Source organism: Mesoplodon densirostris, chromosome X (assembly GCF_025265405.1).
Source record: "Mesoplodon densirostris isolate mMesDen1 chromosome X, mMesDen1 primary haplotype, whole genome shotgun sequence".
NCBI classification, from domain to species: domain Eukaryota; kingdom Metazoa; phylum Chordata; class Mammalia; order Artiodactyla; family Ziphiidae; genus Mesoplodon; species Mesoplodon densirostris.
Window position 1 is genome coordinate 117,952,604 of NC_082681.1, and position 144,179 is coordinate 118,096,782.

Here is a 144,179-nt window from a genome sequence, read left to right on the forward strand (position 1 = left end):
TAGTATGAACAATTATATGCTAACAAATTTGAAAACTTACAAGATTTGGATAAATTCTCAGAAACATACAACCTACCAAGTCTGAATAAAGAAAAAATAGAAAATCTAAACAGACCAATAACAAGTAAGGAGATTGAATCAATAATAAAACTTTCCAACAAAGAAGAACCCAGGACCTGATGGCTTCATAGATGAATTCAACCAAATATTTAAAGAAGGATTAGTATCGTCTTTTTCAGACTCTTCTAAAAAATTGAGGAGGAGGCAACCCTCTCAAACTCCTTTTACCAGTCCAGCATTACCCTGATAGCAAAGCCAGTTAAGGATACTACAAGAAAAGGCCAATATCCCTGATGAATATAGATGCAAAAAATTTCAACAAAATACTAGCAAACCAAACTCAGTAGCACCAAAGAAGGAAATCCTACCACTTGTGACAACATGGATGAACCTGAAGGAACTATGCTAAGTCAAATAAGCAAGATAGGGAATGACAGATACTGTATGATCTCACTCATGTGGAATATAGAAATGTCAAATTCATAAAAATAGTAGTTTGATGATTATAAGGGGTGGGGAAAATGGGGAGATATTGGTAAAGGTTTCAAATTTTTAGTTAGAAGATGAATAAGTTTTGGGAATCTAATAGACAGCATGGTGACTGTAGTTAACAATACTGTAATGTATACTTGAAAGTTGCTATGAGAGTAAATCTTAAATGTTGTCACCATAACAACAACAACAAAATGGTAATTATTTGAGGTAAAGGATATGTTAATTAACTTTGTGGTAAACATTTTTCAATGTATACATGTATCGAATCATCACATTGTATACCTTAAACTTACATAATGTTACATGTCAATTTTATCTCAATAAAGGTGGGGGGAAGTTTTTAAAATAAATTTAATTTTTAAATTTAAAGTTTGATTTAATTTATGCCATTGTCTTATGTTTCAAGGTTGAAGCCGTTGCTTATTTATGTCCCGGATTTTACAGTTTTTTACAAGGTTAAAAAAAGAGTTTGTTTTGTGAGGACAGTTTCCAACCTGGGAAAACCTTACATACTCTTTTTAGTGATGAAGGCAAGAAGAGATTAGGAGATTTGTTCATGTTTTTACCCGAGGGAACATCTTTTCATAGCATTAGGCAGGAAATGAAAAGTATTTAGGCACATTGAACTTGGCTAGAAAGTTATGGGAGAATTTTAGGTAGGATGAGGTAATTTGGGGCTAGGAAGGGGAGAGGAATTGAGGATAGCACCATTTTCTTTCCTCAACTTTGAGACCAAGTACATTGGCTTCTTTTTTCCTTCTTTCTCCTCGCAGCCTTCTGCTGATCCCTTTGGGAAATTTTTGCCTTAAATTAAACTGACAAAAGACAGTTTAATAGGACAAAAATGTCACAGAACTTATTTATACGTGCAACATGCATGTATGTGGGGGAACTCAATAAGTAACTCAAAGGGATGGTTATAATTTGGGGCTTATATGCCATCTTAACAGAGGGCAACAAATTGTGGAGAAGTGACTAGACAAAGGAAAGGGTGATTTGGGACTTCCCTGGTGGTCCAGTGGTTGGGACTCCATGCTTCCACTGCAGGGGGCATGGGTTCGATCCCTGGTCAGGGAACTGGGATCCCGCCTGCCACGTGGTGTGGCCAAAAGAAAAAAAAAGGAAAGGGTGATTTGGGCTTGTAGAGGTGGTAAACTATGGCAAGGCAGCTAGGAAATGTATGGTAAATAAGGGTTGTTTAGTGAAGTTTGTTTTGCAAATGAGTCATTCTTTTTCTGGTACATGAGTTGGGAACACCTTTACAAATAAAGATTTATGTATGGTACCTTTGCAAACAGAAATTTATATCTTGGTTTTAGGCAGAAAGGGGGAGGGCAGAGAGTTCCTCCTGTGTCTGCTATTTCTTAATAGTCTTCAGCTCAAAATAGTCCTTATGCTAAAGTGGCATCTTTTGGGGTAGCATTCTGATCCCCTTCACCATATTTCTCTGTTTTTTTTTCTTCATCTACAGTTTTAATCTGCAGATGGAAGGAATTAGATGACAGTGAAATTGAAGGGGAGACATATGGGAAAATGTCTAGAGCATCACCTATTATAGATCAATTCTGAAGTAACAGTTTCCTCAAGTCTCCTCTGATGTGAGTAGTCAGTAAAAACATACCTAGTTATGCATAGTTTTATGTACCTTTCAAATAACTTTTAATCTTAAATAGTATACTGCTGGCTTTTGTTTTTGTTTTTGTTTTTAGCATCTTAGGATCATTGTAAATCTGAAGCTAAATACAGCATCTGGTATAGTTCCTATCTCTTTTTCTCAAGTGTTTACCCAGGTGATCAGAGGGAAGGAGGGAAACTGAGTAAAAATACTGCTCAATCAGTTGTTTGGACTTGGAAGATAAATTGGTAGTGAATAGATTAAGCCTTTTAGACAGAAGTTGCCTAGAAACAATTGACTTAAGCCATTTAAACGTGAACTTTCCTTACTTGTTAAATTAAAGGAATATCCAGAGAAGATGTGGTGTGTATACACACACACACAACACACACACACACACACACACACACAAAATGGAATATTACTCAGTCATAAAAAGAATGAAATAATGCCATTTGCAGCAACATGGATGGACCTAGAGATTATCATGCTAAGTGAAGTCAGGCAGACAAAGACAGATATCATGATATCGCTTATGTGTGGAATCTAAAAAAATGATACAAGTAAACTTATTTAGAAAACAGAAATAGACTCATAGACATAGAAAACAAACTTATGGTTACCAAAGGGGAAAGAGGGGGGAGCGATAAATTAGGAGTTTGGGATTAACGTATACACACTACTATATATAAAATAGATAACCAACAAGGACCTACCGAATAGCACAGGGAACTATATTCAATATCTTTTAATAACCTATAATGGAAAAGAATCTGAAAAAGAATATACATATATATACACACACATATATGTATGTGTATATATATGTGTGTGTGTGTATATATATATAGCTGAGTCACTTTGCTGTACACCTGAAACTAACACAACATTGTCAATCAACTATACTCCGTTAAAAAAATTAAAGAAGTATCCAAATGGCAATATGGTTTTTTTTAAACAATAATTTGAAATATAATATGTTAAGTTCAGGAGAATAACTAACATTTTTTGTATCACCAGTGATGATTCTGAAAGGGTTATTACCCTACCACCCCACCCATCTATTAATCAGAAGACAAATAAAGAGCATGCCCTGCTATTTATTCTGGGATGATACTGGTTTGTGGTTAAGAGTTGTAGGCTATGGATTCACATTTTCTGGGCGTAGAAACTTACTCTATAAATGATGTTTAACAGAAGAAAGTTTAGGGGTTTAGTGGAGGGGGCCATTGTCATTAATAGAGCTTTATAGAATCATAGGGATTTGATTGCTGAATATATCTCTTGCTGAATTCTAACAAAGTGAAACAAAAAACATGATTTCAGGATGTTTTATTTGGGTCCTTTATTCTGTGGGCCCTTCAGACTTTGGGGTTTTTATTGGGCACAGCTATAACCATTGCTTGATTCTCTTTAATGACATATATCGAATATAATATAACAATAACCAGAAAATGCTCAGTATAAGATGAGCAAGGCATTAGCCAAACAGAGCCACTTGGAACATGTTCTCTAACAGAAGGTGGCTATTACTGGAGGAAGGTGTTGAGTAGGCATCCTAGAAAGGCAAAAACTACCGCTGTCATAGTTTCCTACAGATACATCCAGGTAGAGTGAAAAGTGGAAGAGACCTTAAGAGATCTAAACCAGTGGGTCACAAACCTGGCTGCACATTAGAATCACCTCAGGAGTGTTAAGAATGGTCCTTGGCCAAGATCTATCCCAGAGATATTTGACTGGGGAGGGGTCTGGGCATTCTCCAGGAATTCAGATGTGCAGCCAGTGTTGCATCAATATAAACCAACTTTTCTGAAACGTAGAGATGTTGAAACAGATTCCCCAAGTCTATGCAGTTATATGTGGTGGTGCTGGCTCTAGGCCTGTGCTTTTTCTAATGTAGCACCCTTCCTGCTTCATTACCTTGGCAAATTCTATCTCCCTCTCCCCCTCCATCCTCATTCACAATCCTACCTTTTGACTTGACAGTCTTCTTCTGGCAGTGAAATGGTGTGTTTTGGCTCCAAGAGGTAAATTACTTCTTATGACAAGCACTTTTCCTCCAAGGGAAGCATGCTTCACTTACCCTGCTTCATAGCACTGTGTGTGTGGGGGGGTGGTCCACAGAGATGTTAAGCAACAGGAATTCTTTGGTTGATACAGGAGGCATTGTATTAAAAGGGCATGACAGCTCTTTGGAAATACAAAAAGAAAACACTTTTAGGAGCCTCCTGAATCTTGTACATTTTGCTTTGGAAATGAATTCTGAGTTCTTGGGGTTTTTCTGGAACATATGAACCATTTCTAAGGTAGAAGTCTTTCAACTCTACTTTGTAGGACTTGTAGGCTTCTGATAAGCTTTTAAAGAGTGGTATTACAGAGATATTTGTGAGACTGGTAAAGTTTACATGGGGAAGATGTAGAATTTTCTTTCTAAAATGAAATAATATTTCAAACATATAGAAAAGAGTAGCAGAAAATATAATGAATAACTATGTACCTGCCTCTAGCTTTTACAAATCTTAATAATATACCATAATTATAGTATATCACAATATAATATAATTTGGTATATAAAAACTTTTTACTAGAAAAATTTCAAAAATACACTGAAGTAAATATATAGTATGCTGACTACTCACGTAGCCGTTTATCCAACTTTAACACTTATCAATATTTTCCCAACTATTTTTCATCTGTCCTCCACCTCCCTTTCTTATATTTCTAGAATACTTTTTTTTAAAATCCTAGACATCAAGTAGTTTCAGTTGCAAATATTTTGGTATGTATCAGTGAGGTTTGTTTGTTTGTTTATTTTACATGACCAGCATGTCATTATTATACCTAACAGAAATAGTGGAAATTTCTTAATATTATCTAATACCCAGCCCATAATCAGATTTCCCCAATTCTCTCAAAGTTTTTTTTAAACTGTTGTTTGGTATAGTAACTTTAAAAAAAAATTTCTTTCTTTCTTTCTTTCTGTTTTGGCTGTGTTGGGTTTTTTGTTGCTGTATGCAGGCTTTCTCTAGTTGTGGTGAGCGGGGGCTACTCTTCGTTGTTGTGTGTGGGCTTTTCATTGCAGTGGCTTCTTTTGTTGCAGAGCATGGGCTCTAGGAGCACAGGCTTCAGTAGTTGTGGCACACGGGCTCAGTAGTTGTGGGTCGCGGGCTCTAGAGCACAGGCTCAGTAGTTGTGGCACACGGACTTAGTTGCTCCGCAGCATGTGGGATCTTCCCGGACCAGGGCTTGAACCCGTGTCCCCTGCATTGGCAGGCGGATTCTTAACCACTGTGCCACCAGGGAAGTCCCAGTATAGCAACTTTTTAATTATCAAAAATTTCAAATATAACCCAAAGTGGAAAGAATGGTATAATGTAACCAGTATTCTATCGCCCAACTTCAACCATCAGACAGATGTAGTTTTTAAAGAGCTAAAACATTATTGTATACCTCTTCTGTTGTTTGTATTTGGTTTGTTTTATTTCTGAGAATATTTTAAATAATGTTATTACATGTAGGTAATGTATAATGTAAACAATAAATGTATGGTGTTTGCATGCTTTGAACCATACTTGAATGCTGTACCTATTCTTTGGCAATATGTCTTTTTCACTTAATATCATAAAATTTTAGGTTTATTTCTAAATGTTCCTTCTGTGGGTCAGCAGTTTTGGCTGGGCTCAGCTTTTTCTGCATCAGTTGAGATGATCATGTATTCTTTTTTTTTTATTCTGTTAATGTGGTGTATTACACTGATCGATTTTTGTATGTTGAATCATCTTTGCCTTCCAGGAATAAATCTCATTCAGTCATGGTGTATAATCTTTTTAATATGCTGCTAAATTCAGTTTGCTAATATTTTCTTGAGGATTTTTGCATTAATGTTCATAAGGGCTATTGGTCTGTAGTTCTACTTTCTTGTAGTGTCTTTGGCTTAATATCAGGACACTGCTGGCCTCATAGAATCAGTTAGGAAATGTTTCCTTGTCTTCAGTTTTTTTGAAGAGTTGGAGAAGGATTGGTGTTAGTTCTTTAAAGGTTTGGTATAATTCACCATGAAGCCATTAGGTTGAGCTCTTTGTTGGGAGATTTTTGATTACTGATTCAATCTCCTTACATTTATAGGTTTATTCAGATTTTCTGTTTCTTTGTTATTCAGTTTTGATAGATTTTGTATGTCCAGGAATTTGTTTCATCTAAGTTATCTAGCTTTTTGGCAAATGATTGCTCATAATATTCTCTTATAATCCTTTTAATTTTGTAAGGTCAGTAGTAATATCTCCACTTTCATTTTTTATTTTTGTTATTTGTGTCTTCTTTCTTTTTCTTTGTCAGTCTAACTAATGGTTTGTCATTTCTGTTGCTCTGTTAAAAGAACAAACTTTTGGTTTCATTGAACTAGTATTTTTTAACAATTCTCTATTTTATTTGTCTCTGTTGTAATATTTATCATTTTCTTCCTTATGCTAGCTTTGTGTTTATTTTGTTCTTCTTTTTCTAGTTCCTCTAGATGTAAAGTTAGGTTTTGATTTGAGATCTCCTTTTTTAATGTATGCATTTATAGCTATAAATTACCCTCAGAGCCCTGCCTTCACTGTATCCCATAAATTTTGGTATATTGTGTTTTCATTTCATTCATTTCTAAATAGTTTGTAGATTCCATTGTGATTTCTTCTTTGACCCACCGGCTGTTTAAGGTTCTATGTGTGTGTGAATTTTCCATTTTTCTTCTGTTACTGATTGTGGTCAGAGAAAATACTTCGTGTGATTTAAATCTTTTCAAATTTGAGTCTTGTTTTGTGGCCTAACACATGTTCTGTGTTGGAGAATGTTCCATGTCCACTTGAGAAGAATGTGTTTTTTTTGTTAGGTCTAGTTGGTTTATAGTGTTGTTTCACTATTTCCTTATAGATCTGTCTATTTATTCTGTCCATTATTGAAAGTGGGGTATTGAATACTGCAACTATTATTGTAGAACTATCTATTTCTCCCTTCAGATCTATCAATGTTGCTTTTTATATTTTGGGGCTCTGTTGTTTGGTGTATATATGTTTATAATTTTTATATATTCTTGATGGATTGATCCTCTTAACAATATATAATGTCCTTTGTCTCTTGTAATGGTTTTTTACTTAGACTATTTTGTCTGATATTAGTATAACCACCTCAGCTCTCTTTGGGTTACTATTTGTATGAACTATCTTTTCCCATTCTTTCACTTTCAATCTATTTGAGTTTTTGGATCTGAAGTTTGTCTCTTGAATACAGCATATAATCATATTTAAAAATCTCTTCTGCCAATTTATGCTTTTCTTTTTTTTTTACTGAAGTATAGTTGATTTGCAATATTATATTAGTTTCAGATGTATAGAATAGTGATTCAGTATTTTTACAGATTATACTCCATTAAAAGTTATTACAAGGTAATGGCAATGGTAATTCCCTGAGCTGTATATCCTTTTTGCTTATCTATTCTTTTTACAACTTTATTAGAGTATAATTGCTTCACAATGGTGTATTAGTTTCTGCTTTATAACAAAGTGAATCAGTTATACATATACATCTGTTCCCATATCCCTTCCCTCTTGCATTTCCCTCCCTCCCACCCTCCCTATCCCACCCCTCCAGGCGGTCACAAAGCACCAAGGTGATCTCCCTGTGCTATGTGGCTGCTTCCCACTAGCTATCTACCTTACGTTTGGTAGTGTATATATGTCCATGCCACTCTCTCACTTTGTCACAGCTTACCCTTCCCCCTCCCCATATCCTCAAGTCCGTTCTCAAGTAGGTCTGTGTCTTTATTCCTGTTTTACCCCTAGGTTCTTCATGACAGTTTTTTTTCTTAAATTCCATATATATGTGTTAGCATACGGTATTTGTCTTTCTCTTTCTGACTTACTTCACTCTGTATGACAGACTCTCGGTCTATCCACCTCATTACAAATAGCTCAATTTCCTTTCTTTTTATGGCTGAGTAATATTCCATTGTATATATGTGCCACATCTTCTTTATCCATATGACCCAGCAATCCCACTACTGGGCATATACCCTGAGAAAACCATAATTCAAAAAGAGTCATGTATCAAAATGTTCATTGCAGCTCTATTTACAATAGCCCGGAGATGGAAACAACCTAAGTGTCCATCATCCGATGAATGGATAAAGAAGATGTGCTTATCTATTTTATACATGGTAGTTTGAATCTCTTATTCCCATACCCCTAACTTGCCCCTCCCCCCTTCCTTCTTCCCTTTGTTGACCACTAGTTTGTTTTCTGTTTCTGTGAGTCTGTTTCTATTTTGCTGAATAAAAGCATAAGAAATACAGGAAACTAACAAAAAGGCAGAAGTAATTCCTTCTTTATCATTAATTACTTCAAATATAAATGGATTAAATTCTACAATTTAAAGGCTTAGACTGTATTATTTGCTGTTGAACCCCTTTAGTGACTTTTTCATTTCATTTATTGTACTTTCCAGCTCTAAAATTTGATTCTTTTTATGACCTATTTTTTAACTGATTTTCTCGCTTTGTTCATGTATAGTTTTCTTGATTGCTTTAGTTCTCTTTCCACGTTTTCCTTGATCTCTTTGAGCATATTTAAGACAGCTGTCTAGTAAGTTTGATGCTTGCGTTTCTTCAGGGATGATTTCTGGAGATTTTTTTTTGTCCCTTTGAATGGGCTGTCCCTTTGCTGTTTCTTTGTATGCCTTGTGATTTTTTTGTGTGTGCAAAACAGACATTTGAATGTTGCAGCTCTGCAAACCAGATTCTTCTCTTTCCTCAGGGTTTGCCTTTGCTTTTTTTTTTTTTTTATTGTTGCAGGCTGTAATAGTCCATTTGTTTAGTGACTTTCCAAATTATTCTTGCAAAGACTGTTTTCCTTGATGTGTATGTTCTCTGAAATCTCTGCTCCTTAGCTTAAGTTCAGCTAGTGTGTTGACAGATATTTCTTGAATGCCCGGGAGCTAAAAACAACAAGCAAATAAGAAAAAGCAAAACCAAACAATATAAATGAAAAATGTCTCTCCCAATCTTTTTACCTTGGCTTTGTTCTGGGATTCTCCTTCCACACTTAACCTGGCTTGCACTGAGCCTAGGGATTGGCCCAAGGTGAAAGATTGGAGTCTTCTCAGTTCTTTTCTGAGCATGTACCTTGCCCTGGGCATGTGCACAGCTTTGTAAATTCCCACATATACACAGGTGCTATTGAATGTCCTAATTTGCCAAAGAAATTCTCCCCAACTTTTGCTCCTGGGACTTAGGCAGTTTATTGTATATTTCAACATTAATCTTTGGCCCCAGGTGTCAATGGGCTGTTAATTGGGCTTCCAGTGTTTTTGAATAATGCCCCTTGCTTTTCTGGCCTTAGTCTGAGTTAGGTGAAAGGGAGATATATACCTTGCATCAGTACTTCAGTTAACCCCCCAGACAGGTTAGAACAGACATACACAATAATTTGTAAATAGGGTCTGCTTTGTTTTCTTTTGGACCAGGAACCAGAGTCCCACACTGACCCTGGGCTACAACTCCTGCCATGCCAGAGAAGGCTTAAGGTAAGGACAAGTAACAACTCCACAAAGCTTTCCCACTGTTTTGAAGTTGCCTTTTTCCTCATTCACTGCCTGCTTGATTGCTGTAAACCTTTGACTGTTTTCCAAAGTTCTGAGACAGTTGTTTTTCATAGTTTCTGCTTGTTTTTTTGGTGTTTCTATGGGGGAATGAGAGCTTGGAGCTGCCTACTCTGCCATTTTTTTCTCTAAGTTGTATCGTGAAGTTCCTTTTAAGAGAAATTTCCCACTCGTTGCCCCTAAAGAAGGGCTATTCTTACACAGGTCAGGTGACTCTACCCCCTTGACCATAGTTGTTGGGAGCATGGAATGTGTACCTGGTACATAGCTTGGTTTGAAAATATTTTGTTAGTAAAACAGATTACCTTTCTTGGAAATCTGAACTGAGAAAATGAAGCAAATAGTATGAGGAACTGCGGCTAAAAGTATGTATGTCGGGAGGTCTCATGATTTAGAATCAGCAGTCGGGGCCTCATGCCAGATTTTGAGGAAGCAGATATTTAGGAAACAGATATTGAGAGCTACAGAGAAGCCATAAATAAGAGATCATGTGGCTGGTGAGAGAAGAGATAACAGCCAATCGCCAGATTTCCCTTGGCTCCCAGTGTCTTTCCATTTCCAGTGCCTGTGTATCCTTAAACTCCAGTTGTCAAAGTTCCTTGTATGATTTCCTGTTTTTCACAACCTGTAGAACTCAGTTGGAACCTGGCATCGTCCTCCAAGGCTTCCATAACTACTCAGACTTTTATGAAATGTGTGTGAGTCACCTCCCTAGCATGGCTTATATTTCTCTTACAAGGCCACCAACATAAATAATGAAAAGGAAAACATCAGAACAAATGTCTCCAATGAAGGCAACTCATGTGAAAAGTAGTTCACAACACCAGATATGACTGGATTCATTCATCGTTAAAAAATAAGCAGTTGCCCTCTGTGTTTTTTGCTTGGCCAAATTCAAAGTGTAGTAGAAATTTGAATTTATCTTTGGACCATGTAAATTTCTCTTTTTCCCTGCAATGGAGTACCATAGTGGAAAGGCTGTGTATGAAAAGATGGTGGATATACCTCAGGCAAGCTTCTCCAAGAAGAGTTACAACTGTATTTCCTCAAAGGATTGGCATGGAGAAGCACATAAGAAAGGAGACAACTGCCTTCTAATAGGGTAGTAGAGACAGAAGGCAAAGTAGGCACTAAGTTAGACAATTGTTCTGTGTTTGTTTTTTGAGTAGAAGAGGGAAATGTGCTCAGAACAGCTGTGTAATACTGAGGGTGAGTAATTATACTGCCTACAAAAATGCCCCTGCTATTGCTGTTATAAGAAGCTTCTAAAATGGGTGAGACACCAGAACCAGTTTGCCTGCTTACATGCTGAGTCAAAAAAATGGAAAATCCCTTGGGGAGATTTGAGTACTCAAATGATTCTTGTGGAAGTGCTGCTGATTGAAAAGTGGCAGGTGGTATGTTCACACTGGGATAAATGCCTTTTGAGTCCATCGACATGCACCTTAGGGGCCCACGTTTGAATCAAGCTGAAGGGACACAAGGGGCATTTTCCCTCGTTTTATTATCAGAAATACAGTTTAGGTAAATGACATGGAGTAGTGTTTCTTAATCATTTTTTCCCAACTCATTTCTTTTTTTAACAAGCATAAAAATCTCATGCCCTCCATTAATGTTATTTCAAATTTCTAAGTAAATTAAAATGTGATTTAAACTAAATCAATGTAATGAGACAAAGGAATACTTCATTTTCACACTAAAGACTGATCCTTTTAAAATCACTAGGCAAGATAACAAAGTTATCAAGTTGAACTTGCAAGTCAGTTTATCAAGTTATCAAGTTAATCAGGTTTCTTGAATGCTTTAAACATTCTGTAGCCTTCATGTTTGTCTCTTGTGCTTCTCTATATATAGAGATAGAGAGCTGTATCACATATATATCACACCTCCCCTGAGAGTTATAAAAGAGCAGAAAATAGTTGTTGTTAACACATTTGTGAAACAAGACTTTCACATCTAAGTTAACTACCATTACAGAGTTATGATTCTACTTTGAATCAAGGGAAGATGATGTAAGTGCCAGAAAAAAGGCATAAACAACTACTATTGGAAGGAAATGATAACAGTAAGTTGTTTATGCCAGAAAAGGCTTCTCAAGGTGGGTTAGAGTTGTCCTAGGCCTTGAAAAATTAGTAGGAATTAGATAGGAAGAGGAGATGGGGTAGTGTTTTTAGTCTTTTAGGCTCCTGTGATTTTTCAGAGAATGCCCTGAGTCTGAAGACCCTATGTACACAATCTCCTCATCCCAGTGTTAAGCCTCCAAAACTTTATTGAGATCCTTGTAAAACCCTCTCTTCAATGTCAGTTGGCAGTGTTGGAAACTCACAGGAGGACACGTAATTGTTTTGGGTAGGCCAAGATGCAGCCAGTGACATATATAAAAGAATGTGAAGAGACTGGCTGCAAAGAGGAAACACTTCTCTAGGCAAAATGGTAACTAGCCTGTGGCTGAACTTCATCATAGTCTAGGTTGACTCTGGGCACTGATGTTGAATTCCTGTCGTGCTATTACATGGGAAACCAAAATAATGTGCCTTCTAAGATGGCTTGTAGTATCTTTGTCTCCCTGAGATGTTGGGTCTGAAATAGAATGGATAGACATTAAAAAAAAATCTCAGCTTTTCATATATAATCACTGTCTAATATGCCAAGAAAAGCCAACAAGCTGTCTCAGTTCAGTGGGCAAAACTGGTGTGCAGCAGACAATTTTAAGGACTCTTATATTGAGTTTCTATTAAGAAATAAACTAGAACAAGGGAAGAAAGAACTGTCACCAAGGCTAAGGCCTGGAATGCAGCACAAGCTCCTTTTAATTGTGCCTGTCAGCCACTTTGCTCTCTACCCGCCTTGCCCTGATTTAATTTTCTTCCCCTGCTCTGCATTCAGAACCAAGTCTGGAGTGTTTTGAAAGCTCACTATGTGCCCTGAAGCTCTTTTCTCTGGAAATGGTATAGAATTGGCCACTTAATACTGTTTCCCTCCACTATTGTTCTCTTTTGAGCTGAGTCAAGTGTCCTACAAGTTTGTTTGGGCTCCATTTCCACCTCTATTGCTCTATGGGTATATCATTTAGCCTCTTTTTCAGTTCTAACTAAGGGGTTCTAACCTTGAGGGAACAAAAAAAACCCCTTCAGATGTTTTCTTTGTAAACTTTCAATTGATTTCAGATTGATTTTGGCCACAAACTAAATCATTCAAGCATCGTCAGTGTTGGCCTACACTTTTGCTTTCCCTCTTGTCCCACCTTTAGTCCTGGGACCCCACAGTTATCTCATCCATGCCTAGAGCCATCCTTGCCTAGAGCATTACAGGTAAAAGCATCAAAAGATAACCGAGGCTTTATGCTTAGAATCTTTAAAAGCTTTATATGGCTTCTAAACGGCAACAGGGTAAAATCTGTACCCCTTGGCATGCCCAATGGATCTTTAATACGTGGCTCCAGCGCACTTTCTACAATCCAGTGTGGTGGGTAACTTGCCTACACAGGATATACACTTCCACACCACCAGGTCTTTGCTCACCCCAGAAACTCTGCCCTGAAGACCCTTTGCCTAACCTACTTCTACAGCCTTCAAGGTCCAACTAAATATGTCACTTCCTCTGTACGTTTGACTTATACCCCACTCCCAAATTAATTTTTTCTTAATGGTGGTTTCAGTGAAGATAGGCCAGGTTTTTACTGTAGTAACACATGGCTTCCAAATCTCAGTGATTTAAGTTTAGTTCTCCTTTTTGTTACATGTCCATCTCAAATCAGCTGTGTCTCTCCTCTGAATCCTGTTCACTCTGGGGCCCAGGCTGGCAGAGCAGCCTTTATCTGTGATATTGTTGTCAGTTGGCATAGGGAAAAGCAGTGGCTCTTAGCTCAGAAGTGGAGAGTGTTAATTCAGTTCATATTTCATTGGCCACGGGAAATCCTATGTCATTAGTCGTTGTAATGAGGAAGTATAATATACATCCAGAAGGGAGCAGATGATATATTTTTAAATTGAGGAATAATTGATGTATAACATTATACTAGTTTCAGGTGCACAACGTAATGATTCAATATTTGTATGCACTGTGAAATGATCACCACAGTGTCTAGTTACCATCTATCACCATATAAAGTTACAAACTTTTTTTCTTGTGGTGAGAACTTTTAAGATTTACTCTCTTGGCAACTTTCAAATATGCACAGCAATATTATTGGCAATCGTCACCACTCTATACATTACTTATTTTGTAACTGGAAGGTTGTACCTCATGACCCCTTTTACGCATTTTTTGCTATTGAGTTGTATGAGTTCTTTATGTATTTGGATATTAACCCCTTATTGGATACATGATTTGCAAATATTTTCTCCCATTCCATAGGTTGTCTTTTCATTTTGTTGATGGTTTCCTTTGCTGTACAGAAGCTTTTTAGTTTTATGTACTCCCACCTGTTTATTTTTGCTTTCATTGCCTTTGCTTTGGGAGTCAGATCCAAAAAATCATCACCAAGACTGATGAAAACACCTATGTTTTTTTCTAGGAGTTCTACAGTTTCAGGTCTTACATTCAAGTCTTTAATGCATTTTGAGTTAATTTTTGTGTATGGTGTGTGATAGTAGTCTAGTTTCATTCTTTTGCATGTGGCCGTCCAGTTTTCCCAGCACCATTTATTGAAGACACTGTCCTTCCCCATTGTATAGTCTTGCCTCCTTTGTCATAAATTAATTGATCATACAGGTATACCTCTTTTTATTGTGATTGATTTAAAAAGTTTTTTTAGACATTGATTTTTTTTACAAATTGAAGGTTTGTGGCAACCCTGCATCAATCAAGTCTGTTGGCACCATTTTTCCAACAGTATTTGCTCACTGTGTTTCTGTGTCATATTTTGTTAATTCTTACAGTATTTCAAGCTTTATTATTATTATTATATTTGCTATGGTGATATGTGATTAGTGATCTTTGATGTTAGTACTGTGATTTGCTGAAGGCTTAGATGATGGTTAGCAATTTTTAGCAATAAAGTATTTTTTAATTAAGATATGTACATTGTGTTTTTAGACATAGTGGTATTGCACAGTTAATAGACTATGGTATAATATATATATAACTTTTATATGCACTGAGAAACCACAAAATTTGTGTGACTCTATTGCGATATTCGCTTTCTTGTGGTAGTCTGGGAACCTAATCCATAGTATCTCTGAGATATGCCCATATATGCATGGGTTTATTCCTGGACTCTCTATTCTGTTCCCTTGATCTATGTGTCTGTTTTTATGCCAATACCATATTGCTTTGATTACTATAGCTTTGTAATATAGTTTGATGCCTCCAACTTTATTTTTCTTTCTCAAAGTTACTTTGGCTATTCAGGATCTTTTGTGGCTCGATACAAATTTTAGGATCATTCTATTTCTGTGAAAAATGCATTGGAATTTAGATAGGAATTGCATTGAATCTATAGATTGCTTTGGATAATATGGACATTTTAACAATAATTGTTCTTCCAGTCCATGAGCACAAGATATCTTTCCATTTATTTGTGTCTTCTTCAGTTTCTTTCATCAATGTCTTATAATTTTCAGTGTATGGGTTTTTAATATCCTTGATTAAATTTATTCCTAGGTGTTTTATTCTTTTTGATGCAATTATAAATGGGATTGGTTTCTTAATTTCTCTTTCTAATAGTTCATTGTTAGTATATAGAGATACAACAGATTTTTGTATATTGATTTTGTACCCTGCAACTTTACTGAATTTGTTTATTAGCTCTAACGGTTTTTTGGCAGAGTCTTTCAGGTTTTCTATATATAAAATCATGTCTTCTGCAAGTGGTGATAGTTTTGCTTCTTCTTTTCCAATTTGAATACCTTTTATTTGTTTTACTTGCCTAATTGATGTGGCTAGGACTTCCAGTACTATGTTGAATGAAAGTGGTTAGAGTGGGCCTCCTTGTCTTGTTCCTGATGTTGGAGGAAAAGCTTTCAGCTTTTCACCATTGAGTATGATGTTAGCAGTGGGCTTGTCATATATAACTTGTATTATCTTGAGGTATGTTCCCTCTCTACCCACTTTGTTGAGTGTTTTTATCATAAATTGATGTTGAATTTTGTCAAATGATTTTTCTGCCTGTATTGAGATGATTATGATTTTTATTTTGCGTTTTGTTAATGTGGTATATCGTGTTCATTGATTTACAGATATTGAATCATCCTAGCATCCCTGGAATAAATCCCACTAGATCATGGTATATGATCCTTTTACCGTATTGTTGAATTTGGTTTACTAATATTTTGTTGAGGATTTTTGCCTCTGTGTTCATTAGGGATATTGACCTGTAATATTCTTTTTTTGTTGTGTTCTTGTCTGATTTTGGTATCAGGGTAGCGCTGGCCTCATAAAATGAGTATGGGAGTATTTCCTCTTTCTCAATATTTTGGAAGAGTGTGAGAAGGATAGGTATTAAATCTTCTTTGAATGTTTGGTGGAATTCACCAGTGAAGCCATCTGGTCCTGAACTTTTATTTGTTGGGAGGTTTTTGGTTATTGATTTAATCTTACTAGTAATCAGTGTATTCAGATTTTCTGTTTCTTTATGATTTATTCTTGAAATATTGTATATTTCTAAAAATTTATCCATTTCTTCTTGGTTGTCCAATTTGTTGGCATATAATTTTTCATAATAGTCTCTAATGATCCTTTGTATTTCTTTTGTATCAGTTGTAAGTTCTCTTCCATTTCTGACTTTATTTATTTGAACCCTCTCTCTTTTCTTCTTGGTGAGTCTATAGCCAAAGTTTTATCAATTTTGTTTGTCTTTTCAAAGAACTAACTCTTAATTTAACTGATCTTTTCTATTGTCTTTTTAGCCTTTATTTCACTTATTCCACTCTGATCTTTGTTATTTCCTTCCTTCTACTAACTTTGGGCTTCATTCATTTTTCTTTTTCTAATTCCTTTAGGTGTAAAGTTATATTATTTATTTGAAATTTTTCTTGTTTCTTGAGGCAGGCCTGTATTGCTATGAACTTCCCTTTTAGAACTGCTTTTGCTGCTTCCCATAGATTTTGGTATGTTGTATTTCCATTTTCAATTGTCTTATGGTATTTTAAAATTTCTTCTTTGATGTCTTCATTGATCTATTGATTGTTCAGTAGAATGTTGTTTAATTTCCACATTAATCATGATTTTTCCCATCTTACCATAATTGATTTCTAGTTTCATACCATTGTGGTCAGAAAAGATGCTTTATGTGATTTCAGTCTTCTTAAATTTATTGAGACTTGTTTTGTGGCCTAATGTATGAACTATCCTGTAGAATGCACTTGTAAGAATATGTATTCTGTTGCTTTTCGATGCAATGTTCTGTATATATCTGTCAGTGTTCCAAAGGAAGGAATCTCATTCAGCACCTAGTTTCAGGCCGATTGGAAGCCAGATCCTCATGCAACAGCTTTCAAAGTATGCAAATATATACAGTCCTGTGGGACCACAGTTGTAAACCCTGTTGGCCTCCAGACCAGGAGATCTGGAGGTGTCTCTTGGGTGACAACTGGAAAAATTGGGGCTCCTGATGAGGATATAAGCTCCTTTCTGTGAGGTCCTGGTGAGCCGTAGCAAAGCTGAGGGAGAGTGTGGAAGTGGCATCCCTTGGCCTACATTCCCTGATAGCACCACCGTACCTTTTAGATTTGTGACAAACTTGAAGCATGTCCCTCAGGCTGAAGCTCCAGGACAAGTAAATAGACCTTTTTCACAGAGACTGGCGGTGTGTTTCAGTTGGCTGTCTGTGCAGTGCCCTGAGGATGGTAGCCTTCCTAGAACTGTCTCTGATTGTCATAGTCCTGTGGGACCCAGGAATGGAAGGCCCCCTGGCCACCAGAGCCAGGCAATCAAGGAGTGTCTCCTGTGTGCACTGCATGTGCCTGCTAGCTCTAGCGTGGCAGAGGGGGAGCATAGGCTTGGTGCCCACCTGCTGGTTTTAGTGAGGCAGTGGGAGAGTGCAGGGTTGGAGCAGGCTGCACCTGCTGGCTTTATTGGGGCAGTGGGAATGTTCAAGGACTGTGCACACCTGCTGGCACTAGCAAGGTAGAGGGAGAGTGCAAAAATGGCACCTGCCAGTGCCTCCATCCTCAGAGAGATTCCCAAAGGGCCCCTACCCCTCTGGCAGATGCTCCAAGATTAGCAAACAAACCTTCACAAATAGTCTAGACACCCTTCAAACTGCTGGTTCTGCACTGGGCCTTGAAGCAAGTGAGTCTGCCTGTGGACCTTTTAAGAGTAGTATCCCAGCTCCTTATAGCCCTTTGGATTTCCTAGATGTAAGCCCCATTGGTTGTCAAAGCCACACACTTCGGGGGCTTGTCTCTCCAGTGCAGGTCCCAAGGGTTGGGGTACCTGATGAGGGGCACAAACCCCTCACTCCTCAAAGAGATGCTTCAGACTTGTGAGATCCCTCCATGTTGTGGGTCACCGTGCTGGGGATGGGGCTCTTGGCGAGACTGCGCCTCTGCCTCACCTACCCATCTTGATGTGGACCCTTTATCATTCATTGTGAAGGAGCTGTTCATTTAGCTTTCAGGTCTTTTTCTGGGTGAATTGTTCCATATGTAGCTGTAGATTCAGTATGTTCATGGGAGGAGGTAAGTTCAAGATCTTCCTATGCTGCCATCTTGGACCTGAAATGAGCAGGTGGTATTTTGAATATTAATATAATCAACTCAACAATTCCCCATAACACTTTGACTATGTCACAGTTGCATTTGTTGTATAGTGTTATCGTTTATTTATCTTGTCCCTCTGACCTGTGAATTCATTAAGAGCAGGGAATGCATTTTATTTATTTGTTTATTTCTGTAGTTTACACTGTACCATCAAGGCACATAAGAACTGCTTAATTGTTTGTTGACTAGCTGGATACATAAATGAATAAATAATTTTTGGCTTGAATCCTGTTGGGACATTTGAAAAAAAAACAACTCTATTTAAAACTGAACAGTGTCTTGGGAAAATATATTTTTGGTGAAATATCCTTATGGTGTCTTTTGGACCTTCTGCCTCTGAATTATTTTCACAAAATATGAAATCTTTGGGAGCCAGTTGGCATCATCATTAGTCACTGGAAATCATCCATTTGACACCAGCAAAAATACAGGCATGACACTTTTTTTTGTCTTAATTGAGTTTGTTACAATATTGCTTCTGTTTTATGTTTTGCTTTTTTGGCTCCGAGGCATGTGGGATCCTAGCTCCCCGACCAGGGGACCAGGGATCGAACCTGCACCCCCTGCATTGGAAGGCAAAGTCTTAACCAGTGGACCGCCAGGGAAGTCCCACAGGCATGCCACATTTCTCACAAAGGCTCTAAGTTAGTGAAACACGCAGCAGTAAGAATACATCATTGTCCTTTCTGTTCTGAGATGACACAGTTGATGATCTCCCCTTCTCCTGTTTGGATAAGGAGCAGTCTTATACAAATGAGCCTTCGAATACTGAATCAAATTTGTCCATAGGACAGGGCTAGCCTCTCACAAGTTGCTGTGTAAATGATGTTGCTTCAAGTGACTCCAAGAAACTCTTTCTGCTTCCAAATGATCATTCCTATAGTGTTTCAGGGCCCCAGATTTCCCCATAAGAACTATTACCATGCTCAATTCACTGTTCCATCGTTTCACCTTGCTTCTGCTCCTTTCTTTGCGTCCTATGCAACGCCGCCCCCCCACCCCCCACCGTAGAGGCAGCAGTTATAGCTTGGCTCTTTTTTCCCACCCATAACACAGGCACCTTACATTTTTATAATTTAATTTGGGTTGAGAAATGTAATTTATGCGACAAAACTCTGTGCCTTGTATACTGGGTGTTAGGCACTGTGCCTTCTCTTAATAAGTTCACAGTCTAGGGGGGATGATAGACAATTAAACCAAGAATTAAAGTGTGGTGTGATAAACGCTATGATAGAGGCATTCCTGGAGTGCACAGACATGGGCCATCCATAAGGTGGAGGTGGTCAGGAGATGACATGAATCTTGAAGGATGAATGGGCGTTGTGTAACTCAGCAGTAGATGTTTGAGACTGAGGAAATACCAGGTATATCCATATAATATATAGCATGGGGGTGAGGAAGATCATTTGAACGTTTTGTGAGCTGGCTGGAGCCTAGGATGGCAATTCTAGAAAATGATGCCAGGTCATGGAGAGTCTTGTTTAAGACATTCATGGAGGCACTGGGTCTTTAGATTTGAGTTTTAGCATGTTAATTTCAGGTGGAAGACTAAAGCAATGAGTATAAGTGGAGAGAGGGCATTTCTGGTGGTGAGAAATGAGGGCCTCCCTGGTGGCGCAAGTGGTTGAGAGTCCGCCTGCCGATGCAGGGGATACGGGTTCGTGCCCCGGTCTGGGAGGATCCCATATGCCGCGGAGCGGCTGGGCCCGTGAGCCATGGCCGCTGAGCCTGCGCGTCCGGAGCCTGCGCGTCCGGAGCCTGTGCTCCACAACGGGGGAGGCCACAACAGTGAGAGGCCTGCATACCGCAAAAAAAAAAAAAAAAAAAAAAAAAAAAAAAAAAAAAAGAAAAAAAAGAAATGATATGAACTATAACCTTAGCAATTGGCAGTTAGAAGTCATTGTGAGAGGAGGAAGTAGAAATAGTAGAATCTGACTGCTTGCATGTGGTGGTGGGGCCGAAGGGAAGGAGGGAAATAGAAGAGTCTAGGAAAGCTAACAGGTTTCTCATTTGGGTAAATAGGTAGTAGTATCTTCTACCCAGATGAAGCTGAGTACCAGGTTAAGGGGCTGAAGGGTAAGAGAGATTAGGGTGAGAGGTGACATAACAGGTTTTAAATAAAATAGTGGATTTAAGGAGCTTTTATGACACTTAAATGGTGATATGTTGATGTCTAGTAGGTAACTGAGTTAATAGGTTTAGAGTTCAGTAAAAGGGAGTTGACAACTACCAGTGCATAGATTTCAATTAAATTCAATGGAGAGAGGGAGAGAAAATGAGAGAAAGATTGAGAGGGAGTAAAGAAGGGAGGAAGGGAGAGAGAAATAAATCTATGATCTGAGAAGAGAAAACAAGAGTCCTGTATCAGTCAGGGTTTTAGGTTCCAAGTAATAGGAATTGAGATTGAGCCCTAGTTGATTTAACTAGAATTGCCAGGAAGGCAGGAGGACCAAGCGTGGAGGTTTTATAACCAGGATAAGTGCTCCAAATCATGCCAGATGACTGTTATGCTGCAGGTCCCACTGTTGCTAGTATCATAGATTTCACCAACTCTGAGCCACTTTTTACCAGGATGGATTTAACAAGGTTCCTGCTTTATTCTGTTTTTAGTTTTTATATCAGGCAGGGTTCTGACAGGAAATAGATGGCATGCTCAAAAGGGTCACAAAAGAGAATTTGAAGAAGGGACTAGATATTTTCAAAGGAACGAGAAGGGATGGTGAAGCACTTGAGCTAGCAACAGAAAGAAGACTCTACCACCCTTAGGACTGAAGGGGGGTAGAAGGGAGCAGTTACAAGAACCCAGCAAGATCTAGTACCATAGGAGTGAGGCTGTGGCCTTACCCAGAGGAATACAGCCATTGCCAAGTTGCATCTCAGTGAGGAAGAAGCAGAGGGAATAGATACCTCAGCCTCACTCTCCTCTGGCCCTCTTACCTCTTGTTTTTTGAATTTTATTTTATTTATTTTTTTATACAGCAGGTTCTTTGGCCCTCTTATCTCTTGCTAGTGTGTTTCATTGGCCAAGCATAGTGGGAAGGATGCTGGCAAGGGGAGCCAAGGGGATGTGGTGTCTAGAGGTCCACTTCTTGAGCACAGAGCAGTGTGGAAAGTGGATCCAGAGGGGGTAAATGGGAATATCCAGCATAGCTTCCAGTTCAAATTGTGATTGGCAGAGCCTGGATTATTTAATCATGGCTTGGTTTCTGGGGAACTTGGGGAAGTAAGCCACTGACATTTTCAGAATGCATACTGGGAGTCAGGCTATATTCAGATGATCGGGGAGAAAGATCAGCCATAAAGAATGACAACTGTCCCCTCAGTGGTCAAGGTTAATGCCCTGGGAAAAAACAAATATTCAGGATAGAGGCATGTAAAGAGCATACTTTGAAAGGCAAGTAAAATGGTGCTGCTAAAGAGGAAGGAAGGAAAACCAGCGAAGACCATAGTCAGGTAAGCAGAATCACCAGTGTTCAGAAGGGTTGACTGAAACAAGAGCTGTTTCTCTGGGGTGTAGGTGTGGAAACTATATCACCAAAAAGTGAATGAGAGGTGCTGAGGTGCTGAAAGGGATTGTATATTACTCTCTTTAGAATGTTATGGTTTTTGAGGAAAAGGAGAGAGACAAAATAATCACTTGTTTGGGGATGATCATGGATTTGAATGAGGATTTTATTTTTTTAAAGAAGAGAGAACTTGAGTGTTGCTTATGTGTGTGAAAAGAGCTTGTAAAAAGAGTTGGTGGAGGTATACTATGCACTAGCAAGAGAAAGCCCTCTTACCCTTTCTCTCTTTTTTCTCATTTGTGTGTGCTTTATCTTTCTACCTATCTACCTATCTATGCATATAAATTTTAATGGGATTATCCCAGCTATGCTATTTATGGTTCATATTTTTTTACTTATTTATATAAAAATAACTACATATTGCTACCATAATTTTTTCCAACTTATTGAAGGAAAATTGACAAACATATTTTGTATTTATTTAAAGTGTACAATGTGATTATTTGATATACATTGTGGAATGATTACCAAGATCAAGATAATTAACACATCCATCACCTCACATAGTTACTCCTTTTTTTTTTTCTTTTTTGTGGTGAGAACACTTAAGATCTATTCTGAGCAACTTTTGAGTATACAGTACCATATTATTTATTAAGTCACCATGGTGTACTTTAGATTCTCAGAACTTATTCTTATAACTGAAAGTTTGTACCCTTTGACTTACATCTCCCCATTTCTTCCTCTGCTCAGCCCCTGGAAACCACTGTTCTATTCTCTGTTTCTATAATATTGACTTTTTAAAAATCTCCCCCCACCGGCTTTATTGAGATTTAATTGCCATATAGCACTGTATAAGTTTAAGGTGTACAGCATAATGATTTGACTTACATACATCATGAAATGATTACTACAATAAGTTTAGTGAACATTCATCATTTCACATATATACAAAATTAACGAAATAGAAAAAATATTTTCTCCTTGTGATGAGAACTCTTGGGATTTACTCTCTTAACAACTTTCCTATATAACATACAGCAGTGTTAATTATATTTGTCATGTTGTACATTATATGCCTAATAATTATTTATTACTGGAAGTTTGTACCTTTTGACTGCCTTCATCCAATTTCCCCCTTCCCTTACCTCCCCACTTCTGATAACCACAAATCTGATCTCTTTTCCCATGACTTTGTTTGGTTTTCATGTATAGTTGACCTACAAATACTATGTTAGTTCTTGTTACTCAATATAGTGATTCAGTATTTCTACACATTTCAAAATGATCACCGCAGTAAGTCTACATGACTCGTTTATTTTGCAGTTGGAAGTTTGTGCCTCTTAATCTCCCTTACCTATTTCTCTCCCTTTGCCCCTCCCCTCTGGCAAACACCGTTTTGTTCTCTGTATCTATAACTCTCTTTCTGTTTTGTTTTCTTTGTTCCTTTGTTTTGTTTTTAGAATCCACATATAAGTGAAATCATATAGTATTTGTCTTTCTCTATCTGACTTATTTCACTTAGCATAATACACTCTAGATCATCCATGTTGTTGTGAATGGAAAGATTTCATTCATTTTTATGTCTGAGTAATATTCCGTTGTATACATGTACCACATCTTTATCCATTCATCTATCAATGGACACTTAAGTTGCTTATCTTTTCTTGGCTATTGTAAATAATGCTGCAATGAACATAGGAGTGCATATATCTTTCCTAATTAGTGTTTTTGTTTTCTTTGGCTGAATACCCAGGGATGGAATTGATGGATTGTATGGTAGTTCTGTTTTTAATCTTTTGAGGAATCTCCAAAATGTTTTCTATAGTGGGTATACTAATTTACATTCCTACCAATAGTGCACAAAGATCCCCTTTTCTCCACATCCTTGCCAACATTTGTTATTTGTTGTCTTTTTGGTAATAGCCATTCTGACAAGTGCATGGTGTTATCTCATTGTGGTTTTGATTTGCATTTTTCTGATTATAAGTGATGTTCATCATCTTTTCATGTGCCTGCTTGCCATCTGTATGTCTTCTTTGGAAAAATGTCTATTCAGATCCTCTGCTTATTTTTTAAAGTAAGTATAGTTGATTTACAGTATTGTATTTAATTGGGTTGGTTTTCTTTTATAGAGAGTTGTATAAGTTCTTTGTATATTTTGGATATTAACCCTTTATCAGATGAATCTAAATCATTGCAAGTATCTATCTGGCCTTTATTATGTTGAGGTCTGTTCCCTTTATATCCCCTTTATGGAGAGTTTTTAACATAAATGGATGTTGAATTTTGTCTGAAGCTTTTTCTGCATCCATTGAGATGATCATATGATTTTTTTCTTCATTTTTTTTTTTTTTTTTTTTTTTTTTTTTTTTTTTTTGCGGTACGTGGGCCTCTCACTGTTGTGGCCTCTCCCGTTGTGGAGCACAGGCTCCGGACGCACAGGCTCAGAGGCCATGGGTCACGGGCCCAGCCACTCCGCGGCATGTGGGATCTTCCTGGACCGGGGCACGAACCCACGTCTCCTGCATTGGCAGGCAGACTCTCAACCACTGTGCCACCAGGGAAGCCCTTTTCTTCATTTTTTAGTGTGGTGTATCACATTGATTTACTTGCAGATATTGAACCATACTTGCATCCCTGGGATAAATCACACTTGATCATGGTGTATGATCTTTTTTAATATATTAAATTCAGTTTGATAATATTTTGTTGAGGATTTTTGTATCTATGTTCATCAGTGACATTGGCCTGTAATTTTCTTTTTTTGTGGTGTTCTGGTCAGGTTTTGGGATCAGGTTGATCCCGGCCTTGTAGAATGAGTTTCAGAAGCATTCCTTTCTCTGCAATTTTTTTGGAATAGGTTGAGAAGGATAGGTATTAACTCTTCTGTAAATGTTTGGTACAATTCACCTGTGAAGCCATCTGATCCTGGACTTCTGATTTTTGGAGTTTTTTTAAAATTACTGATTCAATTTTATTACTGGTAATTTGCCTGGTCATATTTTCTGTTTCTTCCTGGTTCAGTCTTGGGAGATTGTACATTTCTAGGGATTTGTCCATTTCTTTTAGGCTGTCCAGTTTATTGGTGTATAATTGATCATTTATTGGTGTATAATCTCTCTGGGGTTTTTTATTGTTATGTTGTCAGTTCTAACTTCTCCATTTTCATTTCTGATTTTATTGATTTGGGCTCTCTCTCTTTTTTTCTTGATGAGTCCTACTAAAGGTTTATCAATTTTGTTTATCTTTTCAAAGAACCAGCTCTTAGTTTCATTGATGTTTTCTATTGTTTTTTAGACTCTATTTCCTTTATTTCTCCTCTGATATTTATGATTACTTTCACTAACTTTGGGTTTCATTTGTTCTTCTTCTAGTTCCCTTAGGTGTAAGATTAGATTATTTATTTGAGATTTTTCTTGTTTCCTGAGGTAGACTTGTATCACTATAAACTTCCCTCTTAGAAGAGTTTTTGCTGTGTCACATAGATTTTGGATCATTGTGTTTTCATTTTTACTGGTCTCCAGGTATTTTTTATTTCTTCTTTGATTTCTTCACACTCGTTGGTTAGTAACATATTGTTTAGCCTCCATGGTTTGTGTTTTTTGCATTTTTTCACGTCATTGATTTCTAGTCTCATAGTGTTGTGTTCAGAAAAGATGCCTGATATGATCTCAGTCTTCTTAAATTGACTGAGACTTGGTTTGTGGCCTAGCATGTGATTTATCCTGGAGAGTGTTCCATGTGCACTTGAAAAGAATGTGTATTCTCCTGCTTTTGGATGAAATGTTCTATATATATCTCTTAAGTCCATCTGATCTAATATGTTATTAAAGCCAGTGTTTCCTTATTGATTTTTTGTCTGGGTGTTCTGTCTGTTTATGTAAGTGGGGTGTTAAAGTCCCCTGCTATTATCGTGCTACTGTCAGTTTCTCCCTTTTTGCCTGTTAATATTTGCTTTATGTATTTAGGCACTTCTATGTTGGGTGCATATATATTTACAGTTGTTATATCTTCTTCTTGGATTGATCCCTTAATCATTATATAATGTCCTTCTTTGTCTTTTGTTACAGTCTTTGTTTTAATGTCCATTTTGTTTGATACAAGTTTTGATATTCTGGCTTTCTGTTTCATTTCCATTTTCATGAAATACCTTTTTCCATCCCCTCACTTTCAATCTGTGTGTGTCTTTGGATCTGAAGTGAGTCTCCTTTAGGCAGTGTATATATGACTCTTGTTTTTGCATCCATTCAGTCACTCTGTGTCTTTTAGTTGGAGCATTTAGTCCATTGACATTTAAAGTAATTATTGATAGGTATGTACTTTATTGCCATTTAGTTAAATGTTTGGGGTTGTTTTTGTAGTTCTTTGTTCTTCTTTTGCTCTCTTCCCTTGTGATTTGATGACTATCTTTATTGTTATGTTTGGATTCCTTTCTCTTTTTTTTGTCTATATCTATTATAGATTTTGGGGTTTTGGTTACCCTGAGGTTTATATATGGGTATCTGTGCATATACATGATTATTTTAAGTTGCTGATCTCTTAAGTTTGAATGCATTTTAACAACTCTGAATTTTTACTCCCCTTGTCCCCCATTTACTGCTCTTGACATCATATTTTACATCTTTTTGTTTTGTGTATCCCTGAACTATTATTGTGGATATAGATGACTTTGCTGCTTTTGTCTTTTAACCTTTCTATTACCTTTATACATGTTGATTTACTAGCTTTACTCTATATTTGCCTTTACCAGTGGGATTTTTCCTTTCGTACTTTTCATATTTCTTGTGGCCTTTTCTTTTTCACTTAGAAAAGTCCCTTTAACATTTCTTGTAAAGCTGGTTTGGTGATGCTGAACCCCTTTAGTTTTTGCTTGTCTGTAAAACTTTTGATCTCTCCTTCAAATTTGAATGAAAGCCTTTTTGTGTAGAGTATTCTTGGTTGTAGATTTTACCCTTTCATCACTTTAAATATATCATTCCACTCCTTTCTGGCCTGCAGAGTTTCTGCTGAAAACTCAACTGATGGGAGTTCTCTTGTATGTAACTTGTTGCTTTTCCCTTGCTGCTTTTAATATTCTCTCTTTATCTCTGATTTTTGCCATTTTAATTACTGTGTGTCTTTTTAAAAACATTTATTTATTTATTTATTTATTTATGGCTGCGTTGGGTCTTCGTTGCTGCACGGGGGCTTTCTGTAGTTGCGGCGAGCGGGGGCTACTCTTCGTTTCAGTGTGTGGGCTTCTCATTGTGGTGGCTTCTCTTGTTGCGGAGCATGGGCTCTAGACACACGGGCTTCAGTAGTTGTGGCACGTGGGCTCAGTAGTTGTGGCTCATGGGCTCTAGAGTGCAGGCTCAGTAGTTGTGGTGCACAGGCTTAGTTGCTCCGTGGCACGTGGGATCTTCCTGGGCCAGGGTTCAAACCTGTGTCCCCTGCATTGGCAGGTGGATTCTTAACCACTGCACCACCAGGGAAGTGCCTTACTGTGTGTCTTGATGTGGTTCTTTTGGAGTTGATCCTGTTTGGGACTCTCTGTGCTTCCTGGACTTGGATATCTGTTTCCTTTCCCAGGTTAAGGAAGTTTTCAGTTATTATGTCTTCAAATAATGTTCTCTGCCCCTTTCTCTCTTTTCCTTCTGAAACCTTTATAATTCAAATGTTAGTATACTTCATGTTATCCTTGAGTTCTCTTAAACTATCCTCATTTAAAAAATATTTTCTTTTTTCTGTTTGGCTTAAGTGATTTTCACTCTCTCTTCCAGTTTGCTGATCTGTTCCTCTGTATCATCTAATCTACTATTGATTCCTTCTAGTGTATTTTTGTTTTAGTTATTGTATTCTTCAACTGTTTTAAAAAATATATTTTCTGTCTCTTTGTTCAAAACTTTTCACTCCGTTCATTCATTCTTTTTCCAAGTTCTTTAAGCATCTTTAAGATCATTACCTTGAACTCTTTATCAGGTAGATTTTTTAATCTCCACTTCACTTTGTTTGTTTTCTTGAGTCTTATCTTGTTTCTTTATTTGGAACATATTTCTCTATCATTTCATTTTCCCTAATTTGCTGTTTTTCTTTCTGTGTATTTGGTCAATTATGTTTCCTGATCTTGTAGAAGTAGACTTTTTTAGGTGATGTCCTATGTGTCCCAGCAGCTCACTCCCCTTTGGTCACCAGACCTATATGCTCTAGGAGTGCCCCATATGTGGGTTGCATGTACTCTTCTGGTATACTGGCCTGACTTCTGTGGGTTTTCTGGAAGCCATGGCTGGCCCCTAGTCCAGTTGGTTGCTAGGCTTTGCCTTGTGTGGAGGTTGCCATTTGCTAATGCTAGGGGCTGGGTCATAAGGCAGCTGGACCCCAGCATGGGTCCTGGGGCTAGTGCTGGCTCACTGGTGGGTAGAGCTGGGTTTTGGAATGTGTGGTTTCACGGCCATTGGTTCCTCATCTAGTGTTGGCCTGCTGGTGGGTGGGGCCAGTTCCTGACATGGCTGGCTGCAGGGTCTGTGGTGGCCCAAAGCTGGAGCCAGCCTGCTGGTGTGTTGGACCTGATCCTGGGGTTGGGTGGCTGAGGTTCACAGGGTGTCCTGGAGGTGGTGTTGGCCTGCTGGCAGGTGTGGCTGGAGCCCAGTGGATCCTGGGGCTGGTGCCCACCCACTGGTAGGTGGAGCCTTGTCCTGGGGCCTCTGTCTGCAGGGCCTGGGTGTCCCAGAGCTTGTGTTGGCTGGCTGGTGGGTAAGGCTTGTTTCTAATACTGCTCATTGTGGAGTCTGTGATATCCCACAGCTGGTTTTGGTCCACTGGTGGGTGGGGCTGCAACCCAGCGTGGTTGGTTGAGGGTCCCAAGGTGTCCCAGAGCTGGTGTAGGTACACTGTTGGGTGGGGCCAGGTCCCTGGGGGTTCCAGGGCTGGTGTTGGGCTGCTGTTCAGTGGGTTGGGTACTGACATGGCAAGCTGTGGGCTGCAGTGGTCTTGGAGCTGGTGTCCACCGACTGGTGGGTGAGGCCGGGTCCTGGGGCTAAGTGTTGGCCCACTGGTAGGCGGAGCCAGGTCCTGAGATCTCTGGCTGCAGGGCCTGGGTATCCTGGAGCTAGTATCAGCCCAATGGTGGTCACAGCCTGGGCCTAGGGGTTCCTGGGTCTAGTGCCAGCCTCTGGTGGGTGGAACCAGGTCTTGGGGTCTCTGGTTATAGGGCCCTGTGCATTCTGGCATTCGTGTTGGTCTGCTTTTCAGTGAGGCCAGGTCCTGCAGGGGGCAGCTGGGGGCTCAGGGAGTCCTAAGGCAGCTGGTCTTCTGGTGGGTGGGGCATTGTCTCTGCCTGGCTAACTGCTTGGCATGAGGCATCCTGATATTGGTGCCAACAGGCTGGTGGATGTGGCTGGGTCTGGTGGTAATAAATTAGAGGGAGGATTCCAAAATGGATTCCAGCACCATTGTCCTCCCCAAAATGGCTGGTGCCAGCATCTGTGTCCCCAAGGTGGGCTCCAGTTGCCTCCTGCCTCTCCAAGATCAGTAGGTAGGTCTGATCCAGGGTCCTTTCAAATTATTGCTTCTGCCCTGGGTCTTGGAGCATGCAAGGTTTTGTGTGTGCCCTTTAAGAGTGGAGTCTCTATTTCCCACAACCCACTGGCTCTCCCAAAAATAAGCCCCTGTGGCCTTCAAAGCCAAATGTTCTGGGGGCACGTCTTCCCAGCGCAGGTCCCCTGGGCTGGGAAACCTGATGTTGGGCTTGGACCACTCACTCCTTAAGGAGAACCTCTGCAATTGTAATTATCCTCCCATTTGTGGGTTGCCCACCTGGGGTTATGGGTCTTGACCACACCCCATCTCTGCTTCTCCTACCCATTTCATTGTGGTTCCTTCTTTATATCTTTAGTGGTAGAAGACTTTTGCTGCTAGACTTCAGGTCTTTCTCGTCAATAGTTGCTCTGTGAATAGTTTAATTTTGGTGTGCCTGTGGGAGGAGGTGAGCTCAGGGTTTTCCTACTCTGCCCTCTTGGCCACAACATATGAAATTTACTATAAAAACTGATTCTACATATAAGTGATACCAAACAGTATTTGCCTTTCTCTGCCTGGCCTATTTCACTCAGCCTGATGTCCGCCAGGTGCATCCATGTTGTGACAAATGGCAGAATTTTCTTCTTTTGTATGGCTGAATAATATTCCATTGTATCATTATGTACCACATTTTTTTTATCCCTTCATCTATTGAAGGACATTTTAGGTTATTTCTGTATCTTGGCTCTTGTGAATAATGCTATAGTGAACATGGGAGTGCAGATACCTCTTTGAGGTACTGATTTCATTTCCTTTGTATATATACTTGGGAGTGAGATTGCTAAGTCATATAGCAGTTCTAGTTTTAATTTTTTGAAGACCCTCTGTACTGTTTGCCATAATCACTGTGCCTATTTACATTCCCACAGCAGGGTATAATGGTTCTCCTTTCTCCACATTTTTGCCAACATTGGTTATTTCTTATCTTTTTGGTAATAACAATTCTAACAGGTGTGAGATAGTATTTCATTGTGGTTTTGATCTGCATTTCCCAGATGATTAGTGATGTGAGCACATTTTCATGTACCTTTTAGCCATTTGTATGTCTTCTTTGAAAAAAATACCTATTTGGGTCCTTCGCCCATTTAAAAATTGGATTATTTGCTATTTTGCTATTGAGTTGTGTGATTTCTTTATGTATTTTGGGTATTAGCCTTTTATCAGATATATGGTTTGCAAATATTTTCTTCCATTTGATAGGTTGTCTTTTCAGTTTATAGATTGTTTCCTTTTCTGTGCAAAAGTTTTTTAGTTTGATGTACTCCCACTTGTTTATTTTAGCTTTTGTTGATGTGGTTTTGGCGTCTTATCCAAGAAATCATTGTCAAGACCAATGTCAAGGAGCTTTTTCCCTATGTTTTCTTCTAGGAGTTTTATGGTCTCATGTTTTAGACTGCTAAATTTTGGGATAATTTGTTACACAGCAATAGATAACTGAAATAGTGCATTGAAATAGCATGTCCCAGACTTACACAGGGTGAAACTCATTTTAAAGTGAAAATTTATTAACTATTTTAACATTAAGAAGCACCTTAATCTGTTAATTAAAAAAATACTTGATCCCCAAAGCTACTACAATTTCACAATTGCTTTAAAATGAATATGTGTTTTATTAAACAAACAGTATCTACATATATCTGAAAAATATCTATATATATGAGACATGTGAAAGTGTTCAGATTTTCAAACTTCATACCTGTTCCTCAGAACCCCAAAGATCTATGGCCCATTAGTCTTAGAGGTCAAATTAATTCTACTTGTCTTAATAGATGTAAAAATGTTGGGTATGATTTGGGAGCTAGTGGAACCAGCTCTTTGAAGCCCATTGATGATTTATCATTGAAAGATTTTTCTCCATAGGCCTAAGTTCATACATTGACTGAAAAACGATTGGTATCTAGGCAATGGGTAAAAAAAAAAAATATATATATATATATATATATATATGTATGTATATATATACATATATATTTATATATCACATATACTTATATTTCATGATGTTCAAAAATGAGCACTGTGATTATTTTCATCTTTATATATTTCCAGGAATTATTTTCTGAATACTCTAGTTTACCACTGAATATACTATAGGTACTAATAAATTCTCGTAATATCATTTGACCTTTGACACTTGTTTTGATCAAATGTTGCTTTAAAATATCTCATACTGGAGAATGGGAAGCCTTATCTAGAAAAGTAAGTTAAGGAAAATATTAGGTTTTTTCCTTAAAACCTTAAATGTAGAGTGTCTGATTTTAAGCTAGTTCAGTGTTGTAGTTGCATCTAGTATCAATGTAATTTCTTTCACATTACTCGGTATTATGTGCCTGGTATATTTTCAGAGCAGTTTGGAAAGCAATTGAGTAGACTATGTAAGTGTTCTTTCTACTGAGCATTACCTGGTACGAATGGATTATATAATAAGACCATTTACTTTTGTGGAATTCAGTGTGTGATACATAGATCTACTGAATTTACTCCTGGCCTCCCATAACCCAAAGGAAGTAAACTTAAAACTAGAAGAAAAAGCAATATCTGAGACTAAATTTACTGATGTTGAATCCTTACCTACAAGATGAATGTAGCTAAACATATGAACCTATCTGAAAATAAAAGGAGGATAGCTCATAAAATAGTGTTGGGACATTTGACTGTCCACTGGAAAGAAAAAGTTGGTTTCTTCCTCGTACCATTAACAATAGTAAGCTCCAGAAGGATTAAATATTTAAATGTGAAAAATAACATCATATAATTATTAGAGGAAAAATTAGGAAATCATTTTCAGTTATTGGAGGGGGTGAAGGATTTTCTCAGTTTGGCCCCAAGGTTTTACCATATTAAAGAAAAATTGTATCACTTTGACCGTGTAGTGGTAACCATAGTAATAATAATAGTAGTAGTAGCAGTAAAATCATTGACGTGACAACACTGAAACAAATTTTGAAAACCTATAACGAACAAAGATGTCACAGGGTTAAGAACATATTCTTATTATATAAAGATATTTTAGATAAACACTTAAATAGAAAAGTGGGCAAAAGATTTAAATAGGCAATTTTCAAAAGAAATTCATGTAGAGGCCAATAAACAAGAGAACATACTTAATTTCACAGTAATTAGAGAAGTACAAATTAAAATGGCAATATCTTGGTATTTTGTTCAGGTACCATACTGTCAAAGATGAAAAAGATTGATCATAGCCGGAGTGGATGAAGGTGCCAGGAAACAGGCAATCTCCTGCACTGTGGAGGCAGTCTAAGTTGACTAACCTTTCTGGAAGGCAAACTTGCATTAAAATTTATTTACCATTTTTCACTGAAGAATTCACTTCTAGGTAATTAGTCCAAAGAGGTAATCATATAAGTATCCCAAAGGTGTTTTATTTCAGTGTTGTATAGAATAGCAAGTTTGGCATGAACCCAAGTGTCCATCCATACAATAGAAAAGTAGGTGTTTATTTTAAACAAATAAACCAGGCTATGTTTATAGGCATTGACATGGGAGTAATACCACAATCTACTTCATAATTTTAAATTTTTATTTATTTTTAACATCTTTATTGGAGTATAATTGCTTTACAATGGTGTGTTAGTTTCTGCTTTATAACAGAGTGAATCAGCTATATGTATACATATATCCCTATATCCCCTCCCTCTTGCGTCTCCCTCCCACCCTCCCTATCCTACCCCTCTAGGTGGTGACAAAGCACCGAGCTGATCTCCCTGTGCTATGTGGCTGCTACCCACTACCTATCTATTTTATATTTGGTAGTGTTTGTATGTCCATGCCACTCTCTCACTTCGTCCCAGCTTACCCTTCCCCCTCCTTGTGTCCTCAAGTTCAGTCTCTACATCTGCATCTTTATTCCTGTCCTGCCCCTAGGTTCTTCAGAACCATTTTTTTTTTAGATTCCATATATATGTGTTAGCATACGGTATTTGTTTTTCTCTTTCTGACTTACTTCACTCTGTATGACAGTCTCTGGGTCCATCCACCTCACTACAAATAACTCAGTTTCATTCCTTTTTATGGCTGAGTAATATTCCATTGTATATATGTGCCACATCTTCTTTATCCATTCTTCTGTCGATGGACACTTAGGTTGCTTCCATGTCCCGGCTATTGTAAATAGAGCTGCAGTGAACATTTGTACATTTTTAAAAGGCTACAGAATAGTGTGTATGGAATGAGCACATTTAGTTTACATGCATATAAAAGTTAGGAAGACTAACAGATAGCAGAGAAGTTTCTCTTGGCAGTGGATGGGGCTTTGCTTTCATTTCTTTTCTTTTTTGTGTTGTTTAATTTTTTTTTACAGTGAACTCATATTACTTTGAACTATGAAAAGACACTGAAGGTTTGCATTTTGAGTAAAATTGAAAATTAAGAGTAACTTTTCCATAAAGTACCCACATTTTATATAGTTATCTTGGATCCCTTGGGCCTTGTTTTAATCAGTGTAAATAACTAAGGTAGACAAGAAATCCTTGGCCTGAAGAGTCTTCACAGAAAGAAAAATGGGGAAGGACCAAAAATTGTCTGAGTTTAACCCCTTTTGAAGGACACTCAGCTTTGTCCATATCAGATTGGAGTGTTGCACACACACCTTGACAGTGACACTTTTTGGGAGGGGGTGTAGCTGAATTCTTTCTTCCCTGCTCCTTCCCACTTCCCTGTTTTTCCACTTCTTTTTTTTGTGCCCTGTTAAACAGTAGCATTATAACAAGAACAGATACTTGAGACCTGCTTCTCAGGGATCTCTGGACAACACCTTGTTTTGCATATTCAGAGAATCAAAATGAATAAATAACCCATTCCAACTTCAGTTTAAGGCAACTGTAATGACTGCAAGCCTCACCTAAAATATTGGTGAGCTGAGGCCTTCAGCAGTTTAGCCTTTGCCGCAGGGAACATCTGTGAATAGCTGCCATTAGAGAAAGGAGGTCACCAAAAGCTTGGCCTTGCCAAGTCCCTTCGTCTCCCTTCACTTCTCTTCTCAGTAAATAATCAGAATGCTGCTTTTTTTCTTGGAGGTGTAAGGTCTATGCAGTGGTTCTAAATTAGGGATGCGTATCAGAACTTTGGGAAGATTTTTAGAAATAGAGATGCCTGGGAAGTACCCCTAAGAGGTTTGGCTGGATTGCTGGAATCTATTTCACTTTAAACATTCCTTAGGTGATTCTCATGGTCAGCCAGCACTGGGAAACATTGGAAACCATAGCTTATTGCATACATCTGCAAAGCTTTCAAGACCTGGAGGCTCATTATGCCGTTAGAGATGTCTCAGGACTCACTTCTTTATAAATCATATAAAAATTGGCTTTTGGTATTCTCGCCAGTTAGCAGTGAGCTCTCCCTTCTCTGAGTGCTTATAATAATTCTAGTATGTACTGCATTACTCAAATGGTACCCTAATCCAACATTATGTCACTAATTCATGTAATTAACATACTTATTTAGCACCTACTACATTTCAGGCTCTGTTATAGGGATCATTTCATATTTACTGTTCCTGATTATGTGTTGCATCTATCCCTGTAGGTACTGTGTTCATCTCAAACCATTGTAATAAGTAATTTACATGTCTGTCTGCCCATCCCACTATGGCTGAGTTCAGAGATTGTGTCTTATTTTTAATTGTGTTTCTAGCGTTTAGCGCCTCCCCTGGCACTTAGTGAATGCTCAATGAATATTAGCTTATGTTATTATCCTTGAGGGGGCTGGGAGAACTGATGGTGTGTTCTAGGACTAACAGCTCAGTGATAACTACTCAGCATGGCTAGTACATAGCAGGCATGGGAAGAGGTGGTGGGAGTAGAGGTTAAATAGGCAGGTAAGATGAGACCATGAAGAGTCTCATATGCTACGTTAAGAAGTTTGGATTTTATATACAATGGTCAGTACTATGATCTGAATGTTTGTCCCTCCAAAATTCATATGTTGAAAACCTAATACCCAAGGTGGTGGTATTAGGAGGTGGAGACTATGGGAGGTGAGATTAGTTTCTTTATAAAAGAGATCCCATAGAGATCCCTTGCCCCTTTCCACCACTTGAGGACACAGTGAGAAGTCAGCAGTCTGCAAACTGGAACGGGGCCTTCACCAGAACCCAACATGCTGGCACTTTGATTTCGGACTCCCAGCTTCCAGGACTGTGAGAAATGAATTTCTGTTGTTTGTAAGCCACTCACTCAGTCTCTGGTATTCTGTTACAGCGGGTTAAACAGACTAAGACAGCAAGTCACTCAAAGTTTTATGCACAGAAGAGGCATGATGAGAGTGCAGCTGGGAGGAGGTTAAGAGGAGAACCAGGAGTAGGCCGTGACTGGTCAATTAGGGTTTACTGCAATAATCTAGATGAGGTATGATACAGGCCTAAACACAGGCCATAGTGGAGGGATAAAGGAAGAGAGGATAAAATAATTCATGAGGCATTTTCAGTGGTTTGCTGTAGCTGGTTTGTACTAGTGTGTGGTAGCTGATTCTGTACCTCTTTCCCCAACTCCGTGATCCGTGACTTCACATTAGTAGCTTAAAATTGGCCATGCTGGGAGTATTTACACTATGGAAATTGGCAAACACTACAAAATCACGGCTTTTGCTTTTTTTCCTGGAAAGCCATTTTACCAAGACATCACCGCATTTACCTTGGTTTAAAGGCCATTTCACCTAGAAAGCCTTACCTTATTGCCGTGCGTGGATAAGGTGCATCCTCTGTGTGCTCTCATAGCATCCTACTCTATGTACATTAGAATACTCAACACTCTGTAGTTTAATAACCTGTTTACTTATTTGCATATCATGCTGGGGTGTAAGCTTTTTGATGGCAGCAACACGTCTGCCATGTTCATAACTGTACCCCCATGCTTATCATATACATAACTGTTCAAAGATAATACTGTGTGAATGAATAATGTTTTTTCCCAGTACTTAGTGTGGCAGATATGTTTTTACAGCAATTCCAGAACTGATGTATTTTCACAGTTCATACTTCTGTTTTTTTTTTTTTTTTTTCCTTTTTGCGGTATGCGGGCCTCTCACTGTTGTGGCCTCTCCCGTTGCGGAGCACAGGCTCCGGACGCGCAGACCCAGCGGCCACGGCTCACGGGCCCAGCCGCTCCGCGGCATATGGGATCCTCCCAGACCGGGGCACGAACCCGTATCCCCTGCATCGGCAGGCGGACTCTCAACCACTGCGCCACCAGGGAGGCCCATACTTCTGTTTTTTTAGGATAAGTTGAATGAGTCAAAATCACAATGTAATTATCAAAAAAGCCATATATGTCTTCAGCTCTTGAAAGAGAGTAGAAAGAATATATCATTTCTCTGATCATAACATAAAAGAAATATTTTAAGAGAGAAATTATTTTTCATTTTGTTTTAATTTTTTCTTACTTGTAGATATGAAGACTACAATTTTCTTTGCATTTTTAAGTATAGCATGGGAAGAAAGAGACTTTTGAAGATCTAAGCCAGCATTTTGTAATAGCTAGGAAAGTACTCTTTCAGTGTTGAGATTTGGAGAAGAAACAAAAGGTATTGGGAAAAAACTGAGACTTTCTTTTGCTTTTTCATGTTGTTAACATTACACCTGTCAAAACAGATAACTTTCTGTCAAAATAGGTATGTATACTTACATGCACATATAAAACACATATAAAGCACAGTTATTAATTTAATATTTGTGAAAAATTTATAACATAGCTGTGTTCATTATCTACTGTTGCATCACATGTGGCCCTAAAACTTAGTGGCTTAAAACAGTGCGCATTATTGGACTCAGTTTCTGTGGGTCAGAAATCTGGCAACAGCTTAGTTGTGTGGTTCTGACTTAGGATCCCTCTTGAGCTTGAAGTCAAGATGATGATCTGGGCTACCGTCATCTGAAGCCTTGAAAGGAGTTGGATGGAGGATGAACTTCCAAGGTAGCTCACTTGCATGCATGGCAGGTTAGTACTGGTTTTGTCAGGAGACTTCTCCATTGGGCTGCCTGAATGTCCTCATAACATGGCAGCTGACTTCCTCCAGAAAGACTGATGTGAAAGAATGAGCAAAGAGGAAGCCAGTGCCTTTTATTGACCTAGTCTACACCTTTTGTTGCCATATTCTGTTCTTTGGAAGCAAGTCACTAAGTACAGCCTACACTGTAGAGAAAGGGGATGGTCAGCCTCTACTCTTTGAATGGAAGAGTATGAAAGAATTTGTGGACATATTTTAAAAGCACCATGATGACAAAATGGTTGTTTTGTAATTCTGAGTGACAAAAGTCAAATTCATAATTAGTTGTGTAATATCAAAATTGGGTGAGAAAAATAGCATAAAAAGTTAAAGAGATGATAATTATTAATAGACCAATAATCACATAAGAGGTGTTTGAAAAGAGAATAAAAAACTTATGACTAAGAAGGCAAAATAATTGAATCACAGGACTTTAAAGGGTTCTTACAAAAGAGTAAGAAAAAATTTTAAATGACTTAGGATAGCATTCAGGGCATGGGGAATGGACAGAATCCAGAGGTGGAGGCAAGATGTGAAGACAGCTGATCAGACTATGGTAAGGAGGTCCTGGAACAAAGGCACATTTTGCCCCAGCCAAAAATCTATATGTGCTTTCTTAAGGGCATGGGCTTGTTTCAGAGCAAGCCAAATTAGGAGAAAACAAGGTGAGTTAATTAGCATGGAGGAAGAACCGTGAGTGAGGCTGGAGGTGAGGCCTAATTCTGGTGTTAATGGTTTATCATTAAACAAGCTATCTCCCCTAGGTGTTTGACCTTCCATACCCATCCTGTCTTTATTCCACGTGTATGCATTACATAATGTTTTCATGCTTTCTTCTGCCATATTAAGTATTGATTTTCTGTTAATCAAGTCTCCAGCTTTCCAAAGCTGGACATTCCAGGTGAGGGGATGCAAATATTGCAGGTGAAGGGGAAAAGATAATTGCCCCATGAGGACTCAAATGAAATTAGAGACCGTATTCCTGAGGTATACATTGGGAACTGATGGCAAACAATGGAATAAAATGACTTAGAGAAATTAGAAATCAGTGCTCTCAACAGTCAAAGCACAGGTCCCAAAGATAGACAGTGACACTTAATGTTCTTTCTGGCAAATTGCTTTGCAGCTTTGAACATTTAGTGTGAGTCTGCTTTTTTGGAATCATGGCACAGAGTATAGCATATTCTTAACATATGCAGACTCATCTAAGTGGCCTCTTAGGAAAAGAAGGAGTCTCTAGAAAGACAAGTTGAGTGGTGTCTTTACCAGTAAGCTCTTGTATGTATTGAAAAGTAGCTTTGCAGTGTAGAAACTGGCTACACCTCAGTGGAATGGATGCACATTGCTTTGTTTCTCAGAAGAGTTGGTAGTCTTAAAATATGTCCTTCTCAGATGCTGCAATGATGTATTCTAGTTCACTTCATAACCTTCTGATGAAGCCAGGATGTCTCCCAGGATTGTCTTCCCTCTATAACCATGGTTATTACTCTCTCCTCTGCCTTTGGGCCTTGCCCCAACCCACCCTGTCCTTCAGTTCTCTCAAAATCTGGCCAAAAACTTAACCCTTCACAGAGTCTTCTAAGATGAACTCCCTCTCTCTTCCATCACTACCAACTTAGAGTCTTAAGTGTCAAGTCTTTAGTTGATGGTGTATTATTAATAACTGGTTGTTTTTAATCATTTCCAAGCTGTGCCCTTTCTATTGTCCAATGTAGTAATATAGTAGTAGTTGAGACCATGGGCCTAGATCCTAAATTGAAGCTCTCCCACTCATTCATTACCTGTGTGACTTTGGGCAAGTTACTTAACTTCTCAGCATCTCCGTTTTCTCATGTGTAAAATGGGAATAATATTAGTGCCTCTCTTACAGGGTTGTTGTGAGTATTGGAAGATAATACATATCAAATGCTCAGGAAGCCCTCAGTAAGTATTAGTTATTAATAGTAAGAGAAGCTGCATCAGCAGGGCTAGTATGTGTAGAGGAAAAAGCGTGATATTGTTGAAACCCAGATCTGCAATTTAGTAGCATACTGACCTTGGGCATGTTATATAAGCTCTCTGAGCCTTAATTTCCTTGCAGTAAATGGGGAAAATAATAAACACACCTGCTCATGGAATGAACGCAGGGCTGGTACCTAGAGGTGCTAGCAAATGCCTGTGTACTTCCTCAACAATAACAACACAGCAACAACACAACAATTGCTCATTTTAATGAAGCCAAAATCTTATTTCCTCATCATTTCCCCACTCCTGCTGATCAGGTAATTTAGTGGCGCTTTAATGAAGAAAAAAATTAATCAACCTGTATATTCAGCGTCTCAGAGAGTGAACACACAGCTGCTTGAATGTTTCACTCTGCATCTGGCTGGATTCACATTGCTGGCATTATTGTCTAGGTTTGTTTACCTCTTCCTAGGGAACATTCACATTTCCAGGTAATATTCTTGTGTCCACAGAATTTCCTGCCCTAAATGAAAGATTAGGGATTTGTGAAATGGAGGCAGGAAAGTAGGTAGTCAAAACTGACCTGAACCAAATGGTCAGCCCTTTCCTTGGGCCTATAGTATTAACCTAAATAGCTGATTCTGGAACCTGATTTTAGTGTTGCATTGTTTCCACATCCTCAGTGGCTATGGTCATTGTCTCTAGATGCATCCCCTATAGCTCTCATGACAGTGACAATGAGAGCAAATACGGCACTTGCTTTTTTCTTTGTCCTTATTATACCCCATGAAAAAAGGTAAGGAGTTTGGGGCTTCATCTTAACACATAATGTAGACCCTAGTTTTGTGAGGAATCCTTTAGAGTCTGTGATCCATAGGCTGGCAGCATCGGCATCAACTGGGAGTTTTTAGATATGCAAATTCTTGCGCTGCCCCCAGACCTACTGAAGAGTCTTTGGGGGTGAGGGACACCCATCTGTGTTTTGCATCTCTCCAGGTGATGCTTGTGCCAGAGTTTGAGAAAGACGATGATCCAGAATCTTGCCAAATTTGGGTGACTTGTAACAAAATGCTTTAAAGAAAGAGTCAAACTCTAGCCATGAAAACCTAAAGAACGTTGGCCTAGTTTAAATTTGTATTGTTTAATTCCTGAAACTCCGAATCACTGATTCTTCCCTTTAGATTTTATGACAATCCTGGAGCTCTCAGTGACCTTGAAGGTTGTCATGGAATTCTAAAAAAAATTAAACCTCAAAACAAAATTAATTTTAATATAATAAAATAATCCACTCTGGGCAGATTATGGAGCCGTTGGAAAAGAAACAAACAAAAGGATGGCATAACTTTGTAGGTTTTAGAATCACTGTCCTCAGTATTGGCCAGGAATATTTTATGATTATATCACTAATTATACATGTAAACATGACTTGTACTGTTGTTTTCACTTTAAACCCATGCTCAACTGTAATCTGTAGAATTATAGTTCTTAATATAAAAACATTTCCTCACAAACCAGACATGATAAATAAGTCTGAATGGGACCACATAAATACACAGCATGCTGGACTTCCACGGTGCAGATCCCTCTTGAATTAGCTTTCACTCCTTTGGAGCAATACATAATATCAGGGCAGCCTGCTGTAATGCAGCCAAAACAAAAACAACCCATCAGCTGCCAAGCACACCTCTGTTGCAGAGGTGAGTGATTCAGGTAGACTTCAGCATTTAATGAAGCCCGTTGTTTCCTATAAATTAACTGAGTGCTATTAAATTTTGCTGATAGAAAATAACTGTTCTGACCATGAGCCCCTCCATTTATCAAGCTTGAAAGACAAACAAGGATCTGGAGTGGCACAGACAAGAGAACATAGAGAAAATCCCCCTAAAGGGAGTAATCTTCTTATGGCCTTGTAACACATTGGCCTCCATATAGGGAGATACTGTTGGTGATCCTGTCACTGCCCTAGGATAGGTCATGTGAGTAGTTTTTCCAGTGCTAGGGCATAGAGTTACAGGCATAAATTATGGCTTGGACATTCACTACCAGCTGGCTTAACTCCTTTCCGAGGGAAGTATTTTGGAAGCAAGGCCTGATGTGCATTGTGGGCCCTGGAGAAATGTCCATCCAGAGCAGAAACCACACGAGGGGCTGGCTTCCCCCTTCTTGCCAGTGAGATATTCCTATGACTGGTGTTATAGCTTCTTGCTCTTTGGTAACTTCATCTGTTGATGAAGTGGGACACCTGTAGGTCCTCCAGTTTTTGCTTGAAAAATGAGTACAAGGATTAAATAAAATATCTAAAGTGAGGCCATGCCTGATGAGAGAGCCGAAGAGCAGTAAGGTGATGCCCCCTCTATTGATATGGGTGCTCTTGTCCTCCTTGCTGCTGAGAGGTGAAGCCTTCGGAGCAGGAAGTGGTGAGGATGGCAGGGAAGTGGAGAATAGATGATGGCCACAGATGAAGGTGGCGGGCTCCCAGACAAGCAGAGCGCTTTGGGGATTACTCTTCAAGGGTGCGGGCCTCCATCCTGTGCTATGGTACAGAACTCTCCTACGTTCTTGAGTCCTTTGACAGCCGTTCTGCTGGGCAGCTCCCTTCTGTGTGCTCATGGTCCCCAAATCACTGGTGTGTAGAATTGCTTGGTGTGTTGTATGTGTCAGTCATAGTCCTGTAGTAGCCACAGCCCATGCTGACACTGTCTAGCCTGTGACCCACTATTGAGTAAAATCATCCAGCTTAAAAAAGTGGCTCATTTTGTTAAACGGGAAAGGAATATTTCCGAACCCAGCCTTGTACATGCCATGCCCTCACCCATTTCTTATCTTTCAAAACACAAAACACCCAATCTGAGCTCTTCTGATGCTTAGGTTTGAGGAAAGCAATGAGCAAGGACGAGTGTGGATGGTGGCTTCTCCTCTGCGGGCTTCCTTCTTCAGCCTAGTAACCACAAGTGTATTTCCGCATAGCTTTTGCTCACCTGTGAGAGTTTTCGTTCCATTCCCCCAATTGCTTTTGGGGAAACTGACCCTACCCTTGGCACTAGGGGTGAGATATGTCACTTAGGCCTGAGGTCCTCAGAGTAATCCCATTCCTTGGTCATAGATATTGGTTCACGGGTGGAATTGTGACACAGTAATAGGTATTCCTGGGTAAGCAGCTTCCAGGCCCTTTAGAGCTAGGTTGACTCTCTCCATATCTTGAGGGGGATGTAGCTCTGGGAGTCACTAGAGTTATCTTGAGACCAGAAAGGGGAAGCAGCCTGAATATAAAGTTGACACATGGAGGAAAGAACCTAGGACTTCAGTTTCGCTGTTGAACTGCTGAGCCAAACCTGCCCTGAAACCTGCATGCCCTAACACTGAACTTTCAAATTACACAAGCCTTTTATTGTTTAACCTATTTTGAGTTGGCTTTTTGGTTACTTGCAACCTAATTCATCCTAATAATACAATGGGTGGAAATGGGATTTGAGGGGTATGGTTAAATTAAGACAAATTTCCACTATGCTTCCAAATGAACAGAGGAGACGTCTTGGGAGTGGAAGATTTCCAGGAGGGGAAGGGGCTAGTAGAAGACATTGCAGACATGAGTGAGGCTCTTGGATGCTATTATTGATGTGCATATCCTCTTTTTCTGTCTAGGTATAGGTTCCCCTGTAGGCTGAATTTCTCCCATAGCTACCTATTATTGAGCAGATACTCAATGAGTATCACATACAATTACATGAAACCAAAGCTATGCTACTGAGAAAGCATGTACACCTCCTTCATTCACTTCTTGGTTTATTTAGTAGTGTCACAGAAAGGTCATATTTCCACAGTCCATCAGATTCTGAGTCATTTGGGCTTTTTAATGAAGAGTAGATCTTTGGGATTATGGGTGATGACCCTTTGCAGGGCACTGAAAGCAGATAGTGCCCCAGAGGAGAGGGAGGGCAGGCAGCGCAAGTTAAGCCTTCATTCTTGCTGTAGTTGCCTCCAAAATGTTTTGTCACTCCCTTGCCCTCTTTAATTCTTTTCTGAGCTATATTGACCCCCACATCTTTCAGTGTCACTTGTACTATATGCTCATTATTCCTGAATGAGTGTGTATCAAGGAACTTCCACTTTGTGTAAAACCAGTCAGGAACAAATAGCAGTGTTCACTCCTGTAAGATGCTGATAGTACATACTTGCTTCCAGTAAAATGACTGAGATGTGTTTCTCTTGGGTGAGGGGGTCCCATGTTACCCTTCACACCCTCTTGTCCTCACCATGGGTCCCATCACAGTTCATGCCAACCACAACATAGGACCAACAGTTGATCCAAGTAGACTTGCCTTTAAAAATAATCTACTTAGTATCTGTTTTTGAAACAAATGGTACAGTAGGCCTCCAAGTTAATGCTGCAATGAATGTAATCTGTTTTATGGAATTACCAGGTTAGAGGCAAGCAACAATTTTAAGACTTTTAATATATAAAGTATCCAGAAAATCCCCGTTTGGTTTGAATTTTTCATAAATTTACTTCTATATAAGTTAAACAATGTATAAAATATAACAGAGAAAGCTTTTACACAAGATTTAAATAAAATTGTTAATGATTCATTTGTTATAACATTTATTTTGACTTATATTCATAGCTGTGTACAGATGTTTCAGAAATGATGGCAGAAATGAAAGCTAACATTGCTGTAATTAAATGAGCTAAATTTGGAGTTTTCCAGCAGTGGCAAAAATTTACAAATATCCTTTTCCATGAGATGAAAACTTCTTTGATTTCAGAGAATTGTTTTTCGCTTTTCATCATCTGAAGCAACTTATTATATTAGTAGTAAATTAGAAGCTAGTATGGGCAGGAGAAATATTTAAACCCCACTTAATTTCCCACTGCATTTTTCCACAAGTCTCGTAGATTCTGAGTATCCTTTGTGTTTTCTTTGGTGAGTGATTTGAGGAAAACTTAGGTGACTTTTGTGTAGGGGCTTGGAATGTTTCATGGGTGAGTGGATGCAAGGAGTTTAAGAGGAATTGTTAATTAATAGTAGCAGAAAATTATGATTTGTGTGCAATAGCTAATAATCAAGTTCATTCCTTACAGAGGACCACTTTGCCACATGCTATTTTTCACATGGACCAATTAAGACATAAAGCTTGAAATCAGATCAACAAAGTGTTTTTTTTAATCTTCCTGTCAGTTGGGGGAAATAACCTTACTCCATAGAACCTCTCTTTTATAGTAATACATGTTGTGATTCCATTTAACCAAGGGATTGTTTGAAATAGCAGGCTCCCTAGTTCATTAAGGAATTTGTCTGGCCATCATTAGTCAAAAAACTGGTGAAGAGAACAGTTTAAACCAAGAGGAACTTAATTGAAAATTAATTTGAAATTAAGAAAAAACCTTCTGGGATGATAACATAAATCATTTGGGTTTCAACAGAAAAAAAATCCATTTAGGTATCTTTTTTATTGACGTATAGTTGACTTATTATATTAGTTCCAGGTGTACAACATAGTATTCAATATTTTTATAGATTATATTCATACAAAGTTACTATAAAATATTGACTATATTCCCTGTGCTGTACATTATATCCTTGTAACTGATTTATTTTATACCTAATAGTTTGCGCCACTTAATTCCCTTCACCTAAAAAAATTAGGTATCTTTTAACAATATTATATATTTTTTAAAAAGGTATTCTTCCACCATTGACAAGTTCTAGGATAGAGATGACAGCTCCAAACAGCCAAACACCTGATGAGAAAAAAATACTGTAAAAAATACTGTTTTAAGGAAATCATGAAGTTTATTTAAATACAGATTAGGCGCTCCACTCTTCCTCTTCCCACCCCCACCCCATCTCATCTCCTTCTTGCCTATCCGGATACTCTAATCCTGTGGTGATTCCTAAGTGACAGCCTGCTATCTTGAATCCTATCACTGTCCCTCAAGTTTAGTTCAGTTTTGAGATGAAGCTAGGGGTTTAGAAATGTTGCCTTGGGACTTAAGACGCTGAGAAATGTTAAAGCTGACACATTCTTGCTACCTGGAACCAAGAATGAGTAATAGGGAAAAATATATCAGGCAGTATTTCTCATTGTTCAAAGGCCGGTTGTTCTTGTCTGATTATTTCTTCGACTAATAAGTACTATCGGGCTGCTGTGGACAGAAGGATGGGAGAGATGTAGTAGAAAATGAAATATTTTGTAGGTCACAATTTCTCCAAAGGAAAATCTGCCAGGGAATAATAAAGAAATACTTCTCTTTGAATGCATCTTGAGGAAATGTTGGAACTTAATTGAAAAGTTCTTGTGAATGACATTGCTATTTGCTGCTACTAGGCTTCAGATTAGAGCAGAAAATTATACAAAGAAGTTTAAAATCATAGTGTTGATTAGAGGCTATGATCAAGGGGCAGCTACCATGAAGGGAAGCCCTAGAAAGATAAAGAATTGTGAACTGGATAGTTCCTTCCTTTCCAGGCCTTCCTTGAGATGCCTTCTGAACGCTAGAAATTGCAAAGCAGCAGTATACAAAGAATTGGAACTTTGTAGTCTTTTATCATATAGTACTCCAATAGACATAATTTAAAAGTTCTTTGTCACAAAACATGGGAACACAAGAATTCAACTCCAGTTTGCCACCTTAGCAAGGGAGAGGTGTGAGGAGAATTTACGGAGGTGCAAAGAAATCTGAAGAGTATATGAGAGGTGTCTTAGTAACTTTAAACTTATGGAAGACCAGAGAAAGAGAAAAGGGAATATTTTACTTTGAAAATAGATCTATCTTGCTTTCTGACTAGAGGAGAAACAACCAAGAAATTGGAACACAATTCAGCATGAATCCGGAACAGAACTGGTATGGCTCTCAGGGAGTTTATAAAAATGTAGAACTTAATAGTTAAAGAAACACAGGTTTTTGGTGATATAAATCACTTGGAAGGCAATAGTTATTTTAAAATGTGAACACTGTGGTGAATGCCAGTTAGTGGCATGCAGCCGTTTGAGCCATTGCTTGAAAAGTGGTTGCTTTTTTTTTTTTAAACCGTTTTTAAAATTGAAGTATAGTTAATTTACAATATTCTGTTAGCTTCAGGTGTACAGCAAAGTGATTCATATATATATTCTTTTTCAGATTCTTTTCCATTATAGGTTATTATAAGGCATTGAAAATTGTTTCCTGTGCTGTACAGTAGGTCCTTGATGTTTATCTGTTTTATATATAGTAGTATATATAATCTCTGTATCTGTTAATCTCATACTCCTAATTTATCCTTCCCTCTCCCCCTTTCCCTTTTGGTAACCATAAGTTTGTTTTCTATGTCTGTGGGTCTATTTCTGTTTTGTAACTAAGTTCATTTGTGTCATTTTTTAGATTCCACTTATAAGTGATATCATATGATACTTGTCTTTGTCTGACTTACTTCACTTAATATGATAATCCCTAGGTCCATCCATGTTGCTGCAAATGGCATTATTTCGTTCTTTTTTGTGGCTGGGTAATATTCCTTTTATATATATATATATAGACACACACACACACACACACACACCATATCTTATTTATTGATTCATCTGTCAATGGGCATTTAGGTTGCTTCCATGTCTTGGCTATTGTAAATAGTGCCGCTAAGAACACTGGAGTGCATGTATGTTTTCTTTTTTAAAAAATTTATTTATTTATTCATTTTTGGCTGCGTTGGGTCTGTGTTGCGGCACATGGGCTTTCTCTAGTTGTGGCAAGCAGGGGCTACTCTTTGTTGGGGTGCGCGGGCTTCTCATTGCGGTGACTTCTATTGTTGCGGAGCATGGGCTCTAGGCACACGGGCTTCAGTAGTTGCGGCATGTGGGCTCTAGTGCACAGGCTCAGTAGTTGCGGCACACAGGCTTAGTTGCTCCCTGGCATGTGGGATCTTCCCCGAGCAGGACTCAAACCCGTGTCCCCTGCATTGGCAGGCAGATTCTTAACCACTGCACCACCAGGGAAGTCCTGGGTTGCATGTATCTTCTCAAATTAGAGTTTTATCTGGATATATGCCCAAGAGTAGGATTGCAGGATCATACGGTAACTCTATTTTTAGTTTTTTAAGGAACCTCTATACTGTTCTCCATAGTGGCTGCACCAATTTACATTCCTACCAACGGTGTAGGAGGGTTCGTTTTTCTCCACACCCTCTCCACCATTTGTTATTTGTAGACTTTTTAATGATGGCCATTCTAACCAGTGTGAGGTGGTACCTCATTGTAGTTTTGACTTGCATTTCTCTAATAATTAGCAATATTGAGCATCTTTACATGTGCCTGTTGGCCATTTGTATGTCTTCTTTGGAGAAATGTCTATTTAGGTCTTCTGCCCATTTTCTTTTTCTTTTTTTTTTTTTTTTTGTGGTACGCGGGCCTCTCACTGCTGTGGCTTCTCCCGTTGTGGAGCACAGGCTCCGGACGCGCAGGCTCAGCGGCCATGGCTCACGGGCCCAGCCGCTCCGCGGCATGTGGGATCTTTCCGGACTGGGGCATGAACCCGTGTCCCCTGCATCGGCAGGCGGACTCTCAACCACTGCACCACCAGGGAAGCCCTGCCCATTTTTTGATTGGGTTGTTTGTTTTTTTGATATTAAGCTGTATAAGCTGTTTGTATATTTTGGAAATTAATCCCTTGTTGGTACCATTGTTTGCAGATATTTTCTCCCAGTCTGTGGGCTGTCTTTTTGTTTTGTTTATGGTTTGCTTTGCTGTGCAAAAGCTTTTTTAAGTTGACAGTGACTCTGATGGGGGAGAGACAGGAATCCCTGTCCTCTCGGTGAGGTAGAAGCTAGATGTTGTGTGAACTGAACATGTCTCTCAGTTGAATTGAATGTGCAACATTTTGTTCATGGTTTGGGGCAGATACAATCTGCATCAACTACAATATCCAGAAGAGGGCTGTGCACAGCGGTGTGGCAGTAAGAGTTCATTAAGTTAAGTACTCATGCCAGTCCCAGGTTCTTCTGCTTTTGGATATGACTATAGTTTGATTTTCTTATAAATACATGGTGCATATGTTAGGGAACAAGCTATTGGAACAGACATGGAATGAAATAAATACATTATAGATGCCCATGTGCAGGTGGGAATAAAGGACTGCCATGGTCTGACCCAGAGGCACTTCTGCCAGCATCTTAATTTCAGACACAGAGGGTTTCAAAGGCTCTAAGGAAGATAACAATGAAGGGGAATCAGAGAGTACCAAGAGGGCAGTCTCCAGTGAGTAACCCCAAAACCCAAATCAATAGTGTCTTCTACCCACAAAGGTACTGAGGTAGTTACAGGATAACCTCTAATACTAGGATCTAGATATGTTCTAGTGGTTAGCCCTTAGCCCTTCAAACCTCAAACGGTGGCTGGATGTTGGGTGGAGAGCAATAGGCAGTGGTGTGCTGGAGCCGGCTCATGCTAGCTTGTGAGACAATTATTAAATTTTTAGGAATTTTTGAGCTAGTTGCTAAACTGTGAATAGCTTGAAATTGGCTGTGCCCACCCCCCATCCTGCCCACTTCCCCAGAAAGCCAGTTGTTAAAGTTTTTCAGCACACCACTGGATATGAAGCTTCTTGTGTATACAAAGGTAAACCTAGAATTGGAACTCTTCTTGGTTCAAACACTGAAGACCTGGTTTTTTTGGAGTCATCTGGTTTCTTTATTTTGTTCATACTTCACGATGACCTAGCTGCCATGGCACCTGAGGGGCCATGATCTTTATCTGCGTTGACCGTGCCTATAGCCTTAGTTCTTCCATATCCTTGACCAGTTTTTAGTTTTCCCTTGGTGGTGTTAACTCTGCTGGAGACCTTAACTAGGCCTCAGTTTGCCTGCCTTGAGTCCTGGCTTATGGCACTACAGCTTCAACACCCATGATGTCTCAGAGAATTAAATAAGATTCTGTTCATTATCTGTGTGTATCTTGAAGAATGTTCCTCATTGTAGCAGGCATTACTGGTGCTCTGTCCATATCCTTTGACACTCACTGTTTTAGTGTATGCCAACAGCATCTACAGAGAACACCTGCACTCCAGTGTCTGATGGCAGTTGTAGGTAAATCCCTCAGCTTCCTCATTTCTCAGGTAGAACAATTCTGGCACATTTTCCACAACTATCTCCCAGAAGTCTCCAGTGGGATTGAGCCCCAGTTGCCCAGAGAGGTAATGGTTCATTTACATATCCCCTATTATCTTCCTTCCCTATATCACTTTCCCTCTCCCTTGCTGGTGCTCCTGGAATCACCTCCTAAATAAATGACTTGTACCCACATCCTTGTCTCTGGGTCTGATTCTGGGGAAGAACCAGCCTAAGACACTCATCCCCCTCATTTTTATGCCAGCAGCAGAATGGAAGCCCTTATGAGCTACATTCTGAAAAATTCTTGAGTTATAATACCAAGACAAAGAAGATTCTTGATTGGCAGATCACATATTAATAAATGTTCAACTTGGCATCTCCTTATTTTTAATGCTGTGTGACAGCCAAACATTTTTGCAGGGGTGCTTGTTGCTTTCCCTTTGTCATCATCAAAGTGAAGTAAAAGGGACACACACATATTTGTTTTTAGTCCTGTGCTTTATTTTTAATTCTGTATAAATAAATACAAAATGACAAAAAGATATACGTTTACTGAACATTGCATTGATTGTGTGGCATTACACAGTGTGTCACAATATTTCAGCTTATAATTGTGTCCTTTAGCTGTTGATGCATAATTCTATAACTTTTAGGGTACAATTCGTCTGGAAGCTTTAGTGGAACCCCTGAGTGCTTACACTTGCAAAAGTTTGTTTGGGGCGTATTTGAGCCACAGTGGCTCAAGTCTAGAGATATTTCTGGAACACCTAAAACAGTAAAAGAGTAAGGGATGGAGAGGATATTCTTTTTGCGTTCATGAGAGGCATGCAGGGGTACAAATCTGAGACTACCACACTATAGTTATTTCAAGTCTAAGCATTGGATTCAGTATGTATATTTATAAAAATTTCATTCTAAAATTTGCGTTTTAACCATGGGAGGTCAATTGGCAAGGCCTGTTAACAACATTAATACTACTTCCAGGGTTTTTTCTTTTTCTTTTTTTTTTTGTCATTTTTCTACAATACAAGGTCAACAAAAGTGAAAGATTAAGTGGGACCCTTTGCCAACAACCTCACATTTCTTAATTCATATAAATGCAGACAGATATAACAGCCTGGGATCTTTTATTTAATGACCTCCAGTTCATGGGACTCAACATTCTTACAGATTCCACATCCGTGTTCCTGTTCAAGCTGTTGTGATAAGTATTTATTACACATTCTTTTACGGCTCCCTCTCAGTGGATCCTCTTGAGTTTGGTGAGTTAAGTGCTATGACTCAAGGGAATTTTTTAATATTCTTGTGAATCAGTGATGTCTTCTGCAGAAATGAAGATTTTCATGCAGATGATGAAATGTCATGTCAACGTAGTACCCTGGGGAAGATAACACTTGCTCCCAAGAGGGAGGGGCCTGGAGTCTTGAGTCATGCCTTGGTGATGAGAATTTTTAGTTTTTCTAACCCTCACTCTTGATTATTTTTTTTAATCCTAAGAAATGACTTTTCCATTTTAAAATCATTGCCTACCCCTCCCCCCTGGTTTTGATTACAGACTGTCAGCCCCCTCATCCCTGTATAAGACCACCCATTCAAGTATAAACACAAATGAAAATGTGGTGCAGTGAGGTTGAAATCAAAAGTCTCATGTTTAATATCTAACATGAGTTTTGTCCCGATGCCCTGTTGATCTTTGCCAGCTAAAACATACAGCTTTCCATCCTGTTTTGGATTCCAGCAAAAGCTAAATACTTCATGAGTTACAAAGCTCACCACCTTTACTGAGGGGTGTGGTAAAAGAATCTACTTTGAGCTCCAAAATTATCATCTACAATTCATTTTTAAGTGAAATTCTTTAAAAAGAAATCACGTTTTTATCTTTTCCTATGGAAAAAAGACAGAAACGGAAAGTAAAATATTTCCCCTATCAGAAATTGTCCATGTATTGAAGGCATCCAGGTTGCCTGATGACATCATCGCAGGAGTATGGAGAGAGGCAGTATTCGTTCTTCTAACAACCTTACTGAAAGTTTTAGCAGTGCCCTTTTATAGGCAGCAGCTTGAGTGTTAGTCTATTTTTAAGGGAGATTTGGACTAAGATGGAATCATTTACTAAATATCTGCATAAGTCTGGAATGTGCACGTATTTTGCCATTAGGATTGAAACTTAACTAAGTATATGTTGAAATATGAAAATGAGCTCATTCATGTTCGCTTTTCCCTTGGTCCTTATTTTCTGGGCTATTTAGGGAAATGTCGATGCTTGAGAGTAGACCAAAGTGGCAAAAATCCAAGGAATTAAATTTAGTTCTTATGTACATCTTCCTACCATAAAATATTTCCAAGTTAGTTGACTAAATTAATTGAACATGCAGTTGTGAAGTGGAATTCTTCAAGGATTTGCTAGTCAAGGCCTGGTTTTCTGACCTCAGTTTTTTTTATCTGCATTACAGGTTGGCTTCTGAAAAAGGAAGCCATTCTGGCCTTTCTTCCATTTGTTGGAGAGTTACCACTGATGAGAGTGTCCACACAGAAATTAGCCTGTGGATGTTTACACACACACACAGACAAACACACACACACACACACAGGCACCCACCAAACTCTAGACAGCTTTTTTCCCGTGTGTGTGTGTGTGTGTGTGTGTGTGCGTGTGTGTGTATGTGGGGGGTGTGAGAGACAGAGAGAGAGAGAGAGAGAGAAACAAAGGGGGTGGGGGCAGAGAGGGAGAGAGAGAGATCTGATTTCAGTTTCCATGGAAATGGGCTAAATAAGGACTTTAACAGACAGGAGTTATGAGTGCAACTTCTTTGCTATTCCCAGCTCAGAACTATTGAGAGAAAATTTGAAATCATTCCAATCCTTTACATTTTTACAAGATCAATATTGTAATTTAGTACCTGTGACATATAATTTTGGATTCACACTTTCTTTGTGATGCTGAAATCATGCATCCATTCAGTTAGCCCTGAGAAATAAACGAAAATGAAACCCCCACACCCGCCCCGACCACTGATTTGACACTGCACGCATATATACTGCTTTGTCACTCCCCTCGCAGGCTTTTCTGCTCCCTCTCCATGTAGGTGTTGACCTACACCGAGCATTTCCTTCTCAACTCTAAATGCCTGTGGGAGGTCAGAATTCTATGGAAAAGAGGCCAAATTTATATTTTTCTTTGGCCTCTGTTGACTTCCTTTAAGCCCAGGCATGTAGGTACATAGGATTCTTCCTGCTACAGTTTTATTCGACTGTTTGTGATCATATATTAAACTGAGGCCAGGAAATGCGTTTTTCTTTTCTTTCTCCAGAGACAGAGATGTAACATTGTGACCATTAAAGCCAAAGAAGGCACCATATGCAGGGTTTTTATTAAACGACATCTGCTGCTAAACAAACAAAAAACCCAAACCTCTATCTGTAAGACATTAAGTCATATAAACTTCTTTGATTGCTCGTTTGGAAAAAACAAAACAACAAAAAAGAACACATACTAACTGCTGTTAAAAAGCACTGAAATATCTGAATGTAAAAAAGAAAGGAAAGGGAAAAAAAGTAAAACTGAAGATGTTTCCCTGGCCCACTGCCATTTCTCTCTTTGGTTGTGTCTATCAGAAGATTAGAAACCTGTATGAAAAAGTGAAAGCAATAAGTTTGAAATCTTCTTTACCCTTGGAATTTGCTCTCAAGATTGAAAACAGGGTGCTTTATTGGAAGATGGGGTTTTAATATGAAAGGATAGTCAGCTAAGGCCTCAGTGTATTTGGCATGAGGCATTTCCCAGGTTTAGTGTGCTAAGTGGCTCGGGGGCTGCTACAGCCTATAAATTCCTTGTGTAAGCCTGAAGTATTGCCCTCTGGTGAAAGCTGGTCAGATGGAGAGGAACTGTGGGATTGCCAATCATCAGTGGGACAGTTTTCCCTGCTGATTTTGTTTTTGTGTAGGTGTGAGATGACGTAAATACATATTTTAGGTGTCAGAGAAACTCAAGTGGTACGGAATATAGGACATCATTTTTTGTTTCCTGAAGGAGTTGGTCATTTTTTATTCCTGATTTTCTTTAAACATCTTTAACATGCCTTGACTTTAGGTAAAAAATATAGTTGGTTAATTCTCCTTGATAGACAAGTGTTTTAACTCTTTGTGGGAAATTTTTCTGGGCAAGTTTTCAATTAATTCTACCTGAGCAGGTGTTGCCTGCCATGGATCAAAGTGGTGTGACTCACACTTTGTCAAGCGCGGGGTGCAACTGTGGTATTTTTCCCAGTAGGGTTTGATGCTTATCTGTCTCAAATCTGACCAAGCTGAACTAATTATGTGCTCTAGGATTTGAATATTCCTTTTTAGTTTAAAACTAATTTATTACTTTCAGAATCACCTACTTTCCTGTTGTGAAGAAACCCAACGAAAATAGTGGGAAACACAAGGTAACACTGGGGTCTCTGTTGAAGAAATAGATAAGACTTCTGAAGCCTCAATTTAGTGATTAATCTGACTGACAAGATGTAATCTTCAGATCAATTACCATGGATACAACTTTAAAATTCATTGTGATTTAGCCCTAGACTTTACAGAATAATATGCAATTTCAGGAACTTCTTTCATTAGCGATGACAATAAGAGAGGGACCACATTTTGCTATCTAAACTATTTTATGTCTAGGGTGAGCATCTTTCCCAGCATCACTAAATGTTTGATGTAGATTCTCTTGCCTTTTGTCACCCACTGAAGTTGGACTGCTAAAGGAACGTTTAGCTGTTATGACTATTTCATTGTTAATCATTGTTGGCAGGAGTTACCTTTGATGTTAAAAAAATGCATTGGCTATCTAGACATCCTTTTTATAGCTTTGAAACATCTGCACATTTAGAGGAATGAGAGAAATTTGGCCAAGGAATCATTAAACCCAAGTTGAAACTGTCCTTGTTTGGGCCTAGCATTCAACAACTCTGCTCACAGCATCTAAGCTGGAGTGTGAATACGTAACTGTGGGTGGGTGAATTACGGGATCATAGACAACAAAAATAGAACCTGAGTGTGTTCTCATAAAGTTACTAAGGAGGAATTATAGATCGAGAATTCAAAAGAAAATGTGGGGTCCTTTTACTTTATTTAAAAAGTATAGATTCAGGCTCCATATCTTTTATCTTATAGAGATTCCTGAACAACTCCATTATTCTCAGCTCATGTTTCTATTCATCGCACACAAATTTGATTCATTTCACCTTCCCAATAATTACCTTTTTTCCTGCCACACTCTAAATCTTAGGAACTGCACTAGGGCTCCTTTCCCCAACTTCTCTCTCTTTTTTTTTTTTTTTTTTTTTTGCGGTACGTGGGCCTCTCACTGTTGTGGCCTCTCCCGTTGCGGAGCACAGGCTCCAGACGCTCAGGCTCAGCGGCCATGGCTCACGGGCCTAGCCACCCCGCGGCATGTGGGATCTTCCCGGACCGGGGCACGAACCCGTGTCCCCTGCATCGGCAGGCGGACTCTCAACCACTGCGCCACCAGGGAAGCCCCTCCCCAACTTCTCTTAATGTCTACTCCCTGTGTTTGTTTGTTTGTGTGTGTGTGTTTGTGTGTTGTGGGGTGGCTGTAAGTTTCTGGTGTTGGATAGTTCTTTCTGTTACTTGTGTGACTTTTCTCTCAAACTGATGTTTCTTATCACTAGGCTTCCCTGGGTGGCACCTCCTTTCCTTGAGGTGGATGAAAGTTACTGGCTTTCCCATCAAACTAATGCTGCAGATAAACGGAAAATGCTCACCCCTTCTTAAGACTGGCAGTTGGCAAAACGAAGAGACCACCCCATATGTACTTCTTCCTTCCTCTCCACTCCTTTTCTCCTTGTCTGGATTGCAGAGCAAAAATTCTAGGTAAACTTCCACAATTCCAGACTTTGGGAGAGATCTCTGTGGTTTGGGGTCACTGCTGTTCTCACCTATGACTTAGAAAAATTCCATTAAATGCAGTTTTCCACTTTAAAGCCGTTAGTTAGCACTTTGTAAATTCCAAGAAACATTCACTTCCTCAGGTTTCTTTTTCTTAAAGTGTATTATGTGGCTGGTCTCAGACATGCTCACGCATAGGAAACATATGGAAGGGGAAGATAATATTTTTTATGGTTCCCTACAGATAGGTGAAGCCTTTGGCTTGCCAAATCCCACTGAACCACAGGGCTGGGCCTACTAAAGCATTTTAATGTGCCTCAAATGTGTCAGGTATCTTGTAAAAGGCAGTGTGCATGTGCATGTATGTATTTATGTGAGTACATGTGTTATAGGTGTGTGTACATGCATTATGTGTGCCTGGTGTGTGTGTGTGTGTGTGTGTGTGTGTGTGAAGCAGCGCTAATGGGTCACTACCAATTTTGGCCAGTCACCTATGGTCCTGGGAGGCATCGTGGAATTTGCCTTGGTGATTCTGGAAGGGGGCAAAAGCAATTCTGGCAGAACGAATTTAAAGAATAAAGATGTGAAAGTCTGAGCCAAACATGTTGAAATTTCACCCTGGAAATTAAGTACATTGTTTTGCCAAAGAGAATCATATTGGTTTTCCCCAGGATGGGCCTGGAATGGGTGGGTAATGGGAATGGGCCGAGTCTTCGCCATTTTGTGGGAATTAAACGAAGCACTTTATAGATCTCAGTGAGCAAAGTCTTCAAACTTCATATCACATGCTACAAAGTGGGGCTGATATTCCTCCACCTCAACAGAAGGCTTCCCTTTTCACGGCTGGGCAGAGGGTTCTGTAAATGGCACTGTTCAGTCACGAGTGCCTCCTTTGTGCTTCAGGGAGGGCTAAGAAGTGCTTCCCCAGCCTTGCCCTTAGGACAACCCAGGTACATTCCTTGTGCATGCCAGAGGAAGCACAGCTAACAGGTACAAATAGAGTCGTTTATTCTCTAGCTTCCTCCATCCATGTCTACGATATCTAGCTGATGGTTGGGAGTCTAGAGAACCGGGCCTCAATTTGTATATGTGTGTCCAAGACACATCTGACCTTAAGTGTAACCATATGTCCATGGCCGTGATTTCCTATGTGTTCACTACAAATATTACCGAGATGAATGAGACCCATTCTCCCCCGCTCTTGAATGGGGATCACCTGGGAGCACCCCTTCAAGGATGGCATGTTGCTGCCACAAGCACAGACCTGTAAAGCTTGGAAATAGGCTGCTCTGCTGCTTCTTCTTTAACAGGGCCCACATCCACACGTCACCTTTGCTGGCTGCCCCCTCGGTGTGTGTCTATGCGTGGGGAGTGGTTACTGTAATTTTGAGGCTATATATTCCTTTGTTGCAACAGTAAGAATGTGGTAGCGGCCTGGTATTCTTTCTGCCAATAAGAGCATGATGCAGAGGGGTCCTTTCCCCAGTCTTGCCCTGGAGAGTGTGTTTAACTGGTGCTAGAGCATAGATTGGACAATGAAAACATGTTTGCAGATTAAACCAGTGAATGAATGAGGAATAAAGGAAGAGTAGTAGGCACTTGGCTGGGCATGAAGAGACCAATACCTAGAAGCAGTTTTGGCTCCTTGGAGAAAAGATGGTTGAGAAATTCTTGATTGCCCATTAGCCAAAATGAGGACACCAGGATCGCACTCCCAATGAGGTCTTTATTAATTGAGGACAGTTGTTCTTCACCCTTTTGGGGTCACAGACCTCTTTTGAAACCTGGTGACAACTATGAACTCTCTTTAGGAAAATGCACATATGGAACATATATACACATTTTTGCGTATAACTCAATTTTAAGGAGTTCAGAGTCCCGCCCTCCCACCAACTCATTCATGGCCCCCAGCTTAAGACCCCGTAATTTAGACACATAGAATTTGGCAGTAAAGTGGCAGAATGGAGAAAGGACTGAGGCTAGGAGCTAGGAGACTTCACTCATGGTCCTGTACCTGCTTCTACCTGGCTCTGTGCATGTAATTTCACTTCTCCAGGTTTCCATTTTCCTAAGTGAAAAACAGGAGGGTAAGCTTAATTCTATCCAATGGTTCATCTGGTGTCAATATTCTGGAGGGGGAAGAGGCTGGCGTGTCCCACAGGAACAGCATTCCTTCCACCAAGGGCCCTCTGTGGGTCGCCTCCTTGGTACACGTTGCTTTCTTTGTACTTTGAAAAGAAGCCTTCTTTCCCCGGGGTTGGCTCCTCCAAACCTTTGCCGTGCTCATTTTAATCTAACCTGAAAATTGACACCCAGGCCATAGCTGTCTGCTCACCTCACCTCCTCTTCCTTGCATGGTGCCCTCATAGGTATCGGAGGACTTCAAACACATCACCTGGGCAGGAGGGGGGCAGGTGAGAGGCGGGCTGGGGAGGACAGCCTGACACTGCCTATTGAGGTGAATGGATTTTAGCTCATTCACTTTCCTCTTTGCTTTCTCCTGGACTGGCATGAGACAGAAATAAACAGTTGTAACCACCACGGGGAGGTACTCTGCAATGTGTTGGCTGAAGCCATTCTCAGTTCTTTGCCAGAGAATCTGGTAGTACTAATTTAATATTTTCCTTCGTGTTGCAGATTTGCCATGCTTTAAAAAAATAGGAACTTTGTCTTTAAATACCTGGTGCTTTTTATGTAGCACAGACTTAAAAGCAAATTACCCCAAAGCAATGTTCAAATGTCTTCAGACAAGCTGGGCATAGTAATGAAATAAGCGCCCTCCCCTCCCCTCCCCACTCCATTCCCAACTGCCCGTATCCCTTTCTTTCAAGGATTACAATCCAACTGCACCATCTAGAGCTTGTGCCACCTTCACACTCACTCCACTAAGTGATGATCCAGCCAAATTTTGAATGTCTTAAAATGACCAGGACAACTCTGCATTTTTACATAGCCCTAATCCTGGGCTCTGATCTGCACAAATCTGTTTCTCTGTAGCTTTACATCCTGAGCTCTAGTGCTACTGTGTGGGATGGACAAATTACAAATAATAATGTCTTTAGTTCCTTCTCTATGCCAGGCCTTGCCACGAGTGCTCTCTGAACATCTTCTCATGTTAATCCTTACAGTAAACCCACAATATCACTCAAATGTAGGCTCTCGAGGGCAGATTTTTTTTTATGTGATTTGTTCACGGCTGTCCCCAGTCTCTAGAACAGTACCTGGGTGATATTAGGCGCTCAGTAAGTATTTGCTGAATTGAAAGATAGTTACTGTTATTATCGCCATTTTACAGATGAGAAAACAGAGATTCACAGAGATCAAACACTACTATAAGCTGCAGGGCTACTTTAATAGGATCCGAAGGAATAAAAGCCATTATGAGGAGGATATCATTTGTGTCCAAGAGGCTCTGACTCATGCCACACCCCCAGGGCGGCTGCCCAGCCCACTTGTTCTTGAGATAGACACAGCCAGGCTCCATTGCTGGGGCTGGAGGAAAGTGATGTCATGGTCCCAGAATGCCACTTAGAACAATTGGGTGGTGGTTAGTTAAAATAAAAGGGTTATCAAGGGCCTTATTCAGAGCAGCATATTGCACAAATAACTGTAGCCATGGAGGATGGCATCTGATTATCTCACTTCTGCCTGAAAATTGAGGGGTAGAAATGGTAGAAATGGTAGGAGCAAAACAAGAAAACACAAACAAATGTCACAAACCAAAGCAAAGCAAAACCCCAAAACCTAAAACCCCCCAAACCCAAAACAAAACTTATGAGCTGGAACAATGGTGAAGAAGTTTCATCAGCGATTATCTTATTTTTTCTGTGCAACAAATATGCTCCTTTTAGCCCGAGGAGCCCTCATGCTATTCATTGGGCTATTGCTGTAGGACTTAACAATAATGCCCTATTTCAAGTGTCATTTTCTTTCTTGCAAACCCCAAGCTTCTTGTGAATTTACATCTTCTGCTGAGTTTAACTCAATGAGAGAATATCACCCTTACCCTGACTTTTCTTTTTTTCTTTATGAATGGCCAAGAAAGCCCAAGTATCACAGTTTTTTTTTTCCTTTAGTTGAGCAAGGGAAATATTTTTGATGAATGGAATATTTTCTTTGGTAAACAAACAATACATACCAACTCAAAACCAACCAAATAAGTTTCTTTGGTAAAGTGGACATTAATGTCTTGGTTGGAATTAATTGAAAAATAAAACTTTTGCAAGTGTTTGCTAGGATCGTTCCTTCCCTCTTTATAGCAATTGAAAAAGTAAAACTTCATGAAGTAAAGACTTAAATTTTGGGGGGATGTGATTCTGAGCTATTTTTAAAATGTCTTCTCCATGGTGGGGCTAAACCAATGCTATCAGAGCAATTATTAATAATGAATATTAACAAATAAATAATAATGATCTAACAATAAATAATAAGTAGTCAATCTTGGCATGCAGACTCCCCCCAAAATAATTCATTCATTCCACAGTCAGAATTCCATAAGCTTTGATTTCAGGTGCTGAAAAGAGAAGTTGACAAGTTTGAAAATGCCCTTCATTTAAAAATACAATATCCCAAGGTGTACAGAGACCCAATCAAGAGGGAAAACTACTATCTGTCATAAAATAAAGTTCCACAGTAAGTCATTCTGGTTGACCAAATTGAATGGTTAAATTCTCAACAAAATCTGCTTAATTGGTGTGTGTTGTATCAGTTTTGTGGAGTCACTGTAACCCAAGGTGCTCCACGTGGCCGGCACTAAATCAATGGCTGATTTAGAACACGCTCTTCAGAAAATGATTTAGCAACATATGATTTAAGAATAAAACCAATCCCCTCTTCAGCTGTGTTTCATCAATGATAGCCTAGTTGCAGGCCCCTTGGAGAGAGAATTGATCGCAGATCTATTATGCGAACTTGCCCTTTTTCGAGGATTGCATTTGTCCTTAGATTAAAGCTCATTATCTTCTAGTTGAGTGCATAACACATTGGTATGATCGCTTAGTGTGTTTGCAGGAGAGATTGAACAAGTGTGTAATGCACTAGCTATGATCCCCTGCACATATATTTAGAACTGTGTGAACAACAGTACATGAAATAGAAAGCACAGGTTTGCACTTGGTGTAGTTACATCTGAATCATTTGGGCATTTTTGCTGTCTGGAAAGACAATGGTAAACCTAAATCCCAAACATTACCCAGACATTAAAAAAAAGTCTGCCTTGTGGCCAGTAAGTCCTATGTTTCTTCCTTGGAAATGTACTTTGAAGGGAGTAGTAGCCCTCTTATGAGAAGATCTAAAATTGGCCTGCCCTGTCTTAGGCATGCTAAAATGATGGAAACCCTCCAGTGGTGTGACCCTGGGTGAGTCACTTTATTCTCCTAGGTCTCAGTTTCCTCCTCTGCAGGGGATGGGGAAGTTGCACAGTACATCCGCTAAGGTCCAGAAAGGTTAGGTGCTTTGGGGAAATGCTTACCACTACAGATGTCTAAATAAGCTACGTCTCTAAAAGGGAAAAATACTGTAGACATTTACCTCAAGTGTGACCAGGTTTTAGCTTCATTTTTATAGACTTAAAGAAATGCAGGGGTCGGGGGCCACATACACAGCCTCTTCAGATCAAACCATTTCTGTTTAGATACTGTAGATACTGCAAGTCAACAGTATAAACATCTAGGCTCGATAATGTACAGAAGGGCCGTGCAAGGAAGTAGAGGGGTACCAATGAAGGTGGGGGCGTGGGGACCAGGAAGAGGAAAGTGCAGCCAGGTTAGCAGGAAAGCTTGGCTATCATCGTTGATAGATTTATGGTGGTGATTACATCTTCCAGTCATTTCCATTTATCTCACTTTCAGCCCTTTATGTCTGCCTGAAGTTCTCAGTTTCAGGACTTACAAAGTTTCAGGACTTTTCTCCTCTGTATCTCTGAGCAAGCATGTCTCCTGAGCGAAGGCAGACTGGCGCTACAAGTGGGAAGCTGTGGCAGATAACCATGTCAGTGTTCATTTCTCCTTCCTCAGCTATGTGTGGGCAGATGTTATTTCTGGGCATCCATGCAAAAAAAAAAAAATGCATGTAGGGCCAAACCGCAAACAGCTGTACCAGCTGGCCGTTTTTTTTTTTTTGTCAAAATGGAAATACTATCTCTGTGTTCAAGTAGACACCTGCTTTTCCTTCATCATGCCAGGTATTTGGGTTTGGCTCTGTGGTTTTGGGTACTCAGAGCCTCCTGCCAAGAGCTGTAACTAATAAAGCAGATCCACTTGGTGACAAGCAACAAGATACACCAAAATAGAATCGCCTTAACTCTGCATTGCTGGAGCTGTCATTGGTTTAAAGGTATATTAACCAAACCATACCAGTGTTAAAAGTATATTGATGGTGGGTGGGTGGGGTGTATGATAAATTCATTCTGGACAACAAAACTGCCTCACCTGGGTGAGTTTAGAGGTGACTCAGTTTCAGTCCATGGGTGATGGCCACTCTGCCATGTGTCTGTTTCTGAGGTTCTGGCTTGCTTTTGGTGGCCAGAACTTTCACAAACATCTCCTTGGGGTGTTGTGGGGATAGATGAGATGGCAAAGACCTCAGACCTTAAACCACAGACCCTGCTTGGAGCTACCACTCTGCAGAAGTTCTGGAAGCTTTATTGTTTGAGCAATGCTCAAAGCTATTTCTGCCTTGGCAGCTGACCTTTCAATCAGAAGGTTTTTATCACAATACCAGCAACATCTGCAGTGTGAATAAAAGAGGATTCTGCTTGCTAATAAGCTTTTGCTTATTTGATCTTAGTTTAAGAGACTGTGAGTCTCCTAGGGGTGTGTGTGTGTGTGTAAATTTTCTCTGGTGACAGCCTTTTGTTTTAAAGATTGAAAATATGCAATGCCCATTTCCCCACCTTGTCCTTTACTTTTTTTGGCAATGCCTATTTCTTATTCTGAAAAAGCAAAGAACAACTTTCAATTTGTTTCCATTAGCATCATCCCTTTGCTCTTGATAAGACCTAGGGTGAGAATATAACAAGCAGACGCTATCACACTGTTGTAATTTGGTCAACCACTCTGGTACTATCGATATCCACCATTTCTACACACTCAATTTCCTCCCGATTTTCAGGATTTTTCTTCTCTTTCCTTTTTTTCTTAGAGGGCGGCAGGAAAGTCAGTATCACAGGTAAAATGGCAAAGCAGTGAAAGAAGGTGACAAATGCTATTAAAAACAAGCACCTGAACAGTGTACAGGTCAGATTTGAAGGCACAGCTGCAAGAGGAATCAGACCAACAAGATAGCAGAGGTAACTCTGTACAATAGCTACCCCGTGCACTTCCAGGGCATTTTTTACCCACTTCGTTCTTGTGAAATCCTTGCCCAGAACAAAGGTGGATAATAGTGGAGCACAGTTGTCAATTGTGTAGTTAATTCCATAAATTAAGCATAGCACAGAGATGCAGTCCAGTTCTACTTTCCATAATGTCATGAAACCTATAACTCCAAACTCCACGGACACAACCGTTAGAGTGAGCCAGACATTAATCAGAGAATCTACCACCAGGAATGCCGAGAAGAAGAGCAGGAACAAAGCACTGATGCAGGAGTTGTGCAGGGGGGCTCCCAGAGAGGAGGCATATCGATCCATGTACACGAAGGATGGATTGAAGACGATGAACTTCACCTTGGAGGTGACAGAAAGCCTCCTCAGGGTCTCCAGGAGATCATAGAGTTCTTCTCTGTTCGTTTCCATGGTCTTGGCCACCAAAAACATTCTGGAGGCCACTACATCAACCTCATCATTGTACTTTTTAGAGAAGATGATGTCCTCTTGAAAATGTGAAAACTGGGGGGCTTTCAGGAAGGAATTTCTCAACATGTCTGTGAAATTTTTCTTAGGCAAGCCAGTGGTCACATTGAGTTTCCGAAGGTAATTTAAATAGCTCTCAAACCAGGATATTCGCACAAACCCCTTAGTGTATTCTAGCACGTCTTCTTGGACACTAGTGTTCCAGTATTCTATAGACTCATATATGTAAAACCCAATCACCGGACTGTAGTTGCTAAAGTACTTTTGCTGGGCAGTAGTGTACTCAATGGTTTGTGTCGCCGTTGCTACGATGTTCCTAAGGTCTGACCCTTCACTGACCTGCAGATAGCCCATTAAGGCAAAGGAAATATAAATAAGGTAAAAGAGAACTACAAAAGGCTTGACATAGGTGTTGGTTATCCAGTCACAGTAATAGCGTTTGAGGAAACATACCAATAGGTGACTCTCGTAAGTGTTCGCTTCCTCGCCGTCAGCTGTTTCCTCACTGAACCTGGCTGTCAGGAGAAACCTGTACCATGCGGGCTTCTCCTGCAATGCCTCGGGCTTTGGGACTTTCCTACAGAAGATACTATGCTGGTAATTGTTTTCTATGTAGCCAGTGAATACCAGGCTGGAACCATAAAACGAGAGTACATAGAGGTAGTTGAACAAGATTGCGATACAGGAGTTGCAGCAGAAAATCCTGGCTGCCTCAATGTTCGTGAAAGGGCTGGCCCCTATGCCAAAGGTGACCAGGTACATGGCAGTGGTGAGAGAAAAGGAGAGCATGGAGTCTGCATAGACTGCTGCAGTTCTCTCTTTAACGTGTTGGTCTTCTCTAGTTTTCCTCCAGGAGGATAACATTTCAAAAGTCCCATATAATCCATGACCTGAGGGGGCAGAAAAAGACCAGATCAAAAACTGAAAAGGCGAATCTCTCTAAAGCGGGGAAACACCTTGGTCCTGGGGAACTACTGGGTCAAAGGAAATATAACCCGTCCTAGGGGTGACAGGTGACAGTAAGTGTCACTGATTTCTCCTGTGGAGAGAGAAACTCGTGCTTTAGTGCATCATAAACGTTCGGGGGTAGAGGGAAGATAGGGGAGCTAAGATCTTCATGCTTCCTTCTGGCTCAGGAAAGCTGGGTGGACTTTTGACTATAAAAATCTGAGTAGACGTGTGCCTATGTCTTTTGGGGATTATGCACATTGATAGTTTAGGGTTGTTGGTGCAGTTTGCAGAGTATTTGTTTGCCTTGGCTGGTGGAACACTCCAGAGAGGATGCCTGGCCCCTCATCATTTTGCTTGTCATCCCCACAAGTCTGGCTGGAGGTCAGCACAGACGAAGGTGGTGGGCAGAGGGTTCTGAGTTAACGGCTCATCACCTCATTTAAGTTTGGCCAAGTAGAAGGCTTCAGGGAGAAAGAAGCACTGGCTTTAATCTGAGCCTTCACAGGAACCTAAATCACAGCCTCTTTTTTCTTCTTGCCCAAATATCAATGCAGGAAGCAATAAATCTGCGAAACAGAGGGAAGCAAAATAAGTAGGGACAAGTTTCAGTGAACAGGAAGGATGGAAGAAGGGACAAGATTCCTGTGAACTCAGTGGATAAAAATGAAAATTCAGGTTGAAAGTTTGTGGCGTGTCTCTTGTCTTCAGGGATGTTTGTCCCGTTTTCGTTGTTTATGGATGGCGTCTCAGGCAGGCGGTGACTCTGCGCTCTTTGGCAATGGCCTCTGCGGGACCGGGCCAGATCAGTAACCTCTCTCCTGAACTACTTACTGCCTTTGGCTCCTTGGTTAGTATTCCAGTAACCTTGGAACAGCAGAGGTACAGTAAGTGCCCGTTTTGACTTTATTCTACTGCCTAAAACCAGATCTAGTTGAACTTCTCCCATCTTTCCTAGTTGGAGCCAGACATTTCCTGGACGGGCCTCCCCAGGTTTCCAGGCCGCTGCAACGTTGAAAAGACCCACAAAGTGACCTGTTGTGGCTTTCTGTCGCCCCTGTCTTGGCACTGAGATCAGCAGATCTCCCTTTCTGCTTCTACCCCTGGGCACAGTCAATCCCATTACTGAGGATAATAAAATCTTTACCCTGTGGTACAATAGTCTGGTTTTTAAAAATGAATTTAAAGTCTCCAGCCAATCGTCATACTGAGTAAAGTGAGTCACTGTTATCTTGTGTTCAGTCATTGAGCGCTTCTCTTCCCTCGTGCCCAGGCTGGTATTTATATATTTATTGTGAAGTCTTGGCCTCAAACCCGAATGCCCACTTCATAGTCACGACATAGGCCTGTTTCCTCAGAGAGATTTGGCATTTATCTTAATTTACTAGGCACTGCTTTACAGCCACTTTTAGAGGTCAGGTCAAGACTGTCAATTTGATAACTAGCACCGTGGCCCCTATTAAACTGGAGGCACCTAAACTCCCCAGACATGAAGTAAAAAGTGCACTCGTTGACTGGCATACTGTTGTTAGTTACGTTTTAGATAGTTAATGTCTAGTCTTACCAGGGAAAACTATTTATTAAGTTTGTTGCCACTGTGTTCTCAGGAAGGACCAGCTGATCTTTGATTAAAATAACTGATCCCTTGAAATGAGGGTAAAAATACCTCCGAGGCACCTGCATCCTGGGGAAACAATACTGACCATTTCACCTGGGGCCGTGTAGAATAAGTTCTGGTGGGCAAAACACACTTCAGAGTTTCACGGAAAATGGCAAATGGAATTTTATGTGTTTTCTTGCTAGAAACAAACAAACAAAAGTTTTAAAACAGGGCTTTGGTACTGAGTCATTAAATAGGGTAAGAAAATAAAGATGCATAGAGCAGGATTAGAATTACTCATATAGTAGGATTTGAATTAAATCTGTTCTGCAGTCCTTTTTTACAATTGGTGTGATGTTTTATAATGATATTATCTGACCCTGACTCTTGTTGGAAAATACAGTAAGAATCCTTTTCTTACCTTGCCGTTGGATGATCTTAGAAGCTAATTGAGGAAAGGAATTTGAGTTAACAGAGCTACTAGGTGAAAAGAATAAGGCATTTGAGGGTCCAGAATGAAAATAATCAAACTCAAGGAAAGGTGGAAGTAAGCTGTTCGCCTGTCTCTTGAGATCTGTTGCTGCATTTTAAATGCCTTATCCTTCTATAGTTTGATCATTTTTATTGAGTCCTGACTCAAGAACATCACATGTTCTTGGTTCTGGGGGCAGTTCCAGAGGATTCCGATTTTATTCATAGGGGCTTATGCTTCTCCTTCATTCCTCTCGCTGCAGGGGTGTGCATACAGATACAGAGGCCAGAAGAGGAAGCCCTGAGAAAGAATCTGTTTTACCTGATCACTCAGCGTTTGTTGCTAGTCACTGTTGGCCTGGCCTGCAAAGGCCCCCACCGTTATTCCTGATAGGCTAGATTCTTGATTCTCAAGCCACACCCCTCTAGCAGATGCCTACACCCTAAACTCCAAATTGCAGTTGTGCACTGTCTTCAGAGAGCTCTTTGGATTTCAGGGACAACTGCTAACACCATAACTGGGCCTCCTGACTGAAGCTCAGTCAGTCAAGGGAGGGATGAGTGCCAACATAGCTGCAGGCACCTCCCAGGGATGAATAGCCTGGACTGCCTAGCTGGCACCAGACCTGATTCACAGCTGGGTATTTATGTTGAAGAGTTTGGTCTATTACCCTAATGGAAAGCTGAACTGTGGAGCCCCTGTTTTCTGTCCTGGAGTCAAGGGGGGGACATGTTCCAAGAGCCGTAGGACATGAGGAATGTCTGCTCTGCCCATCGTCACAACTGAAGTGCCTGTGGTTTGGCCTTCAAGGGTATTCTTTTAAATGCAGCCCCCCTCTGGAATAGTGTGTCTACTGAAGCAGCTTCCCTTTGGTCTGGGGAATGGGACAGAGAATGGAGATGGGGAGGGAGTGCAGAGGAAATCATAGGTAAGGAGGATCTCACAGAGACTAACTCCTTCCCAGTTTTTCCTCCAGCCAGCCCAGGTCTTTGTTTTTACATCCATTTCAGAAACTGGGCCAGTGAAAACCAAGGAAAGGCAGGGAAGAAAGATTTTGGTACATTCTGTTCCTCTTCGCTTTCCTCTCTCAGCAGCTGCCTCCTTTCTCTAGTGTCAACAAATAGATTTAGCCCTTGGTGACCAGAGGCCCTGCACGTAATGGGAGCCTGGGCTCATCATCCAAGGGGCAGGTCCAAGACCTGGGGCAGCCTGAGACCTGGAAGTCAAAGACTGCTGCGTGGTAGTGAGCCTGCCAGGAACTGACCAGCATCCTAGCGCGCTCCCTCTCGTACAGTCACAGTGGTTAAGGCTGATGAATTGCCAGAGGGAACTGCTAAACAATACATACTGATTCTATCAAATTCTGAAGATAAAGAAGCTTTTAAAGTATTCCCTTAGTCTTTGAAAAGCACATTCAAGATGTTTGTTTCTGTTTCAGTTCATCGCATGTCTGTATAGTTATATGCATATGAACACATGCCTATCAGTGTGTCAAGACACACACACAGGTCCAAGTTCTGATTATTCATGAGTGAATGCTCTGTGGCAGCGCAGGCTTTTAGCCAGGCCCTGGGATAAGGACAGTAGAGCTCTTCACCGGTGTTCAGATACAGTTTATACCAGGAGTGCAATTTAAATTTTATTAGCAGTAGTCTTTGGGATTTTCATCTAGTAAAGTCAGATACCGAAGGATTTAGGCTAATCATTTTTCTTCTTTTCCAAAGAATTTTCTATCTTTATGTGCAGTTAATTTGCAGGCTTTGGAGGCAATGAAGAGACAAGGCAGCACAGATGATAAATAACACTAATGGTGGAAAATCCTCCAGTCACTTAGGGTGAGTCTCAGGAATACTCAACAGATTAAATCTTACTCTCACCCAGACTCTTTTCTGGGACCTGACCAAAGCCTTTGGGATTGTTTACAATCCACCGACGCAGGAATTGACAAGTGAATAGTTGAGAGTTAGCCTAACTTTACCCAGTAGATACACTTACGGAAAGTTGTTCGTAAAGTCAATTATATATATATATATATATATATTTTTTTTTGGTGGCCTCTCCCGTGGCGGAGCACAGGCTCCAGACGCACAGGCTCAGCGGCCATGGCTCACGGGCCCAGCCGCTCCGCGGCATGTGGGATCTTCCCGGACCAGGGCACGAACCCGTGTCCCCTGCATCGGCAGACGGACTCTCAACCACTGCGCCACCAGGGAAGCCCAAGTCAATTATATTTTAAATGTATTTAATGGTTTTGCTATCAGAGGCAGTCTGGGTGATTTGTTTTTTTTTGCCAATGAATATCACAGGCAAATCGATCTACTTTGTACATTTGGACTTTGTAAGGCAGATTTTTCTTCAGGCCCAGATTCTCCTGCCTTCCCCAGCACACAGAACCACAGCACAGAGGCTGATGCCTTTGGACGCTCCTCACATTTTAATCCTTTAATCCTAGCAGGATTTCCTCATCCTGAGTCCCTAAAAGTAAGGAATAACTAAGAAGATGGAGGAGGTAAAATGAGATGGCTTTCAGTTTCAATGGGAAAACATTTAATATCAGGAGACACTGAAGCCGTTTATAGCATGCCTGGGCAGTGCCAGATTTCATATATGGAAATAAAATCACTACATTCTTCTAGAAAATCCATGGAGTGTAATGAATGCATGAGCAAAATCTGCTTAAAACATATTTTATTCTTAGACAAGTTTCACTAAGTAGCTCATGTTTATAGAAAGCTCTTCCTTCCATGACATCCACATAAATTCATGATTTTTGTTTTTCTGAGAAGAAATTTAAAGTGTATATATGTCTGGCTTGAGTAACATCTGTTTTAAGGGAGAGGTTCATTAATTGGGTTACATTTACACTTTGCCTGTTACAAACATTTACTTTCTACACTGAATTGTTTGGTTTATCACAGCCTGTTTTGTCTCACAGTTAAGAGTGAGAGTAAAGGTGTACTCTAACTTAAGACAGAGTTCACATCAGGGCGAATACACACATCTTACTCTTTCTACCAGAGGCTTGTCACATTTTGGTAATTCTAATCACAGCATTGGGTTTTAATCTGAGAAATGATTTTCCTTCATTCGAGAGCTGCAGATAAGAGTCCAAGAAATGAGTTGGCTAATAGCTCTTCCTTGTTTAAAGATAAAGTATTTACATACTGTGTGTGTGTGTGTATACGCACGCGCACACACTATATAAAATCAGTGTGTACAACTGTGGCCCATAATATATGCTATGGTCATTGTGTAATATCTCTTCATATAGAAGACATATGTAATATATAAATATATGTATATGTGGCATATCTTATTCAAACACATTTTATATATTTACATATAAAATGTGTGAATATATACTATGTAATATAGAGAGAAATATATAGTATTTCTATTCAGACATTTAAACAACATATGTAATGTTATAAACACATAAAATATATATAAACATGAACTTACTGCGTAATATATCATATTACATATGATATATAATATAGGTAATGTGATATATAATATGTATTATACACTCATATTACACAGGGACACACACACATGTACCCACATACACACACACATGCATACACATACACACAAGATGACTAGTAAGTTGATATGAAATTTATTTTACTGGTGAGGAAGAGAAATGTTAGTGCTGCTACACCAGTCAGTGCAGAGAAGGGGCTAGAATCCCTCCCTTAGGTTCCATCTACATTTTGGTTCTTGGCTGGTGAAGTAGCCTAGGTGAAATGCAGTGTTTCCTTGACAATGACTATGAATCTGCTTGCGTTGTGAGCTACTGTAGACCCATGTGGTCAACACTGCTGGGCCCCAGCAGTGACTTTCTGAGGTGCTAATCCAAATGCAACAACAAACTAGGTGTCTCTCCTCATGGTCTGTTTTTTTTTTTTTTTTTTTTATAACCAGCTTAGTGTCCTGATGTTGCTTCCAGCTGCCGGACCTTCATGGAATTGGCCACTCTCCTATTCCCTAGACTAGTTGGCTAGACCACCCAGAGGATACCCAAGAGACCTGGGTCAGAGATGAAGCACCCTTGCATTCCTCTGCCTAACTGAGCTCTGCCCTCCTGGACTGTGCCCCTAGTCCCGTGCTTTTCTTCCTTTATGGTTAAGGATAGAACAATAAAACGTCTTTGATCCATCCCCTCAAACCTATTTTTCCCCACCCACCCCTTATGTAAGGAGTGGTGGAGCATAAGAATAAAAAGCTGAGAACTAGCCACAAAACTTGATTACACAGTATCCTTGTAAATTAGTCCCACAATGAGCACAGGTCATTAGAAAAAAAGCTATTCAGGAAAAAAAACTTTGAAAAATTACTCTCTTATTCCAAATCAGAGGTAAACAACAGTGGGAACAACAAAACCCCTATAAATCAATTATTTTTCTAGAAACTACTGAACCTTTTAGTGATTTATATCTAAGCAGAGTATTTCCACAGCATTCAAGCATACTTCTACTCCATCATGTAGATTGTCCTATTGTTGCAAATAATGGACTTCTACGATAATGTAGTAGGTTGAGCCATAAGAAATGACCACTTTTGTCGTTTGAAAATGGTCAGATAATTGGTACCAATTTTGTAGGTGAAAAATGGTTGAATATTGACAATTTTGTATTTTATTATTATCTGGCTGATTTTTCCCTCTCACATTTTCTCATGACTTTAGAAATATACCAGAATACTCATCAGGAAAGCAAACCTTGGCAGGTTTGCTTAAGTTTAGAGCCAAGATAATTAAGAGTTTCAATTTCTCCGTTAGAACGAAATTTCTTGCACAGGAACTTTTACCTCTTCATAAGCCTGAGCTCCATATACTGCGTCAGATTCTAGGTGGCAGCAAATAAGAACAAATTCTCGGAGAACTGAACCTGATCTTCTGGTTTCTGCTAAATACAGATCATCTTAGAATATATACCTGAACGAAGCCAAATATCCTTGCTATTAGTCTCCTCCTAACACTTAATCACATCCTTTCTTCCTTTCCTGTCCTTGAATTTGAGTGGCCTGGCTGGATAATGTAGAAGGAAGAGGGAACCCTGGATCTGACATTAGACTGTCTCAAAATCCCAAACATGTGAAAGGGCTTGAAGAATATTTTTCTTGAAGAAAAGTTTTCGTCTCATCTGGTCTCTGAGTCTCTTGTATCTTAATAAGTGCAAATCAACCCTTATAAATTAGATTACCACATATAAAGTAATATCCAAAATAGCTTTCACCGCAACTTGAATTCTCCCCTTTTAGCTGTACAGAATGTACATGAAGCACCAAACCTGCCAGATGAAGAAGGAAGAAAACCTTCCCTCTGTTCCCTTCTATATTCTCCAGCATTCCATTCCTTCCCTGATTTGTGTCTGATCAGCAAAGCTGTGGAAATATTAAGCCTGTAAGGAGAGCTTGCATGTGCAAAAACTGTGCCAATTTCTTAAATCATACCCAACTGCAGGGCAACGTTGTAAATCCTCATCCTTTAAAGGAAATTCCATAACGGATTAACATGATGAGTGTGAGATGTTTACAAATGGCAGTTCAGGTACCTCAATACCTGGTGTTAACATAGTTTGGAAAGAAAGGATATTACGTTACGCATAAGGGGTATGGATGAAATAAACTCCTCTCCAAATTATAACAACTAAAAAATGTCAATGATCATTTATGATACTGTAGACCTTTAAGAATTTCAGCTCTAAATAAACTGATCTGACTCATATGGACAGGGGTTTTGGCAGAAGTGGGGTTGTCTAATATGCATGACACTGATTAAAAACATTCTAAATCCTGATGTATCTATGCTTACATCATTGCCAAAATGATTCATCTGTGTAGGATATATTCTTATTGCCAGAGATGTCACGTATCGTCTTGGCTAGAAACACACAGTCACATCCCATTATGGTGAACTCTCAGAGTTTATCCAAATTCTTTCCTATTCTGGAATTTTGTCAGGTTAATACTGCTTGACACACATGGTCTTAAAATTTTCCATTCTAAATCTACTGCCATTTTGGCATTTGGCTGGGTCTGGCCTTATGTGACTGGCATCATCACACTGAGACTGTTTAGTTTGTTGAATTTTAAATCTATAATTGTTTATCACTTTATAGACCTATTGTCGGCCAAGGAAATGTCTGGAAAGGAAAAAGAGACTTTTTCTAAGATACTTTTCCTTCTAAAGGAGGCCATATTTTTTTAAAAGTTTTATTTGATAGTATATTAATATCACAGAAAATCAAGAAGTTTTGCTTAAATCTGCTTAGTTTAGAAACTGGACAAGTTTATTGACTCATAGTGCAAAATGCTTTGCACTGCATTTCTTCTTGGTCATTTGAAATATTTATTGGCATTTTAGGACTGGCCATCAAAAAACCAGAATTAAACATTGGTCCTGAATGCAACATTTATAAGCATGCTCTGGCTTATATTTCATTTTACAATCAAATCTGAGAACGAAGAGTTTATCTGAGAAATACAGAAGGGCAACTATCCTAAATCCAGACGCTGTTGGCTTTACGAGCATATTAAGCATCCATTACGTGATGCAAAGTATTTATTGCAAATGGCCTTAGCTACTAAAATGCGTAGCTTCCTTTCATGTTGTGACGAAGTAATTTGAGAGCTCTTTGAGCTGAAAATGTACAGAAAGGTTGCCTACTGACTGTCAGCAGGGAAAACTGCCATCAAATCAATGCATGTAACATTCCTCACAAATTACAAGCAAGGGTGTATGGGGCACTGTGGCGCTTGATCTCTTTCACGACAAATGCCAGATTTTTCTGAATTGAATTCATGTGAAGTTCACTGATACTGGGTCTCCCTTGCTAACAGCATCTTTCCATCTCTTACATCCCTCCCCACACCAGTACTACCTGCTGTATCCCTTTCTGTGTTGACTTCTACTTACAATATTTAAAACTTAAAAAAGTACAAAAACCAGTTTTAAGAAATTTTAAATATCGTAATTTATTTTACTTAATAAAATTCAAGAAGTTTTGAATATTTAATTTCATTTTACTTATAGTGAAATTGGTTTTTTAGTGAAATTAATTTGAAGAAGTGTTGAATATTACTTAGTTTTACTTAAAAATTAATTTTGAAGACCTCTAAATATTGTAATTTTGTTTTATGAATGCAATTCATTTTCGGGAAGTTTTAAATCTTGCATCATTCTTTGAGCTCACTGGTAACTACTTAAGAGTGTCATAAAACCAGGAATGATAGTCCTTTTTCTAGCCCTGACATCCTTTTTTCCTCACCTTAAGAACCTGTCTCCCTTCAGTTTCCCATAAACCCTTATCCCCGTTTATCTTCCTCCCACAAAAACAATCACAGCAAAAAATACACTATTTTTAAAATGAAAAGCTAAAAAACAAACAAACAAAACAACCCCCCAAGCATCTGACTAATCATGAGCAGAACATTTTAATTGAAATCTTGACTCAGGCCTCCGTGGAAGCTCCTCATAACCAGTCCTTACTCACGCTTCAAGGAACCTCCCTGTATTCCACAATTGACCCACATTGTCTTGGGGTTAATCTTAAAGAGGCAAGTGATGTTGCCATCTTAACAGACTGAGTTCAGGAGGAAGTATGGCAGCCTCGTCCTGTGCTGAGTTCGGCAGTGATGAATAAACCGATCTGGTAAATTCGCAGCATGCTCAGTCTCCGCACAGTGCCCCACTTTTCCACAAAGGCTGCTAGTATGTGTTTATTGCCTGGGTTTCAATTCCCACAGGCCGCAGAGCATGGAAGGCCGCACGTAATTCTGTGGCCCTGCCAGCCCCGCACGTTATCATTTAACCGTCGTGCAGCTGAGATTTCCCGAGTAAATTCCTTTCTTTTCTACTACCCCCAAACAGGACACAAGGCATACTAATGAACTCCACCATAGTTTTCCCTCAGCCAATGAGAAGTGTCACTTCATTTGTCATGTCAGTATCTGATTCCAAATGACATTTTAATTTTGCTAAAGGGATTGATGAGAAGTTGCCAAAGAAGAGGGGGAAGCTAACTGAATCCTTGGCCCACAAGAACTCTGCCATCTCAGGTTTTCTGGGCATGGCACCTTCAAAATCAGATGGACAGAGCAACTGACATTACGTTATGACCCCTACGGCTTTAGGTTGACAATTATCTCTATCAGGAAGTTCCTGCAGCCTCCAAGAGAGAACATAGTGGGATTCTCACACTATCATTTTAAAACGTTCTCCTGAGTTCATAGCAAAGACAGGAAAAAGTTACCTTCTTATTTATGTCTCACCTGTTGGCTTCAAAGTTCTCGTACGTTTACCATATCGTTCTGTGTGACGTTCGCACCCGCTCAGTCCATCGGGTAGGGAAACCGAGGCCAGTGGACACTGTTCGTGCCCAACCTGTGTGCCCTCCCGTTCCCCATTCTTGAGCTCACGGAAGTCTTCTTACTCCAAATACTGGTAACCTGAGGGACTTCTCCAGCTGCAGGAATGTGCTTGGTCTTCCCTGGGAAGTGCTGGGGAGTTAATGACTCGGGGGAGAACCCTCAATGAATCATACATAGGGTTTCTGGGTACACTGCGCAGCTTTCAGCCTCCTCACCCCTCAAGGACACCTCTGAGGTCTCTCCAAGGTCCCCAGTGGGACTGAGCCACAGGTGCCCACAGCGGTAACCTGCTGATTAACATACCCCGAATCATCTTCCTTCCCTGTTTCATGTCCTCACTCCCATGCTGGGGTCTCAAAGTACTTGTATCTAAATCCTTGTCTCAGGGTCTGCTTCTGGGGAAGCCCAACCTAAGGCCCTGGAGCACAGAGATTAATATCTGCTCAACACCATGCAGCTACTTAACGGAGAACCAGGGCTGGAACCCAGGACTCTGGACTTCCGGCACATTTACCAGATAAGGCTGCCTCTTGTGACCCAACACCACCTTACAGAACTGGCCCCAGGGCTTCTGGGCAAGAGGAGGACGCCATAGGCTTCTCCTTGCCTTTTAGGAACCCAGTCACCACCACCAGAAGGAGGAAACAGAAAGACAAAGGGTAGTAATTACCTAGCATGACGAAAGGGACTCCCAGGAAGGTGGAATTGTATTTCCCACCAGTAAGATTGATGATGCCGGCCGCAGTGAGAGTGGCCAGGCTTATGGTCACCAGCCCGAGCAGGCCCAGCCAGGGTTTGCTGCGGACGCAGTCCTGCATGGAGCAGCAGAGGATGGCCATGGTGGCCACCAGGATCAAGCTGGTGACCAGGTAGCGTTCTGATACGCGGCTGGTCTTCTGGAAATCTTCCCTCAGTGAGGAGGACGTGTAAGGGTACATTTTGACTTTGCCGTTAGATTTCTGGAACAGTCGGACGGTGTCGCAGAAGCTAGACTCCCACCTCTCTGCCACCATGTCGTTGAGACTGTTGATTGACTGCAGGTAGTAGGTGAGCTGGACGGCCTCTGCGGATTTCACTCGGTCCTTGCTGTGCACGGTGACGCCTCCAAGCTGGTGCCCGTTGTAAACTGCCCTCCCGTCCTTTAAGTGAGTGATCGGGTACGTGATAGCAAAATTGGTCCTGTTGGTGGCCCGAGCATTCTTTAGCTCCTCCAGGACATGCACTATGTCGTCCACGATGCAAGTCTTATCGTTATTCAGGATACATATGTGAGCAAATGTGTAATTAAATCCAGGCCTTGGAACCTGGATCCTGGTCACGGCAGCATGCAACTATGGGGAAAAAATGAGAGTCAGTGTTTATTACCAAAAATAAGACATTACTAAGTGACATTAGCTCTGTGGATTCAAACGTCTCTATTTTTTGTGGGGGAGGGGAAAGGGAGTCACTCATGCCATCTCTAAGCTAAAGAGTTCAAATTAAATGTTATAACCTTACACCAGAAGTGGGTAGTAAGGATGTAAAACACAAATTTGACTAGTGGTCCTCACAGTGTGGTCCCTGGACCAGCAGCATCGGCACCACCTGGGAACTTGTCAGAAATGAAAATTCTCAGACCTGGCAAGTCACAGTCTCTGGGGTGTGGCCAAGGAATCTGGGTTTTCACAAGCCCTCCGGGGGATTCTGATATAGCTAAAGTTTGAGGAGTACCAGCATTATTGCTACATGTTGTGTTTTTTTTTTTTTTTTTTTTTATGCGGTACGCGGGCCTCTCACTGCTGTGGCCTCTCCTGTTGCGGAGCACAGGCTCCAGACGCGCAGGCCTCAGCGGCCATGGCCCACGGGCCCAGCCACTCCGTGGCATGTGGGATCCTCCCGGACCGGGGCACGAACCCGTGTCCCCCGCACCGGCAGGCGGACTCTCCACCACTGTGCCACCAGGGAAGCCCACATGTTGTGTTCTTTATGTGTGATTCAGTTGGTCTATAAATACCTGAAAATCTTATACTGGTCCACCCCAGTATAAGGTCTCCCCCTTGAAAACGTAAAAAGTGAACTAAGGTGCAATTCCAAGTGCACAGGTCCCCTGTAGGCCCATCCCTTGCTGCCAATTTGTAGGGCAGCTAAATGATTTCCCCATTCAGTGTAGTCACTCTGTGACATAAAAGACAAGCGGTTCACCTTGAGGGCCCTTGTATTCTCTGCTTCTGTGGGAACGGAGCTGTAACTGCAGAGCTTGGCTGGGATACATGGCAATCATGCTAAGGGAACACAGTAGGATTTATTCTGCACACCTTGCTCTAAATCAGATTTGCTGTGCCCGGGTTCTGTATGCCTGTGATCCAAGTGCACATGGGAACACAGACACTCATTTAACAGCCCCTGCTACGTGCCAGGCACAGTTCTAGGCCCTTTATTTGGATTAAGTCATTTAATCCTTACAAGAAACTCTAAAGTAGGTACAAATACTAGCCTCATTTTACAGACAAGGAAGCTGAGACACAGAGAAGCCAAGTCACTTGCCCAAGGCCACACAGAGCTGGGCTCTACCAGGCAGTCTGGTTCCAGAACCTGTGCTCCTAGCCCCTCACCATATGCCTCTAGGTTGGCAATACCAGAAGCTAGATGAAGGTTCTTGCTGGCAACTAAATCCTGGTTTTGTGCTTTCACTGCCCCACCTCTAAAAAATTACAAGGGCTCAAGTTCAGATATGTAGGAGCGTGTGTAATCTACAGCCTAAGGTGAGAAAATAAGGCCTTCTCTCTGTGAAATGAGGCCATTAGTGGACATGTAGCTGAGTGTTAAACAAATGAGCACATCTAGGTCCGTGCCTGGCACTGAGAGGGCTCTCCCAAGAGCAGAGCTAGCCATTATTACATACCTGATGAACGAGGAACATTTCACACTTAAAGGGAACAAAAGCCTCACATCCAGAGTTGCCATACTGTTGCTGCGCCGTTATAACTCATAGCCTTCTGAGCGTCTCCATGACCCTGATAGATTTGCTCTTAAATCTGCCGTAGCTGGATTACTTGCTGAGACATTTTCCTGTGCATGCATGTGCCAGGGTGAGTGGGATACTTACTATGTTTTTTGAAAATGTCTGAGGGGCACCAGCTGTCAAAGTCCTCCTTCCTCACATCTCCTCACGGGCCCCAACCCTGAGGTTCAGGAGACACTTCATTGTATCACATTTGGCTGAAATATTTTGAGTCCTTTCCTTCATACACACACACACACACACACACACACACACACACACACACACACGAGTTGATGTCCCAGGGATACCTAGGAGACTGTTTTCACAAAACTCTAACCATATGCTAAATTTTTGTTTTGATGCTTTGGGATTGATGAAGAGCAAAATGTCTTGAATGGTTCTAACACTGAGAGTGTGTTTTCATCCATTCTTCTCTAAGCTTGGCCCAGTGAATTTTGATTAAAAGAACTCCTAACTACAAAAAAAAATCCAAAATATGAAAAGTTACTTTGGAGGAGAGAAGAACCAAGAGGAATTTAAAGACAAGAGAGAGTTAAAAGAAAGACTTTGGGGGAAGGGTTCAGAATAGGCTAGAAAAGGAGTGGTATTGAAAGCATGCATATGTGTAATATTTAGTGCATTGTTTGTTCCCATGAACAGTCTAATAAATCTCCCTTAGAGTGATTACTAAATATGTCAAGAGAAAAAGATTGCCAAATAAGATGGTGCTAAGCCACAGGGCTGAACCCAATTATAGCAAGGGGGTATTTTCCATCCATTCTCTAAGGCGACCATGCCACACTGGGTGGGGAGTTGTAAACTATTTAGTGATCTGCCAACTCTGCCGATCTACTGCTGGGACCCCGTGGGACCACAGACCAAAGAAAGCAGACATGCTGTTAACCCCTGAACCACCAGCTCATAGGAGGGAGGCTTGGAAAATAAGAACCTTACTGAAGTTTGAGAGGGAAGGTTTCTTAACTCTCAGTAACCAGAACTGCTGTGAGATTCACCTGCTTTGAATTTCCGAAGGGAAGGTGGGTAGAACGTGTGTCACTCTTGCTTCTCAGTGGCAGGGAGATGCTGGGTGAAAAAGCAGCCAGAGAAGGGGTGTTGGCTGAGGCCACCCACCTGGCAGGGGGAGTCTACTGGGATTCTACTGTGGGATAAGAGGTGAGAGGATAATGAGAGATACGGGAAAGGAGAATGGAGACTCCCTCCTGGGACTTTTGGGATTACTCAGTTCTGATCTTTGGTTCTTATGCCTACACGTCAAGTACACGCACCGTCTACTCCTGGCTGTCCACAGAGCCACGGGCAGAGACACTGCACGTGCTACTTGGACATCTACCTGTGCGGGGTTTTAGAATGCCTTGATTTACTTTCCTAAAGGAGCCCCACTCAGGACAGCAGAGGCATTAGTAGGTGATCTTAGATTATATTCACAGGAGAAAATGGAAGCCAGAGATCAAAGCTATGCTTTTTTTCTTTTTTTGGTTTATACTCACTTTAAATTTCTGCACTGAAAAAGAAAAGCAACGTGAAAACGAAGACAAGTTAGTTTACAGTGACTTCATCTTTGCCTTTAAATTAATCTTTGCTGTTAGGGGCAGAAGGGGGAAAGAAAGATAGGAAAACATCATAGCATGATACTGAGATGGTGACCAAGACACCTCAGTCCATGAAATGGACAATCTCAATCCCTGTAAGCTTATTATTAGAGACCCTCAGAAAAGACAAGGAGAGGGAAATGACATAAACTAATAGTCCTGACCCTTAATATAGTCTGAATCTGTCATGTGAATCAGAATATGATCCACGTTTCTATAACTATGTATAGATTTTGGATTATTCACTCAACACACATTCAGTAAGTACCATCAAATCTACTGTGTTGTCAAAATAGGATAATTTCCCTGAATTTAGGGTGCTCACACTTACACAAGGAAAATCACATAAGAGATCTGACGTCCAAAACAAAGGGACTATCCTAACAGTAGACAATGCCGAGCGCTCTAGTAAAGCCTAATCCAATGTCGGTCTTGATCACAGTATGTTTATTATTATTGTATTTGCCGCCTAAGAGGCCAAACTGAATGTTAAATTGAGATTCATTCTAGGGCTCTGAACATACTGTTTAAATTGTTAGATTCTTTTCTCTCATCACCTTTCAGGCTAAGGATGATGACAGTAATAGTAACTAGTCTGCTAAGTACTCTCTATATAGTTTTCAAAATTTATTCAATACAAGACTCTATGGACATGGTTAAATCATTATTCCCATTTTATAGCTGGAGCAATTGAGGCCTAGAGAGTCTAGACCAGGGCAACTTTAGAACTTTTGGGGAAGAGTGAAGAATTGTCAGCCCACCTGGTTCAAATGACCGGCCTTGATGTGACTGAACTGTGGGACGGCCACATCTGGGGATCTGGGGTCCATTAAGAGAGACCAGAAATAATCCAAACAGCCAAACTTCATCTTTAGGCAGCAACGGAACATGGCAATGTTAACAGGTAATGAAGGGGATGGGTTTTGAACTTACTGAATTTTCTTACTCTCCATCCAGCCTCTTTAGTTGCCAAATGAAACTTCTAAAACCGGCTTACCAAGAAAAAAGACCGGGGGGCATAATGGAATCCAGTAATAAGTTTTGACTTCAAGTCTGGCTTTTGCTGCTTAGGTAGGAGTGTCGGAGACCCTAGGAATGTCACTCTGCTTCTTCATGTCTCAGATTTTTCAGTAAAAAAAGGAGGTTGGTCTAGCTAATCTCCACGGACAACTTGGTTCTAACATGACATGATTCGAAGATGAGTGACACCCACAAAGTATACAATCAGATCCTCAGTGAGAGAAAGTTAACTTCATAAATATCAATCTGAGATTTATTACAGCTGCTTGAAGTATGCTTTTCCAACACACTGAAGTTCTTTTTAGGTCAGTGACAGATCTGATAGTAGATGAAACCCAGAAAGAAAACCACAGGATAGGGAAAATAGGTTTACTGGAAAAAAAAAAAAAAAAAGATTCCCTTCTCTGAGTGATTTCCCGTGCTGGGGAGGTACTGGCTCTGTCTTCTGCCAGAGCCTGGGACAAAGCCAGTGTGGGCTGCTGGTCACGACAGGCCAGAGTCTAATTTCCTCTCTGCCTCTCCTTGGCACACTCAGATCTTCCTCAGAAGACAGCAGGGGCACCTTGTAGAGGAGAGTACAGAAGGGAACTGGGAGGAAGGAAGTGTCTGCTCCTGACTGGTAATTAACATAGGAAAAATACCTGTGGGTTCAGAGAGCTTTTACGAAACCTTCCAGCTCTTTTTATATTTGTTTCTTGTTGAAAAAGGGGAGAGAGAAGGCAGGAAGGCCATTCTGCCAGGCAGGGCAATTAACACCTCAAGCTGTCCCCCAGCAAGCTCAGCTGTCCCGGGAGGCTCAGAGGAGGTGGGGGGTCCCTGGGGGGATCAGTCTGATGGCACCACCTTTATCAGCTGCCTTCCTTTCCTTATCTCACCTTCCCGCCCCCTCCTTCTGCCACTCCCAAATAAGCTGCACACATGGAAACAATTTAAAAGGGGAGCTTATTGGTTTGCCTTTCTAACCTATATCATTTGCCCCCAAATATTACCTTCAAAGTGACGCTAAATCAAAATTGCTTTAAAATGCTTTCAAGGAATATCTGGTTTTCAATCCCCGAATGAAGTGTTTTCTTCACTGAGTCCGTCCAAATTCCAGGCCTTGATCAGGGTCTATATTCTGCCACTGTAAGTGCGTAGGAACTGACTGGCAAGGTATCCTCACCCAGGACACAGGAAAGCACCTTGAAGTGGATGGATCTGGTCTCTGCAGTTCATCAATTACGCTAGCTCCCTCGGTGTTATGTTCTGTCTCTGCATGATCTCACTCTCACCCACTCTCTTTCCTCTTCTTTTAATAGAAGTGTATTACATCAGAACATCAGTCTCAAGTTGGGGATTGTTACTGTGATTCATTTGTAGTGCAGCCAAAAGCAAGTTAGTCATGCCTTAATAAGTGGACAGAAATATCATTCTGCCTTTGAAACATAGCATGTTCGGAGGACACCAAATTTAAGCTGTGGATATAGCTAAACAAGTGACTATCCACACGCTTTCTTTACACACAGGTGCCTGGTGTCATGCTGACCTGCTCCAGTGACCAAAAAAACAAATGGTTACCTTTGTCAGTACTGCAGTGCCAGTGCAGGTCTGGGAGAGTGGAATGTTTCTGTTTTTCTCCTTGCTTGACCGGTGGTAAACACTGTGTTGCGGGTGCTGACACTAGAAGCCCCACATTATAATTCCCCAAACAGGTTGTTTGTCTTTGCAGCCTTGACTGAAAAGACATTGCAGCTTTGGATTAGAAGCAAATAAATCTGCGATTTTCGAAACAAAATATAGTAATGACGAAGGAAAAGGCAATTGCAATATCTCATTGCAACTTTTGCCTGATTCCACGTTGGTCTGGATGAGACAGAATGCAATGAACCACAGGTTCAATACTCTCTTTTTTCCTGTAGTCTGGGAGAAAATTTGACTTGCTCTTGATTACCAAAAAAAAAAAAAAAAAAATTCCTTGATATGAAGACTCCTGGAAATCTGTAAAGTTAAACTTTCTGATTAGAGTGGTTATTTTTGAATCCTGCTGTCCTCACTTGACTTTCATGGTCAAGCTTAAACTCTGCTTGAGCAAGTTTGTGGGTCATGAGTTTTGCTAGGTAACTAAGAGAACAGGATGCTCTCAGAAATGGAAGAATATTAAAGCTGACTGGCTAAGAGGCAAAGAGAAGTCCCAAGGAGCCAAACGCCTGGGGAACTGGCAACAACCGTTTTAAGATTTGGTCAAGAGACCACAAATAACTATGCAAGGGGACAGAAAAAATAAAAAAAGGATACCGAGGACATCTAGGTCTGGAGAACAACTGTGAACCTAAGTGGGAAAAGCACTGGATCAGGAGTCAGAAGACTTCAGTTTGAGTCCTTGTTCTGGGTCTTGCTGGCCACATGAGTTAGAGATAAATAAAGAATGAACTTTTGAAAACACATACCATGCCACTTCCCTGCCCTAAAGTCTCCAGTGGTTCCTCATCGTGCTGAGAGCAAAAACCCAAGTCCTGACTGTAGCCAACAAGATGATCCATTGCCCTTGGCACTTTCTATGGATTCCTGTCTCACCGTGCCCTAGTCACACTGCCCGTCTTTGTCATGATTCTGCCTGGAATGTCTTTCCTTCAGATAGCCTTACTTCCTTCACTTCGCTGCTCAAATGTAATCATCTTCCCTGACTCCACCCCCAAGTTAAAAAATAGCATCCCTCGTCATCACCATCATCTTTGCTTGTTTTAAGTTTTTCACGGCACCAATTGTGATATGGTATTACATTATATGTAATATATACGTATTTGTTTCTTTATTCTGCTGTCCCCACTAGAATATGTGTTTTACCATGCTGGAGTGTTTGTCTCTTTGGTCTGCTTCTACATCTCCATTACTTAGTTCCTGAAACATATACTCAGTAGTTATGGAGTAAACACATGACTGTAATAATCTTGTGAGTGAATGGATTTTAGTCTGTCTCATGGGCATGATGAGGGCCAATGAGGTGATAGACGTGCACGCATATTGTAAACTCTAGAGGGCTACACAAACGTAGTTCTTATTCAGCAGGGAAGCATGGAGTGGTTAGTATCTTGCAGCTGTCCAGACACAACCCTACAATTGATTCCTGATTCTCCTGGAGCCCGTGGTCTTTCCCACGATTTGGCAACATCTTGTGCTGTAGTGGGAGGGACATGGGTTATGAGGTCAGAATGCCACCAGTTCAAATCCTGCTGCTTAGTGCTAGCTTTCAGGGCGTAGACAGCTGCCCCTATCTCCTTACCACTTCAGTGCACACCAGCCCTATTTCCAGCCTGATGTGGAAATAATGAAGCATTAACGTACTATCTCAATCCCAAGCAGCCTGGATCGATGACTAAAAACAGTTTGTGTATAAATAGCCCAGCTCCCTTGTCCCCAAGGTGGGCTGACTCTGCAACGTGTGTTCATCATTGGCTCCTGGAGTTGCCCAGTGGGATTAGGCCCCAGTTGCCCACAGAGTAACCAGCTTGACAATGTCCCCATAACTTACTTCTTCCCTTCCCCGTCTCATGTTGCCATTCTCTTACCAGTGCTTCCTGGGGTTGTCTTCCAAATATACTACTTGCATCAGTTCCTTGACTCTGCGTCAACTTTAGGGGGAACCCAAACTAAGACAGTTACTTCAGGCATTTAATTCAGTTTCATTATCTGTAAAATGGGGATAAACCTGACCTCATAGGGTCATTATGAAGATCAAGTGTGATAACATAAAAAAGGTGTGTGGTCTGGCATTTAATATTGGGTTAAACCATATGAAATTTCCACTTCTATAGGTAAAAGAGTGGTTCAGTTTTGGCAATTTTATGTGGATCACCTAACTGACCTTCAGCGAGGATCTGTTCTTTCCCCTTTTAGCCCCTCCTCCTTTCCAAGAGTCCTGCCAGAACTCCCCTGGGAGGAGGGGGTCACAGACAATTTTATTTGGTTTCCAAGGACCAGTTTGGTGGTACCAGGACAGGCTTTTAGGAAAAAGACAACAGTTTGGGGCTAGAATATCCACTCATTCCCTTTTCCACGAGCAAAACTGAGACTTGCAGATACTGTGGCCATGAGTCCCTGCATGCAACTGGAGTGCACACTTTTAGCAGTTTTCAGCTTAAGGGAAAAAAATGCCATATAACCCACATCGCTGAACTATTTGGAACTGCAAATAATTGATAACAATATTAAATCTACAAAATTATGAACAAGCGTCTTCATCAGATGAGCTCTTTGGCAATTTTTTTTCCTTCAGAGGATTCACTAAGTTTGTAATGGGCACTGAGCAAGGAAAACGTTCCGCCTGATGACATGGCGGCGGCACTCCTGAGTGGTGGACCGTGAGCTTTATAAGAGCGAGTACTTGATTTAATTCATAAAAGAGTGTGTTACCTGATTTTCTTCCTGGAAATGTTTTTTTTTTTTTCTGTTTCCCAAACTACTGACCTTACAAAGCTACTGACCTTAAAAATCACAGGAGTGTCTCAGCTGCTGCCCTCCTTTTCCAGATCTGAAAAGAAGTCTTACAGAGCAAATGGTCAAGGCCATGATAGTTTCTGTGATTCAGCTTGCTAGGGCCTTGATCTTTCTGGGAGGTGCCAATGTTGGTGGCCTCATGTGGCGTGGAGAACACAGACTGCCTGGACTCAATTGCCAGCTGTGGCTCTTAGTAGCTATGTGATTCTGAACACTAAGCTGTTACTTAATAGCTCTTTCTGTGCCTCAGCTTCCTCATCAGTAAAATGGGGTCAATCATAGTACCTATCTCCTTAGGATTGTTGGAGGATAAGTGAGAAATTGAATGGAAACTGCTCCATATAGTCTCTGACACACAAGTGTTACCCAGGAAAGGTTTGTTAGCAAAAAAACCAAAATGAACAAACAAAAAACCCCCTTTCTATCCTCTGTTTTGCCTTGTCCCCCTTAATTTTTTTCTTTTACCCATAGAACTTCCTCAGTGTTTCTTGAAAAGTATCTTCAGTGAAACGTAAAGGTGACAGATGTTTGCTCACATCTTTACTAGAGACTAAAGGGTAAATGGGGTTAATAGCATGCATCAATACACATAATTGAAGAGAAGAGCTGGACTGTATGTGTTTACAAGTTGCACTCGCTAATTCCAGAATAAGCTCCCAGTCTGAAACCATTCCACCTTTTTCAGGTTAGCTGCCCAGTTAGATTACTGTGCACATCCGACTAGGAAGGGGACTATGGTGTGGGCGAAAGAAGGAAACTAAAAGGTGTTAACTGCCCATGAAGGGTTGGGCTTTGTCCAGAGAATGCTGCATCTATCATCTCATTCAGTCCTCACAGCAGTTCGGGAGAGGTCGATGTTACACTGCATTTACAGGTGAGGAAACTGAGCCGCAAGGAACTTAACTTGCCCACGGTCACAAATTTAGTAAGTGGATCAGCCCAGATTTAAATCTTGGGCTCATAAGATTGTCTCCCAATGGGGTTTTTTTTGGCACAGTAAAGACTTTACCCCTTCATCTGTGTGCTTTGGCCATTTGGATATTGATAAACTTGTTTTGGGGTGTTAGGCTTAAGCATGGTCAAGCCACAGAATGACATGGTTAGGGGCAGTTATGAATTAAAAGTGGTGACGACGTAGCAAAATCAAGGGGTCAAACGTGACAAAGCAGCCTAGGGGAAGCAGCAAGACTCTGACCTGTAGTGAACAGTGAGACCCAGCAAATGCCAGATATCTATGATAGAGACCTCAGAGAGAAGCTACAATCTCATTACTAGTGACAAGCACATGCCACTAGCTGGAGATGCCAAAAACAGATGTATGAAGACAAGCCTTTCATCGGTCCAGATAGCATCCTTTGCATCTTGTATGTTTTCTGTGTGACTCTCCCCCCCACCCCCTATACACACACGCAGAAGGAAAAAGAAAAAAATACGTTATAGAACATATTTGTGAAAAGGGCTGGCAATTTGGGGATTTATTGCAAAACATCAGATTTAAGTTGGGGGTGTACAGGATTTGGGTATCACTCCTCCACAAAGGCAGTTTAACATTAGAATATAAATGCTCCATGAGGGCAGGGCCTCTGCTTCACTCCGTACTGTATGGTACATAGAGGAAGCCCAACAAAGCCGTGCTGACTGAACCTTCAGTGTTTGTTCCTTCTTGCTGATTTATATTTTCTCTGGTGACATTGAATGATACTTCATTTGTACCCAAAGGCTACTGTTCTACCTGCATATCATTTCCATCTTAAATAAACAGATGACATTGAATTTAGTCCTGTCACTTACACACTGCAGACAAATGGCTGACCTCATTAGACAAATGGATATGGTTAGAATATAATGTAAAAAATGTAAGAGCAGAGAAACAATTTAGGTAGGAGATTGGGTACTGAAATAATTATGTGTTATGCTTAATTATAGAGTAGTTTGAATTTTTTCTAGTGTTTTTGTTTGTTGGAGGGGAAAAGTTTTCTTTTAAATACAGAAGAGTTTAGAGACTAACATAAAAACTCCCATGTACCTATATCCAATGTCATGTCTGTTTCTGGCCCTGATGTTAATGCTGTTCATGTAGGTGACCATATAATTTATCATGCAAACTGGAACACTTTGAAAGTGCAAGAGGGCACTAGTAATTTCACAGGAATACCAGGCATAGAGTGGGACCATCATAAGCAAAGTAGGATGTTCTCCCTATCTATGGGGGTCTCAGAGGAGGTAAGCACTGATGTGACTTCATCCATTTATGCCTCACAATGGGCATGAGATGGCAGTCCTTTGGTTTGCAGACCCATCACTGCTGATGGAACCTAGATTGTTGCAGGTGATGCTATCCTGTCATCAGACAGGCCTCTGGGAAAGGAATCTGGAGAAACTCCTTCCGTCTCTAACTACTTCCAACCACACCTACCTTCCCACCATTGCAACTTCCTTCCATGTCAAGGCTCTGATGTTTTGCAAGGTTCAGCTCTCACATAGCCTAGTTCTGTTCACTCCTGCAGAGGTGGATTGCATCCATAGTACCCTTAGAACATTCCATCTTCCTGCCCTGAGCACACTGGCCTTGCTGGAATTGACAGATAGCTTCCCCTTGGTTGTCTTACTGACATGTGGCTTCGTCCAGCCAGGAGCCAAGGTTGCTTTCCATGTCCAAAGGTGTCACTCTGGGTCATCCTGTCTTGCTTTAAGGCCGACAGTGGCGCTCAGACTTGGCTGATGAAATTTTTCAAGGCTCGCAGATGTGAAGACTGTGATGGGTCTCAGGCAGATGGGAGGCCAGAGCATTTGTGCTTCGTTGGGAGTTAGAGGTCATACAGAGAAAGTCTTAGGCATTTCATCACCAGTTAAAGCAGTGAACCATCTACTCAACATGTACTAGGTGTCTATACTATGCTGGGCATTAATATAAGCCCTGGGGAGATAAAGAATATTGACATAGTTTTACCCTCAATAAACTTAAGAGTATTGTAGAGGGACTTTAGGCAGGTTGTCAGAATTGGTTAGCACAGGCGAACCACAGAGTGAAGTAAAGTGCTACAGTTCTATAATAGGAGTAAAGGGGGAGTACACGGAGTCTAGTATGTTGGTGTGTGTGTGTGTGTGTGTGTGTAGCAGTGGGGGTACAATGAAATACAAAGTTGGAGAGGAGACGGGCCAGATGAGGGAGGATTTTCACATTCAACAAATATGTATTGGTAACTATTAGAAAATCTTACATCAAGCCATGTGAACAAGATAGGTATGGCTCTGCCCTCACAGAGCATTCAAACTATGAGAGATACAAACAAGCAAAGAGGCAACTACAAAATCTGCATGGAGTTCTAAGATGGGAGAAATACTGGATATTAAGGGAAGGGCACCTACACCAACCTTGCTGGTACCAGGGAAGTCTTCTTCTTGAGGAAGTGACTTCTAAATTAGCACCTGAAGAATGAGAATAAATTAACCACAGGCAGAGGCTTGGCATGGGTTCTGGAACTGGTGGGGAGAGTATATCAGGTGGAGGCTACAGCATGGGCAAACTCGAGGCACAAAATGGGTGTCGGGGAAAAGGAAGTGATTCAGGCTGGTCCGGGAACTGAGAGGAAAGCTAAAGAGGCAAGCGAGGTCCAAGCCACATGAAGCCTTGTCTGCTGAGCCTGGAAGACAGGCTTTGTCCTGTCGGCACTTGGGAGCCAGTGAAGGGTTTCAAACAGAGAATGAGGTGATCAGAACTGTGTCTTAGGAAGATCACTCTGTCTGCAACATGGTAGCTAGAATGGGAAAACTGGAGAGTGGAGGCGGGGAACTGGACTAAAATATTAATGCAGTAACTAGTTCATTGGTGAAATGAAGATCTGAACCATAGTGAGTAGTCATACTGGCTTGAAGGAGGCAGAAGGTTGATGTCTCTACCTTTTTACAGATTTGGACAGCTTAGCCCAGGGAGTAAGTCAGGTAGGAGAAGCCGATGACAACTTTTAAATCTGCAGTACTGATTAATCACTGGAACTGCATTTCCTAGGTTTGGGTCTTAATGTGTCGTCTATCAACTGCATGTTTATAGAGGTGCAGGTCTAGCCGATGTGTGGCCTTGCACTTTTCTGTGTGTATGATTGTAAAGACCATACAAGTGCAGAAGTTCTTGGCCAGTTGCTTCAAGTTCCTCTGTAGCAGATGTGGTTGGCACCTTGTTCATGTCCTCCAGCCCTTAGCTCTTGAGAATATACCTACCTAACCTTGAATCCCAGTGCCCACCCCTCTTTGTCAGAGAGCCCACTTTGCCATCTGCTTGGCAGGCCAAAAGTTCTGGGGAATTAACGTCCCCTGGGAGCAGACCTCAAGCAATGACAGATGGGAGTTGGCATCGAAATACCCAGCTCCCTCCCCATGGGTGGGATTACTCATGGGTGAGTGTGTTTTAAACTGGTTCCCAGAGCTTCCCCAGTGGGTTGTGCTCTAGTTGCCCACAGCTTTGGTCTGCTTGATCACATACCCTTTGAGGCTCCTTCCCCTTTGTCTCACTGCCCTGCATCCCTTCTGGTTGCCCTTCAACTCCCAAATAAACTACCTTTACTTGATTTCTTATTTTAAGATCTGCTTCTGGGGAAACCCAAACTAAGATGTCTAATAACACTCAAAGCCTCTGGAATTAGAGTTTCCTAGTATCCTCAAAATACTAAAGCATTCTAAAACCAACCCCCCAGTTTCTTGTGTATTCAAGTAATGGTTACGTCAAAACTCAACCCTTAGGGAGTAAATTTATGATCTTTTGAGCTTCTCTTCATATTGTCTTTTGATGGTGGACACATTTCTTTGATGTTGCCAACTTGCATACAGTAGGTATGCAGCAAATATTCCTCAAGTGGCTCTGATATGTTCATGAATGTCAATGTCCGGATGCTACCAACAGCACTTCTCCCTCATTTGGGGTAGAGTCCATTCTCTTCATTAAGGTTTATAGCTAATCACATGTTGGGTCCAGGGTATATTGGTGACAAGAATGCACGGTAACCCCTCAAGAAAGGATTAGGCCTACATCCTGCCAGGAGTGAACTGTGAGATGACATGATCTCTCATCTTTCTTGCTGATGGTAAAGGAAGCAGGCATTTCTTTGGCTTTTCTTTATTTGAAAAAAAAAGACACTCAGAGACACAGTTAGCAGCCTCTTTGCATGCTTCTGGAACATCTCAGCAGGTAAGGTCTCAGGCTTCAGTGTCCTCTGTTGACAGCAAGTGCTGGAATGTCGCCCATGTTGGATGAGAGTCCCTGTCTTTACATTTCTGGATTTCTGCTGTTATGGTGGTAGGTGTGTGGGAGAGACAGCTGGTGTGTTCACTGGATTCCTTCCCAGGCAGTGGTGTGCCCAGGGAGTACGTGCTGCCAGTACAGGTGCTGAAAGTCTGCATGATGATGGTGTGTCAGATGTCAGTAAAACTGAGCTGATTTGCCTGCCAAGATTCAGACTGCTTTTCTTCATGTCGGTACTCACCACTGTTGGATGCTCTGCTGGGATGGTGGTCTAACGCTTCCACCTTATTAATGGGGTCACTGAATAGAATGTGTATGTGTGTACAGTGTTCATTATTGAGGTGTAACCTGTATATAGAAAAGTGCACAAATCTTAAGTGTACAGCTCAATGAATTTTATATGTACGTACCTATATAAACATCGCCTGGATCAAGACACAGAACATCTACTGCACCCAGGAGGCCCCCTTGTGTCCTTTCTGGTCAATACCCCTACAACCCCCAGGGGAAGGTTATTCTGACTTCTATCAACATTGATTAGCTTTGCTTATTCTTGAGTTTGTGGTAAATGGAATCATGCAGTATGTATAGCTAACCCTTGAACAACACAGGTTTGAACTGTGTGGGTCCACTTACATTCGGGTTTTTTTCAGTAAGTATATTCTACAGTACTACATGATCTGTGGTTGGTTAATCTGTGGATGTAGAACCACGAATCCGGGGGGCCAAACTGTAAAGTTATATATGGATTTTCAATTGTGCGGAGGGTCGGCATCCCTAACCCCTGTGTTGTTCAAAGGTCAGCTGTACTCTTTTGTGTCTGCCTTCTTTTTTTTTTTGCAGTATGTGAGCCTCTCACTGTTGTGGCCTCTCCTGTTGCGGAGAACAGGCTCCAGACGCACAGGCTCAGTGGCCATGGCTCACGGGCCCAGCCACTCCGCGGCACGTGGGATCTTCCCAGACTGGGGCACGAACCCGTGTCCCCTGCATCGGCAGGCGGACTCTCAACCACTGCGCCACCAGGGAAGCCCTGTCTGCCTTCTTTTACTCAGCCCATGGCCTCTGAGATTCATCCCTGTTGTGCTTATCTATAGCTCGTATTTTAATTCTTGCTGCATAGTATTTCATTGCATGAACATACCACAGTGTATTTTTTCATTCTCTTATCGGTGGACGTTTTGGGTTGTTATCAATAAAACCGCGATGGGCATTCTTGTACAAGTCCTTTTGTGGACATCTGTACTCATTTCTGTCAGGTATATGCAGTGGTGTGTTGGTAAATGTGTAACAGTAAGTTCTCTAACAAAAATAGCTCTGACTTGTACGATTTGTAAATACCGCCACCATGACCAATTCCAAGCTACCAAGGGCATGTGGGTTAGGAAGAGATGTGCCCAATCAGCTTTCAGGAGCCAGTGGGAGCCAGTCTCAGCATGCCACTGGGTACAGAGACCAGGAGTGGAATTTCAGAATCAGAGAGTAGGCATATATTTGGTTTAAGTTTTCCAAAGTGATTGTACAGTTTTACATTCCCGCCATCAATGTATGAGGGTTCCAGTTGCCCCATATCCTCAGCAACACTTGGTATTATCCGTCTTTAAAATGTTTACCATTCTGGTGGGTGTGTACTGGTACCTGATTTTGGTTTAATGTGCATTTCCATGATGCCTGAAGCTTAGCACCTTTGCATATGCTCATTAGCCATCTGGCTATCCTCTTTTCCAAAGTGCCTGTCCAAGCTGTTTGTCCCTTTGGTTATTGGGTTGTTGGGTCTTTTCTTTATTGATTTTTAAGAGAATATGTAAGTTCAAGACAAGTGGGGCTGGCTTGTAAAGAAAGCCAAAAAGAAGAGCTCCAGAGGCAGCCTGGCATGCTGAACAGAGCCTGACATTGGGGCCACACAGACTTGTGATCATATCCAGCCAAACTGGTGACTACCTGATAACACTGAGCATATCCCCTTCTTGAGCTTCAGTTTCCACACCATCAAAATGGGCTTACTATCTAGAGTGCTGTTGGTTTCTGAATGGGACAATGTAGATGGAGTGCCTGGCAGAGGAACACATCACAGGTTCTTAGTAAATGTTGGAGCCTCGCCCCATCTCAATCAGAATCACCTGTGAGCTTCTAGTCACGAGGCACATGATGGTTTTAATGCCTAGAAATCCCATATTCTTCCTGGCTGTCTAGTGGTGTCTTGTCATAAAGCTACCGCCTGTCTCATGATGTGAGGGCTTTATTCTTTGTGAGAAGTAGCATTTCTCTTTTCGTGGGAGGCATGATGGCAAGGTTTCCTAAGCATGATATTTTGCAGTGCCTTATCTGATGTGAGGCAGGAAGGATCTGCAGGGCACTTTTTAGAGCCATGTTCTCTGTTTAGGGGGAGAAGCTGCTGCAGAGCAGGACTAATAAGAAAGTGAGGCTGCTTTGGAAAGGGCTGCTGAGTGAGCAGCCTAGTTGTGGTCCCCAGCCCTCCCTCCTGGGAGTTGGGACTTGTGAGGAGCGATGGACTCAGCTCAGGCATCACCCCCTCCAGGAAGCCTGCCCTGGAAATGCAGACAAGGTCCTCTCTGGTCCCCTGCGTGTGGACACATCTGTCTCATCACCTGCCATATCATAAGGACATCTTTCAGCTCTCTGAGTCTTATTCTTTGTTATATCCCCACTCCCAGCACAGTGCAGGCACACAGTACTTAAGAAAGAAACGTTCTGGACAAGCCAACACACTCTTGCCCAATCGCCTTGGCATCACCAGCATGCTTTAAACAGCTTCCACTTGCATGGCCTAAAGCCTAGTTAAATATTGAGAAGTGATCAAGCAAAAGAACTAGGTAGTTCTCAAATACTCGGGGTGGGGGGCGGGGGGGAAAGCAAAACAAACAAAAAGGCAAACAGACAAGCAAGAGGTACCAGAACACGTGGGGAATGATGATTGCTACAATGAGTATATGTACTTTTATGTCTAAAAGTAAAGATGCTGTGACAATTTAAACACAAAACAAAACAGCACTGTAATGCTTTTCCAGCCCAGCTCTCAAGGGAATACACAGGCAGTTATTAATATAGGCAGTTCTAGAAAGAATAGGACATTGGAATTTGGACTAAGGAGATTTTTAAATTCTGAGTCTATTATTTCCTCTCCCCTTTTCCATGCTGAAGTAGCTTTATCAGAATCAATATAAAGCAGCCTGCAGATCTCAAAGTTAGTTCGGGTTCATTTAAGAAATGGATGAGCCTAGGCATTACTCTGTTACCTTGTAAATAACATAGCTAGTAGAAAGCTGAGACATAAACACAGAAGTATCCCTGTAAATGTCACCTTAGTGTTTCCCATCTCACATTAACCACTTAAATCATTGTTACAGTCTGTAGTGTGCTTATTATATGTTATGAGGTGCTTCTGCACTATTATAATGGATATCGGTGAGCTTTGTAACTTCTCTTTTTAAGTTAAAAAAGGGGCAAAAATGTCTTTAATGGGGAAAACAGAAATGCTAAAGAACAGACCATTTTGAGATGGAAACGTCTTCATGGTGCTTTGCACACAGCTTTATGAAGAGAGATCCCAATAGGCAGCAAGCAGCTCTCAGTGGGGAAACCCCAGATTGTGTTTATGAGCTGGAGACTGGTGGCATCGGCGGGTCACCCTGAAAAAGATAAACCACTAGCCATCGGCTACTTCTGACTTGAAGCTCTGAGGGCATGGTGCACGGCCCCAGAAGCCCTTCTATGGAATCTGGGGGCTTATTAGCAGTGAGCACTGACTGCGGAGGCTCCGTTGCGCCTGCTGGCCTGGTGACCCAGGAGATGCGGTGGTGGTGGCGAGGGCAGGGGGCGGGCAGGAGCAAGCTTTTGGATGGATTCCAGAAAGCAGCCTCAGCAACCCCAAAGGAAAGACCTGTTCAGAGGAAAACGGGAACAGCATCTGCGTGGATTTGGGAGAAAGGTTGGGAGGGGCTTCCAGAATATGCGGAGGGGCCAACGGCAGTAAACACAAGGAATTTCACGTTGTTCGCAAAGCCTTTAGCCTCCTGAAGAGTTGTTTGTATAAATCCTTCACAATTTGGGGTTAACAGAAAGTTGCTGTTGTCGTTGGTTTTTTTTTTTAATTGAAGTACAGTTGATTTACAATGTTGTGTTAATTTCTGCTGTCATCGTTTTTATTTTTAATACATTTATTTATTTATTTATTTGTGGCTGCGTTGGGTCTCTTGCTGTGTGCGGGTTTTCTCTAGTTGGGGTGAGTGGGGGCTACTCTGAATTGTGGTGCACGGGCTTCTCATTGCGGTGGCTTCTCTTGTTGTGGAGCACGGGCTCTAGGCGCGTGGGCTTCAGTAGTTGTGGCGCGCGGGCTCTGGAGCGCAGGCTCAGTAGTTGTAGCACACGGGCTTAGTTGCTCCGCGGCATGTGGGATCTTCCCGGACCAGGGCTCGAACCCCTGTGCCCTGCATTGGCAGGCAGACCCTCAACCACTGAGCCACCAGGGAAGTCCCTGTCGTTCTTTTTAAATAAGCTGAAGTTATGTTTGGATGGCACAGACGAACTAAGGTTTTATTTTCATTTAAAAAATATATGTTCAGACAAGCCATGGGAAGACAGCTAGGTTGCAAGGATAATGGCTTTACACGTTTTAACTCAGAGTCTTACAGTTTTACTCAACATAAAACAAATGCAAGAGGAAGGGCTACCTCCCTAATTTATCCTGGCTGCCTCTCTGCTGCCTCCTCGTCATCCTCTGTGGTTCCAGCACGACTGGACTGAAAACCTGTGAGGTTTCCCCTGCACTTCCCGCCTCCTCAGTCGGAGCCAGCTGCTCTCAACCCTGCCCATGTGAACCACCTGTGGAACTCTATAAACTCAGATGCCTGGGCTCCCCCTCACACCTTTAAATCAGAATCTCTTGGCAAGGGCTCAGGTATCTGTATTTGAAAAAGCTTCCCAGGGGCCTACAAACACAGCCAAGGTTGACAAATCCTTGAATCATTCATCACATCCTGTGGATTCTACCTCCAGAATCTCTCAAATCCATCCTCTCGTGCTCCATTTCCATTGCTCCTGATTTGGTTCTAGCCCTTATAATCCATCTGGATGACAGAAACAGGTTCCTAACTCATCTTTTCTGCTTTTAGTCAATCCTCTAAATTGCCACCAGATTTATTTTTCTAGAACACAAATCCAAACCTGTCATCCCTCTGCTTTAAGTCCTCCAATGGCTCCGCTCAGAATGAATGATGGAGCTCGTTTATTTCTTAGATGATGATGGACAACAGCTGCTCCTCATCCTAGGCAGGCGTTCTCTTAGCTTAAAATGTTTTCTTTTTAACTTTTTATTTTAAAGTAATTTAAGACTCACAAGAAGTTGTACATAGAGTTCAGAGTTCCCACGTGTCTATCACTCAGCTTCCCCGTAATGATAATATCATACATAACCATAGTACATGATAAAAAGCATGAAACTGACTTGGTACACTCCTGTTAACTCAACTACAGGCCTTGTTTGGATTTCACTGGTTTCTACGTGCACTCTTTGTGTGTCTGTGTGTGTGTGTAATACTATGACAGTTTACCACATGAGCTTAATCAATGCGGTTTCAAAAGGATCTCTTTTTCTATGTAGCAGTGGTTCTCAAGTCTGGTTGCACATTAGAATTTCCTGGGGGAGTTTTAAAAAGTACCCATGACTGGCCCTGCTCTAGGCCATGCTTTAGTCCAGCATTTCTCAGACTTTAATATGTACACAGATCAATTGGGGATCTTGTAACAATACAGATTCAGATCTTGTAGGTCTGGGTGGAGCCTGGGTGGAGTCTGCTGTCCTAATAAGGTCCCAGGGGACGCTGCTGTTGCTGCTGCTGCCAGTGTGAGGACCACATTTGGAGTGGGCCACCCTGTTGTCAGACCAGTGGAATGAGAATCTATGGGTGTGAGACCATGTAGCCAGGGTTGAGGACCACTGAGATACGTGATGGAATTCTAAGGCCGTGTTACCCTTGGAGATCACACCATCCCAACCTCTCTTTGAACCATTCTAGGTCATTTCAGTCTCCTCTGATGAGCCATCCAGATGCCAAACAACTCTTGGAGTTAAGAAATCCTTGCTTCTATATAATCCATATTCTTCTGAAATGTAAATGTAGCCAGTGTGAGCTCTCTCAGCTTGCCTCTCACTTCCACTTTAATTTCTTCCCTATACTTTTGCCCATCTTGAGACAAAAGGGAGGAAGAGACTGTCTCTTCACTCTCATACCCAAATTCCAGAGACTGTTTCCAGTTTACCACCTAGTCTCTTCATTCCCTTGTCAATTAGCCTCCAAGCCCATAGATATTATAATGACAGACGCTCACTTTCTTCAGCACTTGACAAGACTTTCAGCTACTGACCTTGTTTTCTGTCTTGCAGAGAAAACCCCAAGCCATCAGATGGAAATTACCCTCAACTTGCTGCCACCGTATCTCTAAAAATACCCACATCCATTCATTTCTATCCTCCCTGTCCTGTGAAAATCAAGGCCATGACCCTTCCTCTCTCTAAGATCAATTGCTTCCATTGGGTTCTGGCTTTCCTTTCCTTCTTCCTAGTATTGTTTATCCCCTCTTCTCCCATGTCCTCAAACTTTTTCTACTAGTTCCTTCCCATGAGCTTTGAAATAGGCTTATGTCTTTCCCATGTTAAAAAAGGCCTCATTGACCCCGCTTCCCTTCCAACTTCTGCCATAGCTTCCCTTCTTTAAGAAGCTCTTTACATACGCTGTCTCCAACTACACTTGAAAGAGTGATTCACGCTTGCTAACTTCATTTCCTCACCTCCCACTCACTTCTCAAACCACTCCATTCTGGACTGTATCCCAGCACTCAACCAAAAGTCCACAATGACTTCTAAGCAGGTAAATCCAATGACTACTTTTCAGTCCTCATTTTTTTGAACTCTCAGCAGATACACACAGTTAAGTCAAAATAGTACTTTAAACATATCTAAGATGGTTAGGCATTTTTGAGATTTTCGTGGGAATCCAATAGGTTCCTTTAAGGCATGGGCATGGTTTCTTCACTGCTGCATCCTTGATTATGTGCCTGGCAAACAAAGGTGCTCAATATGTGTGGTTTGACCAAAACCCTCCCTCTCTCCCATGATGAATTCCATGACACAATTTTTTCCTCTCCTCCTACCTCTCAACCTGGTTTTCCAGTGTCTACCTAACTGACTTCTCTACCTTTACCTACGTTGTAAATTTGATACTACTCAAGATTCTATCTCTGGCACTTCTGATCTCGTCACATTCATTAACTCTTCTCGGGCAATGAGTTCCATCTGCATGGTTTGGCTTGTCATTTTTATGCTGACCAATCCCCAGTTCACATCAGTGCCTCACCTCTCTTCCAAACTCCATATCTGAATTTCCATCTGCCTCCTGATGATTTGCAAATACATATTATGGCAATATTTCAACTGGCATATATCCAACAGCTGAATCTTTTCTTCCAAATTTGTTCTTCTATCTGTTTCCTGTTATGGTTAACATCCTTCTCCTCTTTCTACTTACCCAGGTGGGAAACTTCTAAGCCGACTTCACCCTTTTCCCTTTGTTTACTCACAGATCCAGGGAACCTCAAATCCTATTGATACCATCTCCCTATTTTGGGGATAGTATTTTCAGTCTATATTCTGAAGCACATCAGTTCCTTGGGTTGTTAATAAGGGTCATCAAAAAAGTAAAAAGTATTCATGATCAAATAAATTTCAGAAATGCTGAACTGGATAGAGTTAAATAGATTTCTTTACAGAGGAGCTTTTAAAAGCCTTTGATATGCTAATGTGCATTCAATGTGGGGCTACTACATGCATTGTTTCCCAAAGTTATTTGGTCACAGAAGCCAATTTTCTTTGCCGCATCACAGGAAATTTTTACTAAAGCACATTTTGGAAAATGGTGGTCTAATTTAGCCCCCATCTTTTCTCCTTCGGCAGCTTTTCTCCTCAAAGCCTCTTGCTTACAAACTTACATAAGTCTCCTCGGTGGAGGAGGGGATCTCCCCCTCTCCAGTATCTTGCCTCTCCAACTTAACCTCTATACTTTTATAAGAACTGTCGTTATAAAATTTGGGTCATGACTCTCCCCAGAGTATTAGACACCCTGGCCCTTACTTCTGTCCATGTCATCCAAATCCTTACTGATTTTCTGCCTCCTTGTTCTATCAATTACTAACAGAGGAATGTTGAAGTCTCTAGCTGTAATAGTGGGTTTGTCTATTTCTCCTTTCAGTTCTATCAGTTCTTGCCTCATGTATTTTAATACTCTGTTTGTTAGGTGTATATGTGTTTAGGATTGTTATGTCTTCTTGCAGAATTAATCCTTTTATCATTTTGTAATGCCCCTCTTTATTCCTGATAATTTTCCTTGTTCTGAAGTCAGCCATATCTTAAATTAATAATAGCTTTCTTTTGCTTAGTGTTAGCATGGTACATCTTTCTCTATCCCTTCATTTTTAACCTATCTGAGTCTTTATATATAAAGTGGGTTCCTTGTAGGCAACACAGAGTTGGGTCTTGTTTTCTCTTGATCCACTTTGATAGTCACTGCCTTTTAATTGGTATATACCATTATACCATTCATGTTTTAAGTAACTACTGATATGGTTGGATTAATATCTACCATAGTTGTAAGTATTCTCTATTTGTTGCATTTGTTGTTTTTCTAAAAAAATTTTAGTGGTTGCCCTAGCCCCTACAATATATATCAATACCTAATCTAAGTTCACCTTCAGATAATACTGTAATGCTTCATATGTAGTAGAGTTGTAACACAGTAGTTCCAATTCCTCCCTCCTGTCCCTAGTGACATGGCTGACATTCATTCTACTTATCCATATGTTATAGTCAATCAATATATTGTTACTATTATTGCTTTAAACAGTTATCTTTTGATCAATTAAGAATAAGAAAGCGAAAAGATTTTACTTTACCTTCATTTATTCCTTCTCTAACATTGTTCTTTATATAGATCGGAGTTTTTGATCTATGTAATTTTCCTTCTGCTGAGGAGAATTTCTTGCAGAACAGGTCTGCAGGCAATGAATTCCATCAGTTTTTTTTTTTTTTGGTCTGAGAAAGTTTTTGTATCTCCTTCACTTTGAAGCATAATTTTGTGGAATTATAGAATTTCAGGTTTCTGAGGTTTTTTTCCTTTCAACTCATTAAACATTTCATTCCACTATTCCTGCTTGTGTGGTTTCTGATAAGAAGTCTAATGTAGTTCTTATCTTTGTTTCTATATGTAAGGTGTTCCCCCACCCCAATCCCCTGTCTTCTTTCAAGATTTCCTCTGTCTTTGGTTTTCTGTAGTTTGAACATGATATGCCTAAGTGTGCTTTTATGGGTACTCGTCCTCTTTGGTGTTCTCTGAGATACCTGGATCTGTAGTTTGGTGTCTATCATTAATTTTAGAAAATTCTTGGCCATTATTATTTCAAACATTTCTTCTGTTGCATTCTCTCTTCTTCTTCTGACATTTTAATTACATGTATGTTATTTTGATATTGTCCCACAATTCGTGGATGTTCTGGGGTGTTTTCACTCTTTTGTCTCTTTGTGTTTCAATGTGTGAAGCTTCTTTCATCCAGTATTTAAGCTCACTGATTCTTTCCTGGGCTGTGTTGAGTGTACTGATGATGGTCCATCAAAACCATTCTTCATTTCTGCTACAGTTTTGATTTCTAGCATTTCCTTTTGATTTATCTGGAGAGTTTCCATCTCTCTGCTTACATTATCTATCTGTTCTTGATGTTGCCTACTTTTTCCATTAAAGTCAACAACATATTAATCAGTTACTTTAGATTTCTTGTGTGATAATGCTGACATCTGTGTCATATCTGAGTATGGTTCTCATGCTTCTTTTGTCTCTTCAGACTATATATTTTTTCTTTTTTGCATGCCTTGTAATTTTTTCCCCAAAGCTGGACATGTTGTATCAGTTAGTAGGAACTGAGGTAAATAGAATTTTATAGTAAGGACTTATGTTAATCTAGGACTTTGGATATATTTAATGTTTGTTGTAGCTATAGGTACCAGAAGCTTCAAATTTCTCTATTGTCATTCTTTTTGTCTCTCCTCTTAACTTTGTCTTTCCTAAGTACTCCTCCTCAGAGAGAGTCTGTGTCTTACAGCTCTTCAGCTATAATCCACTGTTATTATATTGGAGCCCTGTTGGTGTGGTGGTAAGGTGATGGGAGGGTAAATGGTATATAACCTTTTGAAGAAATCTCAGTCTTTAAGTGGACCTGTGCCTTGGGGCTATGATCTTCACAGATATTTCTCCAGTGGTATAGTTTTCTTCCCCTGCCTCCTACTCCCTTTCCTGGCTGCTGCACTCCTAATCTATTTCCTTGAAGCCCTGACACCTGTGGACTCTGCATCCCCAACTTACGTGAGACAAAAGCTAAAGGGGGCTCTAGTGGGAAGCGAGGAACCTAGGATAAAGTTTCAGAACGGTGCTCTGGCAAAGTCTTCTTCCCTGGAGAGTAGCCCCTCATTATGGAGAAGACTAGGTGAATTTCAGGAGGATTACTTTTCTTCCACTCCCTGCCAGCAGTATGTCAAAATTACCATTTAAATGTTTCTACCAGAGACATGTGCTCCAGGTCAGCAGATTGTTTCCATGCCTTTATGGATTTGGGGATGGCACTTTTCCCCGTGACCTCAGTTCTCTGATGTGCTCGAGAAAAATCATTGATTTTCAGTTCGTCTAGGTTTTTCCTGTTGTAAGGATGGGGATGCCAACTTCCAAGCTCTTTACATGTCGAAGCTGAAACTGAAAGCTCCTCCTTACTCTGTTACTGATTGAAATACTACTTCAAGGCCATCTGACACCAGGGGCCATGCCTTGCTCATCTATTTTTGTATTTCTTGGGGGCGATGTGGTGGAGTTAATTTTTTACTGATGCTTTAGAAGCCAGATCTATTTCCATCTTGATTCCTCTGCTTATTAGTTAAGCTGTATGATGCATCAGTTATTTATTTGTGAAAAGCAGTGTTGTCGAATAGAACTTTTCTGATGATGAAAATGTTATCTGTCCTGTCCATTACAGGAACATGTGGGCTACTGAGCACTTGAAAAGTGGCTAGTTCAAGTGAGGAAATGAATTTCTTATTTTAATTAATTTAAATTTAAATCAGTTAGCCACATGTGGCTAGTGGCTTTTGAATTGGACAGTGTAGGTCTAAGGCTTTAGAAGTGTAGACGATGGGTGATCAGATATGCTATTTTAAAATTCTCCTTGAGTAATTCAAAGTAAAAATATAGACTGATGTAATATTACATCATCTGGGAGCACGAGGCCATGTCAACAAAGCTTCTGGTTTAGTAAAAGGTAGTCACGGACTGTACAGATACTTTTTATAAAAGGAGACAGTGATTTGGAATGTGTCAACTGAGTGACTAAGGTGGTTAGTCTTCTCCCCTGGGAATCCCCAGGAGGTTGTTCTCTTGCCCCAAACACGTGTGCGTTCAGTGCAGATATTGGGAGGTTTGTGTGGCTTTAGGCATGCTGCACTTTACAAAGTTTGTTTACACACGTTACATCTCCTTCTGGCTTCCAACACCATGATGATGATATTGCTGATCCCATTTTATGGGTGAGGAAATGAAGACCCCAGAGAGGATAAATGACTTTTATCACGGACACTTTGATGGTTCACAGCCTCAAACACAGAACTTTGGGGCTCTGAAACAATGATAATTCCACTATGCCAAAATCAGTACTTACAGAACTTCACTCCAGTTCTTCTTTACCTCTCTCTAACAGAACTGACATCAGTCAGTAGTTGAAACTGAACATTAGCTGCCAGGGTCCTCCCCATGGACACTTCACCTCTGGCAACCACAGAGCTGAGTCCTTGTCTCAGAAACACAACATGTCGCTCCTGTTTGTACCTGCTGTGCCTTCTGGTCTGAAGTAAATTATGTTTCTGCAAAGGCAAATGGCAGGTGACCCTGTGTGGGAAGTCTTTGGAAGGAAGGAAGCTTTGGCAATCACACATTGATGGTAGTAACAACATCCACACTGCATGTGTGTGGAGTGGGGGGGGCTATCTCTCTCCCCGCCTCATCTCTGAGCGTCCTTTCTTCTACTCAGCCCCTTCCTCCTAAACTCCAGCTCCTGGAGACAGGCAGCAGGGGCAGGGCCCTCTGTCCAATATGCTTGCCTTAAACTGCAAACTTAAAGGTTCAGGCTTATGTAGTCTCCTTTGAATGACAGCATCGTTCAAAATTAACGGCCGAACAAATAACCCTTTCACCCTGCTGTATGTGTTGTCCAGGCTTCTACAGAGAGAGAGAAACTGCATTTTTAGAATTCGTCCTGGCAGCTAATTACTAGGATGCTTTATAGCAGTGGTTCTCAAAGTTTGGTCCCTAGACCAGCAGGAACAGCATCACCTTGGGAACCTGTTTGAAATGCAGATTCTCAGGCCCCACCCCAGACCTACAGAATTGGAAATTCTGGGGGTGAGATCTGAAATCTGTGTTCGGACAGGCCATCCAGGGGATACCTACTCAAGGTGAAGAACCACTGCTTTAGAGTATGGAGGCAGTTAAATGGCACTAATTAGTCAGGATATATTATCCAAAGGTTCTTCGGATCCACCAATCCACTGATCTAGCCAGCGTGGTTCTCAGACCAGCAGTAGCAGCAGTAGCCCTGGGAGCTTGTTAGGCATAGAGAACCAGGAAGGTAGAGAAATTTTCTTCAATCCTAAACAATTGTAGATTTCTTTTATATGAAAAGAAATTTTAGACACAGGAAGGTGGAGAAATGCACTGACCTAAATGACTAAAACCCCCAGTCAGCAAAATTTTACATTTCACAGTTTCAAGGGGCTTTATTATCAGTTGGCCTGGTTCTCCTGATCTCTGGCAATTCTGACACACTCTTCCCTTTGCAGTGCTTGTGGATCTACGTATGTGGGGAAGATTTCCCAGGGAAACACTGTAGTCATGTAAATTAAGTGAGAGAGGAGAGTTATCAACCCGCTCACCTAAATGGCTGGAGAATCCCTCTCTGGCTTGCTGGGCTGTGGGAGAACCTTGAAACTGGAGCCCACAGACTCTCAGAGCTTTTCATTCCAGAGATACTTCCGGACAAGAAGTGAACGCTTCCTTTGTGTGCAAAAAGCCCTGTCAAGTGTGAAGATGAGGTTCTGAGCCTTGCTACTCAAAGTGTGCTCCACTGACCAGCAACACCACCATCATCTGAGAGCTTGTTAGTAATTCAGAATTGCAGGTTCCACCCCAGGCTGAATCAGAATCTGTATTTTCCCAAGTTGCCCAGGTGATGTGTGGGCATAAAGAGGCTAAGAGCAGTCAGTTTACTCAGTATGACCACTTGCCTACATGCTATACCAAAACCAGAATAAAAACAAGACAACAGTGCAAAACTCAACAAATTAAGCTACTGAGTATTACGAAGATTTTTTTTTGAGCACTTATGCTAGTTGTATAGCAGAGATACGGTTTTTGTTTTGTTTTGTTTTGTTTTGTTTTTTGCGGTACACGGGCCTCTCACTGTTGTGGCCTCTCCCGTTGAGGAGCACAGGCTCCAGACGCACAGGCTCAGCGGCCACGGCTCACGGGCCTAGCCGCTCCGCGGCACGTGGGATCTTCCCGGACCGGGGCACGAACCCGTGTCCCCTGCATCGGCAGGCGGACTCTCAACCACTGCGCCACCAGGGAAGCCCAGAGATACGGTTTTTATTGAGACAATTGGAAGGAATTGACAAAGCCATGGTATTTGACAAATTCGTGGAGCCCATGGAAGAATGAGCAAAGGAATCTCCACTTTAATGCCGAGAGATTAACAGTTCTACTGTTTCTGTTAAATTCACCAGAGATACACTGATTCTGTACCAGCATCCTTTTTTAAGTTCACCTCTTAGAACAAGTCTTTGTTACCCTGGGCTCCCTCTTGAGAAATTCGAAGCTGAATGACATCAGAATGGTGATCTCTTGAACACTGATGCTACAACTGGGAAAACCACTTGTCCTTGATTTTAAAAAAATGTGTTTCATGTTTACGTTTGAGTATGGGTTAGGCCAGTGTCTTGAGACTTTACTTCATGTACGTAAGGACACGTGTAGTGGAGAGCTGCCTTTGACGGTACTTGCTGGGAACTGCAGAGTGTCTGCCCTCCCAAATGGGAACGGACCACTGGAGACTGAGGTCAATCTACACCTTTCCAAACTACTTGAACCAAAAGAGGTGGTCAGGCGTTTGGTTTTGGTGTTTCTTTATATGAGTTTCTCCCCATATAAAGTAAGTATCAACAGATCCTAAGGCAGAATGGATGCTTATTGCTTATCATCAAGTTTGAAAACAAAGTTTATCAAGGGTGAGAAGTGAAGACACATCTAAAGAAATCACATGGTCATGCTACCCGGCAAAATTATATTCAAGCAAAATAAATGAATAGGGAAGGCAGAGCGTGTTTTCCATCCTACAAGCCATCAACCAGCAACAATTTACTAAGCACCTGCTGTACATTCCACATTATACTAGTTTCTAGGAGAGATGTGGGAGTATAAGACATTGGTCCTGCCCTTGAAGAGCTTTACTATCTTAAGAGAAAGTATCACATGACAATACAGCAAATTATAGAGTATCTAGTTAAGCATTAAAGAATGTGGGTACAACTGAAAGCCAGATAGATTTAAGGGAGGGAGGGAGCCATGAATTTGGGAAGGCCTCACAAAGTAGGAGACATGTGAGTTTGACCTCATAGTAAGCAGCAAGTGCATTTCTAGGCGGGGAGAGCAGCACAGGTAGATGTGTGAAGATGGGGGCTGTGAAAGGGGGGCCTGCAGACTCCTCTTGTATTCCTCAAGGGAAGAGGGGCTGGACACAGGCCAGTCAAATGTGAGGGCTTGATATAAAACCACAAATGCGGGTGGTGTCCAGGTCCAGCTTGGAATCATCTTTACCACCATCCAGTGGCAAAAATGAAAATGGCAGTTACTTATCAAATTCAAGAATAACTGAACAGCTATGCTGGGTCATTCTTGCCTGGGTCATGGCCATCTTGTTGAGTGAAGGGATGAACATCCCTTAGCAATGTGGGCCCTAAACTCCTAGAGGTATGTCTCTAGATGGGTGTAAGACCCTTAGTGCAGATGCTCTCAGGGTTCCACCTGTCTTCTCTCCACTCACACTCACCTCTACATGTCAAGGCCGCTCACCGTGAGCACCTGCAGCTCTTTGCCTGTGGCTTTTATAAAACAACAACAAAAAACAATTCCGCTTATGGGAACACATACAGCATCTGGAATTGCTAGAGATTTATGTACTGTGCCGGGCTGCAGCCGGCTCAACTAATGATGGCTGGAGACTTGGGAGAAGAATATCCAGGTCCTTCACCCGCAGTTGGGATAACTTGGATGGAGGTTATCCAGTGTCTCCCAGAGTTCCCCAGTGCGACTGAGCCCTGGGTGCCCACAGTGGACACTGGCTTGAGAACACTCCCTTGACTGGCTTCCTGCTACTCCCTATTTCCTGTCCTCACTTCCTTACCGATGTTTTTGGATATCACGCCCCAAGGTAACTGCCTGCACTCAAATCCTCATCTCGACTGTACTTGAAGCCCACAAGTTAAACCTAAAGTAGAAGACCTAACAATGGGGGTCTTTCAAAATACCAGAAGCAATATTCTCGAGAGGATTTCCTGGAGAGCAAGAAGATAAAAATAACTTCCCTGTTCCCTCACTGCCTTCTTTTGTTCAAAATATGACTTCTGAAGTTGAAGGCACGACATATTATTCAGGGCTTCCCATATGAAATAACAACTGGTGTTGATTTTCCTTTTTGTCTTTTAAAGGTTAGAGATTACTCACCTCCCCTGCTGGTCATTAAATCAGTCTGGCAGAATACCTCGGAAGTTCTGTGGCCTTCCGGGCATGTGGCAGCTGCACAGGCAGTGCGGCAGACAGGCCTGCTTGCTGTGATGTGCTACCAAGCAGGTGACTTCAAAGGTCTGCTGCAAGCCTATCTCAGGTATCACTTGGGGCTCATACGGAGCCCCAAAGTCAGGTACCAGATGGCATATACCACAGAGTCAGAGCTGATCAGATCCCCTAGCTCCTGTGCCAAGGGATGCTGCAACCGCTCAGGAAACAAATAACTTCTTTTAGCTTACTTCTTCTCTTAGTTATCACAAGAAGTCACCGGTTAAATGCTCAGCTGTTGGATGAGGTTTGTAAGTCTGGTGAATCCTGAGAGGTTCGGTCTTTGTGTTTGTTAAAAAAAAAAATCATCTTTCTCTAACTCTAATATGGCATCTGTCAAGATACTCTGAGTCATTAAAAAGGTGGGCTTCCTCTCACACTATAGCTTTATATTTCAATTTCAGTTTCAGTTAGCAGTTTACCCAAAGTTTGTTCCAAATGCTTATCTACATGGGCAAGTAAAAGATTGCTCCCCAAGGGCTTCCCTGGTGGTGCAGTGGTTGAGAGTCCACCTGCTGATGCAGGGGACACAGGTTCGTGCCCTGGTCCGGGAAGATCCCACATGCCACGGAGCGGCTGGGCCCGTGAGCCATGGCCGCTGAGCCTGCGCATCCGGAGTCTGTGCTCCGCAACGGGAGAGGCCACAACAGTGAGAGGCCCGAGTACCGCAAAAAAAAAAAAAAAAGATTGCTCCCCAAATCTAAATGAGACAAACAGAGTGGGCATTGGAGGATACTAGTCACACAAATGACATGTGCTTAGAAGTCAGACAACCCTAGAATGATACTGAATTTGGATTATTCAGATGCACCTCCCATGAAATGCAAGGAGAATGAAATGAGATCTCACCCTCTCCTTACTTTGCTCCTAGTGCAAAAATAAAGTGCAAAAGGCAACTGGCTGGTCCAGCAGATGCACGAATGCTGCCCTTTCAGGCCTGGCCTCAATCTTTTCTAAGAGTACATGCCACCTGGATAACTCATCGAAGTGACAGGACTGCCCAAGGCATCATAGCACCTGTCACCAGACAAAGCACCCTGAGATGCTAAGAGCACATTCCAGTGTCTGCGGAGATGACCTTTAAGGTGCCTTCCAAACCCAGGGGTCTTTGATCCCCTGTCCTTTGGATGCAAGCTCTTCGTTTGTCATTTTATGTTCAGAAAGGCAAAGCAGCTGGACTAGGCAACAGAGCACGGCCTCCTGTCTCCTCGGCAGGTCCCTGTTCACAGTGGGGTCTTACGTACTGTCAGGAGAAGCCCGGCCTGGTGGGTGGCTGCTACAGGCCGAGGGTCAGGCCTGCCAGCAGTGGGCACTCTGACAAGTCCCAAGGCCAGCAGCAATTCAGCAGCTTTATCATTCAAGCAGTTAGACCGTATTCAGTTTCCTGGGTTCCTCTACATTGGGATTTAGACCATAAAGGACAGAGCTCTAGGAGAGCAAGATAAGTGCATCTTGGGGAAGGTTACATTGGAAAATCTGGTCTTTGGCCAATTGCCCAAACGAGCATCTCCTCACAGGTTGTAGTATTTGTCCCCAGTCAAACTTCTATAAGATTTTTGGATGTGAACTTCCCTTTGGCATTTTTTCATTTTACATAATCAATGCAGATGAAAAAATCCTAGCAAAACAAAAAGAAATACACACATGAACCCTTTCAAGCAGTATTTGGGGCCAGATAATTCTTTGCTGTATGGGGCTGTCCTGCACACAGAGGATGTTTAAGAGCATCCATGACCTCCACCCACTAGATGCCAGTAGCAACTCACCCCTGGTTGTAATGAGCTAAAATGTCTCCAAGCCTTGCTGAATGTCCCTTGCAGGGCACAATCGCCCCTGATTGAGAACCACTGCCTTAGAGATTATTTAACAGCATTAACTTCCTGAAATTGCTCCGGTAAGGGGGTTTTGGAATATAGTATAGGAACTTCATTATGTAAAGGACCAAAGAATAAATATTTTAGGCTTTGAGAGTCTTAGACCATCTCTGTCTCGTATTCTTCCTTGTTTTTGTTTTGTTTTGTTACAATCTTTAAAAAATGTAAAAACTCCTACGCTCAAAAATAGGCTGGAATTTGCCGATCCTTAGACTGTAGAGAAAGATATAATGGCGATTCCTATGATGACTGAAAGTGCTGAGACAGTATTTGGAAAACCTGGGATCTTGATCCAGCCATCAGGTCTTTGTGACCCTGAGTGAGCTGTTGTGCTGCGCTTCGTGGAGAGCTTGAATTAAATAATTCCAAGTTACATTCTATCCATCTCATTTTGCAACTTAATTCTCCTTAATATAATTAAACATGAAAAGTTTAAATAAAGTAGAAACTCAATATTTGAACAAAATGAGATTCCCCAGTAAAAGGAAGAATGTCTGCATAGTGAGTATGTGTCCTTCCCTTGGTTTGGAATAAAACAGCCTATGAGGTCCCCCTGAAAAAGAGGACGTTATGCAAAGGAGACGCCCCTATGCAAGTGCAAAGCTGAAAAGTGTTGTTTTTTTTTTTTAAAGTATCTGGGTAGATATTCTTTTTTTTTTCACGTTTTTTATTAGTTTCTGCTTTATAACAAAGTGAATCGGTTATACATATACATCTGTCCCCATATCCCTTCCCTCTTTTGATATGACTACAGAGGTGATCTTGGAAAAAGAGAAAGGAAGAATGGTATCTTGGAAAAAGAGAAGCCTTAGAATCTGCCTATAAAGTTGTACACATAAAAATGTCATTTTGAAAATACATTTCAGAGTAGTTTCTGTGGAATTTTCTTTGCCCATCACGTAAATGTCTGAGCAAACTAGGGCAGGTCCCTTGGACAGATATTTACTGAAGGCCTACTATGTGCCAGGGACTGTGCGAGTGAGGCATTGGAGTTGAATTCACCCGGACCTGGCCAATGAACAGCACTCAAACAGGAAATCGCTGCATTCAATCATCCAGAGATTTTTTTCCAGTAAAATAGTCTATCTTTCTGTCTTTGTATATTGCTCATTACAAGTATCTTATGCTTTACTTTGGGCATGTAGAGTTTGTGTAAGTGGATTTCCATTGACACTAGGCAGCATCAGTCGAGAGAACGTCCTTATGATCCAACTGCCACTGTTAGAACAACGGTATAGGGTGGGGATGAGACTTGGGATGAATATACCTCATTTGGATGCCAAAACTATACATTTAAAATCACTCAAGTAGTTTATCATACGGGAGGCAGTAAATGATAGTGAAAAGAGCCCTGGGCGGGGAGTCAGAGCCCTGGGTCACAGTCCGGGTTCTGTCCTTGTCTTGTTTTCTATAGATAATTCGGTTAATTTCTAAGGCACAGTTTTCTCATCGGTAAAATGGAATCACACCATTTCTCCTGCCTACCCTTAGGTGTTTGATGTATTTAAACATACTATATGCTTATAACTTATAAGCTGTTATGAAGGTGATATCATTATTATAAGGAATGGGCTAAATTGGTTCTTTACACACATGGAACAAATCAAGTATTGACTTGATCACAGCCAGATCAGTTATCAACTAAGACCTGCTTACACTTCACTTTAGGTGATCAGGAAGAAACATATCCATAAAAGCTCGGGAGGCGCTACTCTGAAATTTGCTCTGAGATGAACATCATGGATTTTTGTTAAAATATAGTAATGAGTTAAATTTAATATTCTAGTGAAATGAAGACTTTTGAAGATCAACATGTATTTAAAGGGGTTCAGAAATTAATGGTTGATCCTTTGCCAGTACCATCACGCCCCACCTACTTTCACCCAAAATTACATCTTTGCCCTGTAGGCTTCAGAGGAAACCATTGCTAGGGAGAGTCACCTGTCTCATAGTTTGTGGTCAGATTCTAACGCTGCAGAGGTCAGAGTATGGCAGTCATGTCACTTGCATGAATTTGAGAAAGCTCCTCCAAAGCAGATCAGCTGGGTTGTCAAGGGTGGATTATTTTTTTCTCTGATACTCTCAATTATGTTTTTGAAAAAACCAACCTGGATTTTCATTTTTTGTTATCATCCCTTCCCAGTCTATTTTTGATCAGAAAGTAGCTGGACTAATATTGCAAGAAGGATCGCCTTCATTGAGTAGGTACAACCCCAGAGCACCATGAGGAGTGAGTGACACAGCCCTGCAAGTTACTTCCTTCACTTTTGTCGTGGGGCACGAGAAAGCCTCAAACCCTGGTTATGCTTTGCTCACTTTACTTCCAGTGCGCTGTTATAAAACAGGCAGGGGCTGGCTGGTGTTGTCTACAATGTTAACTCTCAGTGCTACCCTTGATGCCAGCAACAAAGTATCAGAATAACACTAGTAAGGGCAGAAACAGTGACTCTTTCACTCCTAACATCTTGTGTAAAGGACACATCTTTCATGTCTCTAATAGAAAAAGAGAGGGAAAAAGTAAGTGCTTGTTCCCACACTTTACAGTACCATGACTACCGAGGGTCCATTTTTCTGTCCCCTAGCTCCATACCTACCAAATATAGGCGTTGGATATAAGAAGAAAAAGATGGATATACAAAATTGAAGGCAGTTCCCTCAGTTTCATGAGTCTGGGTTTTCATAAGCTCTGTGAATTCATTTTCACCAGAGAGCCATCAGCTAGAAATGAGTTCTGACCACTATGCCACTTGGTTTTGATCTTCCCCAGAAACCTAGAACACGAAAAAACATCCCATTTCTTAAAACAATTCACTCACAAGACCACCGTCCTTTAAAGTTGCCCTTTAGATATGAAGGCAAAGCCAGCCTCCCTGGCTCTCCAGTCCCAACTTTCTCTTCTAATACGGTTTTCTGTCCTGAACAGATCAAAATCCAATAGGAGAGAAACAGTCCAGTTGAAAAGGCATCTGATGTGCCTGTTGATGTCTCATTAACCTTGAGAGTGAACAGAACTGGTGACTGCCCGTCAGAGTGGCGTGACAGTTAGGGGGAAAAAAATCCCAAAAAACAAGCCAGTGGAAACATCACCTCAAAAAAACAAAAAACAAAAACAAAGAGAAACATCATTTAGTAGATCATCTATCAAAAGATGGGGCAGCTTTCTAAATGTCAGGACTGGCTAAATTATAGTTTCCTTAAGCCTATGATGAAACTACTACATGTTTTCTTGGGAAAGCATTTGGAGCAGTATTTATCTGTGTGTCAAAATACGGTAACTAAAGTATCGGGGGGAAAAAACCCACTTCGATGTTGGAAACATAATCATGAAAAAAGCAAACTCAGGATTAATGTTACTAAGGTTCTGTGGTGAGTATGTGTGATGTGTGTGCCATTAAAAATACCACGAGCCACCCAATGTGGGAAGGTCCTAATTGCATTGAGTCTCTAGTCAGATTCCCCTCATTACTAATTGCTGATTGATAACATGTCAACAAATACCGGGTGGGGGGGGAAATTCGCTTGTCTCTAGGGGGTTACCTGTAGAGTAAAAGAGAAGCAAAGAGTCCCCCAGGTTCACTGGCTGACTCCCGGTGGGATTAGGAGACTAGAAATCTAACCAGCCTCCAATCCTGGATCTGGACCAGAGACCCACACAAAACCAGCACCTTCCATCCCTCGGCCCCAGGGCTCCAGCTGGGACTGGCTCCTGTCTGCCCTCCCCAGAGGAGTACCTTAAGTAAACAAGACCCAGAATCCCCACCAGGGCTTGGATGGAACATTCTCACCTATTTCTGCTTTTCTCTCCCAAGGTCTCCACTTTTCCAACTCTAGTCCTCACTCCTCTGCTTTTCTTAGGAACTTCCTGAAAGTTATCACCATTAACCTCACTTTTTACATGAAATTCCCACCTCAGGCTGACAGCACACCCTGTTTCTTTGAGTGTCACCCTCTAACCAGCTGCTCGGTTTCCCGTGCTCTTCTCAGGGCCACACAGCCTGGCTTCTGTCCTCCCCCTTCTGGCTCTGCCCCTCACCCTCACCCTCACCCCAAATACACCCAAATGAAAGTGCATCAGTCGAATCCCCCATTTCCCAAAGAACTTTTTGCATTTCAAAGGAGAGGAGCTACCGTGAAAGATGAAACAACTGCGAATTACAAACGTTCTCTCTCCCCCTAGAAGTCAGAGATGGCTACCTCGCCCGGGGAAGAGGGCAGCAGGGCAGCCCCGTCCTCTCTCCAGGACCACACTTCTTTCTGGTGGATGGGAGGCATTTTCTTACCATCCCGCTCACAGCCCCTCCGAGCAGCCTTTTCCAAAACACTCCGGGGTCAGAGGAAGGGAGAAGGAATGAGGACAGGGGAGAGGGGTCTCTGAATCCCCCCAAGATAGTATTTTGTTTTCAAGTAGCAGGACTTTCTAGAATGTCTTCTCTAGTTCGGTTCCTTCTGGCCCAGTTACCCCAAAGCCTCCCCGCCCCCAAGACCACTGCAACCAAAACAAGCGCACCGACCACAGCACCGTGGCCGCCGCCGCCCCAACTGTTGCAGCGGCTGCCGGCGTGGCGGCGACGGCGGCCAGGGCAGGGCCGGGCCCGGACCCGGACGCTCCCCGCCCGGGAGGCTGGGAGGCTCCGGGCGGCCTTCGAGGGGCGCGCGGTGCAGCAGAGCCCCTGCGGCAGTCGCCTGGGATGGGAGAGGAGGCGCTCTCAGCCCGGACCCCCGCGCTCAGCCAGCCCAACCGCGGCAGCGGCGCCCGCAGAGGCTGCCCGTGCCCGCCCCGCTCTCACCTTTAAGATCAGGTCGGTGTGATGCTGGTCCAGCATGTTGGCTTTCTGGAAGGAGGTGACGATGACCCGGCCGTAGCGCCCAGGGGTCTGCAGGTCCGAGTAGAGCCGGTGCTTGGAGCGGTTGACCGGGAAGAGGCTGTTGACGAGGTTGCGCTCGATCTTGGCGAGGCTGTGCTGGGGCGCCAGCAGGTGCTCCACGCTCTCCTCGACCTGGTAGCGGCTGAAGCTGGCGCCGAGCAGGATGGAGATGAGCACCGGCGCCGAGGCGAAGAAGACAGGGTGACTGGCAATGAAGTGGCCGAGCCGGGAGAAACACGTCCTCAAGCCCCTGTGCAGAACCTGCCGCAGCATCCTAGAGCAGAGCGGGCGCGGGAGGAGGGCGAGGCGCACGCTCGGCGCGGGCTCGGGCGGCGGCGGCGGCGGCGGCGGCGGTGGTGGCGCCCGCGGCGGCGGCGACGGCGGCGGCGGCGGCGGAGGCGAGACCCGGTGCTCTCCCGGAGCCGCGGCACCACCATCGGGGAGTCCCGCGCCGCGCCTCGGGAGGGTCCCCTCGGGCCGGAGACACGCCCTCCTGCCCGCGGCCGCGCCGGCCCGGAGAGCCCCCCAGCTTGGCGGCCTCCGCGCCGCCCCCACCCCGCCCTACCCCGTGCGCCCTCCCCACCCCCCGCCGCCTCCCCGCCAGAGGGGCTCGGAGCGGCGGGGCAGCGTCCCGGCTCAGCGCCGGAGGTGCCCGGGGCAGCCCCCGCGGCGCGTCATGACCCCACTCACCCGACCCCCGAGGCCAACGACGGGGTGGCGCGGGGAGTGGCGGCGGCGCTATCGCGGGGAGCTTCTGCGCGCCAGCCTAGGAGCACGAGGACGGAGAATTCCAGGCTACACCCAGTCCCCTCCCCTCCCCGCACTCCCCTCCCCCGGCCCGGCCCGCCGCGCACGCCCTCCCCTCCCCTGTCCTCCTCCGGGAGGCCCAGAGATGAATAAAGAAATGGCCCCGATTTTCCAAACAAAAAGTAAAGAGTTTTCCCGGGGGGCGTCGGGCGGACCCGCTCAGAGCCAAATCCCCCCAGAGGCGGAAAGGAAGAGGCTGAAGACTGCGTGCGCCCAGGCTCTCTCGCCAGGCTCAGGTGGTGGCGCGCACTGGCTGGTGCGGAGAGGGGGTTGGGAGCGAAGACGCTCGAACGTGGAAATCACGCCTCCTCTCAAGTAAGAGCCATTTAAAATATCCCCAACATTGCAGCTTCCGCGGGACCACAGAGTCCGGGTGTGAGTCTGGGGCACGTCCACTCCAAAGGCGCCTCTGGAGAGTCTTCTCGCTCTCAATTAGGGGCACTCCAGAGTGGGTTGGACAGTTCTGCTGCGCGCCCCTCAACCTCCCCACACCGTCCCAGTAATAAAAGTGCTGATAATGATGGTCAGTCGGTGGAGCCGCCGGTCGCCAGGGCTCTGTTGCTCCCGGACTCCCGCCTCTCCGCACTGCCGCCGCCGCCGCCTCCTCCTCCTCTTCCTCCTCCTCCTCCTCTCTCTGTCGTCACTGGCGGGTCTGGGGGACCTGGTGCGGCGGGGCTGGAGCGGGCGCCCCTGCGGGCATAGAGTGTTTGTGAACAGCTGGTTAGGGAGTCTGTAGCGTTACTCCCCTTCTCTCCTCCACCCCGCCCTCTTCTCCTCAAATGGGCGAGTGTGGGAGCGGGGGACACCTTATCTCAGACCTGGAGAGATGTGGTCTCCGAGAGTGCCGAGCCGCAGGGGGCGCGGGGGAACCCGGGGGCCGCCGACGGCTCGGCAAAGTTGGGCGTGTGCTCGTGCGCGCCAGCCGTGAGCTAGAAGGCAGCCACTGTGGCTCCCCTCGCACACCCCCTCCAGAGAATTCCCCGAGAAGGCGGGCGCCGGCTTCGGGCCCGGGATAGACCTGCGGCGGCGGCGGGAACGGCCACGCACAGGTACAATTTAGCGCGGTTCGTTGCGCGCTCCAATCCCCGGGGTCCATCCGTTGCAACGCAGACCGAAGCGGGATCTCGGAGTCTGGGCCGCTGAGGCGCTCCGTCCGGCCAGGGGGTTGGGGACCGGGGCGCGGAGAGGGGTCCCCAGGCTTCGCGCTTTGAGCGCTCGGCCTTCCCATCCCACGCCTCCGGTCGCTCCTGCTTAGCTTTTTAGTGCCAAGGGTCAAGCGAGAGGCGGCGGTCACTGGAGGCGCGGTCCCTGGAGTGTGGCCCGCACTACTGAGCGTGGGCATGCATATTAATCAAAGCTGAAGGAAGACGGGATAGGGAGAGGAAGAGAGGAGGAGGAGAGGGAGAGGGAGATGGATGGGAGACCGCGACTAAGGGAGGTATTTCCCTAACGTTCCCAGCCCAGATTCCCCAATGCCAAGCGGCCCTCCACTTCTCAAACTGAACTTGGGAACTTGCACGTCAGAAACAGGAAGTCGTGGGCCGGGAAATCCTCCTTTCTTGGTTCCTCTTCTCCCTTTCCCCACACCAGACCCTCCGTCCTATATTCCCTCAGCAACACCCGCAACTGCTGCGCTGCCCACCCCGGGGGCGCACCCGCTCAGCTCTGCCTGCGCTCCCTAGGTCCTTCTGCCCAGCCGTACTCTCGTCCACTTTCTCAGCTCCCCCTCGCTGTTCCCCACACCGCTCTCTGTTTCCAAAGGCTCCCTCTGGTTCACCAGCAGCTTCCAGCCAACAGCGCTCCCCGCCCCCCACCCCCTCAGAACTGCCGTTCCCGGGAGGGGCTAGAAATTCCCCTGCAACACTCCACTTGTGCCCTTCCCCCGTCATCTTAATTTCTGCTCGCGGAGACGCCGCTGCTCTGCAGCGCTTTGCTGATTCACGATGATCGCGGAGGGAAAAGCCTCATTGACTTGTGCCCCTGCTAGCGGCGACTCGAGCGCGAGCGGCTGCGAGGGCACACGCTTTGGGAAACCACCCACCACTGCGCAGCCGAGGTGCTAAATGGCATGGTGGATGCCTCGCCTGGCTCTCGGCCGGGGCACTCGGAAAGAAGGAAAGGGCCGGGGGAGGGAGAGGGGTACGGTGGCAGTGGGAATTACTGCGAGCACCGTTCTCTGCGGCCGAGCCGGCGGCAGCTGGTGGGTGGGCACCTCTCAGGAGGCCTAAAGTCGGTCTCTGCGCGGGGAGCAAACAAAGATGTTTCCTCTTGCTCTGGTGCCAGCGCAGCGCCAGAAGTAAGAGAAGGGAAACCAGCCGACAGGTCTGCTGGGGAGCCTTTAACATTTCGGCAAAGCTCTTTGCATTCTGAAGTCTTTGTCCCTCCACATGGTTCCCTCCCGTCCCTACAATTTTCGGCCCTTTACTATAAGCCTTCACGCGGGCTGGAGAGCTGGCATCCCCGCTCTCAGTGCTTGGGCTGAGTCCTAGAGCGGGACAAACGCAGCGGTGCTCACCGGGCCGGTTGGGGGTGTTTTCTCCCACGAGGAAAGGGCCTTACCTTTGAGACCGAGGCATTTGCTTCTAGTCCTCCCAACTCGGTTCCTAATTGTGCTTCTGTATACTGGGGGGAACTTCCCCTACCGGCTTGAATTCAGACGCACGGACCGGCCTGAGAGCGGGTCTCCCTGCCACTTTTTAATGCGGGAAATCCAGTTAGTATTGTCTAAATTGAGTTGGAGTTAAGAGAAAGAAAGCTCGAGCGCAGGGAGGGCGTTGCCTCCTCCCGATTTGATTTGTCTTCTCTTTTGATTCAGACGTTCAGGGGAGCATTGCCACCACCAAAGACTTGGGTTTGCATTAGGACGATGACCTTGGCTTGGGTACAGAGCTTCCATAAGTACATTTGTAAATTATTCCTTTTTCTGGTTAAAAATTAATACATATTACTTGTAGAAAATTTAGAAAATAAGAACAAGAAAAAGAAAGAGAAAGACACCTGTATCCCTGTACTTTCACCACCTTTCAAAGGTAACCTCTATTAATAATTTATTGTACACATAGACAACATAATGTAGAGGTTAAGGCTATTGGTCTATAGCCACTAAGTTAAATCCTTGCTCTACTGCTTTTGTTGGGTAAGTAACTTAACCTCTTTACGCCATACTTTTCTCTTCTGGAAAAGGGGAATATTGATTGTACTTACTACATAGAGTTGCCGTGAAGGTTAAATAGGTTAAAAATGTAGGGCACTTAAAACGGTGCCTGGAATATCACAAACAGTAAATGATATTTGTTACAATTCTAGTTTTCTCTGACTGAATATGTGTGTGTGTGTGAAGAAGAAAGTCAGTCCCTGCCATGCAGAAGCTGGCCTGGTATAAACTGCTGGGACTTGGGGTTGCTAGGACCTGCTCACAACTAAGCTTTGGTGTTCTCCTGCTGAGCAAAAACCATTCCCCAAACACTAATGGCAGATAAGGTCACTCCGTAACTGTGATGGATCCAGACAAAATTAGGAACACTCCATAATCATGTCTGAACACAGACAAAACAGGAACCTTGTCCAAACCACAAAAATGACCAAACATGTTCCTACCCTGGCTAATATGAGTGACTGTTGTGGTGTGTTGGAAAACAAATGACAGCTTTAGCCTTGCTCTAGTCTTCTCTCCCTCCAGATGAAGATTTAGTAAGACACAACCATAAAACTATGCCTGCTTCCCGAGAGCATCCAAACCAGAGCAAGCCCCACTGCTTTAAACTTACCCAAAATCATTAACACGAGCCCAAATCCTATGATAAGTCTTCTCTAACACCTTCTTATTGAGACGCCCCTCAGTTCTCCATGGTGCGTGTTCTCCCTGGCTGCAATGAAAAATAAAGCCAGCTTGTTCAATTATTGGCATGTTCCTGGTGGTCTTTGGCGGGAGGGCTTTGGCAGTGCATATACAATGTTTATACACTGCCTTTTTCTAAAATTGAGGGTTATAATAAACATTCTCTTTGATAAACATTTTTCCCATTAAATAGATTATGAGCATTTTCTCATGTCAATTAATATTGCTATAAGACTTTTTTTTTTTTTTTTTTTTTTTTTTTTTTTTGCGGTACGCGGGCCTCTCACTGCTGTGGCCTCTCCCGTTGCGGAGCACAGGCTCCGGACGCGCAGGCTCAGCGGCCACGGCTCACGGGCCCAGCCGCTCCGCGGCATGTGGGATCTTCCCAGACCGGGGCACGAACCCGTGTCCCCTGCATCGGCAGGCGGACTCTCAACCACTGTGCCACCAGGGAAGCCCGCTATAAGACATTTTAATGGCTGCGTAGAATTCTATCATACGGCTGAAACTTCAACTTGTACCATATTGCTGGACATTTAGGTTTTTAAAATTTTTACTTTTGAAAATAGCAGTGAGATGAACAGCCTGTAGATAAATGTCTGACTGCGTCTCTATTTTCTTAGGGTCAAATATCCATCAGTACATTTTAAGTGGACAGCTCCTACCTAACCAATGCCTTTCTGATTATTGTTAAATTGGAAGGGACAAGGGCATTCCTTCCCAGGGATTAAATTTCTTGGTCAAATAAATGAAGTATTCCTGCTTGGGGGCAGGGGATTTCTATCATCTGTTACATTTGGAATCAGTCTCTTGGCTCAGTATTGCTCAGAGATGCCAGAGGGATTGATGATGGTGTGGAAGGAGTGTGGACCCAAAGGAAAAGCTTATTTGGTTTGAAAAGGTTAGAAACAAGGGTATTCTCTGGTCTAGCAAGTATGTCAAACATTAGCTTTCAATAATCACACCACCATTTTCTGCCTCGGAAACAACAAACTATTTTCATGCATATATCTTAAATCTAAATTGTTCTATGTCAACCATGAAATCATTGTACACAGCAGGATCATGCAAAGGAAAGTTGGGTGGCTGCAATTTAGGGTAATACTTAGCATAGTGTGTTTATCATCACTTTATACTCTCCTAATCTCAATAACCCTGATATATTTCTAAGTGGTGGGTGCTTCTGCCATCCTAAAAGATGCCATCTAGGTAAGATTTCTCGGAGAATGGAAACAGATGCAGGGAAGGAAAAAGTGTAACAAGCATTTTCCTTTCAGAATGGGGAGGGTCCCCTGGCAAACATCAGTGTTTTTTGTGGGGATGCCTCCGTAAAATATCTCCTGGGACTCAGCCCTATTTTGACCAAAAAACCGTTTTATGCAGAGCAACACTGTATTCACAGAAAGTTTACACAAAGGGAGACTTCTAAAGCTAGTTTAAACTTGCAGTTGAAGAGAGAACACACGTGTGTGGCAAGTCCTAAGAGGTTGCTTAAGATAAAGAGGCACGCTGCTGTGTGTCGATGATCCCCTCTGAAAAGTGTGCTGATTGGATATCTGAGTCTTTCAGGATATTCTGCCAACTCAGTAGGCTCTCAATATCATCATGAGTCTTGTAGAAAAATGATCAATCATGACATAGGGAAAAAAGTCATGCAAAATAATTTTCTTGAATAAACATAGGACTCAGGGCTAAGAGAGGGATATTTCATGCATCTATTCAGGGAGAAACATTTTGAAAGACACTATTTGGGTGTCTGGGCTCACCATGCCACCAGTAGGTTGAGATGGCCAGGTCCAAATCTTTGCTTTCTTTTTTTCTCTTCAAAAGCAGAAAGCATGGCCTTGCCCTTTTTCCATCTTTCAAAATCCTTCCGTCCTTCAAGGTTCTCTTAAAATCCTAGCTCATATATCTAATAAGCTTTCTCTGACTGCCAAAACAACATTGATTAATTTAACTTGATTGAACAATTTTATTTGAATTATTTCAGTGAGCAAGTTTCTACTGAGGTCAACAACTAGGAGAAATTGAGTGAGGGATTCCCTGCTCGCAAGAAATTTTTAGTCTAATAGGGTTGGATAAATATACTGAGAATTAAAAGAGGAACCAGAGTTAAGGGTTAGAGGAGAGGCAACAAAAAAGGCATAGATGATATCTGGTTGGTTTCCAGCCTTAGAATACCTTTAGCCTCCAGCTAGCATCTTGCTGTTTTGAGCTTCTTTGTTATCTAATGTTATAGGTATCTACACGTTAATGAGATGTAACTATTATGTATCAGTTTTTGATAGGCTTTTGACCACTGGGCTGGGCTGATAGAGGTCCCCTTCTCTCTTCCCTTGGTATGGTCCTAAAGTTTTGAGCTTGGTCAAAGATGACCGCTCCTCATTCTGGGAATTCCTGAGTAATGCCACTTTCTTGAAATCTAAGTGCAACTCAGGTTTTTCATTAAGTGAAGCTGGCTTTCCTTCCACTGCATCTAAATGAGGAGAGCTTAGGTACTTTATTCACTTTCAGTACCAGGAACAGATCCATTAAAACCTAGTGACTCCTCCCCTTTCCAGCCTCTATCACTTCTAAATTGGTTTTAGGGAAATTTTAGAGCTAAAGAGTTTCTTTAAACTAATATAATCAGGGAGTTTCTAAGCCAGGTCATTTAAAATGGAAATAAATTTAAACTGGTAGACCATTAAGTCCAATATGATCATATTTAAAATTGTGCCCAATAACTTGATGCATTTGTGGTGTGTTTGTATTGGGGGGGGACATTTAAAGGAAAATGTTAGAACAAATTCTAAACTACAATCTCTTGAATTTTAGGAGTGTTTGTGCTGGAAACTCACAGGAATGATAGAAAATGAGGAAAAGAATATTCTCCTGTGTTTTATGTGCTAAGTTTAGCCTCAGGCACTTTCCCGTATTTTAGCCCATGTAATTTGCAAAATCACCCTGTGGGCTATAAGTATTGTCAAACCCATTTTAAAGAGAGGAAATTGAGGATTAAAGAGATTAACTGTCTTGTTCAGGGTTACACTGTAATGGAAGTATAAATAGAATCCAGGCCTATCTGATATCAAAATCCATGTTTTCCTGTTCAGTCATTCTTTTAAGCAGAAAATTACCTGATTCCTTTTCTAAAATGCCTTGACTGAATATCATAAAGTGTAAAAAACATCATAATCAGCTAATATAATGTGCCATGAATATTATAAACAATTTCATGCTATTTCTGTATTTACTATTCATTTAATAGTGTTGTGAAGTGTCAGTATCAATGGCCTATCCATTAATCAGTTTTTCAGTGTTTGTATTCATTTCTGATGTTGGTATTCCTTAGAGGAGTTCTGTGGACCAACAAAAATATTGTTATGGAACCCAAAGTGTTTGCTGATCTAATCCAACCCACTCTTTTTGCAGATGGCAAAACTTCTGTAGTCCTTGTCTGGATTCTACCAAGAAAAATCCCTCAAAATGTTAAAATGGAAAACTGTCAAGTGGTTCCAAAATACATAGCAGAAAAAGCAACCAAATAGACTCTGACCTTATGCCTGTTGAAATTCTTCCATTTTTTAGTGGTTCACCAGTAGTCATTATACTGCAAAGGAAAGATTCTTTAATTCTCTTCCTTTACTTACTGTGTAAAGTGAACAGAGACCATTACAATCACCAGATCCATTGTCTTATGTATGAGCATAGGGGACATAAGAAAGCAGGGGGTTTCCTGATACAATTCTTAGCTTCGGGGCAGTCTTTCTTTGATGTTTATATATTTAATCCCTTTAAAAATTGTACTCCAGAGCATAACCTAAGAACAAAGCACTTCATCTCTTCTGTTATTAGAACTGTGTACTTCTTGCTTTGACTTTTAAAAATGACAGAGCTACAAGGCATTCTGTTCCCCATGGCTGATAACTTCCTTCTAGTGAATGGCATTATGTTGGTGAATTAATTAATAGTAAAATCTGATTTACATGTTCACAAATATTAGAATTCTAGAAAAGTTACATCGGAGGCAGCTCCTAGGAGAGTCTAAGTGAGAGAAGAAAAAAAAAATCAAAGAATCCTTTTTCAGAAAAAGCACAAGACTTGGCATTTCTGGGGCTGCTTTGCTTCCACCTTCAGGCATCTTCTGAATATTGTAAAGGGGATTATTCTAGTTGTGGAAAAGCCTTTTCTTCCATGAGTTGAAAGGTTTAGCCTCAGGTGAATGCCATTACCTCCTGTGGTCCGCCTAGCAGCAAAAACTGAAGTAGTTTGGCTACTGGCCTAGCCATCAGCAAATATGGTCTTCCACCTAGCTCTGTCTTATCACCATATTTCAGATTTCTCTTCATAAAAATCAGAATGATAAAGATGACGATGCTATCTCCCAGGTAAGGAGATCTTCAGGTATAAAACATGATAACGAATGTAAAGTGCTTTGAAATGACCATACCCATTATTGGGCTTGATAAGTCCAAGGCATCTTGCTAAATGTGGAGAACAAAGATGTGTAAAGACCTTGCTTTTGAAGCGTCCACAGTGCAGTGGACTGAGGCCACCCAGTGAAACAACAGAATTGTGGAGTGTGGCAGGGACATTGGTGCTATGCGACCAGTGAGAAGGTTCCTCTAATCCAATCTGAAAAGCAGAGGTAGCGTTTGGAAAGGCTATGAAGGGTATGTGTAGAGCTGCTGTCTGGTGCTCCAACCTTAGCCTCTTGGCCTGCTCTAGAAGTCCACTCGAGGTAGTTCCTATATATGCTGATGGCTTCCTGCTTCTCTCTGTCGGAGATATTCTCTGGCCACGGCGGGCAGGCTGGAAGTGCCAGAGAGCTAACAACCTTAGGAGTGACCCTCAGTTAGTGAGGGAGAGGAAAAAGAAAGAAATACCCAAATTTCTTTGCCTCTCTGTAGGACAACTCAGAGAGGTGTTTCACACAGGCTCTCAAAGACACCACCGCAGAGCTGACCCCACAGTTGCCCATTTGTGAACACACCTTTTATTGGCTTTTCTCTCTTCTCTCTCTCCCTTCTGCACTCCCTCACTCTGCTTTCTGGAAATCCCCTCCCAAATAAATCGTTTGTGCCCACATCTTTGTTTCAGTATCTGTCTTTGGGGGAGCCCATCTGAAAACAGGAGATGACATCCAAATGGCATCTCAAAGGTTAGCAGTTAGTCAAGCCTAGTGAATTTAATGGCATATAAATTATACCTCAGTAAATTTGTCTAAAAAAAAAAAAGGAGTTGGCCAACCCATCATGGAGGGAAAGAATATTCCAGGCAGAGAGAATAACGTTTGAAATTATAAAGATGGCCATAGAGAGCTTAGCTTGTTTTGGTAACTACAGACAGTTCAAGATAGATAGACAATAACTTGGAAAAGTAGACAGGGGCCGTGTTAAAGAGGGACTTAGAAGCCTAGATAGAGAGCTGGGTGTTTATTTTGAAGGCGACGGGGGAGCCATTTCAAGGCTTTAAACGGGAGTTTATGGCCAGGTTTATGTTTTATAAAGTTACTCTAGTGGCTATGTGGAGGGTGGTTAAAGGGAGGGCAAGACTAGAGGCAAAGAAGCCAGTTAGGAGGTCATGATAACAATTAGAACAAGAAGAGATTAGGGCCTGAAGCAAGGTGGAGGCCAGTGGGATGGAGAGAAAGGGAAGGATTGATACATTTTTTGGGGGGGGGATAGAATTGACAGGACTGAGATGATTGCAGAATGGAGCTAAGACACTGCATCATGGTTTCTGAAGCCACAGTTTCATTGCAAAGAGCTATGCTAAACCATATCCAACCTTAGAGATATTAGTTCATCGTTGCCAAATTCTACTGGAGAACAGAGCTTCTTGTCAGGGTGAGGAAGGAGGAAAGATGGACTCTGTTAAGCTCTAAGCTACAACAAATGGGGATTGACTGTAATGGTTTGGACATGAGAGTTGGACAGGAGAGGTCAGTAGCCTGGAGGAGTCCACAATGTGGAGGCTAAAGTCAATTAGGTCAAGTCTGCAATATGGTGATTCATGTGGATTAATACATGTCCTTGCTCCCTAGGGAGTTGAGTTGTATCTTAAGGCCAGTTGCTTAAATGAGACAACTTCACTGGGGGGAGAAGGAAAAGGAGATAAATGAGGAGGAGGTGGTGGGGACAGGGGCAGTGGGAGGAAAATGAAATATATGGCCTTCATGGGTGAGATTTCCTGGAAACCTTCCTCTTTGGTTGATCTCAATTCTCTTCATCTTTATGATGCACCCCTGCGAATTTCCCCTCTGATGACCCTCTAGAACCCATCTCCGAAGGTAACCAAAAAGCAGACCGTATACATAAGGCCCCCATTCCTTGGCAGAAGCTTGTTTCTGTTAGGAAACACACCCCCCCATATGCCACCTGTGGGTGCTTTAATTTACACAATTAGCAATCACACTGAAGAAAACAGGCACCAGCATTTTATAGTATTAGACACTCATTCTTTCATTGACACCTATATGGGAGCACTGTAAATATTAGACCATTTTAATGAAATATTTTTACTCCTATTATGAGTTATGCTGCTATTAACATTTGTGTACAAGTTTTTTGTATGGATATGTGTTTTTATTTCTCTTGGCTATATACCTAGAAATGGAATAGCTGGGTCATGTGGTAACTTTATGCTTAACATTTTGAGGAACTACTGAACTGTTTTCCAAAGGGCCTGAACCATTTTACATTCGCACGGGCAATGTTTTTTGATTGTTTGCTTGTTTGTTTCAATCATACTTGTGCTAGTTTTTTCTCTGCTTATTATTAGACGGTAGTTCACGAAACCTTTCTGCAATCTCTTTCTGGATTCGTCTATCTTTTATTTATTTATTTTTTTATTGGGGTATAGTTGCTTTACAATGTTGTGCTAGCGCCTGCTGCACAGCGAAATGAACTAGCCATAAGTATACACATGTCCCCTCCTTTTTGGATATCCTTCCCATTTAGGTCACCACAGAGCACCGAGTAGAGTTCCCAGTGCTATATAGCAGGTCCTCATCAGTTATCTATTTTATACCGAGTGGTGCATATACGTCAATCCCAGTCTCCCAGTTCATCCTACCCCCCCACCCCCCGGATTTGTCTGTCTTTTAAATTCTCCCTTTGTGATTCAAGACATTTTATTTTACATCTCAAAATGTTACTTGAAAATCCCAGTAATATCCTAATAAAAATTCGGATAATGAGATTGTCTGGAAAATATACTTGATTGGACTAGTGTATTACTTAGGTACATGTGGAAGCTCATTGTTTGGGGATTTTGAATTTCAGATTGTGATGTCCACATCTTACCAGGGATGCCCAAACCTTCCACAGAATCTCCAATTTGGGGGGATTTCTTTAAGCCATGGAACAGCAAAGATGGCAGTTGGGGCCACTAGGATGCTCTCTCAGATTACACTCAGAAGGGGAAAGAAAGGAGGGTGAGGCCAAAAGGAGATGAAAGCCTCAGAGAGGGCTGTGGGAAGGCCACAAACTCATAATGTGCCAACTATCGTTTATAGCTCTGAGGGTAGCCAGAGGGGGGTAGTGCCTGAGGTACAATAGTGGGTCTGGTTTGGACCCACTTGGAAGCTTGTCAAATTCACTTTATCCCCTTTCTCCAGTTGCAAGTACTCACCCCAGTTTACTCCTTCCCATTCCACCCTACATTTATCCATCCGGTCCCCGTCAATCTGGCCAGTGGCTGGTGAGGAAAATTAAGGAATGGGAAAAAGAGAACAATAAGAACATATGTATTCATGAGCCTTCCCCCACTTCTGCACCTCCCTATTTATTATCAGCCCAGTAGGCATTCTGTTTAATTTGCCTCGCCTGAAGTGATAATACTTTGGTCTCCATAAAGCAGTAGTATCACCTAAGTCATGGTAATGAACTCCCCTATAGAACAATAAAGGTGAAATTAAGTGGTGACAGAATCCCACAGGAAGGACTAACTAATGTTATTAAGTGATACTTTCTTAGTGAAGATTCCCTCCACTGTAATATTTCACTATTCATAGTCCTTGGGAATTTAAAGAAAAGAAGTACCTTTTTATGCCTCTGGCTTAGTCTCCTGGTACTCATAAAGGAGTCCAGGCTATGCTTTATGATGCCAAAACCCACCGGTCAATCCAGTCAATATGGTAATAGAACAAAAATGAACCACACGACTTGGCATTATATAGACAAAACAGCTAATTGTTTGACTGAAATATTCACATGCAAATCGGTTATTTTGACATCATATGGGCACAGTCCAAGTAAATATTTAAATGGTAATTTAAAAATCATTAATTGGAGCCATATTTGTTGATTATCTCATATATACAGGGATTTTTCCCATTTAACAGATGGCTTTGCATCAAGCCCATCTTAGAAATTAGTAAACACAGATTTTTCTAACTGTGGAGAGAAGTAAATACGTAAGAAGGGGCCAGAGGCAGAAGGCAACTTAAAGATAACTCCGAAAATGGGGGCAGTGGTAGTTCTCTAGCGGTCGTAAGATAACGTATGGAGGAACTGGCACTTGGGAACTCAAATATTATTGGAAGCTTCAATGATTAATCTGGTGTGTTAGACTTCTGGGGTTGCCATAAAAAATACCCAAAACTGTGTGGCTTAAACAACAGAGATTTACTGTCTCACCGTCCTGGAGGCTGGAAGTCTGAGATCAAGGTGTTGGCAGGGTTGCTTCCTTCTGAGAGCTGTGTGGGAGAGTCTGTTCCATGCTCCTTTCCTACCTTCTGGCAGTGTGCTGGCAACCTCTGGCGTCCCTCCGTGCAGTCTCATCATACTCACGGGGTGTTCTTTCTGGGTGTGTGTGTCTCTAAATTCCTCCTTTTTAGAAGGACATCAGTTATATTGAATTAGGGGCCTGTTCTACTCTGTATGACCTTATCTTAACTAATTACATCTGCAATGATCCTCCTTCCAAATAAGGTACTAGGGGCTAGGACTTTAATATATGAATTTGGGGAAGGAGGTGGACAATTCAGCCTATCACATCTGGTATAGATTACTGTTACAGTATAGAGGTTAATACCACCTCCACAGAGGCCCAGAATTCTCCATGAGCTCTGGTGAGAGTCATCTTTTTTTTTTTTTTTTTTTTTTAGTTTATATTGGAGTATAGTTGCTTTACAGTGTTGTGTTAGTTTCTGCTGTACAGCAAAGTGAATCAGCTATATATATACGTATATCCCCTCCTTTTTCGATTTCTTTCCCATTTAGGTCACCACAGAACACTGAGTAGAGCTCCTTGTGCCATACGGTAGATTCTCATTAGTTACCTATTTTATACAGCCACTATGGAGAACAATATGGAGGTTCCTTAAAAAACTAAAAATAGAACTACCTTATGACCCAGCAATCCCACTCCTGGGCATATACCCAGAGGAAGCCATAATTCCAAAAGATATGTGCACCCCAATGTTCATTGCAGCTCTATTTACAATTGCCAGGACATGGAAGCAACCTAAATGTCCATCGACAGAGGAATGGATAAAGAAGATGTGTCCCATATATACAATGGAATATTACTCAGCCATAAAAAGGAACGAAATTGTGCCATTTGCAGAGATGTTGATGGACCTGGTGAATGTCATACAGAGTGAAGTAAGTCAGAAAGAGAAAACAATTATCATATATTAATGCATATATGAGGAGTCATCTTTTTTTTCTTTTTGCGGTACGTGGGCCCCTCACTGTTGTGGCCTCTCCCATTGCGGAGCACAGGCTCCAGACGCGCAGGCTCAGCGGCCATGGCTCACGGGCCCAGCTGCTCCACGGCATGTGGGATCTTCCCAGACTGGGACATGAACCCGTGTCCCCTGCATCGGCAGGCGGACTCTCAACCACTGCGCCACCAGGGAAGCCCTGAGGAGTCATCTTTGATTGGATGTTTTGGGGTAAAGATAAGGGCAAAGTAGAAATCTACTGTCAACTAGACACTAACAACATAAAATACTAATTTTTCACTTAATGCCGTCTGATACCTCCTCTCCATATTTGAGAGGACTGGGACTAACAGTTACCTTAAGATTTGGGGTCCAAGAGAAAGTTGAACATCGGTGACTCCCATGTTTTTTGAGAGCGCTTTAGGTCTCCCCTTGGCTTGAAGATTATAATGCAAGAAAATTCCTACTTTGTATGTTTTGTATATTTTCCAGTCCAATTTGAAGTTTTGTGTCAGATGACTCCTGGGTATTTTCTTTTTTTACTTTTTATAAAATTACTCTCTCCCATAAGAGCTATTCCCCCCCATGAATTTTCATAATTTTAATCTAACAATTATGCTTTCAGAGTCTTCCCTTCTACTTTGTTTGAAAACAGTTTACCTGCCAACGTCCCCTTCCTCAGGCAACGCCATGGCCATCTCTACCCCATCCTCACCCTTGTGGGGCTTTCTATTTGGATTCGGGAGAATCACTTGACTACCATTCCCCACCTGGAAGAAAGGGGATGGAGGTCATCCTTTTAAATATCTTAAACGTCTCGGTTAGAACCATCCTGTCTCAGTGGCCAGCCCTTGATGTGAGTGATGGATTATGCTTTGCAAGGTTATCTCTTTCCTGAGAACATCACTAGCAAAGCCCTGGTAGACTTTTCCTGAGTAATGTCACAGGGTATTTGTATCAGTGTTAAACTGGCCTTAGAAGGCACCTTGCTCTTACCAGTGATAAACCCTCTTATCTTGCTTTGCTTCATTTGAGAACTTCTTCAGAAGTGACTCCTTTTAATTGTTGATGATTTTTGTTGCAAAGCTTTTAGTGAGAAAATAATAGAGGCTATGTATGCATGCAGGAAGAACAGTTGGAGGGTTGAGTCAAACCACCAGGCAGTTTGGTGGGAAAAAAGTTTTCCCAAGCCAAGCTTTCATTTGGCACCTCTTGGCTAAGTGTTGTATATATTTGTACATACATATTTCACAGTTACATGTTTATATATGTGCATCTACAAGCAAAATCATGTTCCTTATCTGTCAAGTAGAAGTTATTGAAGTAAAACATGGTTGTCTATACAAATCAGTGGCCAAATGTCTATTATAAGCCCACCGTGTGTATCACTAGGGGGGGTGGAAGGAGGCAAAAATCTAGATTTCTGTTCTCAATGAGCTTGATATGTTGGTAGGGAGATGAGATTCTTCATTCATTCAACATAAATTTATTAAGCACCTAATATGTACTGTGTCCAACTTGAGAACTGATAAATGTTGTGAGTAAGATAGCATCCCTATCTAAAGAAGGTCATAGTTTACTGGAGGATGTAGAGAAGGTGACAAAAACCTGGTGAGGACTCTAATAGAAGAATGCGTAAGGCATTGCAAGGGTTGGTATTAGGGGTGACTAACTCAGACTGAGAGGGTTGGGGAGGCTTGCTGGATGTGGAAGATAATTAAGACCAATGCATAAGAGTGCCATAAGCGTTCAGCACTAAACGAGTGGTGCAATGTTAGTGGCATTCAAAGATGAGGAAGTCACTTCATGTTGGGGTGATGAGGGAGGACTTCATGAAGGAGTGAGGTTTGAGTGAAAATCACTGTCAAGAACTTCACGTACTTGGTCTTTCTGCAACTATGTGCTGTGGAACCTCTTTGTAGGGTGTTGGGTGATGAGACAAAACCAAGATCTAGGATAGGTTGGAGCTAGATATAATTAACCAGAAGAGAGGGATTTGACATTGAACGTGAACCCAGTTAGTAGTGCTATCCAAGGGTTGTCACCTGTGGCATCAGTATTTGCGCAGTCTCGGCGGTTGCTAGGGAGGGGTGGGCCTCACAGCAGATGGGTTTGGGCACGGAGCAGAGTTGTTACTTTGAGTTGATGGATAGATGTTGGAAGGAGGAGACTGTTCTGGTGTATGAGTTAGGAATGCTTTTGTCCACAAGTTACAAAACGCAACTAAGAGTGGCTTCAACAAAAAAGGACTGATTTTTTCCTGCATAATCCAAAATCTAGAGGTAGCCACTGGGCTTTGGTTCAGTAGCTCAAGAACATTAGAGATGGCATCTGTGCCCTTCTCCTGGACTTCCCTTTGTGTTTGTTGCCTATGGTTGAAATACGACTATCGCAATTTCATTTCAGGCAGGAAAAGGGGGCAAAGTTATGTCTGTTCCTTTAATAAGGAAAGGGATGTTTTCTCCAGAAGCACCCCAGCAGATTTCCCCATATGTCTGCATGGCCAGACCTATAGCACATGGCTACTCCTAAAATCAGGAGAGGTTGGGAAAGAGATTAGGGTTTTACGCCTGTCAGAAAAGGGAGAAGGAGGTGGGAAATGTGTGTTGGGAGGACCAAGCAGGAACTAGGGTGTACATGTGTGTCTGCAGTCCTGGGCAGGGCTACCTACCTGTACCCTGGCTGGGGTGCAGGACTAGGTGCAGTACCAGTAGTGGCCTAAAGGGGGAACCAAAGAGAAGGACACTCGGCTGGGCCCCCCGCACAGTGCTCGTTTCTTGACTCTCGGGTGGCTCGTCTCCACCATTGTTGCTTCTGTACCGCTCCTTTGAGTCCATATCCTCGGCCCGCCCCTCCAATGTTGGCTTTCTTTTCGATTCTGTCATTGGCCCCCTTCTTTTCTCACTCTGCCCACACCTGGAGGTGAGTCAGGAGGCTGACATTGGCAGGGCCTGACTCCTGCCAGACCTAGAAGCTGTGCCAACCATAAGCTCCCTCTGGGTAGGGTTCAGAGTTGCCAAATCTCACATCTCAGCCAGACAGAGGGAAGTAAAATAACAGGGGCTTGAGTGCCCGATGATCCATGCCAGGCCAGTCAGTGTGAAGCCAGACTGCACTCACCCTGGAATAAGAAATCGGTTCTGTGAAGACAAGTTTGATTCTGTACATTCGCATTTTCTACATGGTTTCTACCTTTCTCTTTAGTGTCTCAGTAAACTTTTCCAGAAACCCTACCTTTGTCATCTCAGAACTAAAGCAAAAGAGGAGTTGCCCACATCACACCAATGAGCCCCTCTCCCTTACGTCCTGGGCCAGGAATGGGAGAAGCCAGCCTGTCCTAGTGTGCAGTTCTGGTCGGGGTAGGGTGCTTAGTGAGGTAAATACCTTGGACAGGGTAGCCAAGGACAGGGTGATCTCTAGGTGTGTATCCTCTCACAAGGGCATTCATTTGGAAGGTTGTTGCTGAGACTGGGGAATCAGAAGCTCTGGCAAAGTTGAAATGTGATGGTTTAAGACAAAGCAGCACTTTGCCCCACTGAGTGGTTTTTAATCACAGTGTTTAATTTGTTTTGCATTTCAGAGAGCATTTCATTTGCATTTCAGAGACCCTCATTAAAGGTGGTCATGAATGTTTATTAAAAGGTGGCATGGCCCACAAAAGCTAACAAACACTGCTAGGGACAGTGACACAGGACCGAGTGGGGTGTGGTGTGGAGACAAATAAAATAAACTTATCTGCATTGCAAAGTTGCCTAAGGCAAAAACTTCTCTGAAGGATCAGTGGGAGGACTTGGCCACTTTAATATAGGATCTGAGGTGGGAGCTAGGCTTTGGAAGGCTGGCAAAGCTTGTGGCGTTCCTCTCAGAAAATGTTTTTAAATACATAAAATAAAATACATATAACAAAGGAGATCAGTTATATTGAAATACTGCTGTATGGGAATTCCCTGATGGTCCAGTGGTTAGGACTCCACGCTCTCACTGCCAAGGGCCTGGGTTCAGTCCCTGGTCGGGAAACTAAGATCCCACAAGCCGTGCGGTGTGGCCAGAAAAAAAAAAAAAAAAAAAAGAAATACTGCTGTCAAAATACTAGAAAAAAAACCCCAGATTTGTGCTAGAGTAATATGTGCCCTTCTTTATCAACGTGGGAAATAACAAGATCTAGTGATAGGTCTAATAACTGTTTAATTTTGAAGTAGTGATGGGTGTTCACAGTATTTTGAGCTCTGCAACAACCAAAATGTGATATGACAACAACCTTGAATTTTATTGGTGACAAAGTCACAGGCAGTGCTAGTACTGAAAACAAAAAGGTAAAAATTTCCCCATTCAAGTCATGGACCCCCTAGGACTTCCCTGGTGGTCCAGTGGCTAGGACTCCACGCTCCCCATGCAGGGGGCCCGGGTTTGATTCCTGGTCAGGGAACTAGATCCCACATGCTTCCACTAAGATCCCGCGAGCTGTAAGTAAGATGTGGCACAGCCAAAATAAATACATAAATAAATAAATATTTTTTTAAAAAAGTCATGGACCCCCTGAAATCTACCCATAGACCTCATGGGGGTCCACAGGTTTAGAACTTCTGACCACAAAGAGGAGAAAAGCAGGTTAATGTTGCCATTAAGGAGGGCAGACAGAAGCCCAGACACTAACCACAGGGGCAGCTTTGTCGTTTGTCCCATGCACCATCCACGCTTCCGTGAGCGGCCTGGAGTAGAAGCTGCGCTCCATTTTCTGGGTCTGTTTGGACTCTTAGATAATGCCAAGTCCAGGAAATGGTGCTGTTAATGTTTTATTGGCAGTGGGCTTGGTTATCTTGCAGGAGATTAATGGATTTAGAGTCTGGTCCAAGCCTGTGGGGATTTCTGGGGACAGTTTGCTCCCAGCCTTCCTGCCCTGACTGAATCTGATGCACGTTCACACAGTGTCAGCCAGTGTAATGTTTATTTGCCTCCTTCTCGAATGTGCTAAATGCAAGCGAAAAGCCAACATCAGACGCAAAGGAAAGGTGCAAGATAAAGATTTGGCTTTGGGTCGTCCCTCTTTCTGAACGTGGCCCTGGGAGTCTAATCGCTGACAGACACTGAGTCCTCAGTCAGAAGGTCACCTGAAGACTCACGTTAATCATTTTGCAAACAGAGAGGGAGGCCTGGTGATGAGTTCAACGCTGAAGAGCAGGTCAGAGTACGATGAATAGAATTTCCAACCAAAGAATCACAATCCTTCTGGCCATGGACACAGTTACACTTTTAGTAGCATGACCGCCAGTAAGCAAGTGGTGATTGAATGCCGGGCACTTGACCAGCAAGGTGGGGATGGGGGCCTCTTTAGCTCTGGTGGCCAGGTGAGGCCTCTCTGAAGAGGTGACAATGGAATTGAGAGCTAAGTGAGGAGAAGCAGAGGGAAGAAACGACATGCAGGGACACCTCGAGAGGGCAGCAAGCATCGCAGGGCAGGTGGAAGGCCAGGCAGAGGGAGAGCGAGCGCTGCAGGAGACGGAGCTGGAGAAATCGGTGGGCCCAGAGCTTGGAGGGCCCCGAGGTCACGGTGAGGGGTCGAGATTGTGGTCTGGTTGAAATGGGAAGGCCCTGGAGGGTTTGAAAGGGAGCTGCCTGCTGGATCAGCGCGCTCCGATTTTGATTTCTCTTTCCCACCATAGCTCACACGGTCTCCTGGGAGGGAGTCGGGCCGACTCGGTCTAGGGTTGTAGCTGTGCGGAGAGTGAGAAGTTGCTAGATCCTGGAGATACTTGAAAAGCGTAGATGATAGGACTTAACTGATGAATTAGGGACTTCCCTGGTGGTCCAGTGGTTAAGACCCCATGCTTCCACTGCAGGGGGCGAGAATTTGATCCCTGGTTGGGGAACTAAGATCCCTCATGCTGCGTGCTTCGGCCAAAAATTTTAAAAAAAAAAGAGTTAAAAAAACCTGAAGAATTAGATGAGGGGTGTGAGAGGAAGAGCGAACATCACGGATGATGCGTCAGTAACCCGGGGAGAGGTTTCTGAGTGAGGGGAGGCTGCCTAGAGGTCTGCCAGGGCTGGCAGCACTGTCCGTGGGAAACAGTGACCTATGGAAAGTTTGTCTTGTGTCCTCTGATACTTCCCTCCGTGACCCTTCTCAATGCCACCACCTTCTCAGACTCTAATTTCCTTTTTGGCTTCTCAAGGGTCTCAACCATCCACCTCTGTCTTAGAAAGCAGTATGGCAGAAGTAGGCAGATGGTACGATTTGGAACACAAAGGGACTAGAGCTTGAATCCTGCATCTCTCCCCCCGTTTACTTGTGTGACCTGGGCAACTTGCTTCTCTGAGTATCAGTTGTTTTTCATCTATGAAATGGGATGAAAAGAGTTGTCTCATCAAATTAAAAAAACAAATTTTTTTTGGCCATGCGGCAAAGCTTGCAGGATCTTAATTCCCTGACCAGGGATTGAACCTGCACCCTCAGCAGTGAAAGCGCAGAGTCCTAACCACTGGACCGCCAGGGAATTCCCTTAATTTTTTAATGAATTTTTTTGATACTGAATAACACAGTGGATGAAAAATGCCCAGCCCAAAGCAGGCTGTCAGCAAGTTCATCCCAACTTCAATCTACCTCTCTTGTAACCCATTTGGGCTGGGAATAGACTGGCTAGCTGTTTAGTAATACACTAAGCCATGTTAAGATGTCCTGATTCTCAAAGCTGGACACATATAAAAGAAACTGGGGAGCTTTCAAAAATACTCAGGCTCACACCCTACCTCCTAGGGGCTTTGATTTGATTGGTTGGGGGATGTCAAAGAGTCATTATTACTTTTTTTTGAATTTTTGAATTTTATTTATTTTTTTATACAGCAGGTTCTTATTAGTCATCAATTTTATACACATCAGTGTATACATGTCAATCCCAATCTCCCAATTCATCACCACCCCCCCGTGGCTTCCCCCCCTTGGTGTCCATACGTTTGTTCTCTACATCTGTGTCTCAACTTCTGCCCTGCAAACCGGTTCATCCATACCATTTTTCTAGGTTCCACATACATGCGTTAATATACGATATTTGTTTTTCTCTTTCTGACTTACTTCACTCTGTATGACAGTCTCTGGATCCATCCACGTCTCAACAAATGACCCAATTTCATTCCTTTTTATGGCTGAGTAATACTCCATTGTATATATGTACCACATCTTCTTTATCCATTCGTCTGTTGATGGGCATTTAGGTTGCTTCCATGACCTGGCTACTGTAAATAGTGCTGCAATGAACACTGGGGTGCATGTGTCTTTTAGAACTATGCTTTTCTCTGGGTTTATGCCCTGTAGTGGGATTGATGGATCATATGGTAATTCTATTTTTAGTTTTTTAAGGAACCTCCATACTGTTCTCCATAGTGGCTGTATCAATTTACATTCCCGCCAACAGTGCAAGAGGGTTCCCTTTTCTCCACACCCTCTCCAGAATTTGTTGTTTATAGATTTTCTGATGATGCCCATTCTAACTGGTGTGACGCGATACCTCACTGTAGTTTTAATTTGCATTTCTCTAATAATTAGTGATGTTGAGCAGCTTTTCATGTGCTTCTTGGCCATCTGTATGTCTTCTTTGGAGAAATGTCTATTTAGGTCTTCTACCCATTTTTGGATTGGGTTGTTTGTTTTTCTGATATTGAGCTGCATGAGCTGCTTGTAAATTTGGGGGATTAATCCTTTGTCAGTTGCTTCATTTGCAAATATTTTCTCCCATTCTGAGGGTTATCTTTTCGTCTTCTTTGTAGTTTCCTTTGCTGTGCAAAAGCTTTTAAGTTTCATTAGGTCCCATTTGTTTCTTTTTGTTTTTATTTCCATTACCCTAGGAGGTGGATCAAAAAAGATCTTGCTGTGATTTATGTCAAAGAGTGTTCTTCCTAAATTTTCCTCTAAGAGTTTTGTAGTGTCCGGTCTTACATTTAGGTCTCTAATCCATTTTGAGTTTATTTTTGTGTGTGGTGTTAGGCAGTGTTCTAATTTCATTCTTTTACATGTAGGCATTAGTCCAGTTTTCCCAGCACCACTTATTGAAGAGACTGTCTCTTCTCCATTATATATCCTTGCCTCCTTTGTCATAGATTAGTTGAGCATATGTGCCTGGGTTTATCTCTGGGCTATCTATCCTGTTCCATTGATCTGTATTTCTGTTTTTGTGCCAGTACCATATTGTCTTGATTACTGTAGCTTTGTAGTATAGTCTGAACTCAGGGAGTCTGATTCCTCCAGCTCCGTTTTTTCCCTCAAGACCGCTTTGGCTATTCGGGGTCTTTTGTGTCTCCATACAAATTTTAAGATTTTTTGTTCTAGTTCTATAAAAAATGCCATTGGTAATTTGATAGGGTTTACATTGAATGTGTAGATTGCTTTGGGTAGTATAGTCATTTTTACCATATTGATTCTTCCAATCCAAGAACATGGTGTATCTCTCCATCTGTTTGTATCGTCTTTAATTTCTTTCATCAGTTTCTTATAGTTTTCTGCATACAGGTCTTTTATCTCCCTAGGTAGGTTTATTCCTAGGTATTTTATTCTTTCTGTTGCAATGGTAAATGGGAGTATTTCCTTAATTTCTCTTTCAGCTTTTTCTTCATTAGTGTATAGGAATGAATGCAAGAGATTTCTGTGCATTAATTTTGTATCCTGCAACTTTACCAAATTCATTGATTAGCTCTAGTAGTTTTCTGGTAACATATTTAGGATTCTATATGTATAGTATCATGTCATCTGTAAACAGTGACAGTTTTACTTCTTCTTTTTCAATTTGTATTCCTTTTATTTCTTTTTCTTCTCTGATTGCCATGGCTAGGACTTCCAAAACTATGTTGAATAATAGTGGCGAGAGTGGACATCCTTGTCTTGTTCCTGACTTAGAGGAAATGCTTTCAGGTTTTCACCATTGAGAATGATGTTTGCTGTGGGTTTGTCGAATATGGCCTTTATTATGTTGAGGTAGGTTCCCTCAATGCCCACTTTCTGGAGAGTTTTTATCATAAATGGGTGTTGAATTTTGTCAAAAGCTTTTTCTGCATCTATTGAGATGATCATATGGTTTTTCTTCTTCAATTTGTTAATATGGTGTATCACATTGATTGATTTGCGTATACTGAAGAATCCTTGCATCCCTGGGATAAATCCCACTTGATCATGGTGTATGATCCTTTTAATGTGTTGTTGGATTCTGTTTGCTAGTATTTTGTTGAGGATTTTTGCATCTGTATTCATCAGTGATATTGGTCTGTAATTTTCTTTTTTGTAGTATCTTTGTCTGGTTTTGGTATCAGAGTAATGGTGGCCTCATAGAATGAGTTTGGGAGTGTTCCTTCCTCTACAATATTTTGGAAGAGTTTGAGAAGGATGGGTGTTAACTCTTCTCTAAATGTTTGATAGAATTCACCTGTGAAGCCATCTGGTCCTGGACTTTTGTTTGTTGGAAGATTTTTTAAAATAAATTTATTTATTTATCTATTTTTGGCTGCGTTGGGTCTTCGTTGCTATGTGTGGGCTTTCTCTAGTTGCGGCGAGCAGGCTCCTTCTCATTGCGTTGACTTCTCTTGTCGTGGAGTACCAGCTCTAGGCACGCATGCAGGCTCTGTAGTTGTGGCACATGGGCTTAGTTGCTCCGCGGCATGTGGGATCTTCCCGGACCAGGACTTGAACCCACGTCCCCTGCATTGACAGGCGGATTCTCAACCACTGAGCCACCAGGGAAGCCCTGTTGGAAGTTTTTAAATCACAGTTTCAATTTCATTATTTGTGATTGTTCTGTTCATATTTTCTATTTCTTCCTGGTTCAGTTGTGGAAGGTTATACCTTCGTAAGAATTTGTCCATTTCTTCCAGGTTGTCCATTTTATTGGCATAGAGTTGCTTGTAGTAGTCTCTTAGGATGCTTTTTGTATTTCTGTGGTGTCTGTTGTAACCTCTCCTTTTTCATTTCTAATTTTATTGATTTGAGTCCTCTCCCTCTTTTTCTTGATGAGTCTGGCTAATGGTTTATCAGTTTTGTTTATCTTCTCAAAGAACCAGCTTTTAGTTTTATTGATCTTTGCTATTGTTTTCTTTGTTTCTATTCCATTTATTTCTGCTTTGATCTTTATGATTTCTTTCCTTCTACTAACTTTGGGTTTTGATTGTTCTTCTTTCTCTAGTTCCTTTAGGTGTAAGGTTGGATTATTTATTTGAGATTTTTCTTGTTTCTTGAGGTAGGCTTGTATTGCTATAAACTTCCCTCTTAGAACTGCTCTTGCATCCCATAGGTTTTGAATCATCGTGTTGTCACTGTCATTTGTCTCTAGGTATTTTTTAAAATATTTATTTATTTATTTATTTTTGGCTGTGTTGGGTCTTCATTTCTGTGCGAGGGCTTTCTCTAGTTGTGGAGAGCGGGGGCCACTCTTCATCGCGGTGTATGGGCCTCTCACCGTTGCAGCCTCTCTTTGCGGAGCAGAAGCTCCAGACACGCAGACTCAGTAGTTGTGGCTCACGGGCCTAGTTGCTCCGCGGCATGTGGGATCTTCCCAGACCAGGGCTCAAACCCGTGTCCCCTGCATTGGCAGGCATATTCTCAACCACTGCGCCACCAGGGAAGCCCTGTCTCTAGGTATTTTTTGATTTCCTCTTTGATTTCTTCAGTGATCTCTTGGTTATTTAGTAATGTATTGTTTAGCCTCCACGTGTTTGTGTTTTTTACATTTTTTCCCCTGTAATTCATTTCTAATCTCATAGCGTTGTGGTCAGAAAAGATGCTTGATATGATTTCAATTTTCTTTAATTTACTGAGGCTTGATTTGTGACCCAAGATGTGATCTATCCTGGAGAATGTTCCATGTGCACTTGAGAAGAAGGTGTAATCTGCTGGTTTTGGATGGAATGTCCTATAAATATCAATTAAATCTATCTGGTCTACTGTGTCATTTAAAGCTTCTGTTTCCTTATTTATTTTCATTTTGAATGATCTGTCCATTGGTGTAAGTGAGGTGTTAAAGTCCCCCACTATTATTGTGTTACTGTCGATTTCCTCTTTTATACCTGTTACCAGTTGCCTTATGTATCGAGGTGCTCTTATGTTGGGTGCATATATATTTATAATTGTTATATCTTCTTCTTGGATTGACCCCTTGATCATTATATAGTGTCCTTCCTTGTCTCTTGTAACATTCTTTATTTTAAAGTCTATTTTATCTGATATGAGTATTGCTCCTCCAGCTTTCTTTTGATCTCCATTTGCATGGAATAGCTTTTTCCATCTCCTCACTTTCAGTCTGTATGTATCCCTAGGTCTGACGTGAGTCTCTTGTAGACAGTATATATATATATGGGTCTTGTTTTTGTATCCATTCAGCAAGCCTGTGTCTTTTTGGTTGAAGCATTTAATCCATTCACGTTTAAGCTAGTTATCGATATGTATATTCCTATGACCATTTTCTTAATTGTTTTGGGTTTGTTTTTGTAGGTCCTTTTCTTCTCTTGTGTTTCCCACTTAGAGAAATTCCTTTAGCATTTGTTGTAGAGCTGGTTTGGTGGTGCTGAATTCTCTTAGCTTTTGCTTGTCTGTAAAGCTTTTGATTTCTCCATCAAATCTGAATGAGATCCTTGCCGGGTAGAGTAATCTTGGTTGTAGGTTCTTCCCTTTCATCACTTTAAGTATATCGTGCCACTCCCTTCTAGCTTGTAGAGTTTCTGCTGAGAAATCAGCTGTTAACTTTATGGGAGTTCCCTTGTATGTTATTTGTCATTTTTCCCTTGCTGCTTTCAATAATTTTTCTTTGTCTTTAATTTTTGCCAATTTGATTACTATGTGTCTCGGCATGTTTCTCCTTGGGTTTATCCTATATGGGACTTGCTGCACTTCCTGGACTTGGGTGGCTATTTCCTTTCCCATATTAGGGAAGTTTTCGACCATAATCTCTTCAAGTATTTTCTCTGGTCCTTTCTCTCTCTCTTCTCCTTCTGGGACCCCTATAATGCGAATGTTGTTGTGTTTAATGTTGTTCCATAGGTCTCTTAGGTTGTCTTCATTTCTTTTCATTCTTTTTTCTTTATTCTGTTCCACAGCAGTGAATTCCACCATGCTGTCTTCCAGGTCACTTATCCATTCTTCTGCCTCAGTTATTCTGCTATCGATTCCTTCTTGTGTAGTTTTCATTTCAGTTATTGTATTGTTCATCTCTGTTTGTTTGTTCTTTAATTCTTCTAGGTCTTTGTTAAACATTTCTTGCATCTTCTCGATCTTTGCCTCCATTCTTTTTCTGAGGTCCTAGATCATGTTCACTATCATTATTCTGAATTCTTTTTCTGGAAGGTTGCCTATCTCCACTTCATTTAGTTGTTTTTCTGGGGTTTTATCTTCTTCCTTCTTCTGGTACATAGCCCTCTGCCTTTTCATCTTGTCTGTCTTTCTGTGAACGTGGTTGCTGTTCCACAGGCTGCAGGATTGTAGTTCTTCTTGCTTCTCCTGTCTGCCTTCTGGTGGATGACGCTATCTAAGAGGCTTGTGCAAGTTTCCTGATGGGAGGGACTCGTGGTGGGTAGAGTTGGCTATTGCTCTGGTGGGCAGAGCTCAGTAAAACTTTAATCCACTTGACTGCTGATGGGTGGGGCTGCATTCCCTCCCTGTTGGCTGTTTGGCCTGAGGCGACCCAACACTGGAGCCTACCCGGCTCTTTGGTGGGGCTAATGGTGGACTCTGGGAGGGCTCACCCCAAGGAGTACTTCCCAGAACTACTGCTGCCAGTGTCCTTGTCCTCACGGTGAGACACAGCCACCCCCCGCCTCTGCAGGAGACCCTCCAACACTAGCAGGTAGGTCTGGTTCAGTCTCCTATGGGGGTCACTGCTCATTCCCCTGGGACTCAATGCGCACACTACTTTGTGTGTGCCCTCCAAGAGTGGAGTCTCTGTTTCCCCCAGTCATCGAAATCCTGCAATCAAATCCCACTAGCCTTCAAAGTCTGATTCTCTAGGAATTCCTCCTCCCGTTGCCGGACCCCTAAGTTGGGAAGGCTGACGTGGGGCTCAGAACCTTCACTCCAGTGGGTGGACTTCTGTGGTATAAGTGTTCTCCAGTTTGTGAGTCACCCACCCAGCAGTTATGGGATTTGATTTTATTGTGATTGCACCCCTCCTACCGTCTCATTGTGGCTTCTCCTTTGTCTTTGGATGTGGGGTATCTTTTTTGGTGAGTTCAGTATCTTCCCGTTGATGATTGTTCGGCAGTTAGTTGTGATTCTGGTGCTCTCACGAGGGGGAGTGAGTGCACGTCCTTCTACTCAGCCATCTTCAAGAGTCATTATTTTTTTTTTTTCTTTTTGCGGTATGTGGGCCTCTCACTGTTGTGGCCTCTCCCGTTGCGGAGCACAGGCTCCGGATGCGCAGGCCCAGCGGCCATGGCTCACGGGCCCAGCCGCTCCGCGGCATATGGGATCCTCCCAGACCGGGGCACGAACCCGTATCCCCTGCATCGGCAGGCGGACTCTTAACCACTGCGCCACCAGGGAGGCCCAAGAGTCATTATTTTTAAAAGCTCCCCAGGTAGTTATAATGAGCAGCTAGGTTTGAGATCCCCTGTTAAATTGGTAGACAGTTTTAATTTAATTAATGACCATCAAGTAGGCACTAGCACTTCTAGAAAAATCTTGGGGCTTGTAAAGATTTACCCCAAGATGGAGTTACTTGAAGAGCTGAGGGCTTTTCTATTTAAAGAAAAGAGTCCTTCAGTAGCTAATATTTACTGCGTACTTACTATGTGTCAGACAGTGTTCTAAATTCCCTTTCTCTCCCTCTCTCTCCCTCCCTTCCTTCCTCTTGCTCTCCCTCTCCCTCTGTCTCTCTGTCTCTCTTTCCCTCTCTCTCATCTACCTGTTTCACTACTATGGCTGACATTGGCGAGGACCCCTTCGTAGACCCTGAATTCCTCTATGGGGAGCTCCCATTTAAGACCTCTTCAGCGGCTTCCTGTAGGACTCAGGGTGAAGAGCAAAACTTTAATAAGGTTGTTCTCTCTCTCTTTCTCTCTCTCTCTCTTTCTTTCTTTCCTCACCTTAACTGCATTGGCTTTCTTTCTGTTCCTTAAAGATCCCATCTTCCCTGCCCCCTCAGGACCTTCACACATGCTATTTTCTCCAGCCTGCTTCCTTTACATCCCCTTTGCCTTGAAATTCTGACTTCTGATATTGTTCAGATCCACCTTTTGTAGGTAGCTACCTGTTTTCCTGCTTGTCTAATATGTGTCTTCCACACTCTACTGTAAGGTCTGCAAAGGCAGGGACACATCTCTTTTGCTGGCCGTTGAATCCCCAGTACCTCGCCCAGCACGAGAGTATTTGTTGAGTAAGTGCAATGGTGAATGTGTCTTCCCTAAGTGCTAGACTCGGCCAGGAGTGGACTATGGGTGCGGACGGATTCCAGCACCAGCCTCCGAGAGGACTCCAAGTGACGGTCCTCTTCCAACATGAGTCCTTGCCGCTAAATCCAGTCAAGTGGTCACTCTAGGCCACCCTTCCTTATGACCTCAGTGCACTTTTCTGTTATCTGGCCGTGGTCAGGGCCATGAAGTGGCTTCAGTCATGTTGAACCTCACACAGAAAGGGTTGGAATCTTAAGCTGTTCTTTCCAAGAGACTCCTCCGCTTCTATGTTAATTCCTAGCTGTGAATTGATCCATGGGCTGAGGAGTGGGGACCATTTGTCCAGCAGTATCACCAGTGTCTTTGCTAGGGCGCCTGACTCAACTCTGCCGGTCCAGGCCCCGATTTAGTCAAGGTGTGTCATTATCGAAGGCTTTACTGGCCTATTGGTCAAAAGCGAGGTTATACTGATAGCAATATATAATATGGCTTTGGTGCCTGCCCCTACCTCCTATGGGGGAATGTGTGGTGCATTTAGAAAACAAAGCTCTAAAGTCATTTTTATTCCCCCATTCCCAAGTATGAGACCTTTCATTTTTCAAGTCTGTGGGGCAGAAAGACCCATACACATCACTGAAAACATTTGCCGAGTGATTTTAGCGGAGTGTCCCTCATAAGCAGACCTCGAGACAAGATATGGATGCAAGTAGTTTCTTTGGGAGCCATCCCGGAGAGCACTGGTGGGAAAGGGGCAGAGTGAGACGTGGAAGGGAAGGAAGCCAATACAGAGACGAGCTCACGAGAACCTTACTGCTGTGGGTGACTGACCGTCAGTGGCTTCTGCAAGATTGTGTACAACATGCCTCAGAGTTGTTCCACCCAAGGGGTAAGGAAGCTGGGGTGTGTATCCACCCACTCCCATCCTTCATTGACTGACAGCCACTGGGGGCAGCGTTAACTGCTAGCCCTTCAGGCCTTCCCCATGCGTGGACAGAGCATGCTTCCATGGCTGGAGAGGCCTTTCAGGCAGTGGGCCACAGGGACTTGCCTTGAAAGCCACAGGCATGTAAGAGGATAATGGATGTCAAGAGGATGTGGCAGGGTGCCAACAGCCTCTGTCATATCTGCTCTACTGAGGATCTCTCTGTGTGTCATGCTGCGAGGAGTGGCAAAAATAAAAGTTAAATATTTTGCTGGAGGCTCATGGGTTCAAACTGTTGATAATTCAGGCAGATATATAGGACATATCATATAGAGTAAATGTTCAGGACATATGCATACCTTCAGCAAATACAAACAAGTAGATACATTACGAAGGAATGTACCCTGAATGCAAAGTGAGTTGGCACTAGCTCCCTTCCCTTCTGTAGATAAACTTGCAGGATTTGGGTCGGGGGGGCAGATTTAAGGAATATCAGAGACATCACAAAACAATTGCCAGAAAAGTGTGCATCCTTACATTTATATACTTTACATATAACTTTCCAGCAACTAACAGGGAACATATGAGTGGATTCAAACTGATAAATTTATCAAACGATATTTTTTCTTCCTGTTTGCTGCAAGTTTAAGAGCTGTCACACTGAATGTAAGTTGTCCTATAAATTAGGGGTTAGCCCTACTTGAAAGGCATATAATGAAGAAGAGCTGAGAAGAATACTGGTAAATAATGGAGAAAATATTGCTGTGCAGAGCTCTAGATGTGTGAAGATGTGGGTCGTGTGTGGTGGAGGCTAGGTGGGCGTAAAGACTGGAATTGAAGATGAGCCAGCAGCCAGCCTAAGAGATTGGTAAATACAACAGAACTATTGTGAAACATTCGTCTTATCCTCTGTTTCCTTCGTATGATTTCATGTGTTTCCCACCCTCCCCCCCGCCAGCTGAAAGGTAAACCGAATCAGGGGCTGTTAACTCAAACAATTATTTATCAGGGTTAAGACCTTATCCTGCCACACAAATGTCAGCTGGAAGTGTAAGACAAAAAATACATATTTGCTTTGGCTGCCTTGTATTTTGCTTTGGGTTTGACTGAAAACCATTAGCATTTATTCCCAACTCCCCCCACTGCCTCTAAATCACTGAGCCAAGACTGGTTTTATTTTCTTGAGGTCATATTAGCTCTGGCCATGAGGGGCTCAGTGATGCTCAGAAAGGGAAGCTAAATGCTGCAGTCAACATCTGCTAGAGTTCAGTTTTAAAGTATTCATCTCCATTCATTGCATTAATAATTTCTAGAAGTGATCTTTTTTAAAACCAAAGTTATTTATTTAGGGAATCACCCTCCTACGTTTCTTGAAATATTTGTTGGTTAATATTTAATGAAAATACAACACAACCAAAACACTAGAGAGATAAAGATACCCTACAGATATAACAACATTATTATGGCATTCGTGTGTAAAAACCAATACTAAAGAGTTTCCAGTTTTCTAAATGAGTTTTTAGCTTGAATTTGTTTCTGGGCTATGATCTCTGCTGGGGTGGAAGATGTTTAGTCCGGTTTTGAAAGTACATTTGCTGGTGAGGTTGTTCAATGTCAAGGGTTGGGAACCTTTTCCTAAGCCCTGGGCTTAGGTTCTGTTTACTTGGCTCCTGTGTGGGCTGACTGTGTCCTCATGCCAGAGTATAGGCACAATTACATGTGTGGCCTCTAATTCTTGTGAGGGTTGGTAGCTCGTGTGCCCCTCCCATGACTGGCTGGGGAGGGCAGCCTTTGAAAGGAATGGTGACAGAAGTATGGTCGTATATGGTCTAGCATCATTACAGATCACCACTATTGACACCTGTGTGGTAGGTGGATTGACCAGTGGGG

At 42.0% G+C, this 144,179-nt stretch overlaps 1 protein-coding gene across 1 annotated transcript; it reads right to left on the minus strand.

The window, feature by feature from the left end:
• Window positions 1-59,655: 59,655 nt before the first annotated feature.
• On the minus strand, window positions 59,656-113,449 carry PTCHD1 (patched domain containing 1). The gene is made up of 4 exons (XM_060087756.1): window positions 113,406-113,449; window positions 112,638-112,989; window positions 75,339-75,999; window positions 59,656-64,162 (listed from the first exon to the last, which is right to left on the minus strand). The coding sequence occupies exons 2-4, from the start codon at window positions 112,986-112,988 to the stop codon at window positions 62,508-62,510; spliced, it is 2,667 nt and encodes an 888-aa protein (XP_059943739.1). The 5' UTR covers window position 112,989; window positions 113,406-113,449; the 3' UTR covers window positions 59,656-62,507.
• Window positions 113,450-144,179: the final 30,730 nt, after the last annotated feature.

Coding starts and splice junctions, on each gene's coding strand:
- PTCHD1 (XM_060087756.1), bottom strand. CDS start 112,988: ATGCTGCGGCAGGTTCTGCACAGGGGCTTGAGGACGTGTTTCTCCCGG. Junction 76,000..112,637: donor ACACCGACCTGATCTTAAAG/GTGAGAGCGGGG, acceptor TTTTCCCCATAG/TTGCATGCTGCCGTGACCAG. Junction 64,163..75,338: donor AGTCCCTTTCGTCATGCTAG/GTAATTACTACC, acceptor CTGCCCCCTCAG/GTCATGGATTATATGGGACT.